The sequence below is a fragment of the Salvia splendens genome, chromosome 8 (genome assembly GCF_004379255.2).
Source record: "Salvia splendens isolate huo1 chromosome 8, SspV2, whole genome shotgun sequence".
Taxonomy (NCBI): Eukaryota; Viridiplantae; Streptophyta; class Magnoliopsida; order Lamiales; family Lamiaceae; genus Salvia; species Salvia splendens.
The window spans coordinates 33,119,063-33,240,185 of NC_056039.1; the positions used below are offsets into that span (position 1 = coordinate 33,119,063).

General features: G+C 36.8%; 11 protein-coding genes, 1 non-coding gene and 2 pseudogenes across 22 annotated transcripts; 9 read left to right on the forward strand and 5 right to left on the reverse strand.

The window, feature by feature from the left end:
- The first annotated feature begins 4,177 nt into the window (after positions 1–4,177).
- On the forward strand, positions 4,178–5,831 carry LOC121746120 (beta-amyrin 28-monooxygenase-like). Its single transcript, XM_042140036.1, has 4 exons — positions 4,178–4,667; positions 4,761–5,201; positions 5,287–5,456; positions 5,532–5,831. Exons 1-4 carry the CDS (start codon positions 4,178–4,180, stop codon positions 5,829–5,831), a joined length of 1,401 nt encoding a protein of 466 aa, XP_041995970.1.
- Positions 5,832–24,724: 18,893 nt separating this feature from the next.
- On the reverse strand, positions 24,725–27,139 carry LOC121746121. Its single transcript, XM_042140037.1, has 2 exons — positions 26,886–27,139; positions 24,725–26,744 (listed from the first exon to the last, which is right to left on the reverse strand). Exons 1-2 carry the CDS (start codon positions 27,137–27,139, stop codon positions 24,725–24,727), a joined length of 2,274 nt encoding a protein of 757 aa, XP_041995971.1.
- Positions 26,472–26,578, forward strand: LOC121746302. The gene has a single exon (XR_006039001.1). It is a non-coding gene; the product is annotated as a small nucleolar RNA R71 (small nucleolar RNA).
- Positions 27,140–45,613: 18,474 nt separating the features above from the next.
- Positions 45,614–48,484, forward strand: LOC121746239 (probable transcription factor GLK1). Its single transcript, XM_042140175.1, has 6 exons — positions 45,614–46,342; positions 46,643–46,783; positions 47,151–47,474; positions 47,568–47,615; positions 47,708–47,839; positions 48,125–48,484. The coding sequence occupies exons 1-6, from the start codon at positions 45,902–45,904 to the stop codon at positions 48,272–48,274; spliced, it is 1,236 nt and encodes a 411-aa protein (XP_041996109.1). The 5' UTR covers positions 45,614–45,901; the 3' UTR covers positions 48,275–48,484.
- Positions 48,485–52,207: 3,723 nt separating this feature from the next.
- On the forward strand, positions 52,208–59,181 carry LOC121745442 (glutamate--cysteine ligase, chloroplastic-like). Of its 4 annotated transcripts, XR_006038825.1 has the most exons (18): positions 52,208–52,358; positions 53,082–53,407; positions 53,697–53,847; positions 54,106–54,213; positions 54,785–54,877; positions 55,811–55,894; positions 55,997–56,065; positions 56,132–56,202; positions 56,316–56,384; positions 56,771–56,864; positions 56,967–57,056; positions 57,149–57,229; positions 57,585–57,677; positions 58,162–58,242; positions 58,397–58,466; positions 58,732–58,822; positions 58,904–58,957; positions 59,104–59,181. XR_006038825.1 is itself a non-coding variant. In XM_042139355.1 (17 exons), the coding sequence occupies exons 2-16, from the start codon at positions 53,091–53,093 to the stop codon at positions 58,818–58,820; spliced, it is 1,560 nt and encodes a 519-aa protein (XP_041995289.1). In that variant the 5' UTR covers positions 52,208–52,358; positions 53,082–53,090; the 3' UTR covers positions 58,821–58,822; positions 58,904–59,181. The 4 variants fall into 4 exon arrangements, 2 of the variants coding, with proteins under 2 accessions (XP_041995289.1, XP_041995290.1); XM_042139355.1 differs by having other exon boundaries at positions 58,904–59,181; XM_042139356.1 differs by having other exon boundaries at positions 52,215–52,366; positions 58,904–59,181.
- A 4,144-nt stretch (positions 59,182–63,325) lies between these two features.
- LOC121743341 (probable transcription factor GLK1) lies at positions 63,326–67,939 on the forward strand. Of its 3 annotated transcripts, none has more exons than XM_042136626.1 (8): positions 63,326–63,638; positions 63,785–63,867; positions 64,997–65,320; positions 65,618–65,758; positions 65,951–66,283; positions 66,355–66,402; positions 66,547–66,645; positions 67,396–67,939. In XM_042136626.1, exons 3-8 carry the CDS (start codon positions 65,009–65,011, stop codon positions 67,543–67,545), a joined length of 1,083 nt encoding a protein of 360 aa, XP_041992560.1. In that variant the 5' UTR covers positions 63,326–63,638; positions 63,785–63,867; positions 64,997–65,008; the 3' UTR covers positions 67,546–67,939. The 3 variants fall into 3 exon arrangements, with proteins under 3 accessions (XP_041992560.1, XP_041992559.1, XP_041992558.1); XM_042136625.1 differs by having other exon boundaries at positions 63,342–63,719; positions 66,547–66,672; XM_042136624.1 differs by having other exon boundaries at positions 63,342–63,638; positions 66,547–66,672.
- Positions 67,940–69,371: 1,432 nt separating this feature from the next.
- LOC121745200 (26S proteasome non-ATPase regulatory subunit 2 homolog A-like) lies at positions 69,372–78,728 on the forward strand. The gene is made up of 25 exons (XM_042139007.1): positions 69,372–69,696; positions 69,821–69,921; positions 70,421–70,541; positions 70,637–70,696; positions 71,785–71,852; positions 72,368–72,410; positions 73,061–73,126; positions 73,319–73,357; positions 73,445–73,527; positions 73,927–74,041; positions 74,219–74,293; positions 74,930–75,088; positions 75,305–75,412; positions 75,503–75,607; positions 75,690–75,830; positions 75,982–76,086; positions 76,161–76,382; positions 76,558–76,671; positions 76,750–76,965; positions 77,321–77,380; positions 77,476–77,589; positions 77,676–77,761; positions 77,896–78,004; positions 78,140–78,318; positions 78,392–78,728. The coding sequence occupies exons 1-25, from the start codon at positions 69,586–69,588 to the stop codon at positions 78,465–78,467; spliced, it is 2,676 nt and encodes an 891-aa protein (XP_041994941.1). The 5' UTR covers positions 69,372–69,585; the 3' UTR covers positions 78,468–78,728.
- A 707-nt stretch (positions 78,729–79,435) lies between these two features.
- On the forward strand, positions 79,436–84,196 carry LOC121745067 (DDB1- and CUL4-associated factor 13-like). The gene is made up of 17 exons (XM_042138833.1): positions 79,436–79,564; positions 79,645–79,734; positions 79,842–79,953; positions 80,144–80,171; positions 80,419–80,517; positions 80,610–80,676; positions 80,776–80,810; positions 80,944–81,018; positions 81,100–81,195; positions 81,408–81,471; positions 81,593–81,646; positions 82,127–82,212; positions 82,326–82,386; positions 82,479–82,543; positions 82,760–82,865; positions 83,111–83,199; positions 83,696–84,196. The coding sequence occupies exons 1-17, from the start codon at positions 79,499–79,501 to the stop codon at positions 83,856–83,858; spliced, it is 1,356 nt and encodes a 451-aa protein (XP_041994767.1). The 5' UTR covers positions 79,436–79,498; the 3' UTR covers positions 83,859–84,196.
- Positions 84,197–85,444: 1,248 nt separating this feature from the next.
- On the forward strand, positions 85,445–88,231 carry LOC121743755 (protein NUCLEAR FUSION DEFECTIVE 6, mitochondrial-like). 4 transcript variants are annotated; one of them, XM_042137119.1, is made up of 4 exons: positions 85,445–85,723; positions 85,843–85,964; positions 87,668–87,720; positions 88,018–88,231. In XM_042137119.1, exons 1-3 carry the CDS (start codon positions 85,563–85,565, stop codon positions 87,685–87,687), a joined length of 303 nt encoding a protein of 100 aa, XP_041993053.1. In that variant the 5' UTR covers positions 85,445–85,562; the 3' UTR covers positions 87,688–87,720; positions 88,018–88,231. The 4 variants fall into 4 exon arrangements, with proteins under 4 accessions (XP_041993053.1, XP_041993052.1, XP_041993050.1 ...); XM_042137118.1 differs by lacking the exon at positions 88,018–88,231 and having other exon boundaries at positions 87,668–87,988; XM_042137116.1 differs by lacking the exons at positions 87,668–87,720; positions 88,018–88,231 and adding an exon at positions 87,216–87,516 and having other exon boundaries at positions 85,447–85,723.
- LOC121743754 (reticulon-like protein B17) lies at positions 88,120–90,179 on the reverse strand. Of its 3 annotated transcripts, none has more exons than XM_042137114.1 (8): positions 89,642–90,179; positions 89,379–89,529; positions 89,208–89,282; positions 88,972–89,128; positions 88,814–88,883; positions 88,670–88,735; positions 88,477–88,599; positions 88,120–88,390 (listed from the first exon to the last, which is right to left on the reverse strand). In XM_042137114.1, exons 1-8 carry the CDS (start codon positions 90,075–90,077, stop codon positions 88,212–88,214), a joined length of 1,257 nt encoding a protein of 418 aa, XP_041993048.1. In that variant the 5' UTR covers positions 90,078–90,179; the 3' UTR covers positions 88,120–88,211. The 3 variants fall into 3 exon arrangements, with proteins under 3 accessions (XP_041993048.1, XP_041993049.1, XP_041993047.1); XM_042137115.1 differs by having other exon boundaries at positions 88,972–89,119; positions 89,379–89,532; positions 89,642–90,178; XM_042137113.1 differs by having other exon boundaries at positions 89,379–89,532; positions 89,642–90,178.
- Positions 90,180–90,641: 462 nt separating this feature from the next.
- On the reverse strand, positions 90,642–92,700 carry LOC121746122 (annotated as a pseudogene).
- A 390-nt stretch (positions 92,701–93,090) lies between these two features.
- Positions 93,091–93,799, reverse strand: LOC121746123 (probable aminotransferase TAT1). The gene is made up of 3 exons (XM_042140038.1): positions 93,775–93,799; positions 93,246–93,724; positions 93,091–93,111 (listed from the first exon to the last, which is right to left on the reverse strand). The coding sequence occupies exons 1-3, from the start codon at positions 93,797–93,799 to the stop codon at positions 93,091–93,093; spliced, it is 525 nt and encodes a 174-aa protein (XP_041995972.1).
- A 12,417-nt stretch (positions 93,800–106,216) lies between these two features.
- LOC121743572 lies at positions 106,217–108,157 on the reverse strand (annotated as a pseudogene).
- Positions 108,158–119,783: 11,626 nt separating this feature from the next.
- LOC121745575 (ethylene-responsive transcription factor 4-like) lies at positions 119,784–120,822 on the forward strand. The gene has a single exon (XM_042139531.1). The coding sequence runs from the start codon at positions 119,894–119,896 to the stop codon at positions 120,521–120,523; it is 630 nt and encodes a 209-aa protein (XP_041995465.1). The 5' UTR covers positions 119,784–119,893; the 3' UTR covers positions 120,524–120,822.
- Positions 120,823–121,123: the final 301 nt, after the last annotated feature.

Genomic DNA, 121,123 nt, shown 5'->3' on the forward strand with positions numbered 1-121,123 from the left:
TTTGAATCAAAATAGGGTTGATGATGTTGGTTTCCGAATTATAACTACTGCTTACGGAATGAACTTGGAATTATCATACAAGTTTTACCACATTGGCTTTGATTCTAGTGTGTTTAAAACCGTACAAGACTATTAATTGTCGATTTTAATTGAAAATTGAGAAAAAAGTAAAAAAAAATGTGAAACTTCGAAAAAAACATTGGAAACATGAGAAAAGGCAAAAAAAAATCATAAACCGACACTAGCCATCGATGCTTTTGTCTGGTCAGATACTATTCTAATTTTTGGAACTATAATTGCCGGTTCAAAATCGAAACGACCAATTATCCCCACCCAACAGTGGCTCATTGAAACGTTGGAGAAAAAGGCAAAACTTACGCAAAAATTCAATGATTTTGAACTGAAACTGGCAACCAATACACTTGTCGAGTTAAATACCGTTACAATTTTTCGAAACTTCAACCGCTAGTTCCGAATCAAATTCGCCAATTCATCCCTACTCAAAAGTGACCAAACATAATTATGTAAATAGCCACCAATAATTAATAAATAACTAAAATGATTTTCCAAACTCGATTAAAGTACAAATTGATACTACTATATAATTAACAGCTCCATTCAAAAGAGGGAAAAAAATTAAACAATTGAAAATAGATGTTTTTAAAAAATGTACAGACAAATTATGTTGTTCTAATTTATTAATAGAAATGATGCTGAGAAGAACTGAAGGACGTAACTCTCGACTAATATATGGCAAAATGCATTTTACAGTTTATCACTCATAAATTTACTGCTGTCGCTCTCAAGAAAATCAAAATTATTGATGTTATGACTGGAAAAGGCCAAACAATACTATATGATCAAATTATTGAAATAGCAATAAATCAAGTGAATAAAACAGAGTAATTCTTAGGATTACGTACAAATACAAGTTTCTTATATAATTTAGGTGCTAAATGCTATAGAATATGAGGTAAACTGTCGGAAAAAATTCAAGAACATTGATTAATTTATGGTCAGTTCTATGATTTTAAAGATTAGGAGTAAAAATCATTAAATATTTTTTGTTCGCAAATGGCAAAAAATTTAGATGAAATTGTGTTAATGTGACAGCTGAAAAAGTATACGGTAACATCATCATTGCTGAGTTAAATGATGCAATCAGTTCATAAATTGTTTAGTTTAATATATTAGAAATATATTATATGTAGTGTAGGGGTCAAATTATTTTTTTACCATAGATTAATTGGGAACAAATTTATAAAAAATAAATAAATAGGGTTGTAGTTTATATTGAAATAAATATGAAAGTAATGTATTGTCCGTGCCCAGTGAATTTAATGTTGATCCCACTCGTGGGCTTGAAGTTATTTAATGAGAAACTTCACATAATAATTTATACCTTAATTTATGGATAGTTTTTCTTTTAGTCAATCCATTTATTTTTTTATATTAATTCAAGGTACATTTTTGTCTAAATACTTTAACAGACAAACAGTAATGAGCATAACAATTGCAAAATCAACCAATGAATATTGAATGGAATACCACTTAGTCCATAATTTCAAACTTCATTTCAAAGTTTTCAATTTTGAACTGCTCTTATTTGATTATACCTAAAAAGGCAGTTGCACAGAAATTAAACTAAACATCAATCTTTTCTTCTGTTTTTCTTCATTCAAACATTATTAATTGGTCCAATTAGCCTAACTGTTTGGTTTGTTGTCAATCAGTTTAGATTGACAACTAATAATAATAATATTAAAATTACATTTTTTAATGATCATAGAATGGAATTGAATCAGTCATTTTCATAGTTCTCACTATCCAAATTAAATTGATAGGCTTGCTTATAAATGACGTGGACCAATAAGAAAGCAATAAGTCATTTGGGCCTCAAAGCTATATTAAGAGTCATATAGAAAAAAGCCCATATACGTTATTGGATAAACTCATAAACTAAATTTGTTCCTTTTCTTCTCAAATTAAATGAACTTGCTCGGTTAAATATTCAAATATTGTGATGTTAACAAAATTAGAGTAACATCCATGTGATTAAGAATCATTAATTTTTTTAAATTAGTTTAAATTATAAATTATTCAGCAATATTTACATGATACAAAAAATAACACTGTTAATAACTATATATACGATACCAATTTAGTCTTGTACAAAATAATAACTAAATTTATAAATAATAACATATTAACATTTGTTTTAATATATATCAATTGGAAAAAGTTTATCATTTTAATTAAAAACAAGTTCCTGTGAAAAAATAATTCATATGTACATAAAAAAGTGAATTTATCAGTATAATAATTGACGATTAATGGAATAGCGAAAAATATGAATTGCAGTTTTATGTATTTTTGGTTTGATGTTCCTATGAAAAAATATTCATACAAGAAAATGGAGAACGTTCTTGTTTAAATTGAGTGGATGAAGCTTAATATGACTAGTTTGTGTACATGACTATTGCTATGTACAAAGAAAGTATGATATCTCATTTTCTTTTTTATTGCCCAAGACTAATTTTTCTTGAGATTGTAGGGAATCGAATTAACCAAAACATTTTTAGTGATTATACTAATTAACGAACCTGAACACAACTTTTACCATTTGCACTTAGTGATTATACTTTCGTCATCTCATATTAATCAAACCGTTTCTGTTGCGAGATTTAAGAAACTGGTGTTTAGTAAATTAGAATACTATATGTAAGAGAAAGGTAATTAAATAAAAAATAGTAAAATACGGTGTACTAGAATAAGTTATTATAAAGTGAAAAATAAGAAAACCACTACTTTTTGTTGAAAAATGATTGATTTAATTTGATACATGTCCAAAAAATGACTTAGTTGATTTAGGAAGAACAAAATATACTACTTTCCCATCCACGAAAATAGAGCGCATTTGCCATTTTTTATTGTCCAAGAAAAATGGAGCACATTTTAAAAAGGAAAGTTTTCAACAACTTCTCTCTTACATTTCCCTCTTCTCTCTTACTAATAATATGGACCCCACATTCCACTAACACTACTTCTATCTTACTTTACTAATTCTATATTAAAACTCGTGTTATTCACAATGGGTCATATTTTTTTATGGACGGAGGGACTATATCTTTTGGTATTAGTATAATACTGTCACGAATTACGATAGCTTTGAATTTGTTTCCAGAAAAAGTTAGCCCCCTCTTAATGGGTTGGTTGGGTGTGGGGTGATGAGAAACATGACATTTTATTTATGGGAAAGGTAAGGAGTTAAAGAGTCTATAATAAGTGTGACTTATTAGTAAGCATTTTCCAAGGAGTATAAATGTAGAATTCACCAAATTTTTATTTAGACTTTTGAAGTGCAAAAAAACAAAAGTTTGTTAGGAATAGAGTTGTGAAGAAAATACCAAAAATGTTCAATAAATAGCAAATTAATTGAATAAGAAAAAATAATTCATTTAATTTGAGACGTTAGAAAAAAAAATAATGGCTCAGTTAATTTAGAAGGAGGAACGGAATATACATCTTTTGGTCTCTGGGATAGATTGGGATTGGAGGGGATGAGAAATGTGACAAATTTATTTATGGGAAAAGGAAGGAATCTGAAGAGTTGATAATAAGTGTGAATTTGTTAGCATATTCCGATAAGTGGGATCCAGCAAATTTTTATTGGGACTATTTGAATGGGATAAAAGCAATTTTTTATTGGGACTATTTGAATGGGATAAAAGCAAATTTTTATTGGGACTATTTGAATGGGATAAAAGCAAATTTTTATCGGGACTATTTAAATGGGATAAAAGCAAATTTGATAAAAGTGTCTCGAATTAGTGGGATAAAGGCAACAAACAGAATTATCATTAATTAATTGTATTTTGTTAAATTTCAGTTTAAAAAATGGAATCAAATTATTAGACACGTCTGGCCCTTGGCATATAAAAAAGATATGGCTGAATTTATGTTCCATTTTCAATTTTATGTGATTGCCACTTAAATAGCTGGGAAATGAAGAAATATTAAGGTAAATGGAAGATTTACACTTTTATAGATCAGTTGTAATTAAATAATAAATGTGAGTAATGTGACTAAAATGACAAAATCAATTAATAAGCCTCAGTTGTTAATGCTGTATATATAGAAGTAGTACTAACCAATTCAATCACAAACACAAACAAAAATGGATGCAGTTTTGTTTTTCACCATTGCAGCTCTTCTCATCTCCATAATTTTTGCTATGATGATTAGGAGGTCAAGAAATCGGAACCCGAATCTGCCCCCGGGCAGCCTCGGTTGGCCTCTCGTGGGCGAATCGCTCGAGTTCCTCCGTGCCTCGGTCGACGGTGAGCCGGAGGAGTTTGTGCGGAGGAGGGTGAAGAAATACGATTCTCAAGTTTTCAAGAGTTCTCTAATGGGGGAGAATATGGTGTTCATGTGCGGAGCTGCCGGAAACAAGTTCTTGTTCAGCAACGAAAGCAAGTCGGTGACCGTGTGGTGGCCGGGCTCCGTGAGGAAGCTGCTCGGGCCATGCTTGGCCACGAGCACGGGCGACGAGGCGAGGCTCATGAGGAGGATGATTGCGTTGTTCTTGACCCCCGATGCCTTCTCGAAGCTCTATATCAAGACTATGGAAATGGTCTGTCAGCAGCATATCAAGACTCACTGGGAAGGTCTTATTTAGTTTCTCTTAATTTATTATCTCTTTATTTTTATTTTTTTTATTTTTGTTATCTTGCATATTTTATTCTTTTGGCACTGAACAGGTAAAGATGAGGTCAAAGTGTTCCCGACGATCAAGCGGTACACGTTTGGGCTTGCGTGTCGGCTTTTCATGGGGCTCGAGGATGAGGAGCATATCGGGAAGCTAGCTTCTATGTTTAATATTTTCCTTGCAGGGTTAATCTCGTTTCCGATAAATTTGCCCGGGACGAGATTCTGGAGAGGGAAGTTAGCTACGCATGCGATCAAGGATGAAGTGCTCAAGATAGTGAGAGCGAGGAGGTCTAGCTCCGAGCAGAAACTAGACCTTCTTAATCATCTGATTACCACCCCGGATGAGAGAGGCAAGTATATGACTGATTCTGTCATTGTCAACAATATTCTCATGTTGCTTTTTGCGGGACACGATACCACTAGTGTCACCATCACCATGACGATCAAGTGTCTTGCGGAACGCCCTGATATTTATGAAAAGCTTTTAAAAGGTATATGTGTTTACCTACCTATCTCTCCTACTTTATTATTTTTATAATAAATAATGATAGTTGATGTTGATGACGATGATGCCAGAGCACAAGGGCATAGGCGAGTCCGTGCAGTGGGAGGACCTACAGAAGATGAAGTACACATGGAGCGTTGCGTGTGAAGCATTGAGGCTTACACCGCCCGTCATTGGTGGTTTCAGAGAAGCCTTGATTGACATAAGCTACGGGGGCTACCACATCCCCAAGGGCTGGAAGGTATATTATATACTCGATATAGTACATTTCTAGTTATCGTTGCATATGATATGATATGATTGATATTTATGTCAGTTGTTTTGGAGCGCCTCCAACACACACATGGACTCAAGCTTGTATCCGAGCTCAGCCGACTTTGATCCATCGAGATTTGAGGAGTCGTTGGGGCCGGCCCCCTTTACGTTTGTGCCGTTTGGCGGGGGGCCGAGGATGTGCACTGGCAAAGAGTTTGCGAGGCTGGAATTACTACTACTAATGCACAATTTGGTGAAAAGATATAGGTGGAAGCTCGTGTGTCCCGATGAGAAAATTTCATGTGATCCAATGCCCACACCTCTCCAAGGTCTTCCCGTTCGTCTTCAACCGCATAACTAGTTGAAGCCTTTCTTTTGGACATCAAGATGGTGTTTTATTTTGCAATTTGGTTTAGTAATAAATGTTGTTGAACTTTTAATTTAAAATTTAATGCCGAATTTGATCTTGTCTAATGTCTTGAAATTTGTCAATTGTTGTTGTTTCGAGAAAATCAAAATTGTTGTTGTTATGATAAAAATAGGCGAAACCATATTTTATGTGTGATAAGTTATTGAAATAATAACAAACCAAGTGACTAATACAGTTATTGTTACGATTTCTTATGAAAAGCACATTACAAGTTTCAAATTAAATTGGTATAATTAGCCTAACTGTTGGTTTGATGTCAATCAGTTTACGACAACTAATAATAATAAAACTTCAAAAAACAATAATTGATGGGAACAATCTTGTTTTGACACTCACTATCCTAGTTATATTGAAACGTAATAATCTATTTGGGCTTCAAACTATATTAATTCTCATAGAAAAAGCCCATATACGTGATAGAAAACCCAATATGCGATTAAAAAATTTGTTGAATTATTTGTTAGTACTCCATAAGAGATTGTTAATTTAGATGTATTGTGTAAATGATTGTTTTTTAGATACTGTTTATTATCAGCGACGATATCTTTACTGTGCGTGTGATCCACAAATAAAGGAAAGAGTTTAGCAGGACACTTGTACTACTATGAAATCATCATTGTTTTCAAATTGAGCTATTAGCATAAAATGTGAATTGCTATAAAATCAATGACTTCAAAAAAATTATGCAGTTAATTCCTTTTATCCCAGTAGATATAACACAATGTTTTTATATAATGAACCCAAAATTTTTGAAACATATATCAAAATGATGACGTAATTACACTAATAAGTAATTGTCAATTAAAAATTTACAAAGAAAGATAAAAGTATTAAATCCTAGGAAATAATATATATAGAATAAATATACTCCATATAGCACTGCGTAGTCAAACAATAAGTCAATGATCGCAATATGAAAAAGACACTTTATTTCATTTTGTATATGTAATATATTGTATATATTGGGATCCTATTCAGATTAGCAGTTTAATAAAATAGATTAACTCATATATTTAGAAATTGTATAAATAAAAATAATTTAAAAAGAACATACTTTTATTATATTTATTTATTTATTTATTTATTTTTCCTACCAAATTGCTCCTAATTTAAATGCATCCCTAGATAGATAGTACTACTATAGTACTATGTAATAGTACTAGGGGTGGGTAGGTACGGTATACCTTACCGCGAAACCATCATACCGTATTATACCTTACCGAAAATTCGATATGAGAAAAAATCATACCTTTGCCTTACCAAAATTTTCGGTATACCGAACTTCGGTATACCTTATTTTCGGTATGACAAATTTCAATATCGATACTGTAGGGATCAGATTACTCGGGGTTCACTAATTACCGGGACCTCTTTTTATATGACAGAGACTGAGATGGCTAATCTCAGAAGGTACAAGCCAAGTACAACACCAAATATTACAAACAAGAACAATTCAGGAAGTACAAGAATTGGTAGACTAAACCCTAATCTATTACAAGACTTAACCTCTTGCAATAGTAACAGGCTTCTCACCACAATTCACCTGCACACTCAAGAAATCAGTTAGTAATATAAGGAACAGATCCAGAATGGATCTAAAACTGTAAACACAAAAACAGAACACAAGGAACAGAGAAATGGCTCGGGTCGCAACCACGACTACACCAGGGCTAAGGACCTCCTCCGTCCTATCCAACAAGTCACAAGGGAGCACCGTGGAACCAATCTAAACCCCGAGCTAGGGTTACCCGACTGCTACCACTTACAGCTACCTCACGCCACAGATCTGACTCAATCATAGCCACAAGGCCTCAAGAACCCTCGGATCTCACGGATCTAAGAAACCAACCGATAAACCTCCCAGAAATCACACAGGGACAAACTCAACCGTTTGAACTCACTCAAATCTCCAGATCAACGCAGAGGTTGAGAGATAACACTCGATCCTCACCAAAAAGAAGAGATCGAAGCCATCGGAGAAGAAAATCGGCCAGAGTTTCAGAGAGAGAGAGAGAGTTTCTTAGAGAGAAGGCAGAGCGAAAGCTCGAGAAGAGAGAGAGAGAATAGTGAATCGAATGAGTGAGTGAAGAGTTGAGAGTCGATTAAAGACTCAGAGAAAACACACCTCACAATCCAACGGCTCAGCGTCATAATCCGGGTGAAGATGACACGTGGCAGCCATCGGGTAATCGCTCCAAAAGTAATGGGCCAAGAAGAGTTGGACTCATTACACTTAGAACGGGCCATCAATTAAAACGGCCCAGCCGAATTAATTCCAAGCCCAAAAGGTGGTCCATAATTCCACAGATACCATACCTTATTTTCAGTATGTCATATCTAAATTCGGTATACCGTACTTTTGCGGTATACCAGAGTTTTACGGTATATCGGACTACAATACGACATACCAAAATATCATTATTTTGTAAATAATTCTAAATACAAACACAAATGAAAATAAATTTTCAATAATACTTAGAAAACATGAAATTTAATCAAACTCAAACATATTCAATAAAAAAAACTGCAACAATTAAACTCCACGCAATCACATAATCGTTCAACGATATTTGTTTGGAACTAATTTAACTAAAATCTTATATTTGTTTGAAACTAATTGATTCAACGATATCAAGTTTTTCTAATTGAGTTTATTTGATTTTATATTTACATGATTACCCGACAACTATAATGAGGCAAGCTTTGATTTCTACGTGTAAATATTTATTTGTTTGGTAAAAGTATGAATTTACTTGATATAATTTGGCATATATTGATATCGGTATTTACCGAAAATTATGGTATATACCATATTTTCGGTATATACCTAAAATTACGGTATATACCGTATTTTCGGTATACCCCGGTATACCTCGATATATGAAAATTCATACAGTTACCGTACCGAAATAAATTGGTAAGGTATGATACCTTACCGAAAATTGCGGTATACCGAAAATCCGATATTTTCGGTATTTTTTCGATACGGTAAGTGCGGTATTTCGGTATTTTGGTATTTTTACCCAGCCCTAAATAGTACTAAGATTTAAATTGTTTTTGGCTATGTTAGTAAAACTTCTTTGGCCGGTGTAAGAAATGTGGGGAGACAAAGGTAAAAAGTGAAAAGATTAAGTAGAGACCGTTACTAGATATGAGATGATTAAATGTAAGTAATTAAGTTTTTTTAGCATTAGAACTGTAGAGCACATGGAGGCATTGTTGATGATTGAGAATGAATCATGCTAGAAGATGATGGAGAAGAAGAAGTATAAGAATGTTCTTGCTTTCAGTGTGTGTTGTGTGTGAAGTGATGGAGTGTGGAGGGAAAATTTGTGGGTTTGGAATCTTGGGGTTGGTGGAATTAAATGAGGAAAGTGTTGGTTTGGGGACTGTAATATTTTTAGAGTACTCCTTTTTATTGGATATTTTGTTTATCTATATTGAGATAATAGAATTTGTGATTTTTGCATAGGTATTAAAAATTTTATGCGTTGAATTATCTGATTTTGGTAGTGAATTGGATTCTAGACGATTTAATGATGCTTTAAAGCACGAGGCAGTCGAACGTGCTTAACTGGTACTACTTTTTAGCACGAAAGCCTAATTTTGCATAAATTCGATTCCCTTAGGGGAATAAAATGAAATCGAAAGTTCATTAGTTATTAGACATGTTTTTTAAGTTATCGTATAAAGCTAGAATTTAAGTTGTTAGATTTTTAAGTTGTCGTATAAAACCAAAATACTCTACAATAATACTAATGATCTCTCTATCTACCGTCACTAGTCTTGATATTTGATTAACTAAGTTTTAGTAAAAAAATTGATAAATATTAAAGAGATATAGAAGAAAAAAAAGCGTTTAGAGATTTATTAGTGGAGATCAAGACTTGCGTAGTTAAAGATGGAATCTAATCATAAATGGAATACAACTATTTTTTATTAACGGGCATAAAAAGAATAAAATTGGCTATAGACAAATGAAGTAGTATGATATTATCTCTTTTTTTCGATTTTACAGAGACAAATTTGTACCGAGATTGTATTGCACTGAATTAAATCAATATTAATTTGTGTCACAGATAGTTGTAGTATTTAGTTAGAAAACTAATCATTTGTGTCATTGTTTTGAGATTAAACATATCAAATTCTATCTAATCAATCAAATAACATTCATAAAACTCAACATAATTTGTGAAATCGAAAATCATTTTTAACATTGCACTGAGTGAGCATATTCTTGTCATCCCAAATCAATTGAAGCGGTTTTTTTTTTATCATTTTTAAGAAACTGGTATCTATTCAATAAATTTCATGTGATCCAATGCCCACACCTCTCCAAGGTCTTCCCGTTCGTCTTCAACCGCATAACTAGTTGAAGTCATTCTTTGGACATCGAGATGGTTTTTTTATTTTGCAATTTGGTTTAGTAATAAATGTTGTTGAACTTTTAATTTAAATTTTAATGCCGAATTTGATCTTGTCTAATGTCTTGAAATTTGTCTGTCGTTCATAAATTTACTTTTGTGTGTTTCGAGAAAATCAAAATTGTTGTTGTTATGATAAAAATAGGCGAAACATTATTTTATGTGTGATAAGTTATTGAAATAATAACAAACCAAGTGACTAATACAGTTATTGTTACGATTTCTTATGCCATCCGCAATGGCGCCTAGCGCACCGCCTAGCTGAGCGCCGGCGCTAGGCGGTCCATTGCAACCGCCCAGCGATTTTCGGAATAAAAAACTGCCGAGCGCTCGCCGATTTTTAGGCGCTAGGCGATGCGCTGGGCAATCCGCTCGGCGCTATTGCAGCGTCCGGATCGCCTAGCGCACTGCCTAGCCGATTTTTTTTTCCGAAACACTATATATACGCGGTTTGCACGTTATTTTCATTTGCACCACTTGTTTTAACGAGTACTCTCTCTATCTTAATTTCTGTACAAGATCAACAACGTGAAATGGAGAACAACAACGAAGGTACTCCAATGACGAGCGGGTCTCAAACTCCCCCGGTACCCGTGGGAGGTGGATGGGGTCCGATGCCCGGGTACTACAACATGTACCCGTGGCAGCAGATGATGCCCGGGGATGGCAGCTGGGGGAGTATGTCGGCGTGGTAGGGGGTATCGGGGATGCAGCCCGGTGTGCATATGACGCCGGGGTGGGCACCCGGGATGCAGATGATGCCTGGGGGGACGACGATGCAGCCCCCGACGCAGGGGACGACAGGGTGGGTACCGGCGATGCAACACCCGACAGGGGGGGTACCGGGGACGCAGGGGACGCCGGGGGATGAAAACGTCTATCGCCCCAGTTTTGATTTTTCGACTGCTTCTTCGCACACTTCGACCCCAACGGAGACGCAGTTCACGCAATTTGAAACTTTCTCCTTGGATGAGTTGGGGTTTGATATGCTCGGTGTTCCGGAAACTCCCGTTCCCGCGGGGGGAGCAGTACGGGGCGCCCCAAAGAAGAAGGGCATGTCACGACCGCACTTGCTAGGGGTGTTACAAACGAGGCGATCGTGACCAAGGGACAAACATATAGAATAGCATTTAATGATTTCAGTTCATAAGAAAGACTCAATTAGCTTAAAAGAATAATATTTTAGTTCAAAAATATATATATATATATATATATATATAGCAGCGGAAATAAGGTTTCAAAGAGAGTCAAGGATGACGCCTATGTATGAAGACACAACGCATCCAAATTCCCTATGCCGACTCAACATCCACTGCAACATCCCGCTCAACCTGCACATAGGGAAAACACATGCAGGGCTGAGTACTTGTTGTACTCAATGGGCTCATGCCGAAAACATTTTTTATAAAAACAGTTATGTCATCCATACCAGTGATCTCGAGTTTTATGAAGTTAAGAAATATCACGAGAACACAAAAATATTTCAAAGTCTGGCCAGACAATCAATCTCCCCATTTTCTCATCAATCATTCAATCACATTCTCTTTCCATTGTGCGACGAAAGTATGGCCACACTATTCGCCCACGAGACCGGCCGACTAGCAAGGACGGCTCACGATCCCACCTGTGTACACTAGCCTGATAGGGTTTGCGGCCCTACTCAGACCCGAATTCGTTTCATTCATAGCCCTATAGCCTAATGGAGCGCACTCACAAACTAGGCATCAGGCACAATCTCATCATCAAAACAAACATGGCATGACATAACACTTTAAACCACCCTTATTACACCATAATCATACTTTTGAAAGCGTAAAAGAGTTTAGTAAAAGAAAGCCCACCTCGTCTGCTTAAACCATTCAATATCCATTTAAGGCAACCCTTGTTCCTCGAGCTCACGTATACTCAATCACCCTTGCCAACGACAAAACAGATCAGCCTTTCGTAAACTTATATTATCATGCATGTCCTATCGTTCATTTTATCATTCTCTTACCCATATATAAATCATGTATATCACTTATAACATAACAATATAGTCATCTTGTAAAGATAAAAAATTTAGCAGAACTGCGCAACCATTTTGTAAAAATCATTAAAAATTCACCCGACTTCCGTTGGGGCTAAAACTTTACCAACATGCAGTAGACTCATCAAATAACTTCCAGTTTAAATTTCATATCAAAATACCCCCTTTTGGTCGGTCAATTCGGAAACGTAACCTACTGGTCGAGAAAACATTTTCTGGCAGAATTGCACAGTCAACTTAAAAAAATCACCAAATATTCATCCTTCCTCGTATGACGCTAAAATTTGGTCACAACACATTAGACACATTCAAGTTCACCCAGTTAAAATTTCACACCGAAATCATATCATTTGGTCAGTAAAAACATTTATGCAACTCTCTGATCGGAACATAAAATTCTAGCAGCACTGCGCAGTTCATTTGAAAAATTCACCGTAAATTCATACGATGTCCAATAAGGCTGAAATTTTCACAAGACTTAGAAGACACTTCAAATGTTCATCTAGTTCAAGAATCACATCAAAAGGAGGTCATTTGGTCAGTCAAACAGATTTCGAAACATTCTGGCCGAGAACACACGTTACTGGCAGAATTGCGCAGTCGACTTCAAACATTTTTCAAAAATTCATTTTTCGACAAAAAGGGCTGAAATTTATACGAGACACAGAAATCACCTTGAAATTTACTCAGTAAAATTTTCGTATCAAAATTCGACCGTTTGATGGGTCAAATACAGATCATAAGTCACTGGTCGTGTATCACAGATTTCTGGTTCAAGTTCGAAAATAGGGTTTTTAAAACTTCCACAACACAAACACCGATTTTTCATGCTCGAAAACACATAATCATGCTTACACGTTCCTCATACACATATTTGCACATAAACTCATATTATTCACCAAATATTTCAATCCAACACACATGATTTCAATCAACAGTGCAAAATCAAACAAGTTCTTACGAAACACACTTTCCCTCCCGTTAAACTTGCGATCTATCAAACCTACACCCTCTACATGCATGTAGGACTCAAGAACATGGTCAAAACGGGTAGGATGATAGAAAGTGAACAATATACCTTCTTGAATCAAGAAAAACGAACGGTAGAAACAAACGTTGACACGATTCGTCCCTCTCCCTTCACCGCTGCCACGAATCCGCCGTCGCGGATCCGCCGCCATCGGCTCCTCCTCTCTCTTCTCTCTCTCGGATTCTCGATTTCGAAAGAAATGAAATGAAATGAAAGAGGAGGGAGGTTGTATTTATAGAAAATATTTTCATAAAAGACAAAAATTCACGTCTTTTCGTTTCGATGTGACGCGTAATTAATGCGGCGTTGAAAAACGTGCCTGATGTGACGTGATTCTTATCCAACTTTTCGTCTCGATTTGTTGTCGAAAGTGTATTTGATACGTGGTTTATTCTTTCGTGTAGGTAACGATTTAACGGGTCGTTACATTCTACCCACCTTAACAGAAATTTCGTCCCGAAATTTGATCGTCTTACATAAACAACTCGGGGTACTTTTCTTTAATTCCATCTTCTAACTCCCACGTGGCTTCCTTGGAACCATGGTGTTTCCAACACTTTCACGAATGCTATCGACTTGTATCGCAACTCTTGTATCTTTCGATCTAGGATTGCCTCTGGCCTTTCCTCGTAGCTCATGTCGGGGTTTAGGATCACTTTTTCTTGACGAATCACATGCTTGGGGTCAAACACGTACTTGTGCAACTGCGACACTTGGAACATGTTGTGCACATTCCCAAACTGGGAGGTAACGCCAAACGATACGCTACAGGACCTACTTCATCGATAAACTCGTACGGTCCTACAAAGTGCGATTTCAACTTGCCCTTCATTCCAAACCTCACAACTTCTTTCGTCGGGGGTACTTTCAAGAACACTTTATCACCAACGTCGAATTTGATTTCCGTTCGACGCACGTCAGCATAGTACTTTTGCCTATCTTGAGCTTTCTTGATCCTTGCGCGGATTTGATGCAAAATTTCGGTCATTTCCTTTATAGCGTTGGGTCTTAACATCTTCCTCTCGCCAACTTCATCCCAATATAGTGGGGATTGACACTTCCTGCCATTTAAAGCTTCATACGGAGCCATATCGATCGTCGCTTGGTAGTTATTGTTGTAGGTGAATTCAACCAACGGCAGAACAGTTTCCCAACTTTCCCCTCAATCTAAGACAACGGCTCGTAGCATATCCTCAAGCGTTTGAATCGTCCTCTCTGACTGTCCATCCGATTGCGGGTGATAAGCAGTTCTGAAGTTCAATTGCGTGCCCAAATCTCGTTGCAAACTCATCCAAAACTTTGATGTGATTTTCGTATTGCGGTCGGACACAAAAGTCTTTGGCACTCCATGCAAACGTACAATCTCACTCACGTAGATCTTAGCTAATTTTTCCGATCCATAGGAAATCTTTAATCGGTAAGAAGTGCGCGCTTTTAGTCAGTCGATCGATAATCACCCAAATCGCAGTGTTGCCCTTATGTGACTTTTGCAAACTCATCACGAAGTCCATGGCTATATGCTCCCACTTCCATTCGGGAATTTCGAGTGGTTGCAACTTTCCATATGGCCGCTGGTGTAAGGCATTCACTTGTTGGCATGCTAGACATCGTTCCACATGTGACGCCACGTCTCCTTTCATCCTATTCCACCAAAAACGTTGCTTCAAATCTCGATACATCTTCGTACTTCCTAGGTGGGCAGTATAAGGCGTATTGTGCTTCACTTATAATCTCATCTTTTAGCGCCTCATCGCTCGACACACCCAATCGTCCATCTTACGTCAAAACATTACCCGCCTCCTCACGATAATGATCGAGCTTCTCGGCTCTCACCTTCACACGAAATTCTTCCAACTTCTCATCACGTCGTTGGGCTTCTATGAGCTTGGTTCTCAAATCTGACTCAATCACTAGCGTCGCTATTCTTTCTCCTACTGTCTCGGGCTCTTTTACTATTTCCAACTGCATCTTATCGAACTCACGGATAAATGCTTCCTCCTGAGTTAGCAACAAAGCCAATTGAGGCTGGTCCTTCTTACTCAAAGCATCTGCCACAACGTTCGCCTTGTCCGGATGATAGTGAATACCACAGTCATAGTCTTTCAAGACTTCTAACCAACGTCATTGTCGCATGTTTAGTTCCTTCTGCTCGAGTACTTGAGACTCTTATGATCCGTATAAATCTCACATCACACTCCATAGAGATGGTGTCTCCAAATTTTCAGTGCGTGCACTACTGCTGCTAGTTCCAAATCATGGGTCGGAAAATTCAGCTCATTCGATCTCAACTGTCGGGAAGCATATGCTATCACTTTCCCATCTTGCATCAACACGCATCCAAGTCCTAGTTTCTGATGTATCAGTAGAGACGGCGAAGTCCTTGTTGGCTGTCGGCACCGTTAGAACAGGTGATGTGGTCAACTTTTCTTTCAATCGTTGGAAACTCGCCTCGCATTCCGGCGTCCAAACCTCTTTGATTCCTTTCTTCAACAATTGTGTCATTGGTCTCACGATTTTAGAGAATCCCTCGATGAAGCGTCGGTAGTATCCCGCCAATCCAAAAAAAAACTGCGGATTTCACTCGGCATTTTCTGTGATTTCCAATTTTGCACAGTCTCAACCTTTGAAAGGTCTACTTGAATCTCATTTGCCGTCACGATATGACCAAGAAAGTTCACTCGAGTCAACTAAAATTCATATTTACTAAACTTGGCATAAAGCTTCTCCCTTCGTAACGTTTCCAACACAGTTTGCAGATGCCCTCCATGTTCCTCCTCGTTCTTCGAGTATACTAAAATATCGTCGATGAAGACTAACACGAACTTGTCAAGATACTCATGGAAAACTCGGTTCATCAAGTCCATGAAGACGGCCGGGGCGTTGGTCAGCCTAAATGGCATCACGACGAATTCATAATGGCCATAACGAGTGCGAAAAGCAGTCTTAAGTACATCCTCTCGTCGGACCTTTAGTTGATGATACCCTGATCTCAAATCAATTTTCGAGAATACGCCCTCTCCTCGAAGTTGTTCAAACAAATCATCAATCCTTGGCAGTGGGTACTTATTCTTCAAGGTCATCTTGTCGAGCTCACGGTAGTCGATGCACATCCTCATCGTTCCATCCCTTTTTCTTTACGAACAACACCGGCGCTCCCCACGGTGTCACACTAGGTCGGATAAAACCCAAGTCTAACAATTCTTGCAACTGAATCTTCAACTCTGCCAACTCTTTAGGGGCCATTCGGTATGACGCCTTCGATACTGGCGCAGACCCTGGTTCCAAATCAATAGTGAACTCTAATTGTCTGTCTGGTGGCGGTCCAGGCAAAGCTTTGGGAAAACACATCGAGAAAATTTCGTACTACTACCACGTCTTCCACTCTCAAATCCTTCTTTTCCTCTCAGTTCAAGTACACAAGATACGCCGGACGCCCTTTCCTTATCATCATGGTTGCTTGCAATGCGGAGATTATAGAGGGTTGTCGATTTAAAGAAATCCCATACAAAAATAGTCGGTTCGTCGCCAGGGGTTTGAAAAGGAATTTGCCTCTAGCTGGTGTATCACTTTTACGCATGTCTGAGTATAGAAACTTATTTCCCCGTGTGCATTCGAAAAGCTCAACCCCACCCTTTTCTCCAAGTCTAGTATCAAGAACTCGAGGATTGATCAAGCAGTCTTACTTGGACATGAACTGAATTCAAAATGGTAGCAACACTGCTGAAGGTGTCTTAATCAGAAAGGTTGCAGAATTAATCAAGAAACAAGAACAACACTTCTAGTTTGACTCTTTTAGATCTCATCACCAACTTGCAGAAATTGGTTCGAAAAAATATGGCAGGGTCTAAGTTTCATTGATCTTGATCATGTTCATTCTGGAAATTAAGGTTTCAAATAAACTCATAAAGGTTGAGACTTTACTTCTGACGAGAGCTCGAAAGAATATGAGATAGGCCTTGAAAACAGGATGAAACTGAATCAGGTCTCAAATTCCATAGTAGGCTGCCAATTAAGATATTTCAATTGTCAAATCAAATTTGCAAAATTTTGGCATCAATGAATGATGGTTCAAACATGTCATGACATGAGATGGTCAATCGTGTAAGGATTTAGAAGCATAGACAATGTCATGAGGTAGCACTGATCATGGTTCGACGACATCATGTTACTGAATAATGATGTCACATCAATGGATTCACAGGGTTGCAACCAACGTGAAGTGAACTTTTTTAGGAAGATCGGCTAAATCAACCACGTTAAGGAAAAAGAGACACAATAGCCTTAACTTGGTGTTGCAGAAAGAAAATCATTGAGCATGAAACAATATGTGTAGTGAAACTGAGCTAAAAATTTCACTTCTGCAAGGAAGAACTTGTCGCATGCATAGTTACGAAATAAAAAGGTGTACAAAAGTTCCAAGAAGAATATTCCATCTTTTGAAGAAACATGTTTGGGAATGGGATCGTACTGAAGGTCATAACTGCAAACAACTTTAGAAATGAATTTCAAAGGCGGAAGTTCATAAATTCAAAATATTGTCGTTACAAAAGATGAATCAAAGAAGACTACTAACCAAGATGTCCAAAAATGACGAAGGCAACCAAAAATTTTCAAGAACTGAAAGTGAGTCATGACTCGATATAGGAAAAGAAATAACGTGCAATAATTGTGAATTGTGAGTCAACCAAGGTCGTAATTAGATAAAGGCTCACCGTTAATTAAAAGATTCCAAAAAGAATTTCTTATAATCCAAGTAAGTACTGTTGATTAAAATCATTCATTCTAGCTACGAGGGTCACGCTATCACGTTCATCTTTCTGAGGCCGAACATGGTAACATCGTTCTACGAAACTATTGATTCCAAGTTAAGATTCATCGTGTCGTTACAACTAATAACTGTATTCGAAAGCCATATCTTCATATATTCCTTGCACGTGATAATCGTCATTTTCTTAAAGCGTTGTAGTTATACTCGCGCTCTCAACATGATATAACGGTCGTTTTCGCCGCATCGCCACTTTTGACCGAAGATCGGATTTATCTACTAGATCGCAGGTATGATCTCTACATCCGTTGTAGGATTACATCATTTCGCATCTCTTCTTGCCTCGAACATTTCTCGTTTGGAACATCTCTTCAATTTGCACTTCTTCTTTTCTTAAACTCTTTATCATATGCTACGTCTTTTCGCATTCTCCTTGTTCTCGTCATTCAGGAAAAAATTTTTTGAATTTGTAATCATTCGATAAAGTTCGAGTTCACACCACATATTTCCATTTTTCCTATCACTCGGAAAAGTGATCTTGCAGTTGTCAACAACTAACTTCGATATCATTCAATCTAACATACTTCTTAGGCACTCTATGTTCGCATACAAGGTTCATAGCGTCATATTTCACTCCCACCAACAATTTCATAATATTCTCATACTTCAACGTCAATAGACCATTAATTAATACGCGTTTCACACATTAAGCTTGCTCCATTAGTTCGCGTCATTCCAAGAAATAGAAAAAGTTTCATGGTCCACCGGTCTACATCCTCTATCTCGATAATTTGGAAATTTCGCCCCACTTTTCATTCTCGTTCGTTTTCATTGCTCGGGAAAGCAATAGGTGAGTTTTCAAATTAGAACTACGGTCCGCGTGGTCAACTAGGTCTACATCTTCGGCACTCTAAGTTCACGACACATTTCATCATCTCGTAGATAGCAAAATATCACAACAAGTACTATAACACACGACATTTTCACATCTCAAAGCAAAACACTTTCACACTTCTCATTATCATTCAAAACTTTTGAAATAAAATTTTCTTCAGACTCTCACACTTTCCTCAAAATTTTCACATCTCACTTTCAACTTTAGAGTAAAAGTTTTGACTCAAAACTCAAAACATACTTGAACATCCACTTTCATCACTCGTATAAAACACTCCATAGAATAACGCTTCATACTTCGCACCTCATAACATATATAACATCACACTTCCATGGCTAAATTTTCCAATTGAAAAGGATTTTTTTTTTTTATAAATCATAAACACAACATTTTCCATTGAACAATTAATTTTTCCCAAAAGAAAGAACTAACATTTTTTTTTCCAACAACCTTCCACAACATAAACATTTTTCCTCAATCAAACTCCACTAGAACAACAAGTCATTAATATTACGAAATATCATAACACATTTGTATTCCAAACAAAACACTCATGCACTTCACATATATGTTTGAAACAACATTCTTAAATTACACATTTATTTTCAAAAAAAAAATTTAACATTCTCAAAACAACTCATCAACTTTCGTCCTTCATGTAAAACATTCCATCTTCCTATGTTCACATGCTTACGTCATCACTTTCACATATTTAACACATACTTAGGTCATCATACCAATCTTGCTCATGCTCCATATAATCACATCATAACAATCTCATGATCAACATACCACACGTGCTTAGATCATCTTGTCAATCATGCGCATACTTCACATAATCATACTATCACAACATCGTGTTCACATATATAACACGTGCTTAAAATTTCAATGTCAATCTTACTCATATTCCACATAATCATATCATCAAAATTCAGCTTCACGTATAACATTCATTCTCATGCGTACACTTGCCAAAACATCCTCATCATATCATCATCAATTTCATACATCGATCTCACATTCTTTCAACAACTTAAAACATACCTCACTTTCTTTGGTTGAGCGTGATGCTTTGGATGTTGAGCCTTCGTGACACTTCCAGTTTAAGGTTTACCATTCTAGACTTAAGGTGAAAGAAGACTCTCGGACCAGAGCGAAAGAACGAAGCTCTGATACCACTCTGTCACGACCGCACTTGCTAGGGGTGTTACAAACGAGGCGATCGTGACCAAGGGACAAACATATAGAATAGCATTTAATGATTTCAGTTCATAAGAAAGACTCAATTAGCTTAAAAGAATAATATTTTAGTTCAAAAATATATATATATATATATATATATATATATATATATATATATATATATATATATATATAGCAGCGGAAATAAGGTTTCAAAGAGAGTCAAGGATGACGCCTATGTATGAAGACACAACGCATCCAAATTCCCTATGCTGACTCAACATCCACTGCAACATCCCGCTCAACCTGCACATAGGGAAAACACATGCAGGGCTGAGTACTTGTTGTACTCAATGGGCTCATGCCGAAAACATTTTTAATAAAAACAGTTATGTCATCCATACCAGTGATCTCGAGTTTTATGAAGTTAAGAAATATCACGAGAACACAAAAATATTTCAAAGTCTGACCAGACAATCAATCTCCCCATTTTCTCATCAATCATTCAATCACATTCTCTTTCCATTGTGCGACGAAAGTATGGCCACACTATTCGCCCACGAGACCGGCCGACTAGCAAGGACGGCTCACGATCCCACCTGTGTACACTAGCCTGATAGGGTTTGCGGCCCTACTCAGACCCGAATTCGTTTCATTCATAGCCCTATAGCCTAATGGAGCGCACTCACAAACTAGGCATCAGGCACAATCTCATCATCAAAACAAACATGGCATGACATAACACTTTAAACCACCCTTATTACACCATAATCATACTTTTGAAAGCGTAAAAGAGTTTAGTAAAAGAAAGCCCACCTCGTCTGCTTAAACCATTCAATATCCATTTAAGGCAACCCTTGTTCCTCGAGCTCACGTATACTCAATCACCCTTGCCAACGACAAAACAGATCAGCCTTTCGTAAACTTATATTATCATGCATGTCCTATCGTTCATTTTATCATTCTCTTACCCATATATAAATCATGTATATCACTTATAACATAACAATATAGTCATCTTGTAAAGATAAAAAATTTAGCAGAACTGCGCAACCATTTTGTAAAAATCATTAAAAATTCACCCGACTTCCGTTGGGGCTAAAACTTTACCAACATGCAGTAGACTCATCAAATAACTTCCAGTTTAAATTTCATATCAAAATACCCCCTTTTGGTCGGTCAATTCGGAAACGTAACCAACTGGTCGAGAAAACATTTTCTGACAGAATTGCACAGTCAACTTCAAAAAAAATCACCAAATATTCATCCTTCCTCGTATGACGCTAAAATTTGGTCACAACACATTAGACACATTCAAGTTCACCCAGTTAAAATTTCACACCGAAATCATATCATTTGGTCAGTAAAAACATTTATGCAACTCTCTGATCGGAACATAAAATTCTAGCAGTACTGCGCAGTTTATTTGAAAAATTCACCGTAAATTCATACGATGTCCAATAAGGCTGAAATTTTCACAAGACTTAGAAGACACTTCAAAGTTTCATCTAGTTCGTACGCCAACGCCCTCCGCATGCAGAGCAGTGGCCAAACGGAGGAAGACTGCAGGAGGATAGTGATGTGATATTTTAGAGTTCTTAATCAATGTATAAAGATTATCAAGTTCAATTATTTTAACTCTAATAATACTACACTACTGCAAGAATACAGTATCGTAGTAGTATTTCAAGTGTCGATCCACAGGGAGGCGAGATTGCTTACACTTAATATGACTACACAAAGTATAAAAAGATTTTGTTTTGATTTTGAGATGGTTAACTAACTTAAGCTACTGAAATGAGATTTTTGACACGAGAAAGACAGGTCACTCCAAGTTGCTCACTAAGCTTGCGTTGTTTTACACCATTTACAACGAAACATACGACGGGATTATAATTATCAACCTAATCGCGTGCACTGAACATGTCTACGACGTATAGTTCACAGTCAGCTGAACACTTGTTCCATGAACCAACTTTCAACGACATTTAATTCCTGCGGATGCGCGGGAATAAATGTCGTCTACTATAATCACTTACCTAATCCACTATCAATTTATCCCCTGAACAGTTCTAAATCGAAAGCATACCAACAAACGATCAATCCTAAGCTATGTTAAAGAGACAATAGTTAAGATTTAACAACACTACATCATTAGCCAAAAACGTAGCATTTTAATTATCAAACACATTGCTGGTATCAAACATACGATTCAAGGTGTTAAAACAAATACACAAGCCTAGATTACAACTCGGAGCAACAAAGAGAGCCTAGCCTATACACATGGTAGAATGTAGAAATAAAACCATAGGTGTGATGCTCTCGTCGAGTGGAGTCGGGATTCGGGAATGGATGGTCGGAATAATGGCCGGAATGCCTTCCTTCTCTTCTTCCTCTCCTCCTTTCTCTCCCTCTGTCTTTTTCTCTGTCTCGTCCCCCCTCTCCAATTCATTTTCCCAGCCTTTTTAATCCTTCAACCGCTGGGTCAACTGCAAAATCGCAGTTACGCGACTAAAACGCCCGACCGGGCGAATTCAAAGGAGGTAATCGCCCGACCGGGCGAAAGGCTACTGCATGGCCTCGCGGGAAACGCCCGACCGGGCGTTTAGTTGAAATCAGAACGCCCGACCGGGCGAACTTTCTGGACTCCACATGCACAATATGGAAACGCCCGACCGGGCGTTTAGCGACATCAAAACGCCCGACCGGGCGAACTCTCTGGAATCTCAGCTATGCATTTCCGACGAACTTCCAGCTTCTAACACCCGAAACTACACTCAAAGCACGACTTGGTGAGTTATAATTAACATGAAATCCGGGGTAAAGAATAGGAAATAAGCTTCGCATCAAATACCCCCAAACTTAAGCTCTTGCTCGCCCCGAGCAAGGTACATTTTTTAGCACAAAAACTCAACGCAAGTCTACCCCGCAGAGAAATTTTCATCACAAAGAATCATGTAGGGACGTGAGTGACAAAATCTAAACCCCCAACATTTCCAATCGAGATTTCCCACTCTCAAGAACAATCACTCATCCCCCTAGAACGTCAAGTTAAGGTGCACTTCAAAATAAGTCCAAGCATGCGATCAAACAACTCAAACCATCATCATTGACTCATTAAGCAATACTAACCACATAGACTCACAGATTTCAAATCGAACCTCTTTAACTCTACCAAGTTCTTTACACAACATCCACAAGCATCAACGATAAGGTCCAAGGTCTTATTTCAAGGTTGTAATGGGGCTAGGGACGAGGTAGGATAAGTATGGATAGTGAGCTCAAAGGCTACACATTTGAGTGCCAAAATCTTCCCTCCTACAACTTCCTTCCAAAGATTAACCAACGAAAAATTACAACCAAACCCACACTCCCCCAAACTTGAGATCTATTCCAGACGAGATTACACAAACAAACATAGAAGCTCTATCTTTATTTCATCAACTTATTTCTTTTCTTTTTTTTTTTTTGTTTTTGTAAAGACCTCGACTTTTGTGAATTTGGAGGTCGTCTTTTTCTTTTTCTTGTTTTTTTTTCCTTAGAACTTCATTCTTTTCACCTTCTATCAAGTCTAGAAATGTCTACTCTTTACAATTCACCACCCACACTCAAACTCAAACCACAAAGCTCAACTTGTATTTAGCACCCAAATAGTAGCAAGGTCTATCGATGAGGCTAAAATTAGGCTTATTTCAGTGGCTAAGTGTTTGGCTAAGTGTTTACACAAAGAATAAGAAATTAAGCTCAAGGTGGCTTCTAGGGGATCATTTGAAGGCATGTGATCATTTGGCCATGGAGTTCATCCTAGTGCCTTGTCCTCCCAAATCGTTAACACAAACGAACGCAAGCACTTCACTCGATAAAGCAAATCAATCCAAAATAATTTCCACAAGTCATGCGATTTTCATACTCTCCTCAACTTAAGAAATCGGATGTAATCACAACATGCTCTTTCAAATAAATTCATGCACCCATTCCATTCATCCTAAGCTTCAAAGATCAAGTAATATCAAGTAAGATTTCCTAACCAGAAAGCCGAAGATAAAGCATGCACCCGTCAACTACATAGATTCAAAACATCTTTATCACGCAAAACACCCAAAAAACATACATCACAAATCATTCATAACCCCCCCAAACTTGAATGCATCATTGTCCTCAATGCATGCAAAGAAGACAAATAAAGTAAAGGGAAAGGAAACTCCCCCAAACTTGGCATGACGTCCATAGTGCATTCGGGTGGGAGGGTGGGTGTAAAAATCCTTTGCAGGTGTGCTTCCTCCTAAGCTCCAATCCTAACTCCCAGTTGCTCCTACAAAAAAACAAAAACTACAAAAAGAAACACTCAATTCAAAATAAATGTTGGAGGAAAGAATTGAGCAAACAAAACCTCCAACATATGAAATCAAAAATAAAAACAAAAAAACTTGGGTTGCCTCCCAATCAGCGCCTTTGTTTATAGTCGTTGGCTCGACCTTCTTCATCCTTGTCTACCTCTATCCAGGCTCCAATAGGCGCTTCCCCGCCTTCTCTTGCTTGATCACCACATTCTCTCCATCTACTCGAAACATGACCGTATTTGTCTTGGTCTCTATCACAACATCACCGGTTGCTAAAAATGGCCTACCAAATAGGATAGGCATATCCTTGTCCTCTTCCATCTCTAGGACAATGAAGTCAACCGGGAGTACAAATCTATCAACCTTCACCAAGACATCCTCGATGATACCTTTTGGTTTCACAATTGAATGATCCGCCAATTGTAGGTCAATGTCGATTGGTTCAATCCTCGCTTCTAGACCGATTGACCGTGCGGTTTTCAGAGCCATCAATGATATTCCCGAGCCTTGATCAAGTAGGCACTTTGGGAACTCCTTATCTCCCATCTCACATGGGATCACACAGCTTCCAGGGTCTCTTCTCTTTGCCGGCATCTTTCCCTTCACAAATTGTGAGCAAAATGCGCTCAATATCACCACACCATCGTCTTGTATCTTCTCCTTTTTCGCAATAAGATCCTTAAAAAACTTGGAGAATTTAGGAAAGTGTAGGAACAAATCCACCAGGGACACATCTACATTAACTTTCCTGATAATGTTCATCATCCAATCGAGTCCTTTCTCTTGAATTATTTTCCTACCCTTCTTCTTATTCTCGACTGGGAAAGGTGGTGGCGGGATAAAATCTGGAAAATTAAATGGACACTTCGGGTCCATTGCCGGACTTAGTGGATTCTTCTTGTGGATATCACTCATGGTTGACTCTTCTTTTTCTTGTTGACATTCCCTAGCTTCGGTAGTAGCCCACTCAATCCCCTCGTCCGCCCCTGCGTGCGAGGTTTGTGAGCCAAACAACTTGTCCGCCCCTGCGTGCAAGATGTTCGAGCCATTTTGTGCATCTAGCATGATTGGAGACTCAAGATCCTTTCCACTTCTTAACTTAACTGCCTTGCACTGTTCAAAACCTTTAGGATTGGGCATCGTATCACTCGGGATAGCATTAGGAATTCTTGTGTGAGATGCTGTAGCAATCTGCCCAATTTGAGTCTCGAGATTCCTCAATGTAGCCTCCATCTGACCAAACTTCTCTACCGTCCTTTCTTTGAAGCTCTCATTCTCCTTTTGACTCTTGGTCATGAAGGAGAGTATCTGTCCCAATTGATCTTCTACCGATGGCTTCTTCTCATAACCCGGGGGTTGAGTGTTTGTCCTCCATTGGTTCCCCGAGTTGTTGCTAGGACCACTTTGATTCCAGTTCGATTGCTGAGGCCTCCAATTCTGCTGATTGCTGTATTGGTTGCCTTGGTTAAACCCTTGGCCATTGTTGCCAATGTAGTTCACATCCTCGATTGGTGGTCCTTGAAGACTAGAACATTGATCAGTATGATGCCCTCCTTGACACAATCCACATCTCATCACTGCCACTGCTTGGGGTTGAGGAGTCAGTTGCAGCGATTTCACTGCCTTTGTCATCGACGACATCTGGGTGCTTATATCTGCCAATTGAGCTTCAATTGCAGATACTCTCTCTGCATCCTTTGTAGCACCGAATGTGTCTCCTCCTTTCTCCGCTGCTCTCCTTGGGTTGTGCCAGTTCCGTTGATTGTTAGCCAACCTTTGGAATAAGGCTCTCACCTCCTCATGCGTTAAGTCATCCAGGTTTCCATTAGAGCCTGCAGTAACTAGTCCCGTGCCTTCATTGTTGAGTCCCTTGTAGAATTTCAAAAGGTCATGCCCCGGAGCTAGACCATGGCTCGGGCATTTCCTTATCAAGTCTGTGAATCTCTTCCAAGCTTCTGCAAAGGACTCATCATACTTTTGTTGGAAAGAAGTGATCTCTTCTCTCAATTTCTCGATCTTCATCGGGGAATTATATTCTAAGAGGAACAACGTCTTCAACTCTTGGAATGTTTCAATGTTGTAGCCCGGTATAGAGTCATACCAAGCTCTTGCTTTCTCCCTCAGAGAGAATGGGAATAAGACCCTCTTGATCAGATTGTGTTCCACATTCGGGGGTCTGTGAGAGTTCGTCAACTCGTAGAAGGCATTGAGGTGGCTCATCGGGTCTTCATCATCCCGTCCATGGAAAAGATTCCCCCCATTCACCAAACTAATGTAGTGAGGTGGAATGTTGATGTTGTTGTTCGCATAAGCAAACTCTCCGGGGTACTCAATTCCCGATCTAAGAGTGTCGCCAAACCTCACAACGGGTGGTGGGACAGCGTTGTTGTTATTATTGTCGGCCATCGACTCAGCTTCCAGATCACTGTCACTATTCTCAAACAATGGGTTATCTCTGATTGGACTCGGCGAATCCTGTTGAATTTCAAACCCGGCTGAACTTCCTGACCCTTTCCTTCTTTGATAACAGAGTAATCCGAAAGGCGGTGTACCCTGAGATCTCGTGTGCATTCACGACTTTTTTTTTTTTTTTTTTTATCTACACAACAGAAAATACACCAAGCACAAGCACAATATATTTCCTAATTACCGAAAGCGAGACCTCTCGACAACTTCGGGGTAAGTACTATAAAAAGTGTGTGCTTAAGTGAAAAACTAAACTACCTAAAAACTAAACTAAGAGTTAGCTAAAAATTACCTAAAAAAAACACTCCTTCGTCTTCAAGTCCGGACGTGGTAGATGGCTATCACACCGTAGAACACGAACAAAGTACCTAAAAAACTCAAAAAGAAAAAATCAAACAAAATAAAATAAAAACTAAAACAATTAAGCATAAACAAGCTATTGCCTCCCCGGCAACGGCGCCAAAACTTGATGTGATATTTTAGAGTTCTTAATCAATGTATAAAGATTATCAAGTTCAATTATTTTAACTCTAATAATACTACACTACTGCAAGAATACAGTATCGTAGTAGTATTTCAAGTGTCGATCCACAGGGAGGCGAGATTGCTTACACTTAATATGACTACACAAAGTATAAAAAGATTTTGTTTTGATTTTGAGATGGTTAACTAACTTAAGCTACTGAAATGAGATTTTTGACACGAGAAAGACAGGTCACTCCAAGTTGCTCACTAAGCTTGCGTTGTTTTACACCATTTACAACGAAACATACGACGGGATTATAATTATCAACCTAATCGCGTGCACTGAACATGTCTACGACGTATAGTTCACAGTCAGCTGAACACTTGTTCCATGAACCAACTTTCAACGACATTTAATTCCTGCGGATGCGCGGGAATAAATGTCGTCTACTATAATCACTTACCTAATCCACTATCAATTTATCCCCTGAACAGTTCTAAATCGAAAGCATACCAACAAACGATCAATCCTAAGCTATGTTAAAGAGACAATAGTTAAGATTTAACAACACTACATCATTAGCCAAAAACGTAGCATTTTAATTATCAAACACATTGCTGGTATCAAACATACGATTCAAGGTGTTAAAACAAATACACAAGCCTAGATTACAACTCGGAGCAACAAAGAGAGCCTAGCCTATACACATGGTAGAATGTAGAAATAAAACCATAGGTGTGATGCTCTCGTCGAGTGGAGTCGGGATTCGGGAATGGATGGTCGGAATAATGGCCGGAATGCCTTCCTTCTCTTCTTCCTCTCCTCCTTTCTCTCCCTCTGTCTTTTTCTCTGTCTCGTCCCCCCTCTCCAATTCATTTTCCCAGCCTTTTTAATCCTTCAACCGCTGGGTCAACTGCAAAATCGCAGTTACGCGACTAAAACGCCCGACCGGGCGAATTCAAAGGAGGTAATCGCCCGACCGGGCGAAAGGCTACTGCATGGCCTCGCGGGAAACGCCCGACCGGGCGTTTAGTTGAAATCAGAACGCCCGACCGGGCGAACTTTCTGGACTCCACATGCACAATATGGAAACGCCCGACCGGGCGTTTAGCGACATCAAAACGCCCGACCGGGCGAACTCTCTGGAATCTCAGCTATGCATTTCCGACGAACTTCCAGCTTCTAACACCCGAAACTACACTCAAAGCACGACTTGGTGAGTTATAATTAACATGAAATCCGGGGTAAAGAATAGGAAATAAGCTTCGCATCAGATAGCGGAGAAAGCCTTCCCCCAGCCCGGGTTGTATAAGGAGTTCACCTACTGGAACTGCTATCTTGTGCTGAACGACTCCGAGAAGTTCCGAGTAGGTGTCGACGCTGGCTGGCCGAAGAAGCAACGACTGAACTATACCGGTGATTACAGCGGCAGCAGCGGTGGTTCCCACGACCTCCCCGAGACGGCCCAGGAGGTCCCGACCCCTCGTTCGTTCGCTCGCCGAACTCGCCCGGTAAGCCACAAGCGGGCTCAACGGGAGGCGAGGGGGGTCGCCGGGGGTTCCCAGGAGGTCCAGTCGGCATCCCCCCTTGGCCAATCCACAGCGGATCTCAAATTCTTCACGCGTCAATAAACACGCGCTCAGATGGTCAAGACGATGGTCGAATGGCGGGCGACGGTGGACCCCGTGGAGAAGAGTTTGCTTCAAACATTGCTCATGAGCATGTAGGACGAGTTGGAGGCTGCACGGAGGGAGACCGGCGGGAGTAGAGGCGGTGGCGACGGAGGCGGCAGCGATGGTGGCGACGGAGGCGGAGGCGAGGGTGGCGACAGCGACGGAGAAGACGACGACGGAGGCGAGGAGTGAATTATTGTACTTTTTTTAATTGTTGTAATTTTTTAAATTATTGTACTTTTTTTAAAATTAATGTACTTTTTAAATTTTTAATAGTATTATTAATGTTTCCCGTATATGTCTCGTAAATTAAATTCCGTATATTATGTGATTGCTAATTATTTCATTTTTATATAATTGTTATTAGTGATGTGGCTAGGCTATGGCTGGGCTATGGCTGTGCTATTTGTTTGTTTTGATGTTGTGGCAGGAGGATTTTTAGTGCTGATGATGTGGCAGAAGGAGTTTGTGGCTAGGCTATGGCTGAGCTATTCCTGGGCTATTCCTATTGTGGATGGCCTTATGAAAAGCACACACAAGTTTCGAATTAAATTGGTATAATTAGCCTAACTGTTAGTTTGATGTCAATCAGTTGACAACTAATAATAATAAAACTTTAAAAAACAATAATTGATGGAAACTGTTGGGTCCCCGGTGGTGCACACCCGAACTCCACATTAGTATAATATTGTCCGCTTTGGGCAAAGCCCTCACGGTTTTGCTCTTGGGTTACTCCCCAAAAGGTCTCATACTAATGGAGTTGGGGAAGCCCATTATATGATTGCAACTCTTGTCCATTCTCCGATGTGGGATATGGTTTATTGTGGTGAAGCAAACCATATCTCACATCGGTGAGTGAACAAGTGTTCCAAGGATATATATGGGCTTCCCCAACTCCATTATTATGATACCTTTTGGGAAGTACCATAAGAGTAAAACCATGAGGGCTTTGCGTAAAATGGATAATATCATACTAATGTAGAGTTCGGGGGTGGGCTCCACCTGTCCCCGACAATGGTATCAGAGCCCTGGTTCAGGGGCGGGGCCTATGTGGCTCGAGGTTCGGTGGACTGCGCTTCAAGTTCTCTGATGTCTCTGTGTGTGCTCAACCAAGAGCTGGGGTGACCTGGTGACCTGTAACATGGGGGGCACAGACATGTGGTCTTGGTCTGGTGGTCTTGGTTTGAGGGGAGGATTATGGTGAAGCAAATCATATCCCACATCAGAGAGTGAACAAGAGTTGCAAACATATATATGAGCTACCCCAACTGCATTAGTATGAGGCCTTTTGGGAAGTACCTCAAGAGCAAAACTGTGGGGGTTTTGCCCAAAGCGGATAATATCATACTAATGTGGTCTTCAGGTGTACACCACCGGGACCCAACAGAAACAATCTAGTTTTGACACTCACTATCCTAGTTAAATTGAAACGCGACGATATCTTTTATTGTGCCTGTGATCCACAAATAAAGGAAAGAGTTTAGCAGGACTACTATGAAATTATCATTGTTTTCAAATTAAGCTATTAGCATAAAATGTGAATTGCTATAAAATCAATGACTTAAAAAAATTATGCACATAAATTATGTAGTTAATTCCTTTTATCCTCGTATATCGACTAACGAGAATGCCGGGGTCGACTAACGCTCGTACGAGCTGATGTGTGTAGGGTTGGTTCGATACGGTATACCGTACCAAAAGTTACGGTATGACAAAACACCACACCGATATAGTACCGAACCGAAAATTCGGTAAGGTAGTTTCGATACTGCTACCATATCATGATTTCGGTATACCGAATTGCGATACGCCATACCGTTATACCAAAACCAGATCTTAATACAAAAACTCATAACAAAATCATATGTAGGGCAGTTTTAGGTCATTGTTGTATTTATAGGTTATTTTAATAAATGATGACCTAAAACGATCTAAAAATGACATTGAATCCAGATTTTATAAAATGGCCTAAAACTGATTAATAATGACCTTATGTATTTTTGGTTAATTACTGACCATTAGATCATCTAATTCTAGGGTCAAGATATGGGTTACATTTCTGGACTTAAATACATACATGTTTGGATCATCTCTCTATGTTTATGGATATGTAATAATCAATTGGTATAACAGTATATCGAAGTGTCGGTATATGTCGATGATCGGAATAGGCATATATACCGGTATACCGCGGCATGGAAAATCTAATACCGTTACCGTACCGAATCTTTCGGTACAATATTATACCGCACTGAAAACTAAGGTATACTGAAGTTTTCAACAACTTATCTCTTACCTTTCTTCCTTCTCTCTTACTAATAATATGGACCCCACGTTCCACTAACACTACTTCTCTCTTACTTTACTAATTCTATATTAAAACCCGTGTCATTCACAATGTGTCATATTTTTTTTGGACGGATGAAGTATATCTTTTGGCATTAGTATAATACTATCACGAATTACGATAGCCTTGAATTTGTTTCCAGAAAAAGTTAGCCCCCTCTGAATGGGTTCGTTGGGTTTGGGGTGATGAGAAACGTGACATTTTATTTATGGGAAAGGTAAGGAGTTAAAGAGTCTATAATAATGGTGACTTATTAGTAAGCATTTTCCAAGGAGTAAGAAATGTAGAATTCACCAAATTTTTATTTTGACTTTTGAAGTGCGAAAACACATAAGTTTGTTAGGAATAGAGTTTTGGAGAAAATACCAAAAATGTTCAATAAATAGCAAATTAATTGAATAAGAAAAAATAATATTACTAAGTAACTATTCAAATTCAGCAATAATTTTAGAAATATTCATCAGTATATATGTAGGCAACAGTGGCCTAATTAAGAAGGTCAAGATTTCTTTCCCTACTAGGCATTGATAATGCTGTTTATCTCCAATTAGAAATCAATGATGGCAGGAATTTTTTAAGAGCATAACAAAAATCTGAAAATCGAAAGTATTTAGTGGTGGGGATCACGGCTGCACCATTACCAACATAAACTGCTATCTGAGTAATGTGACTAAAACGACAAAATCAATTAATAAGCATTAGTTGTTAATGCTGTATATATAGAAGTAGTACTAACCAATTCAATCACAAACAGTGACCGTGTGGTGGCCGGGCTCGACTAATGAGAATGTCGGGGTCGACTAACGCTCGTACGAGCTGGTGTGTGTAGGGTTGGTTCGATACGGTATACCGTACCAAAAGTTACAATATGATCAAACACCACACCGATATCGTACCGAACCAAAAATTCAGGTAAGGTAGTTTTGATACCGTTACCATATCGTGATTTCGGTATACCGAACTTCGGTACGCCATACCGTTATACCAAAACCAGATCTTAATACAAAAACTCATAACAAAATCATACGTAGGGCGGTTTTAGGTCTTTGTTGTATTTATAGGTTATTTTAATAAATAATTACCAAAAACGATCTAAAAATGACATCGAATCCAGATTTTATAAAATGGCCTAAAACTGATTAATAATGACCTTCTGTGTTTTTGGTTAATTATTGATCATTAGATCATCTAATTTTAGGGTCAAGATATGGGTTACATTTCTGGACTTAAATGCATACTTGTTTGGATCATCTCTCTATGTTTATGGATATATAATAATCAATTGGTATACCAGTATACCGAAGTGTCGATATATGTCGATGATCGGTATAGGCATAGATACCGGTATACCGCGGTATGGAAAATTTAATACCTTTACCGTACCGAATCTTTCGGTACGATATGATACCATACTGAAAACTATGGTATACTGAAATTTTTTATTTTCGGTATTTTTCGGCACGGCAAGTCCGATATTCAGGTATTTTCGGTATAATTTCCCACCCCTAAATGTGTGGGCTGAAAGAAAGCCATATGTACTAATGAAAATTAATTGTGTATGAATATATGTGAAAGTATGGATAAGAATATGTGAGCTTTATTTACAGATAGTAGAACATATATAAACATATTCACCGACTACGAGTGCAAGTGATGAACTCCAACCAAACACTAACAATATTGAATCAGAAGTTAGCTTCCAATCGAAATCACGTATGCCTACAATCTAGATTATGAGCTTGTGCAAGAGGTTTCCAATTTAGATTCAAGAGACACATGAAAATTAAAAAATCCGGATCGATAAATTCGGTGTTCTAGCACTTTCTTAACTCTTACTATCACTAGATAGAACATATATAAAATTAATCACCTGCTACAAGTGCAAATGATTTATTTCAACAATCCTACTCCAGCCAAACACTAACATTGTTGAATGAGAAGTTAACTTCCAATAGAAATCATGTATGCGGCCTACAAATCAGATTATGAGCTTGTACAAGAGGTTTCCAATACATATTGAAGATACACATAAAAATTTAAAAATCTGGATTGATAAATTTGGTGTTCTAGCACTTAACTTGTACTATCATCAAAGTTTAATCCAACAAAAGATGAAGAATAATAAAACCTTTCACCGAGGAGAGCGATAAAATAACTTTCACAGCAAGAGACGCCAAAACCAAACGACTAAGCAAATCCCTCGCAACCTTGAGGAGGCCGTCGGCGGGATTAAGCAATAGTTGACGCCTTGAAAAGGTCGTCGGAGACCCCAAAATCAAACTAGTATTTCATTCTACTGAGAGAGCGAAAATGAGTGCATTTTTCTTGTGGGCTACACAACTGCAAACTGTACCTATATAACAGAAACGACAATAATTTTATTCTTTAATTTAGATATTATTTGAATAACTCTATTATAGCCTTTTCTTATTTTTAGATTTCACCAATCACCATAATTATTTTCATGCTCTCAAAATTATGGTGTACTTAAATCAATTGAACTATAACTTGTACATTATGAGAAGATAATTACTCATTGATAAGTAGATACGATAATAGATTACTCCCTTCTTCCCCTCATTAGGAGTCTCGATCTGTGATTTTAGTTCGTCCACAAATGGGAGTTTTGTTTCCCTTTTACTTTAAATAATAGATAGGTCTCACATTACATTAACTCGTTCTAACCACATTTTATTACAAAACTAATGCTACTACACACCGTAATCATCAAGATTGTAAATATTCTATCACCAATTAACATTTATACTATTATTCTGCATATGTAAAATCAAACAATTTCCTAGAAAATTTAATGACCATGATCTCGACAGTTTATTTTGTTAGAAGTTTCTCTATAGTTTGTAATTAATGACCTTTTAATTAGTTTGTTAAGATTTGAGTTAGTCTCAGATTTCCTTTCCAAATTAGTTTGTTTGTTTGTTTAGTTTATGACTACGATAGGATAATAGTCTCAAGAGTATAGTTTGCTTGGTTTATTGTGCCTTATGAATAAAAAAGATATAGTTACATAAAAATGTACATACCACTAGTACTTATATGCCCCTACTATATGGAGTGAGTTCTACCATTTTTTGATATAATTAAAATGACAACGGTTTTTTATTTTCCATCTAAAACTAGTTTAGAAATTGGTATAACAACTGAATATGCCACGTATTCTTTAAACTATGATTATGAATTAAAATACAGTACAATTTAAAAAGTGTTGGATATCAATCCTCTTGACTTTTCTCCATATTTATTTCGTTAGTAGTTGGAATTGGAGTTGTGGAGTAACTCAATTGCCTTTGTAGACGAGATGAGGTTTAAGTATTTATATTTTCCGAATGTTGTACCTATAAATAACGGAGAATGATAAAAAAATAGTTTTGTTCATTAATCGATCTATTAATTTTTTTTTATCAAAAACTCTACACATATTTATAACATATAGAGATAGAAAGGGATATATCTATACTAAATAAATCAATGACATCTTAATAACAAGGAAAATAAAGAATAAAAAAATATGGCTGAATAAAAATATGCTTATTCGCAATTCACTTCCCATATAAAATGTACCACACATTGTAGTTGATGTTTTCCATGCATATAATAAGTTTAAAGTTTGAGTTGCCTCAAATATGTGAGGAATATATGTGAATTGTAACTCAGACTAAAATAAATTTAATTTATACTTCCTCCGTCCCAAATAATTTGTCACTATTTGATCCGGCACGAATTTTAAGAAATGTATTAATAGAAAGTGAGTTGAAAAGTTAATGACATGTGGATCCTACTTTTATATACTACTATTAGTTTTATATTAAAAAGTGAGTGAGAATGAGTTAATGGAATATGAGGTCCACTATCTAAAATGGTAAAAGTGAAAGGTGATAAATTTTTTGGGATGGATAAAAATGAAAATAAGTGACAAATTTTTTAGAATTGAGGGAGTAATATAAATTAAACAAAGAACCTAATGTATGTGGTAAAGAAATATTTATACCTCAAAATGGATGGGTGGGCCTTTAAGACGTACTAGTATTTGTGTAGGGGGAATTGGGCTTTATCTTAGCCGAGGTCCAATATCTTTTGAAATAATTAAAGTAATAAAGTAAAATATCAATCACATCATTTCATAAAGTCTATGTACAATATCTTAAGCGTGCTTCTAAATATTTTAAGCTCAATATAATATTTCAATGTAATGTAAACATAATATTTCTACATTTTGTAAATTTATAAATTTATAAATGTAATGTAAACATAATATTAACAATTTTTATTCGATAATACATACAATAATATTTCAATGTTTGTCAACCGGGTCATTGACCTCAATGAGGAAATCCAGAAAATGAAACACGTGCAGTCAAAGAAAAAGGTCGTTGCTAGCAATCTGGCATCAAAAAGCAAGAGGCGGTCGGTGGGCACCATTGGAAACAGATGATGGATGAAGAACAAAAGTGAACTCCAGCCTCGAAGGATTGTGACTATCGTAGAGTCGACAATAACTCTAGCCAAGATATAATTATGTTTTTTGGCCTTCGTAGACTGACACTGAGATCCATCTACTTGAGTCATCTATTGATTGCGCTCGTCCCTGGATGAATTCTAATGGAATCTTTCAATAAATAGAATAGATGAGTTGGTTATACAAATTCAAAAAGTCATAAATTTGATTTCTTTTTAAGTCATAAATTTAATTTAAACACATATTCCTCAGAATTATAAGCACATAGTGTTATTCAATAATAATCTATAGATCGGCAACATACATAGGCGAATGACGAATCTATCAATATCTACTCTCTCATATTTAATTTTATTTTTTCCTACTTTATTCTCTTTTTTTTCATTCCTATTTTATTTTACTTAAATTTATAGAACATAATTTTCTTAAATTCATATTCCCCAAAGAAACACTTTAATTAATTTTCTTAAAACTTGTGAATAGTTGCTGATTTAATTAAAAGAAATTTGGTGTACTCGTTTCTATACAAGAAAACGTTATTAAAGCCTACGCAACGTTTGTTTTTTTTTTTCTCACACACATACACATCGGAGTTCGTGATACATTTGGCAAGCTAACTAGCCCTTCCCAACCCTCGTGGCTCGTGAACTAGCCTCCCTCCAGCCGGATTCGGTCTCGTAAACTAGCCTTGGTCAGGCTCGTAGACCAGCCACCCTCCGACGGGTTCGGCCAGTAGACCAGCGCTGTCCCGGATGGGTCAAGGGCTCATCAGCTTGCCAAGCCCCAAGGCAACGAGCCTTGTAAAGGCCCACAGGGGAAATTAATCCAAGGTTGCACCATCCAGGTTGAGCTAGGAGTCATGGATTAAAGCCTACGCAACGTTAGCAAAATAGAAATTACCATTTCTGGAAAAAAGTTATAAAGGTAAAACAAGAAAACAGTATATACGCATTTTGGAAGGATATTCCTCACTCGTCGCCACATATCATCGAAAGTAACATATCAATGCCGTATGCCACTTTTTATTTGGAGAAATTAATTTAGAAACGTTTTAGCGTGGTATTTTAATCTTTTGGTGAAAGTAATTAAGACTCTAATTAATTCTATTATGTCAGTCCCGAACTTTGGCGAAATCGAGACATATGAAACCAAGATTAACATTACAAATTGGAAAAACTAATATTATTTACATTAATTACAACAAATACTATATGCAATAGAGAAGTGGAGAAACGAAATGATTTCCCCAACTTGGTGACAAACTCATCACATTCCATAAGTCGATATTAAACAGATTTCATTCTTATACATAGGAGTATACCTCATGATCTTGATATCAAATTGAATGTGTCTCTTTCACCTATGATTATTTAATTTTACAATTGAATAGTTTAAACCGTATACCTCCAAATTAAAATACCAACGGAAATGTGAAGCTTATACGTACATTAGTACATACAAACAAACTAATGGCAACCACAAGAATATATGAGCATACATTTATTAATTCATAAATAAAATTTTGTTAATAGCTGTTTGCATTATAGTTGTCTGAACTAATTCTTCTAAAGTAATAAATTAATGTACTTAAATTTTTTATACATGTATATAATTAGAGTTTTTAGGTATTTTACATTTAAAACCGATTCGAAGATACTAATTACTTTTCAAAATAAATTTATGTATTACATAATTATCTTCCTGCAATAATTTAGTAAAATATTTAATGGGGATGTACTTAAAAAATAACTAATTTTAAAATTACAATATACATCCAATCTCGTGCTGCCACGTGGTACGAAACATGCCATATTGTAAACCCTGAAATGCAATATATATTTATATATAAAATTTGAAAGTACGCTCCAATAAAACTCGTGAGTTTTCAATCATTCGGTAAACAAAGCAAACTTCAGAACGATAATATTCAATTCTTGAGTCTTGATTGATTTTCACCTAATAATCATAAGTATTAACTTTGACTAAATTAATATATACCATCAATCGATTAGTAACAACTTGCCGTTATCTAAATGTTTGATACAATCTCAAAGCAAATTACTCTTAAATGAAATGACATTATATACTATCTCATCTACAAATATATTCTAATATTCTAATATTCTAATTATTCATTTTAGATAGTCGACAAAATCTAATCACCTTCTATTGTTTTTACAAGTGTTTTGGCTTAATAAGGCAGGTCTCATTCTTCAGTGTAAGTCAATTTATTTTTCTCTTTATCATTTTCATAATTTAGCGTCCACAATAGTGCTTCTAAACCGGTCGGCCGAGTGCAGTGGTTTTTAGAGCGCTATTGCAAGGGAAAGAAGTGGGGGAATTGGCCGCTTGCGGCGGGATTCCCGGCCTTATTATGGCCGGTTCCCGCCGGGCAAACTTCAATATTTAAAAAAAATACATCTCATCTATAAATACCCCTATTTTTAATATTATATTTTTAAATTTATTTTATTTTGCTAACTAAAAAACTTGAAAAAAGAGCGTAAAATAAAATGATAAAATAAGTTGTTGTTAATTTTAGACTAGCTTATTGTAGGTGTTAGTGTCTGAAATTTAAAATATTGATATGACAAAGAAAAAATTGGATGTGACCAATTTTGGGACTGTTTTTTTAACCGTGGATGCCCTTAGTAATTTAGTATTAAAATCTCTAAGTCAAGTACTAATATCGAAAGTGTTACCGTTTATTTTATTTTTTATAAAGGCCCCACATAAGATTTTGAGGGTGATTGAAATGAAGCATCTCTATGCCTCTAACACAAGAAATTTAAATTATTTCCAGCCTTGAGTAAAATTTAAACATGTGTGTGTAAGAAAAAGAGAGAGAAAGTTGATAATGATAATTATAACCAGTCTGAAATTCAATAATGGAAGAAAGGTAAGGCAGCAATCTTGATAGGGGGGACCTCTTTAACACAAGTCATAATAAAATAATTACTAAATAGTTGGATGGCCTTTGTAATAAAAGTAAGTGAAATTAATAATGCTCCTACAAGAAAACTAACAAGTATATAATTTATTTTCACAGGGTCCCAATTGTGGTGACAGAGTATCATGTCCACAATTAAGACATTGGTGTCTTTTCCAAACAAAATGTTAACATATGTGTCATTTTAAAGTGTGTCCAAATAAGATGGCTCAGTCATGGTCCCAAAATCCACACTCCATTATACCCCACCATTTTCTAAGATAAACCCCTTCAGCATTTCATGGTCCATGAAAACAACTCCTTTCACAAACTACACTAATTATTTTAGGTGGCACAATCTTTTTGCTTCATTAATTAGTTTGATATCTTGATGATGGAATTGGTAGTTTGTATATATAGGGAAAGATGGAGGATTAAGTACTAGTATAATTTTGTGTTTGCAATAACTAAAAACTTATTTATGTACCGGATGTTGATCTATTGTTTTTATTTAAAGAGATTTTTTCCATCAAACAATAATGTAAACTAGACAAAATACACTGGTAAGAAAAAAAAAGATTCACACACAAATAATTACCAATAGATAGAAGAAAAACTGCAGGTAATAGCTAAAGGATCTCCCACTCTTGCAAAAACTAGCAAACAACCACGAAAAAATAGTAACAACACAGCAAAATCAAATCACAAAATCACACCCAAGATACTCTGTGGAAGCTCAAAATGAAAGAGTTAAGAGAACATACCGCGCGATACCTAGGAAGTTACATATAAGAAGAGTTATCATTTTGTATTCGTACATAAATTTTTGTTGCCATTTATTCCCAAATCAATAAACCTTTTTAAGCACATATAAAGAAAGTCCTTTTTAAGCCAATTTTTCTTATTCTCGTACTTTAATTATTTTAGGGTTTTTTCTACTAATACTCCAATCCTAAAATTATAATACTGGAGGAAATTAAGTTGAAATATATGGAGAAAAGAAAGTCTATTTTCATATGTTATAGTATATTTCTGTATGTTCATACTACTTTGGTCTTGCTCACTGTTCATCAACACACATGCATGAGTTTGATTATGGGCCAAGTGATGTTGATTATTTTCATTATTATATTTTAAATCCTACCCCATAAATGGTCGATTCTGAGTTTAGGTCTTAAGAGGCCAAGTATTCTTATAGTGGAATTTATAAAGCTATTGAGTTGTGTGTATTCAATGATTGATCCAAGTTGAATGGAACGATCAATTCAAATTTATGGTCTACGAGAATTGGAAAACTTTATTAAATTCGATTTTTGAAGATACTATTGATTCTATGGAGTGGGCCAAGTGGTAGCTCCGTCAAAAATTTCAGGGTTAAGAGTTACTTTGCTTTGCATCCGCCTACCGTACCAGCTATCGATATTGCATCACTTATGTCTTTCAACGTCGTCGATGACCTTCTTTATTGTATTTGCATGCTTAATCCAATTGGACTTAAAAATTGCCAAATAAAATATAGTCTTTATGTCTTTACTATAAATAATAATCCATAATCATCGTTCAATCTATCTAATTAATTGATTAATATATATACACTATCAACTAATTCTCTTTTCATTCATATTAAATTTTGTATTGATATCAACTACTTCACAGTTCACATGTATTCGAACTGAGACCTTTAGTTTCCAACATTACACACATGCATTTCCATGTATGGTCATATTAGCTTTGTATAATTAACATCACATTATTATTATTATTATTATTATTATTATTATTATTATGGTTTACAATTTTATTTTTTCTTCAATATCTAAAATAATTAACAACGTAGACATTCTATGAGTCAAATTTTGTAATAATATTGTGCAATAAATACAATCATGATACGCCTGACCTTGAAAATACTAGATATCAGAAAATTGGACCAAAATATCCTAGAACTGACTTCTCAGACTGAATAGATTTGCAAAAAAAGGAAAATGAAAAAATAAACAGACCAAAAAGAAAAACTTAAATGTCGGTTTGAGTACGACTACGAGACAAATATATTTTCAATAAAATCTAACCCTAACTTGTGTGGTAGAAATGGTAGAGGCTTTTCATTAATGATTTAGATTTTATTGTATGTGGCTTCTAAATTTGACGGCATATCTTTATTAAGTTGTCAATTTTTTCGAACTATATCTCCAATTATGAATAAATAATAATTCATGGGGTATAACATTATATATAGCTTACACATAAATATATATCCACCATGTTTTACATTAGTTTGTGAATTTGTGGAGTGTTATTAATTATTGATATCTCCATATAAGCTCTAGTAAAATTAGAGTCTGCACCAGCAAATTATTTATAATTAAAATATTTATTCATCTTTGTAGTTTTTTAATGTTATCATCCCAATAATTTACCAAACGTATCATGATTCAAGAATGCTTCAAGGAATATTGAGATTTGATTTTAAAATGCTGCATAGTTTTAAGGAGTGAGAATTGTGTCTCATCAAAGCATAAATACTCTATAACTGAGGTTTTTCCCAATTCCTGGACGAATTATGATTTAAAAAGCTCAAATCAATTCTATATTATCTCGTAATAGCATTTAAAAAATAATTCTTTCTGTCTTAAACGTATACTATTTACGTATATTAATTTTAAAATTTTAAACATGCATTATTTTAATAAAGTTAACTGCAGTCTACAAGCAATATAAAGCTTTTTTCCTTAAAAAAAACTAGTGGAGAGTGAAACATATAGAGATAGAGAGAGTGCTGACTTAACAGTTCTTGAATTGGCCATATACGGACCAAAATAATTCTATGGTTTATTTTGAATTTTGGATACACATATAGATTTTCTTATCAAATTTTGATGAAATTAGCTTTAGAAGTATACATGTATTTTAAGTGCTAGCTCATAGTTTTACGACCTAATAACTTCGAGGGTCATCTTGAATGAATTTAAATAACTTTTCATGTTTTTATAGGGACAAATAAGAGTATATATATAGATGTAAGTATTATAGGTTAGTGATATAGGGAAATCACTACTTAAATGCATAATTAGAGAATACGAATTGAATTTAGTTCACTATACAGACGTTTTAGTTCACAACATGAATTTGAAAACATGGAGTAAACCAAAACGCCATTGTAGTGAACTAAATATTTCATTGAGTAAATACGTCACTAGGAGTATAAATCATAGTGAACTAAATTACTCTCATAGTGAACTAAATTTGTGTTATCTAGTTATGCATCTAAGATTAGTTATGCTTTGATCATCTTTCTATGTTACAAATATCAAATATATATGCGCAATGAAAATATAAGAGAAAACTATATTTTTTCCCTAAAATTTTGGATCATGAAAGAAAATTTGTATCGATTACCAGATGTACTTAGTGTTAAAACTGTTAAAAATCTTATCTCACGTCGACTTGGTGATGATCCTAGCTCTTCTATATAAGTGTGAATAACCCCCCCTTATAAGGCATTTTAAGGGGTGAGTGACTCATTTCTAATATGGTATCAGAGCGGGCCCAAGTCGATGATGGATTTATCTCTTTTATCTCTTCTCTTGCCTACCCACGTGATGGAAGTACGATGTGTCATTCCGGCCCACACGTGAGGGGCGTGTTAAAACTCTTAAAAATCTCATCCCACGTCGACTTGGTGATGATCCTAGCTCCTCCATATAAGTGTGGATAACTCTCCCTCTTATAAGGCTTTTAAGGGGTGAGTGATGCATTTATAATACTTAGTATACATATTTTTTTTTCATATTTTGGACAAATTCATATGCGACAGATATTATACACGGAAGTATACATGGATTCGAATATTTACTTAAATTAAATTTGATCGAATTTTCTTATTAAAAATAAAATGAGAAAATGTAATTCTCGGAAGTGGGGGATGCTGACTGGATTGGGGCTACATTTTGTACGGTGGAAATCGGTAAATCAATCTTGTTTGTTGGTAATGCTTGTACTTGGTGATTATTATATGTCCAAAATTTCTTTATTAGTTTCTTTATTAGTTTTCACTTTAATGGTAATTCTTGGAGTATCATTTACTCTAGGGCCAGAGGGAGTAGTGGCATAGAATTATTTTTTGGCCCATTTGTATCTTACTTTTAATTATAAATTTCATGTATTTTTCTCCTAAATCGTAAATCATAGTACTATGATTCATTATATCCAATCATCATTCATAATTATATTTTAATACTTCATTTCAAATATAGTAGTATTTGATATATTGACTATTCCATAAGTAAAGCTTTTATTTGTTTAGTAATAAATATTAATTGTGATACATTATACTAATATAAATATGTTTATAGCAAGTATTATTAAAAGAGAATTTTTTGTATGTCTGGCCTCAAGTAGTTTGCCAGTCACATGTAACAGCGTGCCGTTTCAACCACATTTAATTTCAAGATTAAAGTCAGGTTTATGTCATGTCACTGTGTATTAACCCTTTAATCTTTTTCCCGATTTTTCACAAAAATAATGGGACAATTAGACATACCAAAAAAGATAACAAAAGGATAAGGGCCCATATATTAATTATTAAGGCTTTATTTGAAGTCAATTATGGGATAATGAATAACTTTCTATTACACCAAACAAGGTTCTTCGCTTTGGTGGGCACCTCCATCGCTGTTGAATAATCGTCTTATAAAATAAATATTCTTTTAAAAGGTGGTTATATCATTATTTGTATAGTTCTACTTTTATTTGATGGTTATCATAAATTTCTTGTCAATTTCATATTTTTTTAAATTTGAATATAACATTGTTCGATTTTTTTGTAATTGCCCACACGATGGCTAAGATAAAAAATAATGTAACAATAACAAAACCATATCGTTATAGATGAATTGACATCGGTTTAATCAACACTCAGAATAGAATGGCGTCGTTTTACTATTTTTATTTTAATCATTGTAGAATAATTGTGAAAAAAATTGAAAAGTTAATTCAATTTTAAAAAAATTGTGAAAAAATTATGGAATTGGCCAAAAGGCAAACGAACAAAAATGTCCCTTAATTAAAACCAAGTATATAGGAGTATCATTGTATGTTGTCCACAAATTCTATTTATATTTTATTATAGAATATACGTCTGCATGTTAAAATTCAGAAAAAATTGTCCATCTATTATAAAGATTTATATACATGCAATATGCTATATAATAGGTTAAATCAACTATAGTATGGGTGAATTAAATATTATAAAAATGATATCGAATTTCGTAGACATGCATATACTAACGTGGAGCTCATCCGACTTCAAGTTTTGATTATATTTTATTCTGTTTTCCAAATGTGAATATGATTAATTTGTAGAAATATAATCACCTTGCTCACAAAAGTATGGGCAAAAGTTGGTGGCATTTACCCTTTCTTGCACTTTCCAACATTGGGACAAAGTTCGTATATCTATCTTCTTACTTAAATGATTTGATGGAAATGCATATTAAATGACATATATATTGGACTTTCATTCATTCCACACAATAAAATAAATCAGTAAATAGTTTTTATAGTTTAAAATTAAGCTCGAGTCCGATTGAATCATGTACTACTACTATATGACAATATATTCATCATCAGTTCGTTGTTTTGATTCGTAAACTTGAGTTCGAACGAATTACGTATAAATGACAATATATTGATTATTAGTAGGTATTTTTGTTTTTATTTCATAGTGATTTTAGATACTACGTTGAACGTTTGATCTATTACCACTTTGTGGTCTTTTTAACTTCAGCATTTTGCAAGTCAATACAACCATTTACACTACCACACTGTAATTCCACTCAATTCATTAAATTTAAATAAAAATTAAAATTAAACTCAAACTCAAAATAGTACACTCGATTTATGTACTTAACTTTTGTAGTTTTAAATTTCACATTAACCCCACAACACATCATAATTAATAATCATATAAAACTATAATAAGTTTAGATTAATAATATATTAGTACATAATTTGAAAAGTTACATAATCTTAAATTTCAGAAAACCCCACAACACTCTATGATCAATAATTACAGTTGACTAATTGACCAAACTCATTTTATGAAATTAAGCTAATTGACCAAACCAGCAAATTAATTAGTAACTAGCTAATGAACAAACCCCAAACCCACCCGGATTGACTTCGCCAAATCCATTTTAAGTGACCAATTAAATAAAAAAAGGGATACTAGGATTAGTTAACCCTAATTTCAACACTTCATATATTGCAAATTTGCAACACTTCTTCGTTCTAGCTTCCCCCTCGTAGGATTACTCGTTTTGATGTGTCGTTGGAGATGGTCGTTCTACAGCTAAGAAGCACAAAATTAAGCTTGGATACGGTATGTAACGTGACCGTGTCTACCACAAGCACTACTACGTTACTATTGTATACTGATAAGATCCCTATCATTTTACTGTATATTAGATAATACAGTACATATCATTCCAATTCCAATCCAATTGTCATTTTGCCCCTCTCTCTCTCTCTCTCTCTCTCAACTCACGAGCAAACGCTTTACAGTCTCACACAGATTTTTTTGAAACTTCAAAAAAAGGTCATCCACAAACCCTCACTCATACACACATATACATACAACGTACATGTTGGGAAAATATTATACATATATGTATATAATATAGCATAAAAACAAACTGTGCTGAGAGCCCCCTCCTTCACCAAATTGTGGTGGACATCTCATTCCTCCCTCTCTCTCTCACTCTCTCTCTCCATGCTTAAACTGGCAAAAAGTTGGACTCCATCAGATTCAAAATCGATAAATTTCCAATCGACAAACGTCGTTTAAGTTCAGCTCCTGCCAAAGTTTACATCGCAAGCAATCCAAATCCAACATATACATATTGATTGCACAAAATATATATATATATAGAGAGAGAGAAAAAGTGTTGATTGATTGTGCCGATTGGATTAGTAATGCTGGCTGTGTCGCCGCTGATGAACCCTAGGGATGAAAGAGAAGGCGAAATGGAAGCCTTCTCGATCGACGAGAGCGAGTTTCCCGATTTCTCCGCCGGAAATCTGCTCGACAGCATTGATTTCGACGATCTCTTCCTCGGAATCAGCGACGGCGACGTGCTGCCGGATCTGGAGATGGATCCGGAGCTCCTCGCGGAGTTCTCCGCCAGCGCGAGCGAGGAATCGGAGGTGAAGACGACGGAGATCGACAAATCCGACGACGAGAACACCTCGGAGAATCAGCAGCAGGAGATAAGTCCTCCTCCGGCGGCGGCGAAGGCGGAGGAGGAAGCTGTGTGCGGAGGAGATGAGACGAATATCAATAATCCGTCGCCGAAGGAGACTGAGAGAGGAAGGAAATCAATCTCTCACTCCAAAAACGGGAAGAGGAAAGTTAAGGTAATTAATCATGATTAAGAGCGAAATTTGATTAATTCTCCATAGCTACTAGGGTTTATCCAATTGGATTTTGAATTTTTTCCCCAAATTTTCTCTCTCATATTTATGAGTCTCCCGCGATTCATGGGAAAGTATACGTATATATGCGTATATAGGTCACGAGAATCTGTGTGCGCAATCCAATCTCCTCCTATGAAATGTTGTTTTCAAAATTAATGAAACCTTAACCAGAATGTGTGTGTGTTTACCAAATTAGGAGATGGAGAAAATTGAATGAATTTTTTGAACTGTGTGGTGTAGGTGGATTGGACGCCGGAGCTTCACCGGAGATTCGTGCAGGCGGTGGAGCAGCTCGGCGTGGACAAAGCAGTTCCTTCGAGAATTCTGGAGCTCATGGGAATCGATTGTCTCACTCGACACAATATTGCTAGCCATCTTCAAGTATGTTTATTTATATATATGCTAAAGTAATCAAATCATATAACTTTAATTAATTTTAGTCTCTGGGAAATTTGGAATTGGCTTTTTCACATTATTGTTGTTTTCAGTACTTCTGCATAATAGTATCAGTATTTCTGCACTTGTCTGCAAATATTTGTCTTTTAGAAATTTGGCCACTTTTATTTTATTTATAAAGTTTGTCACATATTATGCCAATTTTTTAAATCCGAAAAATTCACATATTTCTTCATTCATAACATTAAAAGTGTTGAAAAGGGTATTCCGATTTTGCTTCCCTTTATTCTTTCTCCTTCGAATAGTATTATCATAAAATATAATCTAAAGGAATAATGGATGGGCTATGCAGAAATACCGGTCCCACCGGAAGCACTTGCTAGCCCGGGAAGCCGAGGCGGCGAGCTGGAGCCAGAGGCGGCAGGTGTACGCTGCCGCCTCGGCCGATGGGAAGAGAGAGCATGTAAGCCCTTGGATTGCACCAACGATGGGGTTTCCGCCGGTGACTCCAATGCCTCATTTTAGACCCCTACATGTGTGGGGCCACCCATCTGTCGACCAATCAGGAATGCCCATGTGGCCAAAGCATCTAACCCCTCCGCCGCATGGTTGGCATCCAGCTCCGCCGCCGCCGCCGGCTGACCATCCGTTTTGGCTACCCCACCACCACAGCCATGTAAGTTTGTCGAATGCACCTCTTCAAGCCTCATGCAATTAATTAATCAAGTGGAGTACTATTTTTTAGCTTATACATAATGTGTTTGTATAGGTGCCTACTCAGGGTACGCCTTGCTTCCCACCGTATCTGCAACCCACGGTAATATCGAAATTTTGGTATACTGTACTTCAATTCGTATTTTATATTAATAAGTAGATTATAATTTTATGGGTTTTGCAATATTATCACAGAGGTTTCCACCTCCGGGAGTTGCAGGCATACCGCCGCCTCCTGCCATGTACAAAGTGGAGCAGGGGGCCGTCGGCAGCTCGATGCCTCCACCGGGGCAAACACTTCCGCAACCCCCTTCCGACATTCATCCGGTGAGCCCCTTTCTTATATATATTCTCTCTATAAAATTTTACAAACAATTACGTATAAATTCTACAATTTTTATAATTCTAATACTATTATATATGATAAACTCTTATCATAGTGAGACAATTAAGTGCGTATGAACCATGTATAGAGATAAGACGATGCATTTAAGCAGCATGTGACGATAATCTCTTTGTTTTTAACATAGCAAACAAATCTACTTTTTTTTAAAAATAGTTTGATTTCGTGTGGTTAATAGTATATCTAAATAAAAATCATGGTGGGTGCAGTCGAAGGAGAGCGTGGACGCGGCGATCGGAGACGTGCTATCGAAGCCGTGGCTGCCGCTGCCGCTGGGGCTGAAGCCGCCGTCTGTGGACAGCGTGGTGGTGGAGCTGCAGCGGCAAGGGGTGCCCAATGTGCCGCCGGCTTGCGGCTGATCTCCGCCACCGATATAGTTCTTGGGAGGTTTTCGGCCAAGAACAAAACCAACTCGACGACATTTCAACATATCTCTCTCTTTTCTGAATTAATTGTTCTTACTTCTTGCTTCGTGTACAAGATGAGGATGGTGAAGCTTTGGTCTTGATTAACTTTTTGTAATGTGAATTATCTTATGATCATCATAAATATATAGAGTATTACACGGACGGAAAACTTTCAATTAAATACTCCAATTCTTCGGCATAAAATTTTATGAATTTTATGGTGTATTTGTTGACTATATATGTTTTAAGTATGAAAATAAATAAAATATAACACGTAATTAAATAAAAATGTTTTTTATGAATTCGGACTAAATTACTCCTAGAGTAAATGCGATCAATTTGATCTTATTATGCATTGATCAAGATTTGTGTCTAATTTATAATTTATTAAAATTAAGTTGATGGCTACTTTGATGTATTTTGCACCATTATAATTTATACATTAGGTAGCCAGCTAGAGATTAAATTAAATAATGTGTTTTTTGTTAGTAAAAAGTGATGCTAAAGATAGTGGTAAAAGATGAAGTACTACTATTAATCAGATATTTACCTTTTAATTTAAATCAAACTATAAATTTATGCATGCAGAGTGAAATAATGATTAATTATTAACATACTCCCTCCATCTTATACTCCTTCCATCTAATACTCCTTCCATCTTATGTAAATAGACTAATTTTTCATTTTATCATGGTCTGATAGAATTAATTTACATCTATTTATAAATATTTTATCTTTTAATTCTTTTACTTTAGTATTTATAAGTCTCATCATCTATTATATTATTTAAATTTTTTATTCTTTTATCTTACTCTACTAATTATATACAAAAATCTATATTATCATCGATAAGACTATTTCTTTAGGCCATCCACAATGGGCCGGGCCGCCCTAAGGCGCGCCCTAAAGCCCGCCCTATGCACCGCTACGTCAGCATTTTATCCTCATGTCCTTCCACATGTAGTGGGTGCCCTAAGCATTTTCTTCTATTTGAATATTTAAATAACTACAAAAATTGAGAAAAACTTTCATTTCATTTACTAAATTATATATTACAATACGGATTACAAAAAAATAGGCAAACTCAGCGACGGCGGTTACGGGCACACACTTCTTCAATCATGTCTTCATGAGCTGCGCATGGTCGTGTTGGTTGTGCATTGAGGCCTGTCTAGATAGAACATCATTGAAGCCCGTCGGTAATCCTCGAGCGGGGGGCGCGGTCGCCGTGCTAGAGGAGCTGGATGCAATTCCGTCATCGGTCCAATCGGTGATGCCCCCACCTTCATGTTCGACTATCATGTTGTGCAAGATTATGCACGCATACATGACATCGGCGAGGATTTCCTTGAACCAGAGACGCCCCGGCCCTTTCACTATTGCCCACCGTGATTGGAGCACACCAAATGCCCGCTCCACATCCTTGCGCGCTGCCTCCTGCTTTTGCGCAAAGAATACTCTCTTATCACCAATTGGGTAACTGATCGTCTTCAGAAAAACAGGCCACCGTGGGTATATGCCATCGCCCAAGTAGTACCCCATGCGGTATTGGCGCCTGTTGGCAGTGAATTCGATGGCCGGGCCGTTGTCGTTGCATTGCTCGGTGAAGAGGGTGGATGAGTTGAGGACGTTGATGTCGTTGTTCGACCCGGCTACACCAAAGTAAGCATGCCAGATCCAGAGCCGATAGTCAGCGACGGCCTCGAGGATCATCGTCGGGCGGCTGCCCTTGTATCCACTAATAAATTGGCCTCTCCACACCGCCGGACAATTCTTCCACAACCAGTGCATACAGTCGATGTTCCCTAGCATCCCAGGAAAGTCGTGCGTCGTCTCGTGCATTCTCATTAGGCCCTGGCAATCTACAGCCGTCGGCTTTTCGCAAATATGTGTCGTTGTAGGCCTCGACAACTCCCCTACAAAATCTCTTCAGGCACTCGCGGCCTGTTGTATCCCCGACGTGGAGGTACTCGTCGAACATGTCAGCGCTGGTGCCGTAGGCCAACTGCCGGAGTGCAACTGTACACTTTTGCAACGGCGTAAGCCTGGGTCTGCCGATGCCATCTTCCTGATACTGGAAGTATTCATCGCGTGACTGCAACGTCTGGATAATGCTGAGAAAAAGGTAACGAGGCATTCTAAACCTACGGCGGAAAATAGTCGGGCCCGCCGTGGTTGCTCGGCAAAATAGTCTGCAAATAGACGTTCGTGAGCTGCGGCGTGATCGTGTCGGATAGACTTCCGACGTCGAATAGGCCTGGGGATCTGCTCCGCCGCCGCCGCCTCCTCGCGTTGAATTATGGCTAAGCATTCCGCCATTGCGTCGTGCACGGCTGCATTTAAGGCTCGAGTCAAGGTCGGACTACCGTCCTCCGAGGAACTCTGGTCGTCGTGGTTCATTTTGGCTTGTGAGATTTGGAGAGATGTGAGAGATGAGAGAACTGATGCGAGAAATGTTCGTATGAAAAATGGAATGACAATCGAGGTTTAAATAGACAAATTTCGAATTAAAAAAAATAAAAAAAAAATGCGATGCATCGTCCGCACCTCCCACAGTGGCGCGGACGATGATGCGGATGATGCCCTATCGTCCGCGCTTCGTCCGCGGACTAAGCGTCGGGTGCTGACGACGCATCGTCCGTCGTCCGCGGAGCCACAGTGGCGGATGATAGCGCGCCCGATTTGGACGCGCTATCGTCCGCCCCATTGTGGATGGCCTTAAGAAGAAGGAAATAATATATATAAAATAAATATACTCCATATAGCACTGCGTAGTCAAACAATAAGTCAATGATCGCAATATGAAAAAGACACTTTATTTCATTTTGTATATGTAATATATTGTATATATTGGGATCCTATTCAGATTAGCAGTTTAATAAAATAGACTGACTCATCTATTTTGAAATTGTATAAATAAAAATAATTTAAAAATAACATACTTTTATTATATTTTATTTATTTATTTTTCCTACCAAATTGCTCCTAATATAAATGCATCCCTACATAGATAGTACTACTATGTAATAGTACTAAGATTTAAATTGTTTTTGGCTACGTTAGTAAAACTTCTTTGGCCGGTGTAAGAAATGTGGGGAGACAAAGGTAAAAAGTGAAAAGAAAGTAGAGACCGTTACTAGTTATGAGACGATTAAATGTAAGTAATTAAGTTTTTTTAGCATTACTGTAGAGCACATGTTATTATAATAAGAATAAGAATATACTATTAATAATTCTAATTAAGAGCTATTTAGAACATTTACATACTTACTCTTTCTCATCAATTTTAAATGGAAATTACTATCTTAATTCATCTTCCCTCATTCTCTCCACCAAAATTATTCAGAGGCAAAACTAAATTAGTATCTATTGCTCTATTTTCATAATTACTATAAGTAGTTTAAAATGTAGATTTTTAAAAAAATGCAAAATTGAAATCTAAAAAATACCTATGATTTTATAGCTCAAAAATGAGGGGAAAAAGGATTGACGCCATTAATCATATAGCTCAAAAATTTGATACTCATCACAGATAATTTTATCAACGATAAATCTTTGTTTGTTAAAGTCTCATTGCAAATAACTTTTTTTGAATTCATATGTGGCCTTAAAAAATGCTCCTATTTGATTTTAGAAATAATAATTATTTTACATTTAACTAGACTAGAGTCTCTTATCTACAAATAAAATGCACGGATGTTTTAGTAAAATCTTTATTTATATTTGAAGTATTTAACCGAAGTCTAATTTACAAATAGAAGATCAATATTGTTTATAAGAGAAGTCTAGTTCGATATTATAAAAAGTTTTATTTATACAAAGTAAAATTTCATTTATAAACTTACAAAAGAATTTATGACAAATGAAATGGACCACAGCAAAAAGAGTGAACGGCGCCGCACATTATAATAACCCCATAGCCATTCTTTTCCTCTTTCTTTCAGGTTTCTGCTCACTAAATCCCACTCTTCAATCACGCCATTTTCCGTTGCTGTGACTTGTGCTTCTGATTCGGTTTATTTGAAGTCGATTAAAGGTAGTAAGGTATCGAGTTCGTGTCGTTACTATTGAGTGTTACTGTTACTGATTGTGCATTTTTTGGTTTTTTTTCTTCGGATTTTTCTGGCGTTGGTTTCTACGCCATGGATTCGGTGTATTTCTAGATTTAATATTAATTTACTATAGTTTAAGTTTCTCCTATAAGACTTACTTGCGGATTATTCTCAATTGTTTAATTAGTTAACTGAAATAAGTGAGCTGCTGAGAATTTGTAATTCAAGCCCGATGTTATCATAGTTGGGAAATTGTGTGTGTGTGTGTGTATCGGCGTTAACAAATGTTACACAAGCTAAAAAATTATGTAAGTTTCTAATCATGGAAAAAAATGCGGAACATACACTGAAACAAGGTTAATTTGAGCATCAGCATGTTTAGAATTTTGATGATCATTCCGCTGATGCCTCTCCGGCTCATAAGATAATATTTTGCACCATTAACATGAAAATCAGTATTTCTTTGATTTGCAGGTTTTGCATACTTAGTTTAAGAATTGAATGAATGATATAATTCGCACTGATTTGTGCATTGAGGATTTAGTCTGATGGTACCATACCATGCTAGTGCGTAATCGATTGAATTTTCGTAACAAAAATGTCGAGAACCGCGTGGTTGGATATTTTTTTATGTAACAGTATGTTGATTTGGTTGTGAGAACATTTTTCTTAAGCCTCCATATTGGTTCTTTGATGTTTTAATGCAGGTGCTTGTCATGGCATTGATGTCCCACCCTGGGTCATCTCACAGCATTCATTCCAAGATTATACAGTGTAAAATTAGGCACAATGGTGTTAATAGCTTTGCCAACACAGTTGACTCGGCCAGAATGCGGTCCCCTTCTTGGAGTTCCCTGAAGGTGAAACCAAGCCTGAGTTCCGTAGGCATTGGCCTGGGAAACAGGCATCGGCGCCAAGTATATGTTGCTGCAAGTCCTCCTACAGAAGATGCTGTTATCTCGACCGAGCCACTTACAAAGGAAGATCTCGTAGGTTACCTTGCTTCGGGTTGCAAGCCCAAGGAAAACTGGAGGTTGAAGTTATAGCTTTTCTTGGTACTAAGATTTTGATTGCATCTTGTTCTTACAAAAGTATCCTCTAGTTTCAATATGTGATGATGTGCTCTAGAGTTGATATTCAGCATTTCTTGTTTGTTCCAAACACCAGTACTTTTTTTTGTTTATTTGAACTTTATGGAAGGATTTTGCTTCATTATGAGAATCCAACTTCTAGTTAATATAGTATGAGTATGTATACTTTCATTGATTTTATTTTAATAAAATCTGATAATTGATGAAACGATATATCATTCTTTTGTACAGGATAGGCACTGAACATGAAAAGTTTGGGTTTGAGATCGGAACATTAAACCCCATGAAATATGAACAGATAGCAGAGCTTCTTAATGGTATATCTGAGAGATTTGACTGGGATAAGATAATGGAAGGTGAAAACATTATTGGACTCAAACAGGTACGTTATTTATTTCTTCAATTCCCAAAAAAATGTGGTCGTTCCCAAAAACAGATTTGCTTGGGACTGGTTTCCATGTAAAATTTGGCAATTACTAATACATATTAATGGCTAAACTCCTATTCTATCTGGACACATATTACCTGACTTAATTCCAAGTTTATGAATAAGTTCATTAGAACAACACTATTCTCGTATCTGAAATCTATGATGCTAAGGACACACTTAAAACTGTTTTAAGTTTTTAATAACTGGCAGAATAATCAAAGTATCTCGCTGGAGCCTGGTGGCCAGTTTGAGCTTAGTGGTGCACCCCTTGAAACTCTGCATCAAACTTGTGCTGAAGTCAATTCTCATCTCTATCAGGTTAGTTGATCTGTTTTGTGGTACAAAGTTTGAGGAATCTAGTGCTTTTGGTAATCTGTTTCTTACACGGAAGTTTCATTTGTTTGTTTGTTTTCTGATGTGCTTTGGCCTGGATGAACATATGATTGTCTGTTGTTACCTCAACTGCATGAAAAAGGGAACTATAGTTTTGCACATAGTGACTTCTTTAACTTGAAAAGTTATTTCGTCTGATAAATATGTTCCTTTTAGATGTGATGACAAACCAGAGTTGGTGGGAATGATATTGGCTAGAGTCGATTTCTATCACAAAATCAGATGATTTTTTTATCATATTATAAAAAAGATTTATTCAGAATTGCAATGTTCCTTAAATGAGAGAAGCTTTCCTCAGAAGTATAGTTCAGCCCATGGGCCATTCAAATTAGGTGCCTTTATTTCATGCATAATGCATCTGATCGAATTTTGAGAAGAACCTCCAGATGCCCAGTCCATTGAACTTGCAGAAATTCTCTTTACAAATCTTACTTCAAGGGATAATAATCAGTTCAATGAAATACACTGGATAATATAAGTTTAATGAAATGCTCAGGTTAAGGCTGTTGCAGAAGAAATGGGGATTGGATTTTTAGGAATTGGCTTCCAGCCCAAATGGAGACGTGAAGACATACCAATAATGCCCAAGGTAACATCTACTTGCACTCATATATTTAAATTTCAAATTATATTTAGGTTGAAATATCTAGGAATAAGAAACTTAATCATCTACTCTTCTACATATAATACTTCAACAATACTCTTGATGATAATGTTACGATGCCATGTGCACCACTCTTGAATGCTAATGACAAACTTTTAAACGATGCTCACAGCATGACAGCATATCTCCATCCCATTTCCTGAGAAGGTTGCGAGTGAAATTTGAAAATAATGTCTCTGCATGATGGCTTGGAAATCGAGCAAATGTGTCAAATAGTTATTGTGCCATTCTCTGCTCAGGGATTAAGAAATTGTTGTTGAAACATATAAGATTTTGATACTAGAAGCAAAATTTGGAATAGAGAAACAGATAGAAAATTTAAATAAGTGAAAGAAGGTAAAAATGGATTACTTAAATGAAGGGAATTTATGCGTCTTCAAGTTAAACTTGGCTATATATTGTTGAAACAAAATTGGTGCACAATTTGTAGTTTTTGACTATCTATAAGTGCTATTTTGCACTATACCCACTTTTTATTAGCTTACATATAGATAGAAACCATGTTGGGGAATTGAATTGTAGATTTGGACACAGTTAGACAACTACTCTGTCTGGCATGTTCTCACCACGGTTCTAACTGATCGTACATAGAATTTCCAATTTTCACTGCACACTGATCTTCTAATTTTCTTGGGACGTTTCAATCAATTGTACATGTCTTAATTCCGGATGGTTTTTTCTCATATGCTTTGGGATATTGTATTTCATCATGGCATGGCATGGCATATATGTTTCTTTAGTGATGGTATAGTGTATTGCATATTGCAATTTGTCCTTGTCATGTTCGTACAAGTTTTAATTCGTATATGAGATTTGTTGAGTTTCTATCTATACTGCTGACAACATAACTATTCTCAGGGAAGATATGTAATCATGAAAAATTACATGCCCAAAGTTGGGTCGCTGGGACTTGATATGATGTTTCGAACATGTACTGTCCAGGTGAGGAGAAATGCTGAATTTTAAGTTGGGTGTCAATGTATTGTGTTCATTCTTCCATTTCCAGCTACTTTTTCAGGTTTGTTTTCACTTTGTCTTATATAGGTGAACCTGGATTTTGATTCCGAAGCTGATATGATAAAGAAATTTCGGGCTGGTCTTGCCTTACAGCCTGTAAGTTGGCATTACTCTTTTGATGGAAATAATTAATGCATGGGATCTAATGTTTTTATTTAATAGATAGCTACGGCATTGTTTGCAAATTCGCCATTCACTGAAGGGAAACCAAACGGTTATCTTAGCATGAGAAGGTAGTTATGATGTCCCATGATTAAAATAGTTCTGTTTTTACTGCCCTGAGTTATATGTAATTGATTTATTCTTCTAATAAGTAGTTGACATGATAATTCATGTTTCTGCACAGCCAAATATGGACCGATACTGACAATAACCGATCTGGAATGCTTCCTTTTGTCTTTGATGACTCCTTTGGGTAAGTCCTCTTCTAATGCCAATTCTTGGCTATGTAGATGAAAAATCTTGTTATTGTTGGAAGTTGGATCTAGTCTGCTAAATACTAATTCTACATAGCTGTATGTTTATGTCAGCAGTGTACGAGTTTTGTCACATCTCCCAGAATACTCTTTTACTTTTGATTTATGGCATGTATGTTGTTGATAATTGAAAGATACAAATCTAACTAATCAAAGCAACTGAACACAATGTAATAAAAAAGCTCAGAGTAGATGTTTCCTTTTGACATTCCTCATTTGAAGTTTTCTTATGCTGTTACTAAATCATAAAGAACTTTGAGGCACCTATGATTTTAATAGACTTCTTGTATGATTGCATTTAGTGCGAATTTGTTTGCTGGCATAGGTTTGAACAATATGTAGAATATGCTCTTGACGTCCCAATGTACTTTGTCTATCGGAAGAAAAAGTATATAGATTGTGCTGGAATGTCCTTCCGGGTATTTACCTGATTACCTCCACCTGATTCTTTCTATTTAGATTCTTTCATGTAATTCTTCTGGGCATGACATGACTGTTATTCTCTTATAAATCTTCTGCAGGACTTTTTGGCTGGGAAACTTCCTTCTCTTCCAGGTGAATATCCAACTCTCAACGACTGGGAGAATCATTTAACAACAATATTTCCGGAGGTTCGTATTGTGAATAATTGAGCAAAAATGGTTGGCAGTTAATAACAGTTATCTTCCCCGCTTTACTAATATCGGTTATTATCTTTCCCCAGGTTAGGCTTAAAAGATACTTGGAGATGAGGGGTGCTGATGGAGGACCTTGGAGGCGGCTATGCGCACTACCTGCATTTTGGGTACATTCTCTTAATCTGCATATTTATCTTGTTCTTTGTTTATGGGGGTTTATATGCTTGCGTTTATCAACCTATGAAAATGAGAACATAAATATTTTTAGGGTTTATAAAGAAAAATAATTGGTGCAGCCTGTGCCTTAAGCATGACACTTCTCGAGCTCTTCACAGATTGAAGGACAAGGGTGGTGGGGTTGATAAGGAGTGTGATATAGTGAGAACAAGCCTAGACATGCATGTATACTGCATGTTCATAGCATAGAAGATGAACTGATTCAAGATTCTGAATTTGCTAAGTCTTTATTCAGGTTTTTGACCACTGAATTTGGTTTGCTATACTAAGATTACTGTGTTTCAGGTTGGTCTCTTGTATGACAATGATTCTCTGCAAAATGTTCTGGACATGATAGCAGATTGGACACTCGAGGAAAGAGAGATGCTTAGAAATAAGGTAACATCCTCACTAGTTAATATCTAAGAAACAGATATCCAAGAGGTCTTGATCGTATGTCTTTGCTTATTGAAAACTATTGGTTCATTTACTATGAATATGTTAAAAGATTTCTTCACGTCCCAGAGGTGGGGTATGTGCTTATACTTTGGGTTTTCTCGCTAAGAATCAATGTTATTCCAAAATAACTTCTTTCCATTTGACTTGAGATATCTTCACAAAATTAGTTAATGTTGGGTAGAACAATCCTTTGGTGAGATAGAATTCAGTCTGCTTTGACAAACCAAAGATGATTTGTGATGAAATAATGGGCAGAGCCACAGAAGACAAATCAGCATGTTACCTTCCTTAGCTCTGTAATTTCTAATTTATGTCTCTCGTATCTTAAAATTTGCACTCTTTAATAAACCCCAACATTCTGAACTTGCGAAATTCTTTTATAGCTAGCCATGAAGATCCCTTTTAATATAAAATTTTGTAGTAGGTCCCAAAAGAGGGTCTGAAGACTCCATTTCGTGATGGCCTGCTGAAGCATGTCACGCAAGAAGTTCTCAAATTTTCTAAGGTGACTTAAGTAACAGTAATCCCTCCTTGTCCTGTCCTGGTTTCCTTTGATTTGTACGTAATAGCTTTAACTAGATTACTGGGAAAGACTCTTGAGTGGTCTTCCGATTTCTGTGTGTCTACTATTCATCTTTCACTGTGTTTCTTTCTCATAGGACGGCTTGGAAAGAAGAGGCTTCAAGGAGACTGGATTTCTAAATGAATTGACGGAAGTTGTTGATACAGGTGAGCACCGACCGCCAAACTGCTACTAGTTTCTTTTCATGCATAAGTTCCTGGAATCTTTTCAAATTTGTTTCTCATCTGTTCCAATATTGACAATTGGTCACCAGCACTCAATGAATGTTCGAGTATGTGGTGGTTTATTTGTATTGTTTTGCCTCAGTGAAGCTATCACCCAAAGCAAACACCCCCCTCCCGCTTGATTATTTATCGACTTCCTTTCGATACGAATTTGATTTGACATTTGTCGTGAAAATCCTTGATACAGGCATAACTCCAGCGGAAAAGCTCCTCGCTCTGTACCACGGGAAGTGGGGACGAAGTGTCGATCCTGTATTTGAGGAGCTGCTCTACTAGAGGTTGTTTGAGAAATACTTCTAAGCATGCTTGATTTTATTTCATTTTGTTTATAATTGACATTTTCCATTCCTTTTTTCAAGATTGGAGCAGGTCAGTTTGATAGTACCAAGGCTTGGGGAGCAAAATAATGAGTTGTAAGTTTTTTTTTCAAGAGGATTCAATAATGGTTCCCCTAGTCAAGGAAGTTTCGGTTACGACATGTTTCAATACGCGTTCTAAATTATCGGATTTATGAAGACATTTCATGTTTACTCTTTTCTGTTCGAGTTTTACATTGCAGTTTTGTAAATTGTATCAAGAAAATCGTAAACCGGGTTACAATTTTCCGGATTCAAGAAAACCGACATGTTACGATGCAGTGTGATGGATTTTGCTGCTCCTTGTTCGCATTCATGCTGATTTGAACTCTCAATCTATCGTGAGCCGAGTGTGACTTCTTGCCTAGTACTGTGATATGCAACTTTATTTTTCATGAAAGCAAATGTAGTATTTTTCTATTAAAAATGCATAAATATCATCAACCAACCAACAAGGAGATTTGTAGTGCTAATTTATTTTACAACACATTATAAGATTGAAATATATCTCGAACCCTAAGTTTTGCTAAAACAAGGTCAAACTTTACCAAAGTGACATAAAAGTAATGATGCTCTTCAAAATCCAAACATACCAAGTTCGACGAAACAATTCCAGCAATTAAAAGTTCAAAAGGTTCGAGCAATAATAGCATATATAATCATTGATGGATCGACAACAAAAATAAATTACTAGAAATTGCATAGCTTGGATATTGGAGTCTATGATTAATTAATTGCATTTATAGTTAGTTGCTGAATATAAATACAGAATCTAGTTATATTGTATCAGCAATAAAAGAATCGTTTATAAAGTCTCGTGAAAAGAACAATAATTAATATACTAAGTAATTACTCTTTAATGCTCAAATCTATTTATACTATTATTCTCTTTTACTTACTCTTTATTCTAAAGACATTCTAATAGAATGAATCTATGGAGTCACATTTTGGCTGGTCATAAAACATTTTTTAGTGAAACATTTATAATACCCCCTTTCCATGAAAAATAGTCATATTTTACCATTTTAGAATGTCTAAAAAATATAATCTCATTTCTTAAAATGGAAAGTTTCTCTTTCACAATTTTCTCCCCCCTCTCATATATTACCTAATTTTTCTTTACTTTACCAACTTTTTCTCTTCCTATATCTTACTTTACCAATTTCTTATTAAAATCTGTACCATCCATAAATGAGACTATCTTTTGTGGACGGAGGGAGTACTAAGTTAACAATCTTATTTGCAAGTCCATATGTTAATACTCTTTTCTATTTATTTTAGAGAAGATTTTGACTTCAATGAAGGTTATGACCTTTATAAGAAAAATTATACTCTTCATGTGAATTAAATATTTTATAAAACCACTAACAAATGAATATTTTTTATTTAAATTGAAATTATGTGATCATATTATCCTTCATCGTATAACATCATATAATACACATGTTGGTGTTGAAATAATTTTTCATCAAAATTGGCAAAGCATTTATTGATGATGGGAATCACAAAATTGGAATTTTCTATGTTAGGAAAGAAAATTGAAACAAATCACTAGGGCATGGGGCTCCCAAAGCAAGCACCAAAACAAGTACTTAAAGGTGTTATGTGGCTTATTTGGAGCCTCACAATTTTGTTTTGGACTTTTCATTGTCAATTATTATAGTATCAATTTTTTTATAATACTCTCTTTTATTTATTCATTCACTCTTGTTCATATGGGGTCATTCTATTTTCATTGATACAGTAGTATAGTACTACTATTCATTTTCCTTTTTATGTATCTCCAACATCAACAAAACTAAAAACAAAACAAGACCAACTAAAATGAGCTATTTTGGGGACATATATTAGATAAGGTTTCACAATATATTTTGCCAGTTATAATCCCATTTCAAAGTTTTGACTATATTGTATTTTTGTGGAATCTTGAAAATAACAAAGACAAACACAACACTATTTGAAAATGCTAATAATTGTATTTGTACCCATACAATGTGGAGAGATATAAAGAGGTATGATTAAAGGATGGATTTGACTAGTTGAAAAAGCAATGGCCAACCTCTAAACATAGTGGTTTTTTTCTCACCTACTCTAGAGAGCAACATAATTCGGCTTTTGTTTACTAAAATTAATTTATTTTTAAGATTATTCTATATTGAATTGTTTCGAGATTATCCGAGAGTAATTTTATTTACTGAGAAAAACAAGAATCCTAAAACTAATCATATATGCTAATGTTTTGAAATTTAATATCAGGCCCTATAAACTCCACCAAACAAGGTTTATAAAACTCAATATTATGATTATTATCTAATTTATCGACCTCATACTTTTATCTAGGGTTATTTTTTTTTTTCGTTGCTAATAAAACCATCTTTTATAACTTTGCAACGAATGCAACAGGTTCACGTGTATTTTTTGGCACACACGTCAACTTTTGTTTTTACCGATAATAGCTTCATAATAAAAACCACACAAACTATATAAACGTCATATTTTTAATGCCAAATTAATACTAGTAGTATGTGTAATATTGGATGAAATAGGAATATTTAGTTCTATAATACTTTTACAGGGCTAATGTGATCTATATTTTTTAAAATTATAGCAAAATTTCCACGATCAAAACCAGTACATTATTTTAGGAAAGTACTAGGTATACCTTATTTTATCATGTACTTCAACACATGGTGTGTTTAAATAAAATAAAATAAAATAAAATAGCTAGTACTGTACAAAATAATGTGTGTGAGCGTGAAGGAAAACTATCGAGACACTCGTGATTGTTTGGAGTTGTTTGTTTCTATTTTACTATTGTTTTATTTGTTTCTCTTTAATATTTTGTGTGTGCTTTTTTTGTGTGCAATGTGTGTTTTAAGTATTTTATTTTTAGGTGTATTATTTTAAGTTATAAATTTGCATGAACTAATGTTATTGCAGATAAAAACAGAACAATATTAACAAATGTCTCATATAGTCATATATACAGTATAACATATAGAAAAAGAAGGATGTGTAACTTTTTATTGTATTTTTTCAGAAGAAACTTTTACTTTAGAGTGTAAAGAAGATTGTCTTTCAAAAATCTTTTTATAGATAAATTAAAAAGAGTAATGATGAAATCAAGAGTTGTATTGTTGTTTGATTTTGAATCATTCACAGTGGGGAAATGAATATTTCTTGTCGCATACAACAGAATGTGGAAATTCACACATGTGAATTATATACCGGTTCTTTGTATGCTAAAATTGTATTGAAATCTCAATTTTATAATAGTATATAATTATAAATTATTCATTGTAAATTAAATTTTGAACCCTCAATTTAGTTAAAAAAAAACTATACAAATATCATACTCCAAGACCTATTTATCCAGTATTTATAGCAGAAAGTGGAAAACAAGTACGATCGAGAATTAGATATACATGAAGAGATTCAGGTGGTACATTCTCCTAGTCCTTATATTGCAGCAAAAAAAGGCGATTCCATTGCCTTGGCGGCCCACACTCTGCCCTGACATCATGTGAGGGGCCTGTTAAGGGGGAGACCTTAACCCACTGGCTGCCAGAAGCCTACACGACAGCAGTGGGATTTGAACCCAGGCCCTTTGCAGCAAGATCTGACCCTCCGTTGCCAACTGCGCTACGCCCCTGCGGCCAACTCCTAGTCCTTATATAATTATTTGTTTGAACGCCTATTTGAAACACTATTGATTTGCACCCTCAAAAAGTGCTTTTCATACTTTGCATGATTTTAAAACTTTATTCATGCAAATTATTTTAAAACATTATTATGGCATTGTTAAAGTACTCTTTGCTACTAGCTATCATCACTAAAAGATTGCTTAATCATTTGTTTCATTTGATTACTTTGTTTTTTCTCTTTAGTTCTTTATTTTCATTATCTTTAAGACCTCGTTCTTTCAAATGTAATCTATTAATTTCATACTATATCCTATTCTCATCACCTCATTTTTTACAGTCATGATTCATATCTAAAGTAATTTTTTGTCGAATTTCGATTGAATTACGTACTACTAGTATTTAATTTTGTTAATACAATTACACAAAATGATGCATGAGACATTCTATAATATACTACTCTAATTTAACTTTTCATTTCACACTCTCTAGTAAAAAGCCATATCGTTATATTCGCAAAATGAAGATTATAAGTATCATAATAGGAAACGAATAAAATAAATTTAATATTCAAATTTAAAATACATTATCAAATATCAATGCATACTCTCGAAACGACATAAGTCAATGTGTATCTACTATTTTCAAATTGATTAATTTTATTATGGTATAATATGATTTAATTTTATCTATTAATGTGAATGAGCTAACATTTATACGAAGGCAAATAGTCAAGCACTCATTGCTAAACCTTTTATCCTAAAAAAAGGAAAAGCAAAAATGAATGATAATTATCTTTTAAGTGAAAATAAGAAACGGAAGCCACAAACAAATAACGTAGTTATGATCACAAGCTTTTTTGCAGGCACTCACTCATAAAACTCATTAATGACTGTTAGCTCTCAGGAAAGAGAGAGAAACGAAAAGCGGAGGAGGCGATCAGAGCCGCGCAGCGAACTTAGCGCGCACGTGACCGATCTCTGCTGAAATCGCAACTCGCCGATCCAAGGAAGCACCGTTCGCCGCTGCTGATTTCGAGCTGCCGCCGTTCCGGTCCGCGCGCATGCTGTCGGAGACGGAAGAAACGCGAGGATCTCGTGAGTTTTGAGCTATATATTGTTTTGTGGCGTGATTTCAGACGACGCTTCGGTGTCTAGTGCCTTTGATTTGGAGTGGAAGTCGGTGCAGTTTCTTCTTCTTCTTCTTCTTCTTCTTATCTGGTAACTGTTTTTTCTGATTTTAGTGTTTCGGTAAGTCGGAGAAGTTGGCGGCGAAGCTGCGGAGTCTGATCCTCGACGGCAGCGAGTTACGCTTTGAGAGCATGAGGTTCGTAGTTCCTTAATTGTGTTTTGCAGCTCATTCCGGCGAGAGAGGTGTTATTTTGAGTTTATTCTGAAATTGAAGCTGCGTAATATGTTGTTCTATTGGTTGTTATTTATCTGAAGTTTAGTGCTTCTGTACCAATAATTACTTCTATGGAATAAATGTTGTGCAGTTAATGCTTATCAATGTTGATAGGAGGTGCAATTTAGAAGAATATTAGGCGTTTATGTGCTTTAATTAGACAAATACCGATGTATTGCAATGTGTATGTTGTTTGCTTATAACTAGGAAGGATATAGTGAATATTCTTCTCTTTAATTGTCCCTAATTATTTCCCAATAATTTTGGAACATTATGATAATATTATTATCTCTTACTATTCAGCATACATATACTTCGTTTGCTGTAGCGTTGTGGACTTTGTGGGAGGATTAAAATGGAGTTTCAAGGATGTGAACGCATGGGGATTCGAAAGGCCTTATATAAAGAGAATATCGAAACTAAAGATTTCACTAATGCATATTGTGTTTCTAGGGCTATTATGTGCATTGGAAAATCTGTGGATTTGGCATCTATCTTTTGTGACTACATCTCCCTGTCATTTAAATCGGCAGGACATATGAATTCAATGTTTGTTTCTCTAACTCATAATGGATATTAGGCCATCCGCTCTTCTTGTGCTTGTTGTGAAAGTTTACGGGAATCAAATTAAGCGTATAATGTCAAATTGAGATTTTTGAGATCCAGTTCTTCATAATTCAATGACACTGGAAAAACATCAGAAAATAGGAGAAAAGGAGATTGATTTATAGCTAATGCATTTTAGCATCTTTCTACCAGAAAGAGAATTGATATGCAACCTAGTTTAAATAGCATATAATATCAGCAGTAATGTAGAAATTTCTATCACTAATGTAGTATCTACATCATTATGGAATACCACTTTTCATGTGTAAACTACTATGGATGTATAAGATACTGCAGAATGCTCTGTGTCCATCAATGAGTAAACGTGAAAGACAAAAGCATGAAATTAGTTTCTCAATGAAACATAATGAGTTCTTACCTTCTTTTTTAATGGGAATTTGATTGACAATGCTGACCTATTGTTGGGATCACCAAAACTATGCAGCTGGACTTGGAGATGGACCGAAAAGTTTGTGCTCAAATTTCTTCTAGTGCTGGTGACGAATCGGAGATGAGTTCTAATGCTACTGGATCTGTTAAAGTTGACATAGATGATGAAGGAAATATTCTTATCAAAGAAGAAAAGGCTCCTGCTGTTTCTGCCTCGGCATCAGCCTCAAATCATGGTTCAGGGTCAAGCATAATTCAGGAAGAGGAAACTGTGAGTGTAAAGGAGAAATTGGTGGCTAATCTGTATCCCAGAAAAGTTGATAAAGGAAGAAAGTCATCAGCTCATACAAACAGTTCTTCAGGGAAGAGGAAAGTGAAGGTAATTACAAGTAATCTGAAAAAACTAACTTATATTCAAACAGTTTAGGCTTGATATAAGATTTTTTTCCCTTATTTGGAAAACTGATGCATATTAAATTGCTTCTACCAACTTAATTTCCATAATCATGCTTTTGGAGTGCGACATGGCACATTTACTATCAGTATCCTAAGTTTAGTGGTTTTATGAACATTAGTTTAGGATGATGTTGGGATCCAGTGAGTTAAGTAGGTTGAGTTGCATTCATTTGGCTTTTGGAAAGAAGATGTTGATTGGCTTCTCAATTTATGCACATAGGTGGATTGGACACCTGAGCTGCACAAACAGTTTGTTCAAGCAGTTGAACAGCTTGGCGTGGACAAGGCCGTGCCTTCCAAGATTCTTGAGCTTATGGGAACTGATTGTCTTACTCGCCATAATATTGCCAGCCATCTTCAAGTATGCACATACCTTATGCTTTTGATCTCATCTCTTCTTTTCTGTTACATTTCCAGAAACCTGATGCATTTCCGTTTACAGTTTTCCTTTTTCCTAGGCTAGCCTACTTGGTTGGCTAATTTCCTATATTTGTCACCTTTTCTGGCTAATTGTCAATAATGTGTAATCAAATGCGTTTCTCTTAATATGCAGAAGTATCGATCTCATAGGAAACATATGCTAGCTCGAGAAGCAGAGGTAGCAACCTGGAGCCGAAAGAAGCAGCTTTACCGAACCACAGGGAGCACAGGCAAGAGTGATGCAAACTCTTGGGCTGTACCCGCCACGGGGTTCCCCCCAGTGACATCAGTGTCTCGTTCTAGACCCTTCCATGTTTGGGGTCATCCATCACCAAACCAATCGTTGGTTTATATGTGGCCTGGTCATCCAGCCTCGTCACCTTCTCCTCCTGCTTGGGGTGCTGGTCATCCTCCGCCACCATCTCTACCTGGGGACCCTTCTTTCTGTAACTGTCACCACCAAAATGTAAGTTCATCACTTATATATTGTTCTGTGGTTACTCTTCTTTATCTAATGCCTCCTTTCTTCATATGTAGGTTCCTGCACAAGGAATGCCTTACTATCCCTCTCATTTTCCTCAACCGGTAACTACAAAAAAACATACTACTAGTTGTTTGATTTTCAGTGGCAATGTGGCATCACTGTGGTTTTTCGTGTTCATGTCTAATCTGAAAGTGTCGATTCACATAAATGATGATATGTTTCCATTTGACTAAACAATGATGCAGACATTTGCAACTCCACCGGTCCAAGGACTACCCCCTTCTTCTATGTACAGAGTAGCACCAAGCATTGGTGTCCCCATCGGCCTAACTGGACAAAAACCGGTACGACCACTAATGGAACCTCACCTGGTGAGATTTTTTTTTCTTCATCCCTTTACTTCGCATCACATTCTTACAAAAGTCATTTTAAGATGGTCACAGAGTTGGTAGCTGAAAAAAGTATTTGCCTGAATCAGTTCATTGGCTCTTTGTTCTAATGCCGTTAGTTTCTTTCTAGCTTTCCGACATCCAGTAAGAGCTGAATTTAACCAGTGAACAAATTGTTTCCAGCAGTAATCAAAAAACTTAGACGTACCTAATGATCACAGACAAAACTAGGAACAAAAGTGTCTCATGATGTACTATTATGTAAAGACTAAATAGCCTAAACTTAGTGGAATGTAAAACTAAACTAAACTAAACTAGAATTAAGAAATCAGCGATTGATTGTAAAACTTAACTAAAGAAATAATATCATTAGCAACCTCCATCCAGGATCTTCCCATGAACAAAGTTTAAATCGAGGATGCTTATTTCTTCTAAACATCGGACTTGGTTCTTTAACTGCGTCATCCTAGCATTATTGTTACTATTGAGACTCAAGTATCTACACTCTGGTCTATTTACACTATATTTGAATCTTGTAACACCACTAGATGATGCGTACGTACTAAATCTGTATCCATGTCACATGAAAGTGGTAACTAGATGTAGTTTGAATCTATCATGGCATTACAATCGATGTAAAAGCTTGAAGTATGTTGTCAGAATTACCTTATGTTTCTGACTCCACAGTCATAAATGTTGTGGCAGTCTACAGAGAGCATAGATGCAGTTATAGGGGACGTCCTATCAAAGCCATGGCTGCCGCTACCACTTGGGCTCAAGCCCCCATCCACAGACAGCGTCGTGGTGGAGCTGCAACGCCAAGGAATATCAAAGATACCACCAATCCGTGCTTAACCAGAAGTTGGTACGATCTCGTCCATGTTACTTAGATGGAAATTATCTCCATGTGCATAACTGGTCTCCTCCACCCCTCAGTCCTCCGCTCTTAGTTGTCTGCCTGATGTAGTTGAATCGAGCTACTCCAGCGAAAGTTCTTATATGAATCGCGTGTCCGACGTCGACGACGTGACATAATCTTTGGCACCAGATTCATATGAATTTTCTATATAAGTGGAAGTATGGAAGTCGAATGTTGTGAAAATATTTGTAAATGAGGACACTGTGACTGGCTTTAATCCAACAGTAGTCTCAACTGAGGACACCATGCACTGCGTGGGCCCCCTTGCTCTGTTTTTCTCTCACATTCTATCTGATTTTTTATGATTTGAGATCCACACATTTATCTCAATTTATGCACTTCATTATCTGTAGAGATAAAATTTGATTTGGTGCAAAATTGATCGTGCGCATGTATGTATCTTTTAAAAAAATCGCATACTTTAGTTTATGATACGGAGTATAATTTTGGTTAGAGAAAACGGTTTATAATTTCACTCCGAAGCAACAGCACTCCCTCGGTCTCGTCCCATGTTGTGAATGCTCTCCCTCGGTTGCGCCTCATGTTCGATCCATTTTTTTTGTGCCGTTGTGAATGCTCAAATAAGGGCATTTTCAATCATTTTTACCAAACTTAAACCCATTTTTGACTATATGTGTAACACATAAAAGTAATTTTACTTCAATCATTTACACCATTATTGAGTATATGCTCTACATTATCTCAACTACTTTTATCTTATTTTGTTAATTATACATTAAAATTCGGGTCATCTCCAAATAATCTATTTCTATGGGGTGGAAAGGAGGGAGTACATTGTACATATCAATCTTATGGTCATGGACTCATGATTTCCATAAGACCACCTACAACCATACACCAAATCACATTTTTGATGTAAAAAAGTTCTCCAACCACCCGCCATATCCAAACCCATTTTTGGGTTTTTTTAATGAAACAACACAAAATTTAGAGTAAACACCAAAATTGAGTATCTATTGTAAAATATTTTGAGATATTGCATAATAGTCCTTATTATTATTATTTTGAGATAGTTGAATTAGTCTGCCATAATTTGCACATATTGAGTATAGTGTTAATGAGGTTAGCGTTGTACTAGGAAAGTTGTTTACACATAATTTTTTCGTGGAATTTGCAAACATTTATCCATTGAAAAATAATTAAATTGGAATTAGCAAGTTGAGGCTATCATATTATAATAAAATATGTTTATTTTTGCAATAATTACTAATAAATTTACTAATATAGGAATGAATATTGTCCAAATAATCTTGTTATTATTGCTTACCGTTACAATTATGTATCAATAATTTAGTATGTTTAGTGTATTTTGATTATAAAAGTAAGTGTAATTTTTTTGAATATAAAATAGATTAAATTCATAAATATATTAATAAGAAAATTTTGTATAATTATTTAACTCACATAAATTATTGATCAAATATTGTGGGATTAATATGTAATTTAAATAAGTACATAGGTATAATTAAAAAAATATAAAGAATAGGTAAATATGGAATATCTTTTTGGATTTAAGTTTGGAGTAAAATTACTTTTTGGAGTAACTCATACGGTAAAAATGGATTTGAGTTTGACATAAATAGTTGGAGTTGGCCTAAGAAAGGAATAAAATCATACAGACACAATGCAAAAGCCCAATATTGGTTTGAAAGTAAAAGTTGGGCCGTCGGTAAGAAGCCCAATTTTGCATCTCCTTTTTACACTAACTTCACATTTTGCTTGGCGAAAAGGAAAGCTTCTGTCTCATTATTTATAGTTACATATACACTCACTCCCGGCTTCGTTCAGCTCAATTTCATTTATATAGGGCTCAAGATTGCTGTGTCGATCCACAAATTGTGTTTCTCTATCAATTTATCGGCAATCTGCGTGTTCGATTTCTACAATCTTCGCTTGATACACGTATTTTACTCGAGCGCTGTTCAGTTCAAGGTTTTTAGCATCTAGCATTACACATGGCACCTGCGGAACCTAGCAGCAGTGGCGGAGCCACCCAAGGACAGCCGCCGGTTAAGTCGCCGGCGAACGACCCCAAGAAAAAGGATGAGAAGAAGGACGAAGATCTTGTAAGTTTGTAGAAATGATTGTATCACTTAAATGAGCTCGGAATTTGGTGCGGGGGTGAAATTTGATCGACATTTGAAGCTTAATTCATGGATTCATGCCCCTCCCCTTTATTTTATGTTGTAGTCGGAGGAGGACTTGGCGTTGAAGCAGCAATTGGAGCTGTACGTAGAGAGAGCACAGGATACAGATCCTGGATTGCAGAAAGTTGCACTAGAGAGCATGCGGTGAGTGGTCTTAGTTAATCTATTCAGAATTGAAATTAGCTGGATGATTTTGTAAACTTTTAGCTGTGGTGCAGTTTAGTGTATTACCTAATTGAATTGGATTTCTCTCGATTGAGTTAGATTGACATCAACCTCTATGTTTATTCTGAAAAACCAAGGCGTTTGAACAGCAACAAAGTCGCATACCAGAAATCCCTTACCAAATATTTGAGGATTAATTTATCTGTATACATAAGCTTATGCTGTTACTTGCTTTTCAAAAAAGCCTTATGCTGTTTGTTTTTTATTATATTAATCCTTTATTTGGTAGCTTTAGGTAATGAGCTTCAGATTTACAACTTGCCTTTCTTCTAGTATTAACCATGCAAACCTTAAAGTATGCAAAACTCGCTTTTGTTTCTGCCCCTAGTTCACACTTTGTAACATTTCCATGAACTGAGTTTTGCTTCAGCATAGTACAAGTTGTTTGTGGATGCTTATAGTTAATTTTCTTATCTAGGCAAGAAATTCGTACTGCGACCAGCTCTATGACTTCAGTGCCCAAGCCACTGAAGTTCTTACGGCCTCATTATGGAACTCTACAAGCACACTATGAGAAAATGTCTGATTCAGATCTGAAGGTGATAATTATTGATTTTGCTTTTTTTTCCTCTTTCTTGCTCACAGCTCACCTCCTCTCCTTTTATTTATCTTCTGACTTTGTTTACTCCTTCAGAAACTGCTTGCAGACATACTCTCTGTTTTGGCCTTGACAATGTCCCCTGAAGGAGAAAGAGTATGTAGTATTTATTATTTGGTGCAATATAAATAGTGTATGGTTCGTTTTCCAGCATCTTAGTGCCTGTCTTTGGTGTCACTTATTGTCCCTCTGGCAAGCTTCTGGAACCTCTAAAAGACTAAATTATTCTATTTGTTGTTATGACTGCTGTTTTATTCCTCCATTTCTGATCAAACTCCATAGTCCATTGTTCAGTTAATTTTGGTTAGTGCTTGGCTTAAACCTCAAGCTGAGGTTCTTATTGAACAAATGAACAGCATATTTACTTTTAGTTACATTTGGGAGCCAGAACTATTTAAGCTAGAGCTAGTGAAGAATCTTTACCGCTTCTTTTTAGCTACAGAAGCTGTAAATCAAATTCATTTTGGAATTGAAGTACTTTTGTAAGCTCTATTATTACATATTGGATGCTCAGAAGAATCTCAAATTAGCTCTGGTTGATTCTACTCATGAGTGTCATCATTGTCAGAAATGTTTTATTTGTTGGATATGGCCACTGCCTCATTCTTTATGAAAATTACATAATACTCCCTCCGTCCCCAAAGAATATGCACTTTGGGGACGGCACGAGTTTTAATGTAAAATTGGTAAAGAAGAGAGAGGTAGAGAGAAAAAGTAATTAAAGTATTGTTAGTGGGGAATGCATCCCACCTCATTAGAGAGAAAAGACTTTCCAAAATTAGAAAATGCATATTCTTGTGGGACGGACTAAAAAGGAAATAGTGCATATTTTTGTGGGACGGAGAACGTATATAATCTTTTCTGTATGTTGGTGTAGAGTGTTGTGAATTTTAACCAAAGAAATTACAGAGACTTATTTTGAATTCCCAATTTCATACTGAGAGAAGAGCCAAAAGTAACTAGTGACAATTTATGAATTTTAGATTAATTTTCAAATTCTTGGATGGTAGTAGGAATATAACTTGACTAAGCTTGGGTCGAGTCCTTGAAAGAACCTTATGTCTAAAATAATGCTCCTAGAGGTAGCCTGAAAATGTTTAATCACCTATCATATCTTTCTAATTGAAATGTCTGATTCATTGCATTCTTCTGTGTAACCATCATTTCAAATTCATTAATTTCAGGAGAGCTTGAAATACAGACTACTTGGTTCTGATGGTGATATTGGTTCATGGGGACATGAGTATGTCAGGTGAGGATTGACACCTCTTGTTCTTATTATATAACAAGCGATGATTCTCCTGCATGATAACAGAAATTTCAACTAGTGCATTTTACATAATTATTTAATCCCCCGTCAGAATGCTCATTTATACTGCTGCTAAAGATTTTATGTGAGTATGGGGTATGATAATCTTCATTTGTAAATTAGAAGTTCATTGGATTCATTTGGGACATTTCTTAATCACCAATTTCTTAATCTTTTCATAATGGACCATAACGCATATCTTCTGGCACAGTTTATTTATTGCATTCCAACTGTAACTCTTCTGGATTATATTTACATGAGACATGTAGAGCATATTACCATTTACTGTCAATGATTATATATATATATATATATATATATATATGTGTGTGTGTGTGTGTGTGTGTATTAACTATAAATTCAATTTGGTTTGAGGTTGTTATTTTTCTTATATACTAGTTGAGTATGATCCCGAAAATTGTGTATGAGTTTAGTCTGAAGTTACGAATGTGTTGCAGGAACTTGGCTGGGGAAATTTCTCAAGAGTATTCAAAACGACAGGTTAGAACTTCTACACATGATTTGAGGAAATGCTTATTGCTTGCAAAAAATTTGATTTTCTTCCTTTGCATCTCAAAATTATAATCGCAAATTGATTCTAAATTGGTTACCAATTTTCTTTAGTACATAAAGTAACATATACTCCCTCAGTCCCCCTTCCCCAATAGCATGCAACATTTGAGTTGCCCAAAGTTAGAAGAAAATGGTTGGTAGATGTATTTGAGTTGATAAATGGTATTTCAAGGGTCCCACTATGTAGAAAAGTTTTTGGTAAGAGTGCTTGTAAACTTGAAACGTCAAGTAGAGTCTAAAGCCAGGTTCTTAAACGGGTAGTGGTATGCTTTTAGGGTAGAATCGAAGACCAAATACAGTAATTATTGCATACTAGTTTGGGACATACGGAGTATGATCTACATTACATGTAGTCAACAAATATGGTTAATGCATTAAAATGTTGATAGTTAATGGATATAATGTGATACTATCACTTTCCATGTATAGTAATTGAATCTGAGATGAAACATTTACTATTTCTGTATTTTACAAAGCCTTTTGATATTTTTGTATACCCACATATATACGTTCTGATGAATATATCAATTTGGAATGCTAAACATTTTCCATACCTTCTAAATATCCATGTATTACAGATCGAAGAAGCCCCAATACATGATTTAATGGTCCTGGTGGTCCAAATTGTTGCGTTCCATATGAAGGTATACTGCTTAACTTTTTACCCGCTGTGAAACAATTAATGCATAGCATGGTAAGTTAGAGGACTTTGGCTGGGGTAGACAGTTCATCAATCTAGAAAACATGGAGATGTACATTTATTAACATGATGCCTTCGTATATGGTTCTCGCTCTTGTGATATGTATCTAAGCATGGAAATTTTATGTATTTGCAGCATAATGCTGAGCCTGAGGCAGTCGATCTTCTTATGGAGGTATTGTAACCATCTTCTATGATGGATTTTTTATGCTACTTCTAAACACTTTATATGTGACTAGAAGTTTGGCCTATTTACTATCAGGTTGAAGATCTTGATCTGCTAGTGGAACATGTCGATAGTGCAAACTATAAACGGACATGCCTGTATCTTACTAGTTCAGCAAAGTAAGTGTGTTGGCATGCCTATAGCTTGGCTTTTGGTTTTGTTAATTCTGTATGTTAATGCCAGGGTGTTGTTATGTTGTCAATGGAATCAAGGTTACACAGAACTGTCTTATTTCTCCTGATGGTGGAGTTAATTCATAAGTCGCACTTGTCCATTATTACTACCTATATTTTAGAATAAGTATGATATATGGGTGTATTGTTTGGTAGCTGAGTTCTGATAGCTAAATTTCACTCGTTAACATTGCTGCTTTTAATTTGAAAAAGATTCCAATGAAATTCTGCATCAGATGACCTCATAAGTTAGTACAGCAGACAACCGTCTCTTCCTTTTGATAGCTAATTACTCTAATATGGTGATGTTTGCTCATCGCAATGCTGCATATCGAAAATTTCCAGATATCTTCCCGGACCAGATGACATGTTAGTTTTGGATATTGCACATTCTATCTATATGAAATTCGAAGAGTATCCAAGAGCACTGCAGATTGCGTTGTATCTTGATAACTTCCAGGTTCGTACTTCTGTATTTATGAGATATGGTAGCAAATAAAAAATTATTGGGATCAAGCTTAGTAACGTTATTTTTGTTACGAAATGAAAATCCTAATATGATATGCTTAACACATTTAGTGGAGAAAACTCTATCGGATTTCGGCATTCGTTATGTTGACTGGGTGCACCATTGCAGTATGTGAGTGATCTTTTCCAGCGTTGTAAAGATCCTCTGAAAAGGCAGCAGTTTTGCTTCATCCTGGCTCGCCATGTAAGTTATCTTGAATTTGGTCTTACAACCCGATTATGCTGCCATCAAAACTTCCCCTTTCTCTTTCCCCAATCCCATTTAGGTTTTTTTTACCTTTCTGTAATGCTGTTTTGGTGTTGTCTCGGTTAAATGGGTGTACAGATTGAGTTCACATCTTGTATTCTTCTTTCTAATATTTGGATAAGTAGTGTCCAATCAGATAGCTTGTAGGGCTCTGCCAATAGAATGCATATTGTTCCGTGGTGGTAGTGCACATATTTTGTCATACAAGCTATCGCCATGTAAGTTTAGTTTTGTTATGATTCCTTTGTAAGGTGGTTCGTTTGATCATGTCCAGCAAGGATACTTTTCTTTTGCCATTATGGTGGCCACACTGAAGTTTGGTATGGAGGATGGAGAGTCTAGTTGATAATAGTTTGGTGCCCCACTTGCTTGATTTTATTTCATTGTCAATACATATCCTTAATAGTGCATGAATTTCTCAGATTGCACTCACTGCCATAAATTTATGTCAATGCCCAAAAATGTAATCTTGTTACTCTTGTTATCCTAAGAGAGAAGCACTGTTTTGCATTTAGTCTCACCTGAATTTCTTCCCATTCAGATACACTGTGCTAATGGTACTGTCATGTGCAGGGCGTTTCTTTTGAACTTACTGAAAGCATTATTGCAGACGATGGAGAAAGGTATGCTTTGCAAGAAATCATCAACAATACCAGATTGAGTGGAGGCTATCTAACACTTGCTCGTGATATTGAAGTCATGGAGCCCAAATCTCCTGAGGATATATATAAGGTAGACTCACTTTAGCATTGATGTTCTGTTAGCTATGATTTTTGCATCATGCATCATGCATTTATTCTTGACTTGTCAATAAACATCCAATATTAATATGGGCATACCCCATGCTGGTGCTATTGTTTTATTTATTTTCCATATAGTTCCTTCAAGATGAACGTAATGCTCAAAATAATTTGTTTGTTTCTAAATTTTTTTATGTTGGATTGGCAGGCACATCTAATCGAAGGCCGTGGTAGTGGTGGAGGAACTGTTGATTCTGCCAGGCAGAATTTGGCAGCAACATTTGTTAACGCATTTGTAAATGCTGGTTTTGGTCAGGTTCGTACAAGATTGCATGTGCTAATCGCAAGGGAATATTTTCCTATGTTTCTTTTATGCTGAGTGTGGTGTTCCCTTTCGCCTGTGAAGGATAAGTTGATGACAGTTCCAGCTGAAGCATCTAGTGGTGGTTCTTCGTCAAGCTGGCTCTTCAAGAATAAGGAACACGGGAAAGCCAGTGCTACAGCAAGTCTGGTGTGCCTCTACTCTGCATTGCGCACTTTCTTTTTATATTTTCTCATTTGGCCGGCTAATCATTCTGTTTGAACTACTCTAGGGCATGATTATGCTTTGGGATATTGATTCTGGACTTGCACAACTGGACAAGTATTTCCACAGTCCTGACACTCATGTCGTATCTGGTGCATTACTGGGAGTTGGGATTATAAACTGTAACGTCCAGAGTGATTGTGATCCTGTAAGTTGTAAAGAATTTTTGCAATACAAAATCTTCTCCAAACGAAATTGAAGAAATACATATGTATTTAGCGTTAATTTAAGACCACTGTGCTACTATAATGTGTAATTTGATTTATTCCTGAGCTCTAAAGTGTTATATACTTTCTCAGGCATTGGCACTATTGGCGGAGTATGTGGAGAAAGAAGATGCTTCGATTAAAATAGTTGCAATAATGGGTCTAGGTCTTGCATATGCAGGTTCTCAAAATGAGCAAGTGGGTTTTCCTTCTCTCACTTTTCATTCAAATTGGTTGACCAATAGTTTATCTAATTTTTATAACATTATCAGATACGTAGCATACTAATGCCCCTCCTCCTAGATGGAAGATCATCTGTTGATGTGATTGCATTTGCTGCTATTGCGTTGGGCCTAGTATACGTGGGTTCTTGTAATGAAGATGTTGCCCAGAACATTGTACTTGCATTGATGGAACGAAGTGAGGCAGAACTGGGGGATCCCTTAGCTAGTTTCTTGCCTTTGGGCCTCGGTCTGCTTTTCTTAGGGAAGCAGGTAATCATTATCTCCCTCCGTGCTTAAAATTAGCCACCCCGTGCCTCTTAGCCTTCCAATTAATAAAACTTAATTATCATTAGGGGCCTTTCTGTATAAAACCAGAAAGCTTCTTGTTCTGTCTTCTTCAATGTTCCTTTTATACTTGCTAATATTTTATCTCTACATTTGACAGGAAAGTGTTGAAGCTACAGCTGAGGTTTCAAAGACATTTAATGAAAAAATTAGGAAACACTGTGACATGACCCTGCTATCTTGTGCATATGCAGGAACGGGAAATGTTCTAAAGGTAACAAATTCTTAATGTTGGACTGAGGATGAACTTTGCTCCAATGTCTATTATTTTACCAAATTGTGTTTATCACAGGTGCAACACTTCCTGGGTCAGTGCGCACAACATCTTGAGAAGGGAGAATCCTACCAGGGGCCAGCTGTTCTAGGAATTGCTATGGTAGCGATGGCTGAAGAACTCGGGCTTGAGATGGCCATTCGTTCACTGGAGCATCTTTTGCAGTACGGGGAGCAGAATATTAGAAGGGCTGTTCCATTGGCACTTGGTCTCCTTTGTATATCTAATCCTAAGGTAATATGCTCTTGGTGTAAAAACTCAAGGATGGAATTCTATGCTCTTATTAGAAATGTTTGTATGCATCCGCTGCTTTCAACCCTAGAAAATGAACTAATGGGTTATTGTTGCTTGACCACTTGTATATGATAGCATCAGCAATAGTTACTGAACTTATAGTGCAAGAATGCAAATATGTTTATGATGTGGACTAACCATTATCGATAAATTTGTTTTATGGAAGCAATTTCTGAAATGAATCTTACGATTGTCCGGGAAGTTTCATCTAGAAGAACCAGTCTTCCTAGACTTCCTGTTAGTGCTTGTATTGTTATCTACTTGTCAAATTTATTTGGTGGTTGCTTTTGGGCAGGTCAATGTCATGGACACATTAAGCAGGCTCAGTCATGATACAGACTCGGAAGTTGCAATGGTTATATTAATCAGCCTGTTCATTATTCCTTGATAATTCACATTCTGTGTGCTAAATCTTTGTTTCTAAATACGCATACCTTCTTGATGTTACAGGCTGCCATGATTTCATTGGGTTTGATTGGTGCTGGAACCAACAATGCCAGAATAGCTGGAATGCTTCGCAATCTGTCAAGCTATTATTATAAAGATGCTAGCCTTCTTTTTTGTGTATGGGCTCAATCCGACTGTTTGAACAATTATCCTTTTTTACACGTCGAAATGCAAGTATATATATTATAGATTCTAAAATGCAGGTCCGCATTGCTCAAGGTCTTGTTCATCTTGGCAAAGGGTTGTTGACTCTTTCTCCTTATCATTCTGAACGTGCTCTCCTGTCACCGTAAGTTACATATCGAAAATTCTATATGCTGGCTAATTTTGATTTTTGATCATTCTCTAGAGCCTGAAATAGGCCTAGTTTAATTACTATATTGGAAGATAATAATCTTGGCTCCGTTTTACGCCTTCTACCAGGACTGCACTTGCTGGACTTGTGGTTATGCTGCACGCATGTCTCGATATGAAGGCTATAATCTTGGGGAAATATCATTACGTTCTATACTTCCTCGTTCTAGCCATGCAGGTATTCTGAATAATGATGGATCCGAACCAATAACTGCTTTGTATTCTTTTTGGTCCCATTCTTCTCTGTTCTTCCCCTTCCTCTGCATTACTATGCTATTTTTCTAAACGAAGCGTCTGTCTCACTCACCTACAGCCAAGAATGCTGCTGACCGTGGATGAGAACTTGAAGCCTCTCTCTGTACCCGTCCGTGTTGGCCAAGCTGTTGATGTCGTTGGCCAAGCAGGTCGACCCAAGACCATAACCGGTTTCCAGACCCACTCAACTCCCGTCCTTCTGGCCGCTGGTGACAGAGCAGAGCTTGCAACTGAGAAGTAAAATTTCATCTATATTTTTCTTATTTCGTCCTCTACCTGAACTGCACACTAACGTCGGATGCTTTTGCAGGTATATTCCCCTTTCGCCCATTCTCGAGGGCTTTGTCATCTTGAAAGAGAATCCAGACTACAACGAAGAGAGTTGATACTGACTATCCTAAATAGGGTGGCAATGGTTCAACGTTGCCTATTACCTCGTTTAACCTCGCACGGGGTGCAGGACCCCGCGTGTCTGGTAAGAAGTCTGGATGAGCAAAATGGCAATAGGGTGCGATTTTGTGCTACTTTTTGTTTCATATATTTAATGCTGGATGGTTTTATACTAAGTACACCATTTTTGAATATTTACACACACTGTAACTTAATTTCAGCTTAGTGTTTAATAGATTATATACATGTTCTCTCCATATATGATTTCTTATGTATGCGTGTGTGAATAGTCACTTGCAACTTACAACCTCTTATCTTATGTATCAAAAATCGGAAAATTTCTTTTTTTTTGTTAATGGGTGTTAATAGAATTCCAATTTAATGAAGAGCTTTAGAAATATTCCGGCACAGCGAAAATCTTGGATTGTAAAAGATGATAGATTCCAGGGTGTTCTGTCAAAGTACAAAAATAAATAAATTTAAATGTTATAGGAACGTAAATATCTTATCATATCACGTAAGAGTACCTAATAAAATATTCTAGTCTATTAAATACTTGGTCCTAAATGTCAAGTGAAAAAGAACCTTGTGATTATATTCTAAATTCCATAATCATAAATCTAAAATACTTGATTCCAAAAAGTCCAAAAAATGAAAATTGATATTGTGATTATATTTTAATCCAGAGATTGGTAGTCACTCTAATTTAGCAGAAGGCAAAAAAGAAACTAAAATGATGTAGTTCATGAACACTTTATGAATTTCACTCTAATTTAGCAAGAAGGAAAAAAAGAAACTAAATTAACATGAGGAAAAATTAGTTATTTTATTAGAATTGATTTTAAATGGATTAAAATTATTTTATTTTAATATAGAAGATTAGTAAAACTTAATTAACAGTAGAATTTTTAATCAACAAAATTCTGACCATTTACATAATCAACTACTCTAGTAATTAATTAGATTGTCTCTAGGGTTTTTGAGCTTCCACTTCCCACACCCCACAATTACAGACGCACTTCACACAATGAAGGTGAAAGTAATTTCTCGCTCTACCGATGAATTCACCCGAGAACGAAGTCAGGACCTTCAGGTTTTCTCCATCTCAGCGCTTTTCCTGATGCCAATTTTTTTGAGGGGCTCAAATTGATATTTTTGGGGTTTTTTTTGCAGAGGGTGTTCCGCAACTTTGATCCTACCCTTCGCACCCAAGAGAAAGCAGTCGAGTATGTTCGCGCTCTTAATGCAGCTAAATTAGATAAGGTGGCTCCCTCCTCTGATATTTGGGTGTTACAATTTTTAATAAATATTTGCAGCTCAATTTTAGGATTAGATGAGTAAATGGCTCTGTGCGCTCTTTTGTTGCATAGATATTTGCACGTCCTTTCATTGGGGCCATGGATGGGCACATTGATGCGGTCTCGGCAATGGCTAAGAACCCAGCTAATTTGAAGTGGCTTTTTTCGGGGTCTATGGATGGAGGTATGGTTTTGTTGCAACTTTCTATGTATTTTGATATGTTGTAATACAATGGAATGACGCAAATTAAAGATGAAGATTGTTATCGGTTGATTTGTTGTTTGAAGGTGGAAAATGGTGTTTAAGCATTTTCTTGAGTGATGAGTTGTGTTTTTATTAGAAACTAACACTCCTACTTTGTTTCTGTCTACAGATATTCGTCTGTGGGATTTGGCTACTAGGTAATACAAACAACAGCCTCTGACTTGCTTCATATATTAACTGATCTTGGGATAACTATTGTCTATTTAGATTTCCTTTTCTTTCCGTATATGTATTCATAGCATGTAGATCTACCAATCTCTCAAGTGTAACATTTGGTCAAGTGCATTTGTAGGATGCTTAAGAGAAACCTTTACATATTAGTTGCAGATGGCTGATACTTTTAGTTGTTTATGCCCTGAAAATGTATATTTGATGTGCCACCAGGCAGACAGTATGCCAGTTTCCTGGTCACCAAGGGGCTGTACGGGGTCTGACAGCATCAACAGATGGTCGTGTTCTTGTTTCATGTGGGACTGATTCCACGTAAGGCTTTATATCTGAATGTCTAAAACTGTTCAATTTTTGGATTAGATGGGAATTCTTATACAATGTTGGATTGGTTCTTCACTTTTCAGTGTCAGGCTCTGGAATGTTCCCCTTCCTTCTCACGCCCAAGATGATTCATCGGATAACGAAGCCAAGGTTAATATTTGTTATTTATCTTTTCTATCATCTCAGTTCAAATACCAGCTGATCTTCTATTTACCTAAACAAGTGCATTTGGATTTGGTTTTCTGGCAGCCACTAGCAACCTATGTTTGGAAAAGTGCCTTCTGGTAAATTTGATTTGTTTTACATGAAATGTCATATGTTTGACTAAACAACTATGCATAACATAATCTGGTTTTGCTTCATAACACTCTTGGTATAAAACACTTTTTGTCTCCGTCGTGTATTATTCTCTCTCAGGGGTGTTGATCACCAAGAGAATGGGGAACTTTTTGCCACAGCTGGAGCTCAAGTAGACATATGGAACCACAACAGGTTTTTAAATGCCTTCATATGTATGTTTTGTTATTTGAAAATGCATTAGGTTCCAACATATTATCTTTCTTTCACAATCAGGTCTCAGCCAATCAACACTTTTGAATGGGGCAAAGATACAGCTATATCTGTGCGGTTTAATCCAGGAGAACCAAATGTATTAGCAACATCAGGCAGGTCTGCATTTTTCAGGACTGCAGTATTTTATTCAGATATCTGTAATGTGCTCTCTAACTAACTTCCCTGTGGTGTATAAGTCACTATTCATGCATGAAAAGTATTGTATTCATAGTTATCGACCATGCAATGTTCACACAGGCTAAGTTTTGACAAGATTGGCATGTGATTTTAGGTAGCTATATTAATAATTTTCACCTTTGCAATTGCAGTGATCGAAGCATTACTATATATGATTTACGGCTTTCTTCTCCTGCAAGAAAGATTATTATGCAGGTTAGAGAAATGAATTTATTTTATCAGTATGAGAGCAATCCTTTTTGTTTATTACATGACATATCCATGTATAGAACTTGCTGGAGCTAAAATATTTTTGGTTTCGTCTCTTCTTCCACAGACAAAAACAAATTCCATAGCATGGAACCCAATGGAGCCTATGAACTTTACAGCTGTAAGCTATTTCTGCAACTACTTGTCTTCCTTTTCTCCTGTTTTCTTTGGATGCTCAGTTGGAAAATAAGAAAGGCTTTGTAAATTTGAATCACTAGCAGCTAAAAGTTCAGGAGAAACAAAGAAGTGTGTTTTATACCTGGGTGGGAGATCCACTCTTTACCTATTGACTTCGTTTGGACTTTGTTCTTTACGACCTGCTGGTTGTATCTTCTCATGCTGCATTAGAATGCTGGCTTCATATGTTTCATCTGGTTTCATTTATATCAATTTCTAATATAACTTGGCAATAGTAGAAGAAATGCTATTGATATATGCACTTAATTGCAGTGCATATATTATTAAATCTTTTATAAGCATGTAAAATTTGGTGGGAATACTGCATTAAAAACTGAGCTTGTTTTCCTTGATTCCTTCCGTGGTGTGAAACTATACATTTTGAACTGCTATGATCATAAATTAAAATATCATGTCAATTCAGGCAAATGAAGATTGCAATTGCTATAGTTATGATGTTCGAAAAATGAATGAGGCAAGATGTGTGCACCGAGATCATGTTTCTGCAGTGTACGTCTCAAGTCTCAGCTACTAATTTCTTAAGAGTCGTACTAATTTGAGGTTGTGTTCTAATATACAGTTCACACATTTTGCTTTCCTAACTTTTCATGGCTCATACACAGAATGGATATTGATTATTCACCAACTGGCCGCGAGTTTGTAACTGGATCTTATGATAGAACTGTAAGAATTCTGTTTCTCACCTATATTACTTTCTGAATGATTATATGTTCTTTCCGAGACGCATCTTTTAATGTCCCGAATGCACTTTGCAGGTCAGAATATTCCAATATAATGGCGGTCACAGCCGAGAAATATATCATACTAAGAGAATGCAAAGGTTAATGACATTGAGAACTACTAATGTTTCTATCCTTATAAAATTACTGTGTTTTCTGGCATAATTCTATCATTAACTATAAACTATGATTTGGTTCCTTAAATGACAAACTCAATTAGTGGCTAGGATTTATGCTTCTGGCTTCATACCATGTCGGACTGTATACCTGTTTATAACGTAGATGTGTCTAATGTGTTTACTTTTCCTTATCTATAGGGTCTTTTGTGTTAAGTTCAGCAATGACGGAAGCTATATTATCTCCGGTAGTGATGACACAAACCTTCGACTTTGGAAGGCCAAAGCATCTGAGCAACTGGGAGTTGTATAAATCTCTTCCTTAATTCATTTACAACTTTTAATATTTAATTTATTTTCTGGACGCTATAATGTCTATGGCATGTTTGGTTTCTGTAGCTTAAGACCTGATAGTAATGGTCATTGACTAAAATAGATGAACTAAACTAAATTGTTGGTTCATGTAGTCAAAACTGGGCGTCTTTTGGTTAATCCTGCAAGCCAGAAGCTGTTTCTACTAAATATTAAGCTTAATCATTTGTGTGCCTGCAGCTTTTGCCGAGAGAGCTTAAAAACCATGAATACTTGGAGGCTGTTAAGAATCGCTACAAGCATCTTCCTGAGGTCAAGCGCATAGTCAGGTACATTCAATTTTATTAAATATCTGCAAGTTTTGTGTAGAACTATAGTTTGTGGTTGGTTCTAATAGAGTCACATTATTTTGAAGAGGTGAAAACTCTTCCTTTTGTATTTTAAAGTGTAGGACAGTCATACACTTGCTCTCTTCCAGACACTCTACCATGCACTTTTCTTCTCAAAATCGATACAAGAATTGCTGTAGTAAAATGATACTCCTATATGATCTGCATCGAAGATGCCCTACCCCATACTAGTTGATGGTCATTCAATCAGGGCTATGTACAAACTTGTCTGTTCACTATTATCGCACTTATCTAAATAGACATGGGGCTGTGAGAAAGATGGAAAAAGAAATGGATTCTGTGTTCATATTTGTGTCTTCCTTCCTTACATCCATTGTAGAACTATTGGCCTCACATCCAACTATACGTATTACCCGTCTCTCTTCTGTTAGCATCTCACTTGACACTTATTATATCCTTAATTGTGATGCTGCAGGCACAGGCACTTGCCCAAGCCAATCTATAAAGCAGCTTCTCTGCGGCGCATCATGACTGATGCCCAGAGAAAGAAAGACGAGAGGAGGAGAGCTCACAGCGCCCCGGGCAGTATCATCAACAAGCCATTGCGTAAAAGAAGAATCATCAAAGAAGTCGAATGATTTCTTGGTGCGATGCTTCACATGTGGATTTGATGGGGAAAAGATCCTCTCTATGCTGGAAATTTTCGAGCCCATTCGGAAATTATCATACAGTGTAACATGTCTATCAGATGAGCTTATAATCTTATACATGGTGAACACCAACGCCTCAAGTAAAATTTTGATCCATCTTTTTTCACTCGATCTGTAGAATACATTGTTCTGAGTCATCTAGGTTCATATATTTTTTTATATACTTGAATATTTATTATACTTACGATGTTTACGGTTATATAACAAGATTTTGCTAATGTGACAAACTGAATGAAGTATAGTTGATTATTGTCTGGAATTGAATACTTCGACCACTTATTTAGAGCATCCACAGTAGTGGACGAGCCGGCAGACGAGTGATCGGCGAGCCGCTCGTCCGTCGCGCTCGTTCACTATTGCGATCGGCGAGCGCCCGACGGACGACCTCTCGTCCGTCGGATAACGTGGACGCTCGTCCGCTCGTATGCTATTGTGGGTGGTTGACGGACGTCTCGACGGGTGAGAGCATTTTTTGATTATTTTTTATTTATTTTTAATTTCAACTCTATATATCCGGCTTGTTGCACTTCATTTCATTTGCACCAAGGACTGGCTAATGCATATATTATCATGCACGACAATTGCCAAAAATGGAGGTCCTCATTCGGCCAGCGGCAAACTATAAAGATTCAAGGCATATTAACATGTACTTTGTTTAAATTGTTATTTTTTTGTTGCATTGTACTATTTTAATTTTTTTTATTTAATAAAATTATTATTGCATTTTCTCTGCCTGTATTTGTGTCGAAAGTTTAATTGCGTATTTGTGAATTTTTATTATTGTGCTTGTTCGTCGGGATGTCTTAGTGCTTGTCCACTATTGTGTAGTGGGATGTCCTAGTGATGTGGCAGTGGGATGGGAAGTCTTAGTGACGTGGTAGAAGATGTTTTTGGGAAGTTCTAGTACTAGTCCGTGGGGAAGTCCTCATTGTGGATGCTCATATGAGTGCTAAGATTCAATTTATATTAAACAAAAAGTATAGTGATTTTTATTTTTCACAAGTTAGTAAAAACCTTTGTTTTGGAGCTAAATATTCTGAGGTCTTTTTGCAAATTATTATTCCTACATCCTACTAAACCATTTTCACAACAATAATTCTTTAATTTGGTGAAAAAGGGAATATATTCTTTCATAGTACTCCCTTCGTCCCGCACTACTCGCACTTATTTCCTTTTTGGGCGTCTCAAATTACTTGCACTCTTTCCATTTTTAGTAAAAAATTTCACCTACAGCCGTCATTTTTGACTTTCCTATACACTCATTCCTTAATCTCCGAGTCGAAAAGGAAATGAGCGAGTAGCCCGGGACGGAGGGAGTATGATTTTCTAGATTTTGTACTTTGCTGCTATTAATTTGACACTCGACATAATTTGAAGTTTTGTAAATAGTTTTTTTAGTAAATAAAATGGATGAAAAGATTAAAAACAAAATGAGATCTCTATTCTCACTTACATCAATATACATTTTCAAACCATTTTAATAAATTTAAATAAAAGAAAAGAAAAGAAAAGAAAAGAAATAACAAAAAAATAAAATGAAGCAAACTCTCAGTAGGGTTTTAGGCTCCCTTCAATTTTGGGCGAAACGATAAACCAATAAACCCCATTTTCCTCATTTCATCCAGCACAAAAATGGCTATCGCCGCCGCCAGATCCGTTTTCCGGTCGTCAGCTGTCCGCAGCGCCGCCACAAGGCTGGGGTCCCAAGCGAAGTCCGCTCCCTCCCCCTCCCCCTCCCCCTCGGCATTCCGCCTCCCCTCCAGAACGCCCTTACTAGCTCCTCGCATCTTCCGGTACCTCTTCTATCATCCATCTATCGATTTGAGCTCAATTGATCAGTGCGATGATGTGATCGTGAATTTGATCAGTTTTTTGTTTTTTGTTTTTTTTTTTAATTTTCATTTTACGGCAGTTCGCCAGCTGAATTGAGTGCGTGCGTGGAGTCGATGCAGCCGTTCCACACCGCCACTGCCTCAGCGTTGATGACATCGATGATCACCGTCTCTCGATTCGGTTACGGTTGGCTCGCTGAAGGTAGCTTAACAGTATCTTTTTATTTATTTTATTTCTGTTTTTAGTTTTGTTTATATTTTTGTGTATTTGTAGACTTTGGTTTTGTGTTGCCTCATCATATTTTTGGTGAATGGCGACTGTGTGTGTGTGTGCGAATTGTATGCGTGTTTTCTATTGCTTTGCTACCTTGTCGTTGGAAAATGGTTTGCCCTTTGTTTCTGATTGATGAGATGGATGTGCTGCATATATATTCATGTAGGGAACTGTAAATTTGGTAACTTGCTTATATATCTAGTGAGTAATAAATAAATTTCATCACCAAACCTTTTGTGTGTGCCAAATGGCGAATGTGTGCTTATATATAAAAAGCAGAGGAAGTCTAAGATAATGGCACTTAGTTAATTGATATAGCATATTGAGAATTTGCAGGCTATCTTATTTTTCACTGTTTTTAAGATTCCAGAATTTCACTGAAATTCCATGAGTAAGTTGTTTAAAAGACTCTTCACGTGGAAAACACTTGTATGTAGGGTAAGAACTTGGGTTCTTTTTAAGAGGATTGTTTGACTTATGTCTGTGAGTACATTCATTGTATTTGGATGCTTGCTCTAACCAGAAGTATGTCAAATCTCGTTTGTCTGCTGTAACCCCCAGCTATAACACTGACCACCATATTCTTCTGTCCTTGCAAATTTTTCCTTCTATATATAAGTGAGGTACACTTCAGCCGATGCCATCAGACTTTCTTGTATTCCATAAAAATCGTCATATGTATGACTCTTATGCTCCAGTCCTTCATCTTTCTCCATAAGCACTCTTTGCTTAGATTTCTATTTAGCCTAATGCTTAAAATTGGTATGCTGATGGATTGCCTAACCAACAGCTTTTCATCTCGATTTAGGTATCTAACGATGTAGAATCCTCTTTTGGTGACCTTGTCTTCTATTCATGACCCTGGTGAGTCAGTTTTTCATGAAGAGTCTCCTGCCACCTGAAAGTGTTTGAACCAATTTGATACTGATTAAGTTGAAGCTTGTCCACTACGTGATGCTGTTTCATTCGATATTCTGAATTCATCTTTAACAAATCCTTCCCTTCTTAGTACCATGGTCAACTTTCTAGAATACAATAGCTACTTAGATGGCATTCAGTTCTATGACTTCTTTTACAAATAATCCTTATTCAATTTGAATACTATCATATGTCTTATCTTCGACATGCCTATTTCCTTATTTTGATAAAGAAGTCCATGCTTCTTTCTTCCTGTTGTAGGCCTTGACAAGACTAGATGAAGATGGCAAAGCAAAGAAGAATTACTTGGATTATTTTTCCTTAGAAATACCTACAAGAAGACAATGCTTAAGCTTAGACATGTTTGGCTGCCTTTACATGAATAAAGACTGGTGTTTTGCAGTTGTTAAGAAATTGTAGAACTCTCAATTGTAGAAATCTACTAACACCCTTTCATTCTGAAACACCCATGTCTCAGATATTCATGTTCGCTTATGAGTTTTCTTTCATCAGATTGTGCATTGCCTAACTATGTAAATTAGGTTTATGTGGTTGCGTGCAAGTTTTCTTCCATCATATATTCTGTATTTCTCAATTATATTATGTCTCTCAACTGGATTAGTATATTATGTGTGATTAACAAATATGTGAACTCTGTAGAGTAATGTCATTCATAATGTCCGTCTACTTATATTTCATCATTATTGAATCAGCTTGCAATGATGATGTGTGATGATCTTGATCTTTGGAAGCCATGGGATAATAAGTGTGCAAAACCTTCTTCCTTATAATCATTGTTGTGAAGTGAAGAAAGTCTTGTTTGAGCTTGAAGCCCAGTTTTACTGTATTTAAACAAAAGAATTGTCAAATGTTGCTTTTTTTTCTTTTCTTGTTATGGATATGCCCAATAACTTTCTGATATTCTGATATGTAGCCAGGAGACGATATTAGCATATTTCCAGATCATTCCCCTGTTTGCTTTTTTTGTCTCGAATATATTTCCAGTCGAAGATTTCTTGTTTTCGAAGGTGTCAGAAGTTGAATGAATCTCGTTTTTTGCCAGGTATTGATGATGCATAATGGAAGTAGTGGCATCTTCTTTGAAGCTTTGGCGTCAATTTCTCTGTCGAAACTATGTTTTGGATAATTTTTTTTACCTCAGTAGTAGTTCAAAACATTAGCTGTATTAGATATAAACATGTAGTTACAACATTACAGAGATCTGATCTCGACAAGATTATTTTTCTATAAGATCAATTATGTGTACTTCGATTCAATTTCTACTGCAATTATTGCCTTCTGCTCTTCCTGCTTCTTATTGGCTGCAACTTCCTTTGCATCATCTACTGCAGTCTTCGTGTCGCATGCTGCTGCTGTGTCGTCGTCTGCTACCACATGCTGTCTGCGGTATCTGAATATCACAAGGCACAAGAATGCTGCCAAATGCATATCAAAATATCAGCTAAACCATTACAAAAATTGCTACACAAGGCAAAATCTCAGCAACGTTGGTCATTCATACCAGCAAATATTCGAGTCCTGATGGATGTTAGGTTCCAGAAGGCTGTCACGGCTGATGCAGCCACGATCTTTTTGTGCGCACAGCCTCCCCATACACCCAGTGCCCATGCTTTCACATGTTCAACTGTTCAATTCCATGTTAGTGAAAACATGTTAGTGAAATGAAAAACAAGATAAAAACACACCACACCAACCTTTCTCGGATAATCGAGGAGAGTAAGCCGAGTATAACCTTGGACCAGTGAAGCTAGCAAAAAATCCTGCAATAAAAGTATTCAAACATCAAGAACTTGGGACATTCCTCACTATTTCAAACCATGTTGTCAAAGCCTACTTACCAAGAGCACACAATCTCCATAGGGTGATAAAATGGCCATACTCTGCTCCCACAAGCAAGAATGGAACAACCTAAAACAGTCACAAGATTCATCAATGTCGAAATTCCATCAATTCAACTCATTTCAGACAGGCTATGTATGAGATCAAGTGGAAGTACTTTGAGGGTCATGTCTGGTTCTCCTGAAAAAACCTCTCTGGTTTTCGAGATCACGAGATTGGCAGCTGGAAGTATCAATCTCCCAACTCTTAATATATCATCTTCTTTCAACTTGAACTCGCGCCTCATCTCCGCCTCTGTGCCCTCCCTGCATAGTCTTCATCAAATGGTTCAAAACAAAAGGTATGAATGCAGCTCACATAGCTCTCAAATGGTTTCAGTGATCATATCCATACCTTTGCCTCACTGAGTTGGAGAAGAATGAAACTCCCAAGAACAAAAGTCCCACTTGAGATAGGAATGAGAAAATGCTGTTTACAAAATCATATGGAATTCAATCAAATCCCAACAAAAACTAACCAATTAAGGGAAAAAATCATGATAAGCAATTGAAAGTTGAAACAAACCTAAAGCTGACTCCCTTTGTGAAACAAGAAGACAAGAAACAGAGAGTTCCAAAACCAAACCAAAGGCTTGATTTTGAGACATCTTTCCACATAACCAAATCATGTATAATCTCCCCAATCCCATCAAGATTGTAGATTTCACTACCAGCTTCTTCTAAATCAGATTGAAGAAACAAAAAAATATGAATCAATAAACCAACCCTAAACCTAGAAATGATGAATTTTGATGATGATTAATCAATTACAAATATATAAATGCATACTGTTGAAAGGGGCTATTTGAGATGAAGAAGAAGTAATCAATTTCTCCTTTCTAGATTGCCTCTTCTTCCTAGGCTTCGAAGCCAATTCCTCCACAATCTCCCTCTCCTCTTGATCGAGCCGCCGCCTCGATCTCCGGATGCCCCGAGGCGAGGCTGTGGAGGTCCTGCTCCTGCACCTCCTCCCGTCGGCGGTGTCGGCTTTCGATCGCTTGAGAGGCAAGGGGGAGAGAGCGAGGAGCTCCTTCAGCGGCAGGGTGTAAGGCGGTCTGGGGGAGACGGATGATTCCGGCGGAGGAGTCGAGATTTTGGGCGAAGATGGGACTATGTCGAGGGAGAGTTGAGTGATCGTTCCGCCGCTGTAGTGGCGGAGCTTCGAGAGGCGCGAGGCAGATTTGGTTCGGAGATCCGACGACTGAGGTAGCGGGGTGGAATCCATGGATTGGTTTTGTTGCTTTGATCGATTTGGGGATTTTTTTGATGCTTTGATTGATTTGTTGTTGATGAAGGTGAGATTTTGAGAAGGTTTTTGTATTTGGAATTAGGCTCGGGTAGCCGTTGGAGAATGGGCTTTTGTTTTTGAATATTTTTAACGGCGGTTAGTGGGTTTCCACTACTTTTAACGGTAACGATGAAAAACAAGCTTCATAAAGTTTGAGAAATTTCTTTACAGATAATATGTCGGAATGTAATGAATGATTGATTAATAATTGAAACTCATTTATAAGTCGTATAAAATTCGAAAACAAAAAATTATGCAAATTTATAGAACTCGTAGTATTTTTTTCAATCGGTCAAAACAATGCGATTTATGATATACTAAAAACAAACGTTAACTAATAAAAGAAAATAAAAAAATCATTTATTTCATAAAATGATATCGATATGATTATTTTCATCTAATTTTAATAATCAATAAGATTAATTATTTTCCCTTTTTCTTTTGTTGTGAAAAAGGTAGAATAATTGAGATGTACATTAACAGAATTAATGGCATGAAAACATCATAAAATTGTCTCAAAACATAATCCAAATTCAATCCAATAAAGTAAACAAGCACAAATTTTATTCTCCCTCCATAAAAAGTTGTTAGTAACAACTTTGATGGCATAGGAAACTACTGCAAACTGCAGTTGCTACTAGCAATCATCATGCATAAGATTTGATGAAGCACATCTTCTCGGTTCGAGCTCATCCTTGAAGGTAGGTGTTAGAGTGCCGCGAGCAGAATGCTCTTATCCTCTCGAGCCCATCTCTCAGGGTAGCCGGCTCCACTGAGAAGCTGAGGCGCAGCCAGTTCTTCAGCCCCAAGATCGATCCTGTAACAAAAACGCATCAGTTCAGAGGCTGTCTCATAAGCTGTTACTCCCTCCACCCACCATTTTTTTCATTTCGGGATATTCGTAAATTTGGCATGTGCAGAATGTAAAGAGGATTGGAGATCAAACCCCGGATTTCTTAAGGACTCCGTTGGGATCAGAGGCAGCAATCCAGCCGAGGCGCCAGCCTGGAATGAGCCATCTCTTCGACATCGATGCAAGTGTAAGCACAGGAGTGACTGATCCCAAAAGCCCCATAGGCAGAAGCTGGTTGCTCCCGAAAACAATACGGTTATAAACTTCGTCCGAGATCAACAGAATCCCCAACCTCTGTGCCGTCTCTGCAATCTTTCAACCACGAAATCGTGTCAAAAACCTATTCTAGATTTCTAACAGCAAGAGGCATATATATGGATGGTTACCTTTTGCATATGCTCAAATGTGAAAACATTTCCACAGGGTTGATTACAACCATGGCAATGGTCTTGTCATCTGCAAGAGCCTCCACGCCATCAAGATCGACCTCCCAGCCTCTATCCGGCAGGAGATTGAAATGACGGACCTCAAGATTGCTGAATGCAGCATGTGCTTCATACACCGGGTAGCCTGGTCTGGGGGAATAATACGTTGGCATCCGGGCGAGCCAGGGCTAATAGCACGACCTCTATCGCGTGATTTGCCCCTGCGGTTAGGAAAACATCGCCTTCCGACAGCTTGTGAGGAAGGTCTTTGCTCAGATGCTCTGCAATTGACCTGTTGCAGAGTGAAAGATATAGGCGGTAGAGTCAGCTACACAAGTTCCCTTTTGCTTCAGCCATTATTTGCAAGAAACTCCTAACAAGCTTTTTATGCAAGAATCTTCTAAACAAGCTTTTTATGCAAGAATCTCCTAAACAAGTCTTTTTTGCAAGAGTATTTATGCAAGGATCTCCAATACAAGTAATTTTTTTAGCAAGAATCTTTATGCAAGGATCTCCAATGCAAGTAATTTTTTTTGAAAGAATCATTATGGAAGAATCTCCTAAACAAGCCTTTAATGCAAGAATCATTATGGCAGAATCTCCTAAGCAGGCCTTTTTTTTGCAAGAATTTTTATGGTAGAATCTCCTAAGCAAGCCATTTTTTGCAAGAATCATTATGGAAGAATATCCTAAACAAGCCTTTTATGCAAGAATCTCTGAAGCTCCTAAGAAAATCACTCAGAGAGACACAAACAAGCATGCATTGGTACACAAAAACACAATTACAATAATTTTGAGTAATCATTCAGAAACAGCAACTTTATCAATTCTTGGAGATTCAAAACAGCTTCTTTTTTGTGAAATCTAAAATCTTTTAAACCAAAAAACAACATGGGTTTTCAGGCATTGGACACAGCAAATCAAATACAACCAAAATCAAGAACACTAAATGTAAAAAGACACAATCTTTCTCATCCTTCCATGCATTTTGAGACCCTTTATCTCTCTCTCCTACAAACACACACACACACACACAAAAAACAGAGAGGGATGAAAGAGGAGTTAAGGGCATTGAGAAGGGAGAAAGGCCAGCAGAAGGGGGGTAGCCATTGAAGAGAGAGGAGCGAAGGGCATTGAGAAGGGATTCCTCAGCAACAGTAGTTGTTTTGAAGCTGGGATACGTCGAGGGATCTCCATTCCCCTTTAATATTTCAAGAAAGTCTCTGATTGTCACCGTTCGCTTCTCGCTGTTGAAACCCCACTCTCTCATTTTCTGCTCCATCGGTGAGTATGTATGACTGTGTGAGGAGTCACAAAGTTTTGTACTACCAAAAATAAAATAGAGGACAGGTTTAATATAGACAAACAGTTGAGAGGCTGGAAGTGCAAAAGACAAGGATTTTATCTTTTGCTTTGTTTCGAAATTCGCACTAATAAATAGAAGACCATTAAACTCTGGCTTATGTGAATGAAAGTAACCCCACCACAGATTCCTGAAAATAAAATACTCTCTCCATTCTTGAAAGATATTATCAATATTTGATTTAGCATGAATTTTAATATATGATTGATAAAATAAGAGAATATGAGAAAAGGTAGGGTAAGTAGTATAGTAGAGAGCGAGATATCATTTGGTTAAAAGACATAAAATATTTTTCTATATATAAGCACTTCACAATTTTCCTTTCTTGGCCTGATTTGGAAAATTGGAATGTCAACCATAATAAATTTGATTAATAAATTTAATTATCTCTCAATTTTTTGTAGATAATTAAAATGTCATTAATTTTAGAAATAATTAAAAGGGTTTGAGAGATATAAAAGTACCCCATGCTTAGTGAGGATGCCATCTAGGTCATTTAGGACAAGCCAACCAATTCTCCAACCTGGTACTATCCATTTTTTAGACAATGATCCAAGTGTAATAATTGGTGCAATTGATGCAAAAACCCCCATTGGTGTAAATGGATTGCTTCCAAAAGTGAGATGGCAATAAACTTCATCTGCAATCGCTAAGATCCCCATCTTTCTCGCTGTTTCTGCAATCTTCTTCAAGTGTTCATATTTGAAAACATTTCCACATGGATTTCCAGGGTTTATAATAACAATGGCGACCGTGTTCTCGTCTCCCAAGGCTTCCACTGCCGCCAGATCAACCTCCCAATCATTTTCAGGGACTAGGCCAGCAAAGGCTGCCCTAGCCTCGTAGTCAGGGTAGCCCGGCCAGGGAAGCAGAATGTTAGCCCCCGGGCGGGCAAGGGCGGTTAGAGCGGCTTCCAATGCTTGGGGGCATCCATTGGTTATGACTATTTTAATTTATTTTAACACGTTTCAGAGATTATAAAAATAGTAGTACCGTATAAGTTTGAAGGTGTAATCATGCCATATGCGTAACGACTGAAAATAGTGTATCAATAAATAGTCAAATAATATTACTTCTATATGGGGAGAAAATAATTATTAATGAATGATTCTATCCATAAGCTAGGGATAAAAGATTAATAAAATCTTATAAGCATTATAGTACAATTTATTTTTTAGTCGGTCTTGTTTAGTTGTTATATATTTGTCACTATTTGTTGAGACTTGAGAGTCTTCCTTGACTGGATGCAAAGGTTTAGAAGTCTATCTTGAAATCACTTTTGCAAAAGATAACAACTATGTTTTGAAGTGTAGTTTTTCTATAGCCTTGTTATTTGGAAAATAACTCGAAATATCCATTTTGTTTGACAAGTTTGAAATAAAAAAAAAATATCTCAAAGCACAAGTATTCATTATAGTATGAAAACAATTTTACATAAGTGTGAAGAGATCAACCCTCACTGAACATATCGAATACAGACAAGTAATAACAACAAATGAATAACTGAGATAACAAGTGAATGAGTAAAATATTTCATATATGATGGTCAAATATAGCACAGTCCTAAATCTATCACAGTAGCATCCGAGATCCATAAAGAGACAATAAGTCATCCTTTGTAAACCACCACAAACCCTAACCCAGTCCCCGACCAACGAGCAAACTTCACACATAAGCCCTAACCAACGGTCACAAATGCATATCACAAGATCTCACATAGAAAACCGCAGACTTTTCTCCTAACCTCTCGGTTATCAAGAAGAAGAAGAAGAAGTCGTGAAGAAGTCGCGTGTTGAAGCGCGAGTCTCAAACTTGAAGGGGAATATGTGCCAAGGGTTTGGATTGGCTTTTACTTAAGAGACTTGTGCAACAATACTTGTGCCTTAATTTCTAACAATATCAATAAGTGACATCACTTGATTAATTCGACAATTGAATCAGGGATGTTGCACAAATATTATAGTCCTCCGCTAGTGATATTCAGACCATATTTGAGGAAGGAACCGAGAAATCGATTATTGGATTCTAGCAATATTACATAGCCTATTATACAAAATATCACTAAACCAATCACCTAAATCTATTGTGACTAAACATAAATAAATTCAAAAATAGGTGATTCAACATAATATGATTGTAACGCCCCACTTTTTGAACCCTAGTTTTCGAACCCTAAGACGTTGTATTTATTGCTTTGATTGCAGGAATTAAATGGCGATTTATTATGTGTTTGTTTTGGTGACCTAATTTTGTTTTGACCAAGTCAAATTCGTTGATGTTATGACGTGTTATGATTAATTGATGTGGAATGAAATATATTGCGGTGAATTATATTATTATGGGGAGTGAGATTTAATTAGTATCATAAATAATTACCTTGCCCTTTCATTGTGGAATTTTCGACCACTATTATTTTGAGGAGAGGAATTCTATTTGTTGGATTTAATTATTTGTATTGGGATAATTATCCAATTAAATCCAAAGCCTAATTACCCTATTTAATTCTTGATAAAAATCGGCCCCCACTATTATTCCTAAGGAGATTTCGAAATCTCCTAGCTTGTGGGAGAAGAAGTTATTCATTTATTCAATTGATCCCTTAATTATTTCTTTCCATGTTTTAATTGGAATATCCTAGCAAATCTTGCCTTATCTATTTTATTAAAGATTTGGAAATTATTCCTTGTGGGAGGAATATTTTTACACGCCTATTCCCTATATTTTATGGGAGGATTTTATTAATTTTTATGCTCCGTATTATTTTATTCTGCTCCGTGAAAATACCAAATAAAATCATGGGCTAATTTATTAGCCATGATTTTCGAAAATCCTCCTTATTTCTCCCTCAAATTAACGCCAATCATCCCTCCCCAAATCTCTCAAATCTTCATTTCAATTATTTCCCCAAATCTTGAATTTATTGGGGAATATTGTATTTTTCCAATTCTTTAAATAAAATATCAAACCCAAAACCTAAACCTAGCCCCCAAAACTCACGCCCACTTCTTTTCACACGCCCCCTCCCCTTTTCATCTCCTCCCACACTTGTTCTTCCATTCACTCAAGATCATAACAATTTTCCAAGAGATTGTTGAAGAACCAAGGTTTTAATTGCTTCCTACCGATTATTTCGTCCAAGAAAAGGTACATTCAAACCCATATTCTTCAATCCTCTCCATCTAGACTTTCTTTGACTCCCTCATGCATGTAGAGAGTGTAGGGAATGCCGATCTAAGGGTTTGATCGGTGGGAATGTGTAATCGTTTGTGTGAGTACGTTTTGATTGCAATTGCTTGTTGATTTATTGAATCCTCGGTGATTGATGTGCGATTTCATGAAAATATGTGTTTAAGGACTCTTGTGAGCATGATTTTATATCAAAACCATGAAAAGATTTATTTTGAATGAGTAGGGATAAACCCTAATTCGAATTGCTATCAATATGAAAATCTGTGATTTCTGAACAGTGTGTTCTGATGTATTTTTGACCAACCAAACGAACTCCGATTTGACCGATTCTTTTTCCTGTGTAAACTTCGTGATGTCTTCTATATTGTGTGTAAATTTCGACCCTTTTGGTTAAACTATGAATTTATGGTGAATTTTTAAAGTTGACTGCGCGATCCTGCCAAAAACGTGTTTTCTCGACCAGTAGGTTACGCCTTTGGTTTGCCCGACTTAAAGGTGGTATTTTGACATGAAATTTAAACTGAATGTTATTTGATGAGTCTACTGCCTTGTCATAGAGTTTTAGCCCCATCGGAGGTCGGATGTTTTTTAAATAATTTTTACAAAAAGGTTGCGCAGAGCTGCCAGATCTCTACTTTGGTTAAACAACTATATTTGTATGCTTGAATGACATACATGAGTTTACATATGTGATGAGGTGATGTGATATGCAAAGATGTGTGATATGGTGTGATTCCTATTGTTGATTGGGAAGGGGAATGATCTAGGACATGCATGATTTTAGTCCATGTTGATGACTAATTGGGAATACCTTATCTAAAGGTGAAAATTCGTGCGCTAAACGTGATATCAAAGGAAAAGCGAAAACTTGAAATCTAAAGGGTCGAGGTGGGCTTCTTTTCTACCCTACGATATGTGTGGGTTTTATTTTATTAAAATCTTTTACGTATGACTGTGGAGAGATAAGGGTGGTTTAAAGTGATTATCATGCCTGATTTGTTTTGACATGCCTATCTGATGTGGCTGTTGCCACTGTTATATAAATCGAATTCGGGTCCTCGTAGGGCCGAAAACCCTACGTGGATTAGTGTACACCTATGGTAGATCGTGTGCTAGCGTACGGGCTGGCCGGTCTAGTGACCTGGTTTGCGGCCGCATTCCTTGTCATGTATTGGCAGATATGGTTGATGACGATGGGGAAAAATGACTGCGCAGTCGCTATTTTGAACAATGGAAAATGTTTCGGTGCCTCGGGTCTTTTAATCTCAAACCCCGATGGTTACCTACGTATGGCATGATAATAATATGTACTCTTACTTAAAATGTTTTCGGCACGAGCCACTGAGTATTTTCAAAAGTACTCAGCCCTGCATATGTTTTCTCTATGTGCAGGTTGAGCAGCGACGAGCGGTTGGTGGTGTTGAGCAGGAATTAATAATAAACTATGGTCGTTTTGAAACTCTGAGTGTCGTCGTGTCTTCACACATGACGTCACTCTTCTCTTGGATGCTTCCGCTGGGATATTTTCTTTACTTGTTTTTACTTAACTATGAATCTTTTTGATTAAATGTTGAAAACTCGTTACTCTTTTATTAATGTCAAACCTTTGGTCTTTTTACTTATCTTAATATAAATGCTTTTGGTCGTTTATTTATTAAACTTAAATTCTTAGTCAAACTTTTATTGAAACCCTAGCCTTCTATGCCCGTTCTTTAAAACCCCTTTAAGTCGCGATCGCCCGCTTTTATTAACCCTAGAGGGCGGGCGTGACAGTTTGGTATCAGAGCCTCAGTTCTTTCCACTCTGGACCCAAGAGTCTTTTTGAGTCAAAATCTATGCATGTGTAATTTGGCTAAATGATAAACATCGGAAGCTCAACACCACAACTCGTCCCTGCCCAACCAAGAAGAATGAGGTAATAAGTATCTTGATTTATATTGATCTGAAACTGTGAAATGTTGTAAATTGCGATGGGAATATTACTCTTGTGAGAATGAAATTATTTCGATGGGAATCGAAGATAATATGACGTCTTGGAAAATGTTGTTTGAAGTGTGGGATGATGAAATTACATGGATATGAAATTGCTTGATACGACTATGCCAAAAAAAAAAAAAAAAAATTGTTTGAATATTTTTGTGCACACCCCGATAAGGAAAATCGGCGAATATGTGATTAGACTTCTATGAGTCTGGATAGATGAAACTCTAAATGATTGAAATTTCATGAATTGTGAAACGTAAAGTATGCGTGTGATTACTTGATTGTACTATGAAAAAAAAAAAAAAAAAAAAAAAAAAAAAAAACACTGGTGGGAAATAAGTAAATACTACGGCTCTTGGAAAATGTTGTGAAGATATGAACCGTGAGACACTATGAGATTATACAATTGCTTTTGTTTAACCATGAGGTATGATGGCGTTGATTGTGCAATATATGTACGACGTTATGTGGTGAAAATTCATGACCGATGAAGTACGAGGCATCGTATAGAACCACTATTAAGGGGAATGTGGAACTTTTGAACCTTGTTGCAAACGTAGGAGCCATATGAAGCTTGAGTTAGGTAATGATCATATATACGTGAAGTACGAGGCTTCAAGCTATGCTTGAAAGTATAGAGTGCCTAAGAGGTAGGCCAGACTAAACGTGCTAGAACTTAGTTGTAAGTTGACAACTGCAATATCACTTTCCTGAGTGATAAAAACAACGAAAAATATATATTTCGAACTTTGGTGTATCCTCACAATGGCGAGATCATACCTAAGATCTAATTAAACTATGCAGTCTTGCATACCATGCCAAAATGGCTATGCGACACAAATGCGATGACGTTTACGACACCTTAAGACCACGTGTATAGCGGCAATGCTTTTCGAAAACTATGTGGCATGGCAAGAAGACTTTGAAGATGCGACAATCAAAAGAAATGTTATTAATTTCGACGATACGATGAATCTCAACTTGGAATCCACGATTCCATAGAATGATGTTACCACGTTCAAGCTCGCGAAAAATGTGCGAGGGAGTACAACCCTCATAGCTAGAATGAACGATATTTAAATCAACAGTACTTACTTGGATTCTAAATTCCTTTCGGGACGTTTTAAATAAACGTGAGCCCTTGACTATTTAAACACCTTGGTTGACTCCCAATTTGCAAGTAATGCCCATTGTACTCTCTTCATCGAGTTATGACTCGCTTTCAGTTCTTGAAAAATTTGTACTTGCCTTCGTAACCTCGGACATCTTGATTAATCGTCTTCTTTGATTCATTTTTCGTAAGGACAATATTTTGACCTTATGAACTTCCGTCATTGAACTTCATTCCTAAGGTCGTTTGCAGTTATGACCTTCAGTATAATCACACCTCCGGTCCTATTTTCTTCAAAGGATGGAATAATCTTCTTGGAACTACTGGTTCATCTCTTTATTTTGTAATCATGTATGTGGCAAGTTCTTTCTTGCAGAAGTGAAATTCTTTTTAGCTCGGTTTCACTACATATATTGTTTCATACTCAATGATTTTTCTTTCTGCAACACCAAGTTAAGGCCATCCTGTTCCCTTCTTCCTTAACGGGTTAATCGTGTTAAATTTCTGAAAAGTTCCATTCACTTTGAGTTGTCTTTAACAAACCCGCGGACCCATTGATGTGATCTCATCTTTTCCAATAACATGATGTGGTTGAACCATCATTTGTACTACTTCATGACATTTGCCCATGTTTCTAAATCCTGCCGCGACTGAATATTTTTTTTTGGCCTTGATATGTTGAACGATATCATTCATTGCTGTCCGGAATTTTCGCAAATTGTGATCTAGCAGTCGGCTATGGAATTTGAGAATTTTTGCAGTTTCATCCTGTTTCCATGACCCATCTCATGTTCTTTCGAACTCTCATCAGAAGTAAATTCTCAAATCTCTATGGGTTTTATTTGATACCTCTAAACCATTTGATTCTCAGAATGGACGTTTTGAGTCCAATGGAGCTCAATCATTGCATTGATGTTCTTGTTTACTTTATTAATTTTGGAGCCTTCCCGACTAAAGACATCCTTAAAAATGTTGCAACAATTTGAAATCTGTTCATATCCAAGTAAGACTGTTGGGTCAAATTTCGAATCCTTGATACTAGACGGTAGGAAAATGCAGTGGTCGACTCGGATATACACAAGGGATAAGTTTCTATAGTCAGACATGCTCAAAAATGACACACCAACCAGAAGCGTCGACATAACCGACAAGATACATATATGCGTGAACGATCGATTGAACGATAAGCGAATAATGAATATGAGAAGATGTATTTACGGTCACCATCGTGCGAGGAAATTGTACAGGGAGTACGAGCCCCTTCATAGAGTTTATTGCACAAAATAAATATCGTCAACGAGGAAGAACCTATGAAAGGTGACGAGAAAGAGCCACGTGACGGCGATACGATCGAGAAAAAAATGTGTGATAATACCATGAATATTAGAAAAAAAAAATCGTGTGGAAGTTGGAAGACAAAAAGAGAAGAGTTAATAGAAATTTTCATGGGAGAACTTAAGTTAGTCGCTCACGATTTGCAAGTTATGGCGATGAGGGATATCGACGTAATTCTAGGAATGGTTTGGTTAACCACGAATTTTTGCGACGATTCGTTTTAAGGAGAGACAGATATCTCTACAAGCCCCGGGCAAGGAACCCACCTTATGCTATGGAATTTTGATGAACCGGCGAGCATCTATCATCTCCGCGCTTCAAGCTAGTACGTTGGTGAGGTAAGGACATCCCGCTTATCTCGTCTATCTACAAGGAGATGAGAAAGGAGAAAAGAAAATGGAAAACGTAGCCGTCGTGCAGGAATTTCCGGACGTCGCTCCTGAAGCTTTGCCTGGACCACCGCCAGATCGGCAATTGGAGTTCACAATCAATCTAGCACCAGGGTCGGCACCTGTATCTAAGGCACCATACAGAATGGCGCCTAAGGAGTTAGAAGAACTCAAGATACAGCTCCAAGAGCTTATGGACCTGGGATTTATTAGACCCAGTGTTTCACCATGGGGCGCGCCGGTGCTTTTGTGAAAAAGAAGGATGGATCAATGAGGATGTGCATCGACTATAGAGAGTTGAACAAGATGACCCTCAAGAACAAATATCCACTGCCAAGGATAGATGACCTATTCGATCAACTTCGAAGAGCCGGTGTGTTCTCTAAGATGGACTTGAGGTCCGGGTACCATCAGTTGAGAGTCCGAAGAGAGAACATACCGAAGACAGCTTTTCGTACGAGATATGGTCACTATGAGTTTGTCGTGATGCCGTTTGGTTTGACGAATGCACCCGCGGTATTCATGGACTAGATGAATCGAGTGTTTCATCCCTACTTGGATAAGTTTGTCTTGGTGTTCATTGATGACGTGCTTGTGTACTCGAAGAACGAGAAGGAGCACGAGAAACATCTACGAATCGCCTTGGAAACTTTGAGGAACGAGAAGTTGTACGCCAAATTCAGCAAGTCCGAGTTTTGGCTTAAGGAAGTAAATTTCCTTGGTCACATCGTGTCGAAAGAAGGAATTCGAGTAGATCCCGCTAAGGTTGAGGCGGTGCAACAGTGGAAAGCACCTTCAACACCAAACGAGATTCGGAGTTTTCTAGGTTTGGCGGGATACTATCGAAGGTTTATAGAAGGGTTCTCCAAGATAGCGAGACCTATGACACAACAACTCAAGAAGGGAGTGAAAGTCAGTTGAACTCCCGAGTGCGAGGCTAGTTTCCAACTCTTGAAGGAGAAGCTAACTAGTGCACCAATCTTAGCTGTACCGGAACCTGGAGTGAACTACGTGGTATACACGGACGCTTCGAAGGTGGGACTTGGATGTGTGTTGATGCAAAACAACAAGGTGATTGCTTACGCATCCCGGCAATTGAGGCCGCACGAGTTGAACTACCCAACCCACGATTTGGAGTTAGCAGCAGTGGTACACGCCTTAAAGATATGGAGACATCATCTCTACGGAGTTCGATGTGAGATCTTTACGGACCACAAGAGCCTGAAATACTTCTTCGAGCAAAAGGATTTAAATATGCGACAACGAAGGTGGCTCGAATTGGTGAAGGACTACGATTGTGGCATAAATTACCACCCCGGAAAGGCAAATGTAGTGGCAGATGCCTTGAGTCGGAAGAGTCATTCCCAACTAGCCACTTTTCTCACCAAGGAAGAAAGCTTGGTCCGCGAGTTTTGTAAGATGCGTTTGGAAGTGGTGAGAGCACCGGAAACGGTGGAAGCGCGAATCGCCACTTTAGTTGTTAAGCCTGATCTAAGGACAAGAATCGTTGAAGCGCAACGAATGGATGCGAAACTAGAGGAAGTTCGTATAGAAGTGCGAACCGGCGAATCTGGACGCTTTAGCGAAGAAGGTGACAACGCGCTTACCTTCCAAGGAAGACTGTGCATACGGGACGACGAAGAACTTAAAAACGAGGTGATGAGCGAAGCTCACGAGACCCCTTATACCGCCCACCCAGGAAGTACGAAAATATACCAAGACTTGAAGAAGTCCTTTTGGTGGAATGGTATGAAGAGGGATATAGCGGCCTTCATGGAGCGCTGCTTAGCCTGCCAACAGGTGAAGGCTCTACATCAACGACCGTATGGGAAGTTGCAACCACTAGAAATCCCCGAGTGGAAGTGGGAGCACATTGCCATGGACTTTGTGACAGCCTTGCCAAAGACGCAAAGAGGGAATACTGCCATCTGGGTAGTTATAGACCGACTCACCAAGAGTGCGCACTTCATACCGATACCCATAACCTATGGATCTAACAAGCTAGCTCAAGTGTACATAAAAGAAATAGTGCGACTACATGGAGTCCCCGTGACGATCACGTCTGACCGTGACCCGAAATTTACGTCAAGATTTTGGATCAGCCTATAACGTGAGCTAGGCACTCGACTGAACTTCAGCACGGCTTTTCACCCGCAGACGGATGGGCAATCCGAGCGAACGATCCAAACCCTCGAGGATATGTTAAGAGCCGTGGTGCTAGACCGAGGAGGGAGTTGGGAGTCCGCACTCCCATTGATCGAATTCACCTACAACAACAGCTTCCAGGCAACGATAAATATGGCGCCGTACGAAGCCTTGTACGGGAGAAAGTGTAGATCCCCGCTCTACTGGGACGAAGTTGGTGAGAGAAGGGTACTCGGGCCCTACGCAGTCGAAGAAATGGTTGGAATCGTCCGACAAATTCGTGCAAGGATAAAAGAAGCTCAAGACAGACAAAAGCCTTACGCGGATGTACGACGAACCGACTTACAATTTCAAGCTGGCGACAAGGTCTTTCTCAAGGTATCCCCGTCGAAAGGGATAACGCGTTTTGGTGTCAAGGGAAAACTAAAACCGCGATTCGTTGGACCTTATGAAATCCTTGAAGGAGTGGGTCCTGTTGCATACCGCTTGGCGCTACCTCCAAGCCTCGGGAACGTGCATAACGTCTTTCATGTGTCGCAGTTACGGAAATATGTGTTTGACCCAAAACACGTGATTCACTACCAAGAAGTCGCGTTGAACCCGGACTTGAGCTATGAGGAGAAACCCCAAACGATTTTAGACCGAAAGGTCCAGAACGTGAGAAATAAGCAAGTTGCCTACGTGAAGGTACAGTGGAGAAACCACGGGCACGAGGAAGCCACGTGGGAGCTTGAGGACAAGATGATGGAGTTATACCCAGAACTCTTCCTATGAGAGTACCAAATTTCGGGACGAAATTTCTTTTAAGAGTGGTAGGATGTAACGCCCCACTTTTTGAACCCTAGTTTTCGAACCCTAAGACGATTGTATTTATTGCTTTGATTGCAGAAATTAAATGGCGATTTATTATGTGTTTGCTTATGTGACCTAATTTTGTTTTGACCGAGTCAAATTCGTTGATTCTATGACGTGGTTATGATTAATTGATGTGGAATGAAATATATTGCGGTGAATTATATTATTATGGGGAGTGAGATTTAATTAGTATCATAAATAATTACCTTGCCCTTTCATTGTGGAATTTTCGACCACTATTATTTTGAGGAGAGGAATTCTATTTTGTTGGATTTAATTATTTGATTGGGATAATTATCCAATTAAATCCAAAGCCTAATTACCCTATTTAATTCTTGATAAAAATCGGCCCCCACTATTATTCCTAAGGAGATTTCGAAATCTCCTAGCTTGTGGGAGAAGAAGTTATTCATTTATTCAATTGATCCCTTAATTATTTCTTTCCATGTTTTAATTGGAATATCCTAGCAAATCTTGCCTTATCTATTTTATTAAAGATTTGGAAATTATTCCTTGTGGGAGGAATATTTTTACACGCCTATTCCCTATATTTTATGGGAGGATTTTATTAATTTTTATGCTCCGTATTATTTTATTCTGCTCCGTGAAAATACCAAATAAAATCATGGGCTAATTTATTAGCCATGATTTTCGAAAATCCTCCTTATTTCTCCCTCAAATTAACGCCAATCATCCCTCCCCAAATCTCTCAAATCTTCATTTCAATTATTTCCCCAAATCTTGAATTTATTGGGGAATATTGTATTTTTCCAATTCTTTAAATAAAATATCAAACCCAAAACCTAAACCTAGCCCCCAAAACTCACGCCCACTTCACTACACACGCCCCCTCCCCTTTTCATCTCCTCCCACACTTGTTCTTCCATTCACTCAAGATCATAACAATTTTCCAAGAGATTGTTGAAGAACCAAGGTTTTAATTGCTTCCTACCGATTATTTCGTCCAAGAAAAGGTACATTCAAACCCATATTCTTCAATCCTCTCCATCTAGACTTTCTTTGACTCCCTCATGCATGTAGAGAGTGTAGGGAATGCCGATCTAAGGGTTTGATCGGTGGGAATGTGTAATCGTTTGTGTGAGTACGTTTTGATTGCAATTGCTTGTTGATTTATTGAATCCTCGGTGATTGATGTGCGATTTCATGAAAATATGTGTTTAAGGACTCTTGTGAGCATGATTTTATATCAAAACCATGAAAAGATTTATTTTGAATGAGTAGGGATAAACCCTAATTCGAATTGCTATCAATATGAAAATCTGTGATTTCTGAACAGTGTGTTCTGATGTATTTTTGACCAACCAAACGAACTCCGATTTGACCGATTCTTTTTCCTGTGTAAACTTCGTGATGTCTTCTATATTGTGTGTAAATTTCGACCCTTTTGGTTAAACTATGAATTTATGGTGAATTTTTAAAGTTGACTGCGCGATCCTGCCAAAAACGTGTTTTCTCGACCAGTAGGTTACGCCTTTGGTTTGCCCGACTTAAAGGTGGTATTTTGACATGAAATTTAAACTGAATGTTATTTGATGAGTCTACTGCCTTGTCATAGAGTTTTAGCCCCATCGGAGGTCGGATGTTTTTTAAATAATTTTTACAAAAAGGTTGCGCAGAGCTGCCAGATCTCTACTTTGGTTAAACAACTATATTTGTATGCTTGAATGACATACATGAGTTTACATATGTGATGAGGTGATGTGATATGCAAAGATGTGTGATATGGTGTGATTCCTATTGTTGATTGGGAAGGGGAATGATCTAGGACATGCATGATTTTAGTCCATGTTGATGACTAATTGGGAATACCTTATCTAAAGGTGAAAATTCGTGCGCTAAACGTGATATCAAAGGAAAAGCGAAAACTTGAAATCTAAAGGGTCGAGGTGGGCTTCTTTTCTACCCTACGATATGTGTGGGTTTTATTTTATTAAAATCTTTTACGTATGACTGTGGAGAGATAAGGGTGGTTTAAAGTGATTATCATGCCTGATTTGTTTTGACATGCCTATCTGATGTGGCTGTTGCCACTGTTATATAAATCGAATTCGGGTCCTCGTAGGGCCGAAAACCCTACGTGGATTAGTGTACACCTATGGTAGATCGTGTGCTAGCGTACGGGCTGGCCGGTCTAGTGACCTGGTTTGCGGCCGCATTCCTTGTCATGTATTGGCAGATATGGTTGATGACGATGGGGAAAAATGACTGCGCAGTCGCTATTTTGAACAATGGAAAATGTTTCGGTGCCTCGGGTCTTTTAATCTCAAACCCCGATGGTTACCTACGTATGGCATGATAATAATATGTACTCTTACTTAAAATGTTTTCGGCACGAGCCACTGAGTATTTTCAAAAGTACTCAGCCCTGCATATGTTTTCTCTATGTGCAGGTTGAGCAGCGACGAGCGGTTGGTGGTGTTGAGCAGGAATTAATAATAAACTATGGTCGTTTTGAAACTCTGAGTGTCGTCGTGTCTTCACACATGACGTCACTCTTCTCTTGGATGCTTCCGCTGGGATATTTTCTTTACTTGTTTTTACTTAACTATGAATCTTTTTGATTAAATGTTGAAAACTCGTTACTCTTTTATTAATGTCAAACCTTTGGTCTTTTTACTTATCTTAATATAAATGCTTTTGGTCGTTTATTTATTAAACTTAAATTCTTAGTCAAACTTTTATTGAAACCCTAGCCTTCTATGCCCGTTCTTTAAAACCCCTTTAAGTCGCGATCGCCCGCTTTTATTAACCCTAGAGGGCGGGCGTGACAATGATATTTTGGTATGTTTCTTGGCATGCCTTTCACAGAAAGCTCTCATTCTTCGAAAGGCTTAGTCGATGTATGATTCCTTCACAGCAAATGTCACTCTCATCCAGTTCTTCAACCCTAATCCAACACCTATACCCACCAACAAAATAATCTTGTCAAAAAATTGATATATTAATGACATCAATTTTTTTCATATATTTCTCTGATTTATATGTATAGATTTTGTCACAAAAATTCACCTGGAACAAGTACAACCGATTCTTCCTTAGCCAACTTGCAGCAGAAATCAAAATCATCCGTAATCGCTTCCACCTTCGACAAATCCAGCTTGATCTGATCATGATAATTAATTAAAATCCCACTATTTACCATCATGCGAATAATTTTTTTTTTAATCAGTTTAAAAATTTAACTCTTGGGCATTTGATTATTACCATAAGAAACATGCATCCTTGAGGTTTGATGGGGCAACTTATTCCTGGAATTTCATTGGTAAGTTTGTAGCATTTGTCGGCGGAATCTCTAAACAAATTCACAATCTTGTCATAGAATTCACTTGGAGTCTTCAATGGAATCTCTGGAAGTGCCGCCTGCATTATTCATATTAATTCAGATTAATGGATTGGTACTCGATATGTTCTATATTAAATAAAATGCTCGAGCCAAAAGTAACGAGTAACAACAGAAGCAGTTCATAATAGAAGCAAATAATGGAAGGCAACGAAATCAATATGTAATTGAAGAATTCACCTGTATAAAGGTCACTGGGTGATGGTGTCAACAATCTGCAGTTTAAGAAAATTTAATTAGTGTAATTTCTTGTAACTAATTAAAATTTCATTGTACTATAATAGAATTGTAGCTAAAAAAAAGGTTTGAGGAGTATGTAAGAAAATTTCCCCATGGTTAGTGAGAATGCCATGTAGATCATTTATGACAAGCCAACCAATTCTCCAACCAGGCACAATCCATTTCTTTGACAATGATCCAAGTGTAATAATAGGAACAATTGATGCAAAAACCCCCATTGGTGTAAATGGATTGCTTCCAAAAGTGAGATGGCAATAAACTTCATCTGCAATCACTAAGATCCCCATCTTTCTCGCTGTTTCTGCAATTTTTTTCAAGTGTTCGTATTTGAAAACATTCCCACATGGATTCCCAGGGTTTATAATAACGATGGCGACCGTGTTCTCGTCTCCCAAGGCTTCCACTGCCGCCAGATCGACCTCCCAGTCGTTTTCAGGGACTAGGTCAAAGTGGCGGACCTCAAGGCCCGCAAAGGCTGCCCTAGCCTCGTAATCAGGGTAGCCCGGCCGGGGAAGCAGAATGTTTGCCCCCGGGCGGGCAAGGGCAGTTAGAGCGGCTTCCAATGCTTGGGTGCATCCATTGGTTAGGAAAACATCATCACTTGCTACATTGTAGGGAAAGTCTTTTGAGAGATACTCTGCTACAGCACTGCCAAAATTCATACAGATTTTGCTTAGTTATTTACTATAAGATTGCAACTTTAAATGTACAATCATTCATGCATGTAAGTTTTCATGCATAATATTTTTTGTTATATATATATATATATATAGGATTATGATCAATACCGAAACGCCACTGTGATTCCGCCATCGATGTAAATTCAGAGAGATGGAGAAATTCTAGCTATGGAAGTAGGGAGGTAGCAAGTTTAATTTGCAGTGGTGTTTGAGATTTGATGGAATTAATGTGGTTACTTTGCCCTTTTATAGTTTCATGAGGCGCGTAATTAATTCACTGTCATTTTTAAAAAATTAATCAGAAATTTCGTAGAGAGATCAATTGCATATGAAATGATAAACTCGTCTAAAATTAATCCCACCACCTTTTTTTAAAAAAAATATTTTCTGTCGTTGTCCAAAAATGTAGTACCAATCACTTGCTATGCACATATTATATTATACTCTGTAGATATATGTATGATTGAAGACTGGTGCAAGGGGCATGAGTATATTATAGTAAAAATTTGGCATAATTCATTGAATTAATCAACGCTTTACATCCATATATAAAATAATACAAATTTGACAGTTTTTGCATATTTAAAATTGGTAGTTGGCTCACGTTCGCTAATAGTAAAAAATGTGGAGTACAGTGTAGTTGTTATGGAATAGTGCTAAGAAAAATTTACGATTATAAAATATTGAGGTAGCTTCTGAGATTATTCTTTCCTAGCTCCAAGTCTCTATGTTGTATACGACTTTCCTAGTGTATGTATGACTATTTTAATTTATTTGAAAGTTAGTGTATGTATGAGTGTATGGATAAGATTTACTCTATTAGTGCAACATGGAGGAGTATAGAAATAAAAAATTGTTAAGAATATATTCACGTTTCGAATGTTATAAAATAGTAGAGTACTGATGGAAATCATGCAGAATATACATTGTATTAAGTTAAATAAACTAGGATATATGAATAATTTTTTCCCTTAATTAAAAAAATACGGTATACTATATGTCATTTTGTTACATTAATTCATGTTTATGGGTTAGAATTTCGTAGGTGTCAAAAAAATCAATTTTGAATTTACACATTTACCCGAGGAATTAACGCACAAATATATGGAGTATGACTTAATGATTTGAATAGCTGGAGTCTTTTCATAATTAAGAATTTGAATCGATAAATTAATATTATATAATAACAGATTATAGGAGGACGATTAGCTAGGTATTATTAAGGAATGATTTTATCGGGTGGGGATCCTCTGCTGTGCTGAAAAGCACAGCAGCCCCTGCTGCCCCTCACAACAAATAAAATAAATAAATAAATAAAAATAAATTTAATTAAATAAATATATATTATTTTGATGAATAGTGAGGAGCAGGGGCTGCTGTGCTTTTCAGCACAGCAGAGGATCCCCACCGGATTTTATCCAGAAGGAGAGAAAATGATTATAGGTAATAGGTGTACTGAAAATAAAATACTACACAATTCATTAATAAATACTTGAGTGTTATTTTTATTTGGTCTGGTTTAGTGGTTAAATTCTTCACTATTTGTAGACTGTCTTTCTTGACTGGATCCAAACCAATTTATATAATAGTATAGCCTAATTACTCATGCTTCCGATTACTACAGCATGTGTGAAATAATGTATGCAGTCAACTTTGAGGTTGTTACAAACTCATTGTAATTTAATCCCTAAAATATTACTACCATAACTAAAACTCAATAATACGGAAGGATAGACAAGACAGTGTTTGAAAAGCCTTGGATGAATAGCTATAAAAAAAACGAAGTTTATCAATATGACTATATTCGTTGTTGATTGCCAACAAATTTCATTTAGTTTTTGGGAGAATTTACCGACGGAATGCATTTAGTTTTTGAATTCATACATTTGTGGTTTGTTGGTGATGATGATGTGCGACAATGATGATATTGCAGCAAGATCTGCCCCTCCGTTGTCAACTGCGACAATGATGATATTGTTTACCCGTGATGCGAAGCGGCAAATGCATTTTCAGCCGACGATGTGATAATGCTAGAAAAACATCATTTGTATCGGATCAACTTGAAATTCACATGGTGCTTGTGAAACATGTTGATGAATCAAAGCTATCGCTATGTCATGTTTTGCGAATTTTGGTCCTCGGGCATCATTTCAAGGGTAAAATTATCATTTTATTATTTTTTAAAGCTTTTCTTTTTAAATTTCAGTACTTTTACTTTATTTCCTTTTGAGTTTCTGTTTTCAAACCAATTATAAATAGTGATTTTTATTGTTTTGTCGTCAAATGTTAGAATTCAAGAAATTGAGGTTAATTTATTGGTGGGCCATCCTTAACATCTTGTGACTCGTTGCATCAGAGACTTCGGCCATCGGCAGTCCCTCGTCGGCAATTCATGACATCATAAGGACAAGTGAAACCAGCTGAAATCTGTCAATTATATCTTTATTATTTCCTTATATAATACTATCATTTCAAAATTGAATAGTACTCCTGTTAAGGGTAATCCCCTCAACGAGTCTTGATCGACGACGCGAAGTCGACGATGAGAAGAAGAACGGCGGACGTCTCAAGCTTGCCTTGAGATCAGCTCCGATTGTAGGGTTTGCGGTAAAGTAAAGAACAAGGAAAAATAAAGAAAACGATAAATTGAGGAAAATAATATGTTATTTCATTGATTAATTAAAGAGAATAACAATAGCCCTATTTATAATAAGGATTCTAACTTAATGAGCAAGACAAAAGATATGAAAATATATGCTAAATCAATACTAAACTAAATAAGAGAGATTTGGGGATATTCTTGGAGATATTCACGTATCAACTCCTCTTCTTCTATTTTGAACTATCTTGAAATGTACCACTGTCGTTAGTAAAAGATTAAGTATACCTACACAATTAATTTACATACAATTCACATTATTAATCATTTAATATCGAAACAAGAAATCACATAAATATTGGACTTGTGTGTTTCGCAATTGATTATATATATGTAGGTGTTTAATTCTGTGCTATATATGATCCAACGGTTTAAAGGCCCAATTCAGCCCTAAGTAATTCACATATTTTGGAGTGGGCCGAGGAGGGAAAGATACAGGCCCAATACTTTAAAGTGCCCAATATCTAGCTTTGTTAATTAAATCAATTTACTCTAATTTATAATTCGTATTCGACTATTTAAACATTACAAGTATTATTTTTTTCCAATAATATTACTAATAATGCCGTTTCAAAACCACCAATTATAAAACCGCAGCGTCTCTTTGTATAAAACGGCATCGGTGGAAGTCAAACATTTCACGTTGAGGACCAAAGAGCACATTTAACAACTTAAAACAAAATTAGTCTGAAATTAAAAACCTCAAAAAAATAGGATTAATTGCGAAATTGAATAAAAAATGAGTTATTAATTATTTTAAAATTCTGACTAATCCGAAATTATTTGTTTAGTTAGTAGTCCTGTCAAAATATACTTCTTGCTATTTTTCTTATTTTATCTTTTGTGGAGAGTAGATGGAAATTTAGTGGGATTTAATCAGGTTGGTTAACCGACTAATAGCAGCCTACTTTGTGAAAGTAGAGTTTGCCATTTAGAAATAGTGAAATCCTAACCAAAGAAAGGTGAGAGCTAAGGGCATCCGCAGTGGTCGGATGTCCAGGCGGAATTTCCAAAAACACCTCATGCCACGTCATAAGGACTTCCCACTGCACTGCCACGTTATACGGACTTCCCACTGCACAGTGGCGGAATTCCCATGCGGAATTCCTGACGGAATTCTCACATAAAAAAATCACAAATTCACAAATTAAACAATTTCCGGAAGTAAACAATTTACGTAATAAAAATTTTGACGAAAATAAGGAAAAATTCTATTAAAATAAGAAAAGTACATTTCACCAAATAAAAAAAATACATTTCAATAATTAAAAACTACATCAACGACGACCCCTACGCTGCCACACTTCTTCAATAATATCGTTCTGGAGTCGAACGTGGGCTTATTTTTGGCGCATGCCGGCAAATGCACGGACTCGATCGACGTCGTCATGGAGAATCCACATGCGTACATTGCTAGTGGTCACTCCGTGGCTTGGACCCGCAGCATCAGCATCATCATTGGCCCAATCGGTCAGTGTTGGACCTTCATCTTCGACGATCATGTTGAGCATGATAATACATGCGTACATAATGTCGGCGACGTTGTCAACGTACTACAACCGTGATGGACCCTTCACTGCCGCCCATCGAGCCTGGAGCACACCAAATGCCCGCTCCACATCCTTGAGCGCTGCTTCCTGACGTTGCGTAAAGTATACCTTCTTCGCATCCGTTGGACATTACAAAAACCAATAAAGCGGAATTCCGCTTAACGCCGCAGAACTGCGACGTCCTTAGCCTAATTCTGTATCCGTGGCGGGCACACCTAATGACGGACGTCCGCGACGGAATTCTAGGACGTCCGTGGGAATTTCGCACGGAAGTCCGGCATTGCGGATGCTTTCAACCTATAAAACCGATCACAGTCACATTAAATCATTATTAAAAGTACATTTTAAAATTAAAGAAAAAGATGAACCGTACCTAACAGATTCTTGAGATCTAGAAATAGGGCTCAACGACCAAGTCTTTGATTCAAAGCTCTCTTCAAATTCATAATTATTGTGTCTCGAGGTTGGGGAGACGCGTAGACGGGACCAATACACACGTGGCGCAGGTGTATTGGGAGATGAATATATGTGGCTGCGAGTTGAATATGGTTTGGAAAATTTGTATTCCCTTCGTCATTAGACATTCACTGTTAAATGTTTTGTTTTAGTTTATTATTTTTATTAAATCATTTTTATTTTAAACATTTTAATTACAAAGTACTCCGTCTGCCATTAAATGTCTCATTTTTCTTTTTTCATCCGTCCGCCAATAAATATCACATTTCACTTTTACTATATTTAGTAAGTGGTTCATGATATCGGCTATGGTTGAACAAGATTAGAGGTTCATGAACGCGTATAGGTCAGATGTACATATTTTATGTATGTCATGATAATTTCAACGGCAAAAGAAAGTTCGACTTAATGATAATTGGGAAGAGGAATCTAGGAAACAACTACAAATGGTATGGTATGTTCGATGTACTTGTATATATTGAAAGGCTCAATGTTTCGAAGATTGCATGAAGAAGGAGATTATATAAAAGATTTAATATTATTAAATCTTCAAGTGTTAGTCAAATTATGATAAGTTTCATGACATTTAAAACTAGAGTATTAAACTATAAAATATTAATTTTTCTTAATTGTCTTGTCTATTAATTGTTGGAATAAAATTAAACTTTATTTTTAGTAGAAATTATCTAGGTATGATAAATATCTAGATATTTTAGGAGAATTCTCTTATAGATATTATGTAGAATTCTCTATAATTAGTAGGTATTAAAATAGTTAGATATTCCTAGAATGTTAGGAAAATATCTAGATTTTATGGAGAAAAAAATCTAGATATAAAATATTAAAGAATCTATTAGAGAATTATAGAATATAAAGTGAATGCCCATAAAAATCTAGATATAAAATATTAAATAATCTATTATAGAATTCTAGAATATAAAGTGAATGCCTATAAATAGGAGAGAGTGGTAACATTTTGTACAAGTTGACAACTTGAGAAATAAAGAGTGTGTCTTACTTTTCCCACATCATCACTCCAAAATCATTTCTCATGTATTCCACTCATTTTCCTCTCAAATACTTCCTCCAAACTAAATTACTTCTCCAACATATATCTTATATATTCGACATTAATATGTCGTCTTTTGATTCAAAATGATGTGTTTTATTATTATAAGTATTTTTCTTTAATTTTTTAAAAAAAAATTATTTTGATGAAATAACGTCGTGTTTTCAATCCCATCTTTTTTTATTTTACGAAATGATCTTTTTTTATTTTACGAAATGATGTTAGAGGATGAAGAACAGTTTCCCATTTCCTTCTGTAATGACTTGAACATCTAATTTATTTAATAAAAGAGAAATATCTTATTAACTAATTGTGTTCGTTAATCTTTATCGTGATTGCATAGCTTTATTACTTTTAAATATGTATATTTTTATTTTATTATAAAGTAACTTCGCCAATTATCGCACTAGAGACTAGATAGTATAATGTGGATTGAGTCGAGTTAATTGGAAGCTAATGCAAAAATGGCTGATTATTAAATCATGAGAGAGAAAGTGGTATTTCTTATTTTGCTGTGGTTTCCACCGCTCCAATTATTTAATTCATTTGTTGTATCTACTCTTATAAAAAAAACTCATATATTGAAATGATATCCAATGGAATTTTTACATGATTTATTATACTAATAACAACACTTTGTGAATGCGATGGTTTTAACAAGTTCTATAATAAATGTCAAATTCTTTAAGTTTGTACGATATTATTATTATTAAATTGAGAGGCTAGAATTGCAAAAATCTCCCTAGCCAGCTTTTCGTTTAACCAGTCAAAAAGTAAACAAAATATAAGAGGCAATTTGTATTTAATTTCTATATTCTATAACTACCATGCATAGAATTATTATAATATCGATTGATATAAGTTCATACAAATATAATTTCAAATATGTTACTACTATAGATAAAATTTGCATAGGTTTGAATAGATTGCATATTATTGTTTAAAAAAATATTCAATGCACACTGCCGTACCATGAATTTAATATTTAATCGAAATCACAACTTATGAAATACAGTAATAGCTAAATCTGCAAACCAGGAGTATATAGTTGCTTTAAAATAAAGTTGAGATTTGAGAAAAAAATTACTCAACTGACCAAGTCTTCGAAATTTGAGTACTACTGCTATACAAAAATGTTTCGTATTCATGATAGTCCAAAGACAAACTATCCAAATATTCCACCATCTCACTTATTAAGGAAAATAGAAGTGCATATGCAAATGTGGTATTCCAACAGATGCGTCGCTGTATATCTAAGGCTTGTTACAGAATTATTTTATTTAAAGATAATAATTTTTTAGAGTTATACTACTTTTTTCTTTTTTCCGAATGTTTTTTTATCATTTACCGAATATAGTTTCAGTACATGGTTAATGATAGTATATTACTACTATTTTCTATTTTCGATCATCTACAAAAGTGAGTCATTTGATATACTCCTGGTAAGTTTTTTTCTCTATAAAATGTGCTTATTATCCACAAAAAATACTCCAACAATGTTTTCTTTTTATTTGTCCCGTATATCTACTTTTCATTTTAACTCTTATTTTCCATTATTAAAACCATCATAGTATAGTACTAGCTGTATTTTATCAACTCTGAATAGGGCTGGGGAAAAATACTGAAATGTCGAAATACCGGCCTTATCGTACCGAAAAAATACCGAAAATACCGAATTTTCGGTATACCGTGATTTTCGGTACGGTATGATACCTTACTGAAATATTTCGGTAAGGTAAATGTATGAATTTTAATATACCGCGGCATACCGAAATTCGGTATATACCGTAAAATATGAATATAATAAGATATAAAGTATTTATATATTTTTAAATTATAAAGTTTATTGTGAAATATAATATAATATTAATAAAATATACTAGTATTTAATACCCCGTATATTATTTAAATTACTATAAAATATAAATAGTATTCTAAAAACTCAAATATTCAATTTTCATTGATATTGAAAGTAAGGTATACCACAAAAGTATGGTATACCGAACTTTGGTACGGTATACCGAAAATGAGGTACGATATCGATATGAAAATTCTCCATACTGAAAATAAGGTATACCGAAGTTCGATATACCAAAAAATTTGGTTAGATAAATGTATGATTTTTTCGCATACCGAATTTACGGTAAGGTATACGGTATGATGGTTTCGATAAGGTATACCGTACTTACCCACCCCTAAAGTCACTGAATGACTGAATTAGTATGTACTCCATTACACGAGATAAGTATCAAGGGGGTCACGACTTTGCCGTTATATGTTTGGCGTTCATTGTAATTATTTCTTTCATATTGCAGTAATTAACCAAAATCATATACTCCACCGTCTCATACTATTATTATTTACAGTGTTTCTTTTGGGAATATGAATTTAAGAAAATTATGTTTAATAAAATAAAATAAAATAAGAGATAATAAAATAGGAATGAGAAAAAGAATAAAGTAGGAAAATATAAAATATCATATAGTTTTATTTCTGACATAAAAAAATGAATGGGATAATCCAACATGAAATAAGATTCAAATAATTTGGGATGTAGTAATATTACTAACTTAAGCATTATAAGTTCTACGTTGTAACGCTACACGTGTGCCTTCGAGAACTCACTTACGTGATTTGTGATTGATTTGTCGTACGGAGTATAATTTATTACATATTCAGGATAAGGCTGGATTTGGAGTTACAAGAAATCACAGTTCATTTTATTACATATTCAGGATAAGATTAGATTTGGAGTTACAAGAAAATAACAGTTCATAATTAAAATTCAAATTACATTAATCAAAACATCAACATAATTACGAATAATAATCATTTGCCATTTAAAATTGATAAAAAATCTAATCCATTTTGTAATTAATTCAAGTATTCATTCTATAACTACATTTAAATAGTTATACAGTTTTTTTCCTTATTTCAGAATGTTTTTTTACTAATCATTACCTAATATGGTTTCAGTACTTTGTTACTGATATGTACTACCTCCGTTAGCAACTAAGAATATACTGTATTTTTCTATTTCCGATCGTATACAAAATGTGCTTATTATCCATAAAAATACTCTAATAATATTTATTTTTGTATTTATCCTAGATCTAATTTTTCATTAACTGTTCTTTTCCATTACTAAAACCATCATTAGTATAGTACTAGCTATATTTTATCAACGCTGAATGACTGAATTAGTATATGTATTAGTACTTGAGATAAGTATCAAGACTACAATATTTTACCGTTATATGTTTGGAGTTCATTGTAATTATTTCTTTCATATTTCATTAATTAACCAAAATCATATACGGTCAATGTCTAATGCTATTATTTAAAGTGTTTTCTTTAGAAATAATATGAAATTAAGAAAATTGTGTTTAGTAAATTAAAAAAAAATAATAAAATAGAAATGATAAATAAGAATATAGTATAAAAAATAAAATATGAGATTTGACATAAAATTAAATTAAATACAATGAAATAATTGTTTTATATATTGACATACAAGATTGACAAGGATGATCCAAAATGAAATAAGATTCAAACAATTTGGGATGTAGTAACATTAATAACTTAAACCTTAGGGCATCCGCAACGCCTCTCGTTGCTGTCTCTATCTCGTTTCGGAGAGACGAGATGGTAGCGAGACGGCGTTGCAGGGATACGTCTCGGCGGGTGTCTCGTCCCGGAGGGACGGTTGGCGGGACAGCTCGCCACGTGGCGCGCGCTGGCGCTAGGCGTGATGCCCACTCGCCGGCCTGCGAGTGGGCGTCGTCACGCTGGTGCAATAAATAGGTTTTTTTTATAAAAAATTCAATTTTAATTTTTAAAAAAAAATATAACGGTAATGTTACCGTTTTTTTACCGTTCAACGATATTTTTTTTTTCTTTTTTACTCTATAAATACTCCTCTTTCATCCATATTATACACACAAACGAACATCTATTCTTCTCAAATCATCTCTCTTTCCTCTCCAATTTTCATCTCACCTCTTCAATTTTCATGTCAAAATGTCCGGCGACGAAACGAGAGAAACTCCGGCGGATGTGACTTGAACACGTTTGGCGACTGGGGGGGCATGTACAATGTCTTGGGTGCTGCCGGTTCCGGTTCGTCTACGCCGGGCACCCAAGACTCGTCGACGCCGGCGGCGTACCAACCACCCTATTTTGATGTGGACGCATACTCTCGTCCCTCCGCCCCGAGGTATGGGAAATCGCAGGGATTATCCCAAACTAGGGAGGATTTTCCGGATGAACCCAATTCGGAAGGAGGACGAGACGGTGGAAGCTCCAGGGGTCGCGCATTCGACGCCGTGGAGGAAGAGGAGGAGGCGGCCAAGGAGGAGGAGGATATATGTCGTCATCCATACAGCCGCAAGGACACGATGACTCTGTTCAACGCTTGGGTCAGCGTCTTGTACGATCCCATCGTCGGCAATCAACAAACCCGCAAGTGTTTTTGGGAAAAGGTTACCGACGCCTACAACGAGAACAAGCCGTCTTGGTCCCGCCGCCGCACCATGAAGATGCTCCGCAGTCATTTTGACCTAGTCGACAGAGATGTCAAAATATTTTACGGCATCTACAAGAATGAAGCGGCTCAATACCAAAGCGGAGCCAGTGGAGCCGACATTATGAGAGCGGCTATGCGAGTCTTTTTTGACAACAACGGCAAAGAATTCAAACATGTCGATGCTTGGGAGGCCGTCAAAAACGTTGAAAGGTGGGGCGGAGGTGTCCAGTCCAGCATGGACTCGAGCTCGAAACGCAAGAAGCACACGACGGGTGGCCAATACTCGTCTAGTGAGGTCGGGTCAGACAACGTCTCACAAGAGGTTGAGGGCACGACCACCGATGCAGGGAGCTCCTCTCGTGGGCATCGTCGGTCACAAGGGACCAAGGCGGCTAGAGGGAGGAGGGGCCGAGGCGAATCAAGCCAGGCTGGCTCAGTCTCGGGCTCGAACACCCTATTGTCCATGTACTTGACCGCCACGATGGCTGACACTTCCCTCATGACGCCTCCCTAATATCAAGTCCATCCTGCCGGAATTGAGTATATGGCAAGACAAATTGGTATTCCGTCTCCCGGTAGCTTGAGTGCACCGCCACCGCCTTCCGGGGATGATTCACCGGCGGAGTAGTTCTACTCAATTTCTATAAAATTGTATTTTAAATTATGTAATTTTTATATTTTTTAGGATTTTAATTATGTATTTTTTTTATTTTTTTGAATTTTAAGTTGTTATTTTATTTTATTTTATTTTATTTAATGAAGTGTGTTTTTATTAATTGAATTTGTTGGAAATAAAAATAAAAAATGAAATTGAATGAATAGTTAAGGGATGAGATGGTTAATAGATGATTAAGAGATGAAGTGTTGCAGGTGTTGTTTCTTAGTTAAGAGATGGAGTGAAAAGTACAGTGGGGCCCATGAATAGTGAAGAGATGAGACGGTTAAAAGATGAATAAAAGACAGCGTTACGGATGACCTTATAGGTTCTAAACTGCATCAGTACACGTGGGCGCCTTCAAGAATTCCTTTGCGTGATTTATGATTGGTTTGTTACGAGAACTATATTCTATATTCAAGATAAGGCTGAATTTGGAATTACACGGAAATTACCATTCATAATGATTTTCCATTTAATCACTAAATTAATATTTGCGTAAATCTAAATCTCCCAAAAAGAGCGGCCGCATACAATGCTAATTGCCGGCACATCAACATCTTTGGCGCTCTTGTCTTCTTCCTCCACCGCGTGACACGTCGCCATTCTTCTGTGGTCCCCAAACACGCCCTACTTTTCTTTGTCTCACACATAACGCCGCACACAACCGTACGTACAAAACAGTATATACACACAGACATACTCTCTAATTAATTGGGCGGCGCCCCCAGTCAAATCCCTCGTTGACCGTGCCACCCCTGCCCCTCCATTTCCCCTATTTAAATGGTCGTTTCCCCAAACCGAAACCATGCCTCATTTCAACACCTCCTTTCTCCCTCACTTAACCGAATCGTTTCAATAAAAAAATTCCGCCGCCTGTTTTTAGGCAGAGCGCGAGAAATAACCGCAAATGGCGATGAAGGATAAAGCCGCCGGCAACGCCAAGGCTAGCAGCGCCAAGGAGGTGCACTACCGCGGCGTGAGGAAGAGGCCGTGGGGGCGCTACGCCGCCGAAATCCGCGATCCGGGGAAGAAATCGCGCGTCTGGCTCGGCACGTTCGACACCGCCGAGGATGCGGCGCGTGCCTACGACGCTGCCGCACGCGAGTTCCGCGGCGCGAAGGCGAAGACGAATTTCCCCGCTAATGCCGTCTCCGCCGCCGTGCATAGCCCCAGCCAGAGCAGTACGGTGGAGTCGTCCAGCGCCGATCTGAACGCGCGAGCTCCGGTGGAGCTGGATCTCACGCGCCGCCTCGGCGCGGCACCGGATCGGGCTGTTACCGTCGCCGACTTCGGTCAGATCGGAGGTTACCAGTTTCTGCGGCGGCAGCCGACGATGGCGGTGCTCCCGAACGGGCAGCCGGTGATCCTCTTCGATCCGGCCGCGGCGGCGGCTTACGGGATGGGGTACGGCCGCGGCGGCGCGGTGAAGAGCGAATCTGACACCTCGTCGGTGGTGGACGAGAACAATTTTGACGGTGCGGAGGCGAAGAGGGGGCTGGATCTCGATCTGAACATTCCGCCGCCGCTCGAGGATTGAATTCCGGCAGTGGGGATAATAATTGAGGAAGAAGAAAACTGACGTTCGATTTATGTACATAGTTTGAAGAAAGGAACCCTAGTTTTTTTGCAGCTAAGAGTAATCGCTCTGGCTGTTACAACCGTCACCGGCGGCGATTAGGGTTTGATTAATTCCGTTTTGTTGTTTTGGGAAAAAACAAAGATTACAAAAAATTCATGTTAAATTTTGATGTAGCTGATTCAATTTTCGCGTCAGATCCAAGAAATATTGTTGAATTATGTTTGATTCGTGAATAATAATAGTGTCGTTTCAGATAATATCGAAGTTTTGAGTTCATTACTTGGTTCCAGCTGGAAAATCAAATAGAAATGAGAGAATAATTGAATAAAACATGAGTAAAGAAAAGGGGAGAGTAGTCAAAAAAGTAGAGAAATTGAGGAGAGAGAAAGAGGCGATGGGAGAGGGCGGGGCCCAGAGGGAACTCCGAGTTCCGTGTTGACGGGGTACATGTCGTGCCGAAGGTGGACGGCACGTGTTACTTTTAGCTGCCGCCCACTATATATAAATACATAGGCGAATTCTTTTTTTAAAAAAAATAATTATGGGATTAGTTTCTCG

Bases quoted from the DNA above. Each gene is read 5' to 3' on its own strand.
- LOC121743755 (XM_042137119.1), top strand. From the start codon at position 85,563: ATGGCTATCGCCGCCGCCAGATCCGTTTTCCGGTCGTCAGCTGTCCGC. The intron at 85,724-85,842 runs GTACCTCTTCTA...ATTTTACGGCAG, and splicing joins CTAGCTCCTCGCATCTTCCG to TTCGCCAGCTGAATTGAGTG. The intron at 85,965-87,667 runs GTAGCTTAACAG...TTATTGAATCAG, and splicing joins TTACGGTTGGCTCGCTGAAG to CTTGCAATGATGATGTGTGA.
- LOC121746239 (XM_042140175.1), top strand. From the start codon at position 45,902: ATGCTGGCTGTGTCGCCGCTGATGAACCCTAGGGATGAAAGAGAAGGC. The intron at 46,784-47,150 runs GTATGTTTATTT...TGGGCTATGCAG, and splicing joins ATATTGCTAGCCATCTTCAA to AAATACCGGTCCCACCGGAA. The intron at 47,475-47,567 runs GTAAGTTTGTCG...GTGTTTGTATAG, and splicing joins TACCCCACCACCACAGCCAT to GTGCCTACTCAGGGTACGCC.
- LOC121745575 (XM_042139531.1), top strand. From the start codon at position 119,894: ATGGCGATGAAGGATAAAGCCGCCGGCAACGCCAAGGCTAGCAGCGCC.
- LOC121745067 (XM_042138833.1), top strand. From the start codon at position 79,499: ATGAAGGTGAAAGTAATTTCTCGCTCTACCGATGAATTCACCCGAGAA. The intron at 79,565-79,644 runs GTTTTCTCCATC...TTTTTTTTGCAG, and splicing joins AACGAAGTCAGGACCTTCAG to AGGGTGTTCCGCAACTTTGA. The intron at 82,544-82,759 runs GTTAATGACATT...CCTTATCTATAG, and splicing joins CATACTAAGAGAATGCAAAG to GGTCTTTTGTGTTAAGTTCA.
- LOC121746120 (XM_042140036.1), top strand. From the start codon at position 4,178: ATGGATGCAGTTTTGTTTTTCACCATTGCAGCTCTTCTCATCTCCATA. The intron at 4,668-4,760 runs GTCTTATTTAGT...GGCACTGAACAG, and splicing joins TATCAAGACTCACTGGGAAG to GTAAAGATGAGGTCAAAGTG. The intron at 5,457-5,531 runs GTATATTATATA...TATTTATGTCAG, and splicing joins ACATCCCCAAGGGCTGGAAG to TTGTTTTGGAGCGCCTCCAA.
- LOC121743341 (XM_042136625.1), top strand. From the start codon at position 65,009: ATGGACCGAAAAGTTTGTGCTCAAATTTCTTCTAGTGCTGGTGACGAA. The intron at 65,321-65,617 runs GTAATTACAAGT...TTATGCACATAG, and splicing joins CAGGGAAGAGGAAAGTGAAG to GTGGATTGGACACCTGAGCT. The intron at 66,284-66,354 runs GTAAGTTCATCA...CTTCATATGTAG, and splicing joins GTAACTGTCACCACCAAAAT to GTTCCTGCACAAGGAATGCC.
- LOC121745200 (XM_042139007.1), top strand. From the start codon at position 69,586: ATGGCACCTGCGGAACCTAGCAGCAGTGGCGGAGCCACCCAAGGACAG. The intron at 75,608-75,689 runs GTGTGCCTCTAC...GAACTACTCTAG, and splicing joins CCAGTGCTACAGCAAGTCTG to GGCATGATTATGCTTTGGGA. The intron at 78,319-78,391 runs GTAAAATTTCAT...ATGCTTTTGCAG, and splicing joins GCAGAGCTTGCAACTGAGAA to GTATATTCCCCTTTCGCCCA.
- LOC121743754 (XM_042137113.1), bottom strand. From the start codon at position 90,077: ATGGATTCCACCCCGCTACCTCAGTCGTCGGATCTCCGAACCAAATCT. The intron at 89,533-89,641 runs GTATGCATTTAT...AATCTGATTTAG, and splicing joins TCAAATAGCCCCTTTCAACA to AAGAAGCTGGTAGTGAAATC. The intron at 88,391-88,476 runs GTATGAATGACC...TGCATTTGGCAG, and splicing joins CAGGACTCGAATATTTGCTG to CATTCTTGTGCCTTGTGATA.
- LOC121746123 (XM_042140038.1), bottom strand. From the start codon at position 93,799: ATGATTACACCTTCAAACTTATACG. The intron at 93,725-93,774 runs GTACTACTATTT...AAATTAAAATAG, and splicing joins TACACCTTCAAACTTATACG to TCATAACCAATGGATGCCCC. The intron at 93,112-93,245 runs GTACTTTTATAT...TTTCCAAATCAG, and splicing joins GCATCCTCACTAAGCATGGG to GCCAAGAAAGGAAAATTGTG.
- LOC121746121 (XM_042140037.1), bottom strand. From the start codon at position 27,139: ATGCACACGAGATCTCAGGGTACACCGCCTTTCGGATTACTCTGTTAT. The intron at 26,745-26,885 runs GTTTGCTTATGC...GAACTCTCACAG, and splicing joins GGAATTGAGTACCCCGGAGA to ACCCCCGAATGTGGAACACA.
- LOC121745442 (XM_042139355.1), top strand. From the start codon at position 53,091: ATGGCATTGATGTCCCACCCTGGGTCATCTCACAGCATTCATTCCAAG. The intron at 53,408-53,696 runs GTTGAAGTTATA...TCTTTTGTACAG, and splicing joins AAGCCCAAGGAAAACTGGAG to GATAGGCACTGAACATGAAA. The intron at 56,865-56,966 runs GTATTTACCTGA...AATCTTCTGCAG, and splicing joins GTGCTGGAATGTCCTTCCGG to GACTTTTTGGCTGGGAAACT.